General features: G+C 34.8%; 1 long non-coding RNA gene across 1 annotated transcript; it reads left to right on the top strand.

Moving 5' to 3' along the window:
- Positions 1-55,869: 55,869 nt before the first annotated feature.
- On the top strand, positions 55,870-134,365 carry LOC118183520 (uncharacterized). The gene is made up of 4 exons (XR_015043167.1): positions 55,870-55,997; positions 73,200-73,282; positions 133,671-133,964; positions 134,082-134,365. It is a non-coding gene; the product is annotated as an uncharacterized LOC118183520 (long non-coding RNA).
- The last annotated feature ends 9,814 nt before the right edge of the window (positions 134,366-144,179 follow it).

Here is a 144,179-nt window from a genome sequence, read left to right as displayed (position 1 = left end):
ATTTACTTCGTGAAAACAAAATGGCGTTCAAAAAAAACTAGGAGGTTGCTGTAGCAGGGTTGTTCGCCAAATTTTCGCCAAAAAATCGCCAAGTTACCATAATGTAAAGAGTTAATATTTATCGAGAATAAAAACTTCAGCCTTCTTAAAGGACACACGAAAGGCACTATTTTACTCGTGTTCTTTTCCAATTAAACTTTCGAAAGCCCATCGAACGCAGATTTCCCTTCTTCGAGTGGGGGACGAGTTCTTAAAAAAAAAGGAGTGCCTAGTGTGTTTTGCCATAATCTAAAAAACAACAACTTTTGCGTACGAATTAATTCGTGTAATTAACACAGGACTTTATTTAATGTTGAATACTTATAGAATTTATCGATAAACAGGAAAAAGGGAGCTTACACTTTTAGTAAACTACCCAATATTTAAACTGAAATCGAATTCAATTGCTTTGTGTAAAACCCCACCGGCGGTCGAGCGGTAAAGTCTCTGAACTGTGGTATTTCCAACCTGGGTTCGATCCCAGGCGAACTGGTTGGCTGCATGGGGTGTTTTCGGGGTTTTCCTACTTGTGTAACGTGTTCATGAGCCATTTTTCTCTTAGAAAGTCCTCCACGAAGGCATACCTTCCTTCAGATAGCCCTAGTGCGCTTTGCCGTAATCTCAATAAAACATACTCTTCTATACGAATTAATTCATGTGTTCATTTACACAGAAATACTTATAGAATTTATGTTAAGTGCTCAGAGACTATGGTAGGAGTCCGTTCGGAAAACTTTAAAATTACGTTTTTGATCTCTAGTTACATCATTATGAAACAGCTGGGGAAAGGGCCTTATTATAGTTTAATCGAGAATAAAAACTAAAATTAGCAAAAAAAAAAAAAAAAAAAAAAACGAAGGTGAAACCTTTCGTTTTGATTTAATACTGAATTAATTTATCTGTAACAAATTTATTAAAATTAATTGCGTATTAAAACTAAACACATTTTCCAAAGTGGAACTCACGACTGCAGCTGTGGCTTGAGGAATATGAAATCAACGAAATGCGAATGCTGTGAAAGATCGTGATAATATCAATAAGTCTAGAATTTACACAGGGTGTTCACACATTTTTGTAACGATTTTGATTTTCTCCATGAATCAATATCAATTTTAAAATATAAACGTGACCGGCATGAAATTAAAATAAGGTCTGCAAAGTTAAAAATTTTCTTTTCTTTATGGTTTTAGCATTTTTACTCTTAAAGTAATATTGTCTTGAACATAAAATAACGCAATTCAGTTTTTATCTGAGCAGCAATTATTACTCCATTTTGTCTAAAAATAGTAATAGGTATAGTTCTAATCTGTGAATATTATGAAGTTTGATGTTTTTAGCATTGCTGTAAATTTCTAAGAAAAAGTGCATATGTTATTTTGCCACATCCTTCTACATTGAAAAGATTGTGTTTCGAGTATAAAGTTTATCCTAAAATGGAGCAAACTGCTGAAAATTAAGTTATGCTAAGGGTAAAATCCACGTTTCTGCTTGTGTTCTGATGCTGCAGAGGAAGGAGATGTTCATATAAAGGTGTAAGTATTGTCCCAGTACAGCATTATCAGGACAGTATTTGCGCGGATATATTTACGAAAATAATAAAAAAAAAAGTTTAGAAAATTTAGGTTTTTATAAACTTTGTTTCTCGGGATTACACGTTTCAGTTGGTTCCTAGACCTTTTGACTCGTAGAGCTTTGTAGAATCAGCTTCTCTACCTTAGGCACGTCCTTTATGTTACAAGTTAATGATGTTTAAGAATTATATTCCATGGTGTTTTGAATATGGCAAAACGTACGATGGCTTTATTACCTTGGTGGGTAAAAGATACAATTAGTAAGGGAATCTAAAGTAAATAGATATCTAAACTCCAGTATCCTTGAAACGAAATTATATTTTCAACTGTACTCTAATATCTCAATTTTTACTCAATGTCATACTGTCCAAATTTAGCCGTACATAAAGTTTCTTCCAAAGTTCAATGAAACGCGCCAGTTTACCGTTTCAACAAATATTTTACACAGCCCCTCAGAACATTATTAATGTTGTTACAATAAATGAACCGAATCAATTCGGTTGCTGAAATTGTATGGAGTTCAATTCAAACACTTCGATATTTACATGTTATTTTAAACTATTTTTACTCATTAAAGAAGGCTATTTACATTTTAGTTTTATCATTATGCAACTGTAGGGCACTGTAAGCCTATATTAAGACATAACGTAACGTTTAATGAGACACCAGCTGTCGCCATTTTGTGCCCATGTCAAAGTCTGCACACAACCAACCTACTTCAGCGTGCAGCTGGAAGAACACATGAAACCATTCCGTAATGCTTTCCGTTTTCATAGTGGATTCACATATTAGTACATAGAATCTGCTTTTAAGAAATAGCGATTTTATATCGTATAACTATCAGCTTTATTAATAAAAACTTTCTAGTTACACAACTAAACTAAAGAAATCAAATTCGCCGAAGCCTCAATCAATCTTTAAGTAATAGTAATATTTGTGGCAAGAACTTTCCCTGTGAATTGATTCCAAATCGACAGGTCACCTGCATTTAAATGGACTACGTTTCGAGGAGCTTTGAGCAGATTCCAGGAACTTTCGAAGGATCGAGAATGAGTGAGGACTTCTCAAATGTATAGTTATTAGCGAGGGACAAGCATAGGCTAGAGGAATCGCGAAATTCAACTTTGTGATTTTCATTACCTGATTAAAGTTTATGAAAATACAATAATTAACAGAACTTTTTCACATAAACGCTTCATTCATAGTCATGCTCATAATCTTCTCACGCCGAAAGTCTATATGAATTGTTGCAGGAATAATAAATTAAAATTTCCTTACAAAGTTACTATGCACTGTCACAGGAGTTAAAATTCTTGAATCATTAATCCTTTCCGTTTCCTGCCCTGAGTGCAGTCATTTCTTTCACAACAGGAGCAACAGTGTGGCGGAATCTTGACCCATTTTTTACGTATTTAGAGTCATTCTGGTTTCACTAATCACGTACTTCGTGCTACATTCATTGCAGATTGTCATGGTTTAATATTTGTTTGAGCCTTTCGTCCTTTGTGTTCTTCTAAGCGAAGCAACTGAGAAAATTCCATCCTTTTGCATTACAACAACGTTTCACTCTCAGCGAAACTCGTGCAATAACAATAGGGCATAGCAGTTTATATTATTCAGGTTTGACAGAATGCAAGTTTGACATTTTAAAATAAGTTCCTCAGGCCTATTTCACTTCCTTTTATTGTACCATTTTGTTAGCCCAAAGGAGCAATTTGCCCAGAAGGACTATTAATGTAACTTGTACTATTAATGCATTTTGCGTAGATTCATTACAAGCGTTGTTTCACTTATCAAATTGTTGCTAGCCAATATTATCGCCCTGTATTATATTTAAAGAAATCAAATAATGAAGAATCTGCGTAAATGTATGAATGTTTCTCGCATTGTAATAAATTAATGATACCTAGAGCCATCCAGTTTTGAATAACGTAATACTCCTGCGAATATGGGCAATCTGGAAGCCTTAATTTAGAATTTGTTTTATGATCGATTTCATATTTTGTAAACCTTTAACGAATTTTTGATTAACAAACTCAAGGATTTCAACGCTACCCATGGAAACATTGTGCAGAAAAGCATTTTTATCTCCAGCGCGTCAGACAGTGTATCGGAAATTCTAAAGATAAGACGGACGAAAATAATTAAAAGCATTAAATGATTCAACAAAAAACGAAAATTAAAGGAAAAAAAAATCTCAAATGCTTCAGATTTTAAATTACGTCCAAAGGGCCGTTTTTTTAAACTTGTGTGCTATCTTTATTTATTATTTAATAAATCTTTATTTATTATTTAATAAATCTATCTTTATTTATTATTTAATAAATCTATCTTTATTTATTATTTAATGCTTTTAATTATTTTCTTTCCGTCTTATATTTTGTATTAAAACTGCATTAATTTACAAAATATATCTGCATACTTTATATTGCCTAACAGAAATTGAGCACAATGAACTAAAGTTAACGCAAAATGTTGCTCTGCAAGTGTTGGTGCATATACATGTATAATTTCGGTTCAAGTGTCACATTAGTGTCATGAAGCTGTCCTGGCAGTCGACAAATGTAACAAAATCAGCAGTCCTTATTTTACAGTGTAACAAAAGAATGTTTGAATGTCAAGGTTGTAATCGTATAGTGTCTGCGCGGCAAAGGGGTAATCAAAGTACACAAGAAGTGAAAATCCTCTGTAAAGTTTGGTGGTAGAGTAACAGGAGTAAGAAACCCTTCGATCGCCCTCCACCCAGAGTGTTCTTTCGCGAAATTCGAAGCTGGGGTGAAAGTTCGTAAGGTGTACTCGATATGCCTACATATGATGCACGTACAGGTGCCGCCTTGGTTCAACGTGTATCTGTTTCCAAATTTCAAGGATGCGTTCAAGTAAGTAAAACAAAATATTCCTTTATTTAACACTTTAAGTCCTTTTTTTTTTTTTTTTTTTTTTTTTTTTTTATACTTAATACCAAAGCTTAATTTCTAAAATGAGGAGTGCCGAAGCCCTATGGAAGATAGTCGGCAAAGAGGAATAAAAGTAAATAAATAAATAAAATGGCTATTAAAATCAATAATATTCATCAGTTATTTATGGAAGATAGTCGTCAAAGAGGAACAAAAGTAAATAAATAAATAAAATGGCTATTAAAATCATTAATATTCATCAATTATTTAATTAAATAAAAATTAATTACTTATTTAAGTAATTAAAAGATTAAGGTAATTAAAAAAATGCAAAGAGATAAACTAAAATTTATTAAGAGATTTTTAATATAATTTTATTGCAAAAAAATTAATTTTAGAAGTCAAATTTCTATTGAAATTGATGTTCACTTACATAAAGGAAACACCGGAGTCTTCTTATTTAGTGCTCCGTTGCACTTTGCCTAGAATTATGATTTATCCCAAAAAGTAAAAAGTACTGGAGCGGGGCTCCAGTGTTCTCCGGCGCAATTTAAGCTTTGCTTAATGCAGGTAAAAAAATCTGATGTGTACACCACATGACTTCCTTGTACGGAATATTAAATTATACGCATTTTTTCTTGCATTTCATTTAAACTTTATTGGATTGAATTAAATCTACTTCGCCGACAGCGCATAAACCACAATAGAATAAATGCATTCTTTAAAATTCACTGTAGTATTTGCTTACCATAGGGACACTCTGGCGCTAGATTCACTTACCAGTATTATATTTCTTTCATATTATAACTCAGAATGCACACAATTTATATCATTTAAAGAATAGAATTATCTAATCGTTGCCACATGTTCTATTCAAATACTATAATAAAGCTAGAATGATGCATAAAAGAAATTAAGCAAACAAAACAACAAGGAAACAGTTTTTCACAGACGATTGAATATTTCTCATTCAATTAATTCAGTTCTTACTTTGCGAGAAGGCAAAAATATATAAAAACTCAAAATATCTGTATTAAAAATTACGACGGAAATCTTAAACACTTATTTCCTCGAAAAAATTCCAGAAAGAATTAAGCATGATTTTATTCGCAATAATAATTGAAGGTGTTATATCTCTGTTGTTGCGAAGCTAAGTTTCTCTAGATTGGCAACAAATCCACTAGTCTGCTGTTTCAAATATAAACAAGCAACGGCCGCCATCAAAAAAATTTATAGGCTTAGTGGCACTTAGACAACTTTAAAACTGTTGATAATTCTAAAACTATTGTACACATATTTACTAAAGGCATAAAAACCTTAACCGGAAGATAAGAACAACATAATTCAATCATTTTTAAAGCAAAAAACGAAGAATTTACAAACACTGAAACTGAGATCAATCAGCCGGGTAATAGAATGGATATATATATATAAATATATTTATATGCGTTTGGTGTAGCCGATTGCAACCAAAATACGAGGTGAACATTTACATGTTATAGCAGTCCTATATACAAAATTTCAACGTTCTGAGGCTACTCGTTTTTGAGTTATGCGAGATACGTACGTACATACGTTTGTATAGACACCACGAAAAATTGTCTTCAGAATTCATTTTAAAGCAGTTTTATAATTTTTTTGGAGGAAGCTATTCTTTTATTCTGTCCATACGTACACATATCACAAAAAACATCGTTAAATTGCATTCGATAGCGGTCCAAATGGATATTTTCGTTGAAATATGCTGCCTGAAAGTTTTCGCGATTACAATACTTCCTTTTTACTTCGTACAAGCAAGTAAAAATTTTTAAATGTCACGCAAACTGGACTGACAAATATTGGTCTGGTATGTAACCGGCTTTATTTTTTATGTAAATTTCTCATCTGTGTTTGAACCTTCAATCAGCTTATAAAGAGTAGCAGAGAGTAAAAAGTGCCTTTCACGTGTATTGCCAATTTCCAGCTGTTTTAAAAGTACTTGGGAATGAATATGTAAGGCTGTGGACACAGGTCTTTCGAAGTCCAACTAAACAATTTCAGTAAGTTTGAATTGCGAACTATGGTTTGACCACTTCTTGACAGAACGACCTTGGCTCAAAAAGAAGTCTACCATTATTTCTGCTCTAGTTGGTCCAGCTGTATATCATCCACTGTTAATCTACACTCATGGTTGTAATATGTAGGATCGTGCTTTAAAATTTCAAGCACTTGATCTCGAAACCTTTTTGTTCTGTGAAAATGTATATTTTTTATATCCCAAAGTAAATCGAGAACGTAAAATTTGCATTGCCACGAATAAACACGTGAAGTTACGGATGCAATTTGGTTGATCGCATTGCTCATCCTTTTGTTTTATTATTCCTTCACATTTATTATTTAAGTAGCCAGAAAATGCCATTTATTCATTTGAACAATTTGCAAAATCCAATGCATAAATTCGCTTTTGTTCGAGCCCTATGCTAATGATATCACTTTATATCATGCTTTTAGGGTCCTACAGAGAATGTTTGCCCATTTTTAGACGATTTTTCTTTGCTACAAAAAACAGCCGTCCGCCTGGAAATTTTTAGTCATTGCAGCTTTATTTTTGAAGGCATAAATTATCGTCTGCTGCTTGACAGTTTTCTTTTCTTGCGAAACAGAGCGTTACAAAAAGCAATGGATGGAAGACTATGCTTGTGCAGTTTCCAAAGAAACTTATTGGCATCTAATTAGTCACAAACGCTGTGAAAACTGAGCGTTTTCGATAGCTAAAGCTACGATAGGTAATATCGACAATACCAAAAGCGGGGATATCAAATTTGACTTCAAGTGGAAAAAGTGTTTCATATACATATCCGAGGGAAAAACGGAATGTTTCGAATGTTGCAAAGGTAAGATCTTTAAACGAAAATCCACCCAATCAAAAGACAGTAGCAAAATCATAAAAATGCTCAGTGTCAACTGTAAACAACATGATTAATGCCGATTTGAATATTGAAAAGGCGGAAAAGGCCTCTTGTGCCTCGTTTTCCTCTACAGCATATTTCTCAACGCTGAAAGCGCTGTATAATTCATTATAAGAAACATATATCCCTGCAAAAATGGAAAACTATTGGGCCAATAGACGAATCTTGTTTGTGTAAATAAAAAAAAAAAGAGAAAGAGATACTGCAGAAAAATAGGATAAAGCTTAATAGCTTTTTCTCTACTGAATTAAGTGACGTTTTCAGTAGATTTTTCATGTTTTCTTTTACCTTTCGAGGAGAAATGCAAATTTTAACTTTTTCGGAGCCTAATAATGCATTAAGCTACGAAATTTGTAAATGTTCTGCAAAGAACTGCAGTGTAACTGTAAAGAAGCTTTATTGGTTTAATCGGAGCCTAATAATGCATTAAGCTACGAAATTTGTAAATGTTCTGCAAAGAACTGCAGTGTAACTGTAAAGAAGTTTTATTGGTTTAAATCGTTTAGTTGGGTTTAAATTGAGTAATATATAGGCGAAGGTAGCCTAATTTGGACTGTAGCCTTATTCGGACAGCTATGATATACAAAGACTGATGATATCTGCGAGATTTGAGATAGGTATTTTGTTATATGTAGATGAAAGAGGTTAATAAAGAAACGCCTCGTGGTTACATTGAGAGAAGTGTTATCCGTTTGGCTAAGAAGAAAATCTGTTATTTCGACATAAGTGTGAAAGCAGTTAATTCGTCTAAACGTAGGTAATTGCATGTCTTATTATACCGTCACAAAACTTGCTTATTTATCTACAACGTGAAATTATAATTTTGGGAGGTTATGTTAGTTTGACGTTTCTGTACAATATCGAGCATTAAATATTCAAGTTTCCCTAGTTGGACCGAAAACAGTTGCCGAAACTGAACCGGCCCGATTTCGGCAACGTCATTTTTTTCATGGATAAATTATAACTAACCCTAGAATGCTACCCTTCGAAAAACTTACGGCAACCATTCGTCTGCGAGACGAAGTATGCGTAAGCGTGCTAAAAACTTATTTTAAAAGCTAATTGCAGAAATATTTCCGCAAGAAGGAAAGTTCTTATCTGTAGTATGCAGAAACATAAAAAAGAAACTGGTGATTCATGTTTTTGTATATTATGTGAAGAAACGAAGGAAGAAGAAATGATACAATGCATGAAATGTCACGCTTGGATACACACTCGGTGTGGTGGAGTTAATGTTGCAATTAAAAGGTTCTTTTGTTGTAATTTCCGTTAAGAAAGCTCATGGTCCAATTTAGGAAATAGCGGACCAAATATGGAAACCGGTTTCCTAAATTAAACCGATGACACGATTTCTTTAAATTCATTTTTCACCGTTATAAATAATTTTTAAAATTTAATAAATGGTTCTATTTTGCAGGTACACTTAGTGAGTTTATTTTCTACTACTTAATTTTTATTGGCACTTCTTCCGTCCTTCTATATAGTGAAAAATACAAAATTGGTTCAAATTAATCTACTCTCAACTATATATACTTTCAGAATTTAAATGATATTATAGATTAGTTCACAGCAATAATTAATCACTTATTTGTTTGCAATTAAATTTCATTAACTTTTAATTTGCTTTTTACGAATAGAGAATGTTTGTTAAATTATATATATATATATATATATATATATATATATAATTATAGAATATATAGATTATAGAAGGTAAATTGAATTGGAATTATTTTAAAATAATCTTCTAAATTTTTTAAGCGACATTTGTTAGTAAGGAAGGGAAAGATTATATGTGAAGTCATTAATTTCACCTCATCACATTTTGACTGTAATTTTCCTCTTACGTGCTTAACATATTTACGTTATAATCCAAGGTATAAAATAAGGCCTTAACATTTCTCCCTTGCTTTAGAAGAGGGAGCGATATTTATGACATTTAATAAACTTGATTACATATTCTTTAATTCTTTCTGCTATACCGCTAACCAAAGGTTGACCGGTAAAGTTGCTGGACACTGGTAGTTAGGTACGGGGTTCGAATCCCGGTGAATGGGCTGGCTGCATGGGCACTTTCGTGGTTTTTACCATGTGTAGCGTGGGAAACAGTCGCTCTTACAAAGTCCTCCAAGGAGGAGTCCCTCGCGTGCTTTGCCGTAATCAAGCAAACGGAAAACTTTCTGCTTTGCCCAATCAGTGGCCAAATGGTTCAAGATGATTGAATGCTAGTAGTTCGATCGAGGTTCGCATCCAAGCTAACGGACTGATGTATGGTAGTTTTACGTGGTTCTCTCTATGTGTAACTTGAATATGGTGTGTGGTGTATTTAATTATGGCAAAGCACACGAGGGCTATCTGCCTAAAGGGAGGGATGCCTTTCGTGGATGACTTTCTAAGGGAAACTGGCTCGTATACAAGTTACAAATGGGGAAAACCACGAAAACGCCCATGCAGCCAGCCCGTTCGCGGGATTCGAACCTCAGACCGAACTACCAGTGTTCAGCGTCTTTACCGCTCGGCCGCTGGTGGGCGTAACTTGAATATGAACTAGCATCCATTAATCTTTTGATGGTTATTAAAGTGATTAGCTGATATTAAAGGTACTCGCTATAGTCTGCGCAAACGAACACAGCTTGCGTTACAAAATTACGACTGACAGATATCGCATATATTTATGAAGAAAGAACAGTTTAATCTATTAGTTGCCGATTTCCATTTTCTGAGAGATAATATATATACAGTCAGTCACAAAAGTCTGCGTACAGACTAAATTTTAATTTAAAAAAACGCTTAAAGCATAGAAAAATGTATTTTAATCATTGCATTTTTTTTCTTCTATTAGCTTAAATTGTAAGCTTAAATAAAAAGTAAATAATATCAGTGTAATACTTTTTACATTTTTTCAAAAATATATTTTGTCAAAAATACTCAGAAATTCCCTCCAATAAGTCTGCGTACACTTTAAAAAAAAAGCGAAATATAAGTTTTTTACATTACTTCAATACTTTGTAGGATACCATTTATTCTTCAAAACAGCTTGTAGACGTCTGGGCATTGACTGAACTAGTTTTTCAGTGTCATCCGACGTAAATTTCGCCAATTCTTCCTGCAATTAACTAATTAGCTTATTTCGCTACGTAATATTGCGTTTTCGAATTCGTTTCTCCAATTTTGCCCACAAATGTTCGATTGGATTGAGATCTGGTGACTGTGGAGGAGTACGCAACTGTCTTGGAGTGTGATAGAGGAGATATTCCTTCACAATTTTAGCTGTATGTTTCGGGTCGTTGTCTTGTTGGAAAATAAAGGTATTAGAAAGGTTTAAATTTCGGGCATTGTCTCGTAGATTTTTCTTCAGAATATCCAGATAAACATACTTATCCACGACTTTATCAATAATGTGAAAATTTCCAACTCCTTTCGACGACATACACCCCCATACCATCACACCGCCAACTCCATGTTTGACAGTTGGATTTAAATTTCTCAGATTCAGTTCTGTTCCTGGTTTTCTCTATACAATAGGGTGGCCATTAACTTTAAATATTGTAAATTTACTTTCATCTGACCAAATTACATTGTTCCAGAAGTCCTGCGAAGAGTTTAAATATGTTTTGGCAAAAGCAATTCTTTTCTTTCTATTTGTCTCGGAAATGTGTGGCTTAGACCTAGGTTTGCATCCATGATAATCGGACTTTCGCAGCACTTTTCGTACAGTTTCAGGAGACATTTCCTTGTTGCTAGTTAAAAAAATGTCTTTTGCAATGCTTGCAGCAGAAAGTTTAGGATTTTGTTTAATTCGTAAAAGAATTTTTCTTTCTTCTCTCTGCGTTAGCTTCTTCGGTCTCCCACATCTTGGTTTTACAGCAAGACTACCAGTGTCAAGATAGTTTTGAATAACTCTTTGCACACTAGAAAATGTTTTTCCAATAGTTTTACCAATATAACGAAGAGTTTTACCTTCATCTCTCAATTTGATAATTAATTGTCTCGTAACTAAAGGAATTTCTTTATTGGTTGTAATTTTCGTCAAAGAAAATAGAAATAGCAACTTCCAATCAACGTGAAATTTGCTTCGGAAGTCAATGACCTTAAAAGCGTAACCTACTTTGCATTCTGAAATTTGAAGTTTAAAAATTAGATAAGAAATCCCCCGTCTCCTTCGCGTTGTACGTAAACTTTACTGGCTTTGATTTCTGGCCATTTATCTTTTAAAAATTAGTGTGCATAAATTATTAGATATGAAAATATTACAGTTAAATAATTTCAAAGTCCCTTATTGAAACTAAACATTTAAAAAATAAAACTTTAAGAAACTACCCTTTTCGCACCTTAAAATTTGGATTTGATATTACTTTTCTTGATGTACGCAGACTTTATTGACTAACTGTATATAGGCATGTCTCTTTTCATTATGGTTTGCAGATATGGTCTTTTTTCGAAATCGAAAAACGCGAGATATTCATTCGTCGGACCATCGTACGTAGTGAGTTTATTGGTTAACTAGCGAAGTTATACCATTTATAGAAATAAATGCACTAATTAAGTAGTTATAATAACCAGGTGATAATTTTAATTACTTTGTCTTTAGAAACAGCGATTCTAGTTTTCAGCAATGAAAAAAATCAGTCACGGCAGAATAATATTTCGAATGCTAAACGTAGTACTGTGAATGACAAGAACAAAATTTGTAATTTTGGCAGGATAAAATCGTTTATTAGTCCAAAGGGGAAATTTGCCCAGAAGTACTATTCATTTCGTGTTGGCATTCTAATATTATTTAGAAGCAACTTCCTGATGACCCACCAACGGGTGCGTGGTAAAGTCACTGAACACTGGTAGTTTTGTCTGAGGTTCGAATCCCGCGAACGGGCTGGCATGGGCGTTATCTTGGATTTCCTCATGTGTAATGTGTATGCGAGCCAGTTGCCCCTCAGAAAGTCCTCCACGAAAGGCATCCCTCGCCTGAGGCAGCTAGCCCTCGGGGCTTTGCCATTAGTTAAATAAACCAAATCATCTTCCTGATGTTTTTACCTGAGGATCTTCTGTTGATTAAAAACTGGGGTAATCACTGGCCGGCTGACACTCTTATGCAACTGAAAGAAAACACATAGAATAAATTCGTTAAAATTTTAAAATTAGAAGGAATTTAGATGGCGTTTATTTATTTCTTTACATATTGACAGTTTTCGTATTCGTTTATGTAATTCTTAATGAATCTTTTGTTTTATGTGGAAAAAAAGTCTTGTGTATGCTACAAGGATAAAAATGATCGAGTGATAAAAGAATTTGTTAAAATATTTGTAATTGTAACTGTACACTTATTTTTAAAATCTCAAGTAAACAATCTCAGAAAAAATTGTTATGATTTCAAAGTTAATTTCTGCTGACCGAATTTTCAATTTTCGATGGGATTACAGCTCTTGTTACTTTCATGAATCCAGGTTATACTGTACTTTAAAGCAAGATTAAACAACATTATCCTCAGGACGTCCTATTTAAATCGAGACGTTCGGGATATCCTGAAAGTCTAGTTTCTCATATGTACTGAGGCGCCCACCAGCGGCCGAGCGGTAAAGTCGCTGAACACTGGTAGTTCGGTCCGAGGTTCGAATCCCGCGAACGGGCTGGCTGCATGGGCGTTTTCGTGGTTTTCCCCATGTGTAACGTGTATACGAGCCAGTTTCCCTTAGAAAGTCCTCCACGAAGGCATCCCTCCCCTTAGGCAGATAGCCCTCGAGGCTTTGCCATAATCACACACACACACATATGTACTGAGAGTCCGTAATTTAAAATTCTGATGATGTATTGCTCAAGTCTTTCCCAAGAAGCACCGGAACGTTCCGAAAATGTTCAAAACCCGTGTCATACCGTTCTATAACTGTGTTTGGTTATTTAGGACATTCTACGTAACGTGCTAAAGTGGTGCGTGTAACAACCGTGTGTTTTAGAACGTACATTTCGACGGACAACACTGGTGTTTTTTGAAACGTTCTCAGAATGTGTTATAAAATGCGTTCGACATAACGTGTGTGTTAGTAGTGTGTGTTAAAACCATGTTCTTTCGTCGTACTTTCGGCCGTACATTTCAACGTACAATACTGGTACTTTTCGAAACGTTCTCAACATGTGCTATAAAATTTTAACGTTTCTAAACGACGTGCTAAAGCGGTGCGTATTATAACCGTATTCTTAAAATGTTCATTTCAGCGTACAATCCTGGTGCAATTCGAAACGTTCTCAATATGTACTATGAAAGACGTTCTAAACGACGTGCTAAAGCGGTGCGTATTATAACCGTGTTCTTAGGACGTACATTTTAAAATACAACATTGGTACTTTTTGAAACGTTCCCAAATGTGTTATATAGTACGTTCTGCATGACGTGCTAAAGAGGTGTGTGTTACAACTGTATACTTATAATGTACATTACAACATACAATACTGGTATTTTTCAAAACGTTCTCAATATGTGCTATAGGGCTCCCCAGCGGCCGAGCGGTCAAGTCGCTGAACACTGGTAGTTCGGTCAAAAGTTTGATTCCGACGAACGAGCTCGCTGCATGGGTGTTTTCGTGGTTTCCCCATGTGTAACGTATATATGAGCCAGTTTCCCTTAGAAAGACCTCCACGAAGGCATCCCTCTTCCAAGTAGTGCTTAAGAGCGTAAAAACGCAAATAATAATAAAAAAAAACATGTGCTATAAATTACATTATACAGAACGTGCTAAAACTAATTACACGGTGTTACTTAGGATGTTCTTTTTAGAGCACCCACTGGTAATTTTCGAATCACTCACAGCATGCCATCAAGTGCATTCTACGTGACGTGCGTGTTTCACCTGCTTTCTTATGTACATTTTAATGTATAACATTGCAGTGTTGTTAAAACGTCTTTGTTAAAAAATGGTCTTTGTTAAAACGTTTGGAGCATGTGCTTTACATGCTACTTGGGTTACAATTATGTCTTGTTCAATTATGTCAGGTTATAATTATATCTCGAGATATAATTGCTTCTTGAGATATGTTCGGACAATTACGTGTACGTGTATTAGAGAAAAATGAGTCATTGGTTCTTAAAAATTATTAAATAATTTCTCTTATTTATGTAACTTTGAGTAAAATTTTATTTAAATAGAAAACTGATTTTACAGTTGAAGGTGTGGGCATAAATACATTTTGTGCTTATCGAAGGATTTTTTTAGTTATTGAAAGATGATTTTTTTAAACTTAAAATTGAGAAACTACAAAGTTTTTCCCGTAGTCTGTATTTAAGAGTAACCTTTTCGATGATCGTCAATTTGTTATTTCATTTATCGCCAAAATGTTTCACTTATGGTAACCTGAGTATTTTACGGTGAATGTTTTAGAAACCCTATCATAACGTAATTGGTTGAAATGCATAATCGCGCTGATTTTGGATTTGGGTGAATATTTCTTAGGACTTGTTTCTGCGTTGGATGCTAGCTACAAAGTACGTCGTTTATTTTATGCTTTACACTGTAAAGTGGCTGTCGGTGGTAAGATAATATGAAGTTTTAGTGTGCTTTAGAACGATTTGGAAAAGAAAACAAGTGAAATTTAAGGATTTAGAAACCGGAGCTCATAAAAAAAGGATTTTCGAAAGAAACGCCACCGAAACATTTTTTGGATGCTGTTAAGAAATTATGTTTGCAACACATAGAAAGATACAGAAACTTCTAAATAAGGTAAGTCGATATTGTAGTGATTTTTGTAGTGAGCTGATTAAATGAAATGCATTTTCATTTTTATGTTATTTCCTTTTTTGATTTTGATTTAAAAGGCAGTTGATTGAGCTTGTGATTTTTTTGTTTTCTAGCACTATGTTTGGACGCTTGGGAGAGCGTTACGCGTTTAAAATAATACGCGTTATTTTAAAATTTTCAGCTAATTTTATAACCAGAAATATATTTTTCCCGTTTCTCCTAGTGACGTTTTGTATTGTAGATTTACTTCAGTTTTGTGCGCTTTTGTGAATATAAACTGAATTAGAAACTGGAATTCAAATTAAAGAATCTAAAAAATTACTTAAATTCTCGCACGTTCATTAATGTTTCATAGTAATCATATGAGGAGTATTTGAGGGTAATCCTCGAGTTGAGTTGGTAAACTCAAGAACTGGGGTTGGTAAGTAGGTCTTTAAATCTTCCCTGTATCCCCGTACACACTAAAGAAGTATTCGCGGATGTCTTCAGGATATCTTAAGTAGGAGTGGCAAGGAAGTCTAACGAAGACGTCTTCTAAATGTACCGAAATGTGCATTCGGCGAGGTGTTCGGATGATACATTCGAATGTCTGAGAATATGTGCTGAGGAGGAACCATACTCTGAGAATACCTCGAGCTGTATTATGTGATTAGTAATCGCTTACAAGTATTCTTTCCTCTTAATATATTGCTACGTGATAGGTCTGCGTTCATGGAAAGAAAACTTGGACCTTTATTTCAGCTTGAGCCAATAATTTTTACGAGTTTTCTTTTTAACGACCTGATTTTACACGTTAACTGAAAACAGCAAGCTTTTCTCGAAATGCTGATAAGAAATCTACTACGCATTTCTATAAAATGAGATAAATTTTAAATCTTAAAACATTACAGGTTACAATGTTTCTCCAAACGTCAATGGCGCTTTTCAGGGGTAAACCTTTTTAACGTGTTATTTAAAATGAGAGGAAACTTATTACGCAACATGCTTTCGCGGTTATTGAAAGCTTTTGAAACTTCTATCAGCTGATTAACTTTACTGGAACGAACTATGAAAGGCAATCTGTTGCGTTTGGCGATTTTAAAGAAAGTGGTAGTAGTAAATCGAAAAAAAAAATTACGCAACATACAAAGTACATATTACTTGGATACCATCCTATCGGACTGATACACCGCCAATCGATCTATTGGTAAATTTTGGTCTTCAAGTATATTTCGGATGTCGTCAGATTTATTAATTTTTAAATCTTCATCAGATATTGTTTCACAATAGGGTACTTACGTATTATCCCGTGAATCGTTGACAGTAATTTCACCAACGGGAGTCATTACAGCGAAATTCTAAAGGCCATCCGTATTTGGGGCTAAATCGCGCTACTTGGCTGGCCAACGGGACATTACGTAAGTAAATGCAATCATATTCAAAATCGTATTAAATAAATTATTCTTCCCCGCAGCTGATCTATATTTCCGTACGAGTTGTGCTTAATAAGAAGGCGGGTGAAATTCCAAGAATGAGTTCTAGTTACAGTAGTTGTTAAAATTACGTTTCTGCAGTACGTGCTCCGTTATGCACAGTTTAGTTGCATAAGAATTACACTGGTGTGCAAAAATTAAGGACGAAGTCGAAAAATTAACATATCAGCTGAACGACGAGGCAGAGCAGACAGAACGACCAGTCAGGAGATTAAGTAAGGTGATGTACGGTAGCACATGCGCAGATATGTAGGTAGACGTAATGGGGGAGTGTCTGAGTAGTATAAAGCATGTTGTCGGTGTAAGATCAGTATTTCTGGCAAAGAGATTGCACGCCGTATAGCAGTTAAAATCACACCTAGTTGCTGCCTCAGCGAGAAATGGCGAATAATAAATCTGTTAGACGACATCTGGATGCTTTTACCCGAGGTCGAATCATTGGGAAGTTGGAGGAAGGCCGCAGTGTGACAAGTGTGGCTGCAGAGTTCGGAATTGCTCACAGCATCGTTTCACGACTTTGGAGACAATTTCAAACTACAGGAACAGCTATCCGGGGGTTTAGTAGTGGTCGTCCACGAGGAACCACACCCGCAGATGACCGGTATATTGCCTTACAGACCAGAAGAAACAGGCGGCAGACAGCGGGAGAAATCGCTAGACACACGACACAGGCGACTGGACGACCGATATCGCGTTTTACCGTGGCCAGAAGACTGCACGGTGGTGGTCTGTTTGCACGACGCCCTGTACGGTGTGTACCTCTAACGCTTGCCCATCGGAGAAGGCGTTCTCTGTGGTGCCGGGAACACCGGAATTGGAGAGACAATGAATGGGGACGAGTACACTTTACAGATGAGAGCAGATTCAGTCTGAGTGGCGATTCTCATCGCATACTCATCTGGAGAGAGCGGGGAAGCCGCAATCATCCCTCGAACATCATTGAAAGGGACAGGTATGGAGGTGGCGGTGTTCTCGTTTGGGGAGGCATCATGCTTGGTAGTCGTACAGACCTTCACATCTTCGACGCAGGTTCAGTCAACGGGACCCGTTATTGTAACGAGATTCTTCTTCCATATGTGCGTCTTTTTAGAGGCGCTATGGGTCCGCAGTTCCTTTTCATGGACGACAATGCACCAAGTCATCGCACAGTAGCTGCCGAACAGCTCTTAGAGAGTGAGGATATTGAACGTATGGATTGGCCGGCACGATCTCCGGATCTCAATCCTCCATCGAGCATGTATGGGATTTTCTAGGCAGACGCTTGGCAGCTCGTACCTTTCCACCAGTAACGTTTCCGGAGCTTCGATTGGCGCTGCAAGACGAATGGGCAGCAATGCCTCAACAACTCATTGACACCCTCATTCTCAGCATGGGCAGACGCTGTGAAACCTGCCTAGCAGTCAGGGGAGATCATATCTCCTATTAAAGACCGGATGTTTCTTGCTGGACACCCATCACAAGGATGTTTCGGCCTTCAGTCGCATTGCGCTCCATGCTACTTTTTCAATAAAGCTTCTTTTTATCCCTCTGATTTCTCTTTTAGTAAGTGTTGCTTACATTACTCATGTCCTTACGTATTGGGGATCTTACGGTATTAAATGTGTTGATTTGGAAAGCTTTTGTACAAAGTTATATTGAAAAAACCGTCTCGTCCTTAATTTTTGCACACCAGTGTATATCGGTAGCGAGTTTTGCAAACTGCGAAATGTCTGTAAATAATGGAGTTCGTTTTCTTCACCTTGGCATAGTAGAAAACTTGTTGCGATATGTAGTAAAAATTAACACAAGGCACACAAATGTCCTTTTCTAAGTACTGCATTTTAAAACGGTTATCTCACAAAATGTAACAATCCAAATCCGCGCTAGATCTAGCGTTTCAAAGTTGACGTTAAAGTAAAAAAAAAAAAAAAAAAAAAAAAAAAAAAGGAAGTAATCTCACTCTCTTTAGAACCTGAAAAGATGAAAACTCGCATCTATCCAGAAACTCACCAGTGGCAAAGTTCGATCAGGGTTCGATTCCATTCTTGGCGCATGAGCGTTTTCGTGGTTCTTCCAATGTATGTAACGTGCACATGATTCAGATTTCCTTAGAAAGCTCTCCCCGAAGGCATTCCTTCTTTTTGGCCAGAGTTTCTTAAACTGTTGGTCGCGACCTCCACGGGGGTCGCGGGACTTGCAGTAGGGGGTTGCAAAAATTTTAGCAGTTTTGATATTTCTTTAACTTCTTATAATAATTTTACAGTTACCAAATATTTTTACTCAATGTATCTTAAAATAAAGATAAGACAATACAGACAAAAGAAAAAAAAAACAGAAACGTTTTGACACACTCTTTTTATAATATAAACGTTCATTTTACTTGCTTTGCACGTGACACTGTCATTTCGTCGGTTACGTATTTAAAATTTTCACATTATTCGGTTTCTTAAAATTCGAAATTAAAGTTAGTGACCTAAAACTGCAAAAGTATATTACAGTACAAGTGAAAAAATTGACTGTTTCACTCACGCGTGTGTCGGATTTGCGCAATGCTTATAGGGTCAAAATTTTCGTAAATATTATGGGGTTCTAGGGTCGCGACTGAAAAAGGTTTAAGAAACCCTGTTTTACGCGGATAGCCATGCTTTGCTTTAATCTAATAAACCAATAAAAGTCTTTCCAGAAAATGTTCAGAACAGCATTTCCCGTAACGCTTTCGCGAAAGCAGTCGTGGATTGTTATGCTAGTGGTCTGTTGGCACATACCGACACGGTAAGACAGTGGAACACCTGAGTTCTCCCGGCGAACAGGCTCGCTAAAGGAGAGTTTTCATGTTTTCTCCATGTATAACGTGGGTACGAAACCATTCTCTTTAGAGGTTTTCCCTGAAAAGCATCTCTCGTTTTAGACAGGTCGCCCTCGCGTACTTTGCATAATACAAATAATTCTAATAACTCTGTAATAATTAAAAACTGCCTTCCGTAGGTAAAAACAGCATTTGTTATACAAGTAGCTAAAACATACAAATGTTAAATCATATTGTATAAATCGTTTTAGGAAATCCTTCACGGGGTTACTCTTAGGCGTGCTTCGTCATAACCAAATAAGCCGTTATTGCACTTTTTGTTTATACATTAATATAATTTGGCTTCGAATTTTATTTAAAATTCCATGTAACACGTATTTACAGGTGTCTGTGCAAAGTATTAAGTTGTAGAATTTGCAGAGCTTTTAAATCTGAAATAAGTGACACTGGAATTGAAGGGATAACACTAATAGTATGTAAGATATAAGTTTTCTTTTCGGCAAGCTGGAGACATTTGAAATGTTTCGCCAACTTAATGAATTCCCAGTATATTTTATAAAACGCTTAGCGCTTGGTCCTTCACTTCTGTATCCCTTTCGCCAGGCAGATAATCCTCGAGTACTCTGCCATAATGAAAATAAACATGAAATCAAACCCAAGCGAATTTTCCGAAGCGCACCAAAGGTAATTACTCACCTTCTAGAGTAGGGGTTCTTAAGCTTTTTTAGTGTCGTTACTCCATTAAATCTAAAAATATATTCTTCCGCTTGAAAAACTTCCTATTTTGTTTATTCAAGAAATTACATTTATTGCAATTTATTATTGAAAATAAATGTATGCATTTATTGAAAAATAAGTGCATACATTTACGTACATACGCAAAACAATATATCAAATTTTAATGGCTACGCTTTTGATATTTATTCAAAATACTTTTGCAGTGAGGTTCCTTTTTTTTTTTTTTTTTTTTTTTTTTTTTTAAAGATTCATACGTGTGTCAATATTTGCACGCGAAGATTTCTAGATTTTGTATGCGCGAAATTGATGAAAATCCTGTTTGACGGAGGTTGTGGGGGGTTGACGGGCTTGTGTAAGAATGTACATTGCTGCTTTTGCAAGGTTTTAACCGTGTGAACGAAAATTATTCTAAATCCACTGTTTCAAATTCCATTTGAATACGTCCGTTGACTCATATTTATGCAAGATCGTCTTTCATCGAACTGATGTCAACAAAAAATTAATCCACCGTACAACTCTAAAATGTTCTTATATTTCTCTTGGTAAAGTATTCACAAAACGAGTCATTCCGTGTTTGTAAATTTATTGCAATTTCAGGTATAATTAATATTTTCTCATTTCACAGAATAATCGAATTAAGCATGGAAAAGTTTGCAAATTTTCCCCGTTCACTTGGAAGTTTCAAAATTTTGGTTTTACTCTACATAATGTTTCACTGCTATTGTGGCCTGTCAAATGAGTTAGACTTTTCAAAAGCATTAAGTAAATTACAGTTTTGGTTATTAGGGAGCTGCAGAACGAAAGATAGGATGTTTAAACTCTCGTCCTCTGATAAACTTCATTGTATTTGCTGCAATATTTGGATGTTGTTTTAAATCATCTGGCTCAGATTTTTGATGTCAGATTTGTGATTAGGCAAAAGGTTCGAGTCCAGACCTTTTGCCTAATACTGTAGCACTTGGAGACTGGCCTTTTTATCTTCTCATACTTGTAGCAAAATCTCAGCACTGCAATCTGACTCCTTCGTTCGACAACGAAATATGATGATTCTCTTTTGTGCTTCAGACTAAACGTAATTTTGAGAATTTAACAGTACATTCCTTCATGAATTTCTCAGCTACTGTGTTACTTTCTGCCATTAATATATATAGTTGCCAATTTATAAGAAGATTCTGATAGGGCTTTCGAATTGCTGCAACGTCAAAGTTTGTGATTGCCGCTGGTACTAAATTCTGGATACTTTTCCATTTCGCCGGCGCAAATCTGGCCAAGCAGAATTTATTGGCGACAATGTATAGTATACACATAAAAAAGTTAACAAATGTTAGTTCTAAGAATTTTTTTATTTTGATGGCATAAACATTTTAATATCGTTTAAAATTTTGTAAAATGCCAATAAATAAAGACAATAAATTTGTAAAAAGACATTACTTTAAGAACTTACTATGCTTTCACGGTTCAACATCCTGATTTGCCGGTTTATATCAGGTTATCTCAAGTGATCTCACGTAAATTACACTACAAAAATCTAATTTTCTCAGTAATTATCTACATTAATTTCAAGTTAAATCTTAATTTGGATTAGAAATTTAAATGCAAGAATTATTTCAATTCGTACGAATAGCTTACTCAGAAATTATGTAAAACCGCAATGCTTTACTTCGCTAGTGCATTCTCATTAGAACTGATGGCCTTTGCCTTTTCTGTATTTCCGCCTTCGGGTGACCGGTGTGATTGCATCTTTATTGATTTAATTACCGCGAATGGCCTTAGGGCGTAAAATTGAACTTAAAAAATTGGTAAACACTCTATATAATTAAAAAATTGGCGTAAAATTGGTAAACACTCTATATAACTGTATGCCAGTATTGAAAGAAACAATCAATCTGATGAGAAATGGCTGCTACTTGTTTTGAAAATGAGGCGTAAAAGGTTACGAATTATCCGTTTGGCATCAGTTGTAGCATTATTGGCGACTTTATCGCCTGCGCCGGTAAAACGGAGAAGTACCACATTCTGCTTATTGCTGTTGCTAGTACTGAAATGTGCTGCAAGATGTTAAGTCCTGCAGATTCACTATTACGCCGAGTTCAGAAAAGCTCTAACAAGTTCGAATCGGGATTTGAAAATATCTTGCAACGTAAAACTCATTGTGATCGCTCTGCAAGCGAAACCGTGAGAAACATAATCATTTTTCGACCTTGGAGAGTTACTGTAAACAATAATTACAGTTTTCCGAAATTTGCAAAAAATGTTGTCTTATGTTGTAGAGACAGTAGGTATTTTTTTAAAGCAGGAGTCATGAAAATGAGCAACGCCTTCGCCTGGAATCGAACCACGGACCTCTGGAATACGCTCCCAGCGTGCAGACCACCACACCACGAAGGCATGCTAAGAAGTCGTGGAGAAATACCTTATATACTCCCCCTTTTAAAGGGCGACTGGGGTTTTTAGAGGACCCAATCTACAAATCCTGGATGTTGAGAATCAGCATCCACCACCCTTTTAGTTCGTGCGCCACTGTAGAGACATTAGGTATGTTTTTGGAAGCAGGAATCATGAAAAATGAGCAACGCCTTCGCCGGAAATCGAACCACGGACCTCTGGAATACGCGAAGCGTGCTGACAGTTACACCACGAAGGCACGCTAAGAAGGCGAGAGAAATACCTTATGCAATCAATTGTTCGCATTAAGAATGGATATTGAACTCTTCACGAGATCAAATTCCTACAGAATTTCGGTTCTTCTAGTAAGGATACACTAACAAGGAAAAAAATTAAAAATTTCGCTATAGAAATACAGCAGCTAAAATGCGATACAGAGCAAGAAGAAAACAAGTCTCCAAAACGAATGAGGAAAACCACGAAACATATACATCGGTAACTCGTCGCTCATGGTATTCAAATTGTTTGCGGAGACGCAAGAGTCGAGTATACATTGAGCTCTATAAATAATATATTCCCCAATGAGGACAGAAGGCATGACTTTCTGTTTCCTTCAATCACACATAATTTACAGTGTCGCATTTCATTTCTCTTTTTCTAAATATGTTATTTATGTTTATTAAAAACGCGTATGATTCTTTCTACTCTTATCTTATAATTTGGTAATTTATATTTCCAGAGACGGACATAACTCCGATTAAAAATCTCTGCTGTAGAGCAACGGTATTCTGGAACAGAGCCATCGGATTGAAACTCGATGTGTTGTTATGGTGGCTTGTTTTGCTTTCTTTACGTTTGTACTCCGTGCAATTTTCTCACATGTTAAATAGGTTTCAGTTCATCTACGCACTCTTCTCTTGGTATAATTTTTAGTCCAAAGGTGCTTTGTTCCTGAAGGACTATCGTTTTCGTTTTGGGACTTTGCGTTGAAAACTTTAAAAGGCTGTATCACTCTTCAAACTGTTGACACCCAATACTATCGCCCTGTATTATATTTGAAGAAATTAAGTAATGAACAATCTGCATGAATGTATGTATGTTTCTCGCATTGTGATAAAACAATGGTACCCAGAGCCATCCAGAATGACGTAATCCTACTGCGAATATGGGCATCAGAAAGCCCAAATTATAAATTTGGAATTGGTTTTATTATCGATTTCATATTCTGTAATACTTTAACGAATTTTTGATTAATAAACTCAAGGATTTCAAAGCGAGCAATGGCAACGTTGTACAATTTTTTTTTTTTTTTTACATTACGTCGATTTATTTTGGTATCAATTACTAAATCATTAATTTAGATTCAAATTGTTCTAAGAGAAGAAAAAATGCTTTTCCTTTATATGTAATAAAAATGAAAGCATGACCTCGGTTCAACAGCGTTATACAAGGTATGGTAAGACTTTAGTTTTTGAGTCAAAATAAAGCATTTTGACAAAACAATGATTCTTATCCTCGCAGTAGCAATCTGTTTTATATATATATATATATATATGAGGATTACGTATTTCTTATGAAAGTAGGTACAAATATTTTCTTAAATTCAATGGAGTTTTTCTTAAAACAAATCGGTGATCATGATTAATTAAAACAATTATTCAGAGTCCATATAGCTGTGTTAAAAATCTCCGTTATCGACATACGAATACATCAGTGTCAGAGAAGATTAATTTTTCACAGTAGTATACTAAGATAATATTCCATTTCTTTTCTAAATCACTCCTTCAAAATTGCAATGTTGTTGATGTTGAATCTTTAAAGCATGTAACAAAATAACATGCAAGTAAAATTTGTTCCCAACTCTTCAGACCCTCAGGGGGCTCACTTTTGTGAGTACGGGTGTGGCAATCCCGAGGTACCCTAGCCCTTCAGGGGATCATCTTCTTGGTGAGACGGGTGTCACGATCCTGGAGCCCCAGTGATCTATCCTCTTTTCCGTCTCCTCTCCTCTTGGCTGGTACTTTTTCCCTTCCTTTCTCCCTCGTGGTTTCTCTCTACGGAGTTTGGGGCTCGTCACAAGAAACTGGAACAGCCCTTGTCTCTAGTTCTCGAGTGGCGAGAAAACTGTCCACGTGTTTGCCGTGCGTGGAGACCCGTGTCGCTGGAAAGGAGGGTCCTGGTAGTTTAGGGGTGAGGTACTGTCCCCAACACACTGCTTTGGCCTCTGCTTCAGCTAAACGGGAGGCACCTTAGTCGTCATCACGGGTGTCAATCGGCTGGTCACTAGTCCTTGTGTCAGTGGCTTGGGGTCAAGCTCTCGGGAGTACCTGCTTTCGGGAAAGCCGACTGTGGGGCTTCAGTTTGCGTATAGGTCCGGCTAGCCCTAACACAGGAATCTGTGTTCCCTTGTTGGGCTCCGTGGTGGGCGGGGCCGTCGGACCCGAATCTATTCTCTTTCCAATATGGCTAACTCACATATATTCTTAATCAAAGACTTTGAAGTCAGTCCCGTCACTCAAAACACCAATTCAGATAAATCTACTACTAAAAAAGCACGCACCGATGCAAATGCAAATGACCCTAACAGCCCTCGTTTCGTTGTAGTCTCAAGTCCTTCTGGCGAAATTCAAAAGTTATCTCCGTTTATAATTCAGAAGTATATTCATTCCTCCATTGGTCAGCCAAAAAACATAAAGCGTCTCCGATCCGGAGATTTGCTTATCGATACAATTTCAGCTGTACAGTCTGCCTCCCTCCTAAGATTAACCAAACTAGGACAAATGGATATTACAGTATCTCCACATAAAACACTTAATATTTGTAGAGGCGTAATCTCGGAAGTCGACCTTCTGTCTGTTTCTGAAGAAGAGTTCGTTTCCGAGCTAGCCGATCAAAATGTCAGTGCTGCCAGGCGGATCAAGATGCGTAAGGAAGGTCAGTTGATTGACACGAAACACGTGATCCTGACCTTCAAAACGCCTGATCTGCCTAAGAATATTAAGGCTGTATATCTCAATTGTCCTGTACGTCCATACATTCCAAACCCGATGCGATGCTTCCAGTGCCAGCGTTTTGGCCATTCCAAGATGTCCTGTCGTGGGACCCTGACGTGCGCTCGGTGTTCGTCGGTTGGCCACGACAGCGATAATTGCACTGCTGCAGCACTGTGTATTAATTGCAAGGGCGACCATCCAGCATTTTCCCGCTCCTGTCCAAAATGGAAATTAGAAAAGGAAGTGCAGACCATAAAAGTTTCTAGGAACATTTCATATGCCGAAGCCAGAAGGCAAGTTCAAAGCACACAGCCTCAATCAAACAAATCATATGCCAATGCCGTGAAATCAACCCGCACAATAGCCACCCAAACTTCCATAAATACACAGACTCCACCAAATAAAAACCAGCAGCCTGCAAGCAAGAAAAAAGAAAATCCAACACATATCATACAAAATAAAGAAATAGCAATCCCGACAAACCCAAAACTGTGCCTCCAAAAATAGAAACCAAAAATAGAAGTCCCAGCAATAGTTCTGCAAATGAAATTATTTCTGAATCTGCAGATTCAGACAGTATGGAAGTGGAAGACGGTCTAGAAGTTCCCGATCATCTGCTTCCGCGCAAAACTAAAAAGGAACACAGGAACAACAAACATCAATTATAATGGCCACCCTCGTCTCATGGAACTGTCGCGGTTTCCACCGAAATTTGCTCGACATCAAAGCCATAATCAATGCTTATCATCCTGTATGTTTCGCAATACAGGAAACAAATCTAAAACCAGAACAACGGGCAAAACTTCGGAGGTTTTCTTTCGTCAGGAAAGATAACATTGCAGGTGAGCGTGCCAGTGGAGGTGTAGGTCTCCTCACCTCACTGGATTATCCTTCAAATATGCTTTCTTTGACGACATCCCTCCAAGTTGTCGCTACTCAAACAAATTTTGATATTGTTGTTACAGTCGTTTCTCTGTATTTGCCTCCAAATGAGCATATTGATCAGCATGATTTAAATGGTCTTTTAGAGCAGCTGCCTGAGCCTTTCATCATAATAGGAGATTTTAACGGCCATAGTCCGCTCTGGGGTAGTAAAGATACAAATTGCCAAGGAAGACAAATTGAGCAGATGATCGAAGATCATAGCCTTTGTCTCCTGAATAAGGGGCAGGATACTTACTTCCATGAGCCTTCAAAGACATTCCACGCTCTCGACCTTGCCATCTGTTCACCATCTCTGTTTCCATTTTGCACTTTTAGTGTCGGAAATGACCAGTACAACAGCGATCATTATCCCATTTTTGTATCTCTTGCACGAAGAGGAGCAAACCCCATGTCGAGGCTCCCTCGGTTTATACTGGACAGGGCAGACTGGGAACTCTTTTCTTCCTTCGCAGAGCTCACAGAGGAAATGGTAGAGATGTGCATATCGATGACGCTGTGGAAGCTGTTACTAACACTATTATTCAGGCAGCTATGCTTTCGATTCCTAGAACATCAGGAAAAATACTAAAATATTCAAAACCATGGTGGAATCGCGACTGTCATGAAGCACTGAAAAAACAGAAAAAAGCATGGGGTATTTTTCGTAGATATCCGACTCTGCGAAACCTCATAGCCTTTAAAAGAGCCAAAGCAAATGCACGAAAAGGAAGTAGGCAGAGCCAGAGGGATTCCTGGATTTCATATGTGTCATCAATAACATCCTCTACGCCTAGTAAGGCGGTTTGGCAAAGAGTTCGAAAAGCATGCGGAATATATAAGGACCACTCACTTTCCTTTGTGGAAAAAGATGGCCGAGTGATTAGCTCCATAGAAGAAATTGCGAATACTATTGGTGAGACATTTGCTGCCGTTTCTTCAAGCAGAAACTATTCACCTGCATTTCTCTCTATCAAGCAACACTCTGAAATAAATCCCATCGCATTCAACTCTTCCAAATCTGAGCCGTACAATAGAGACTTTACTATGGTTGAATTAAGGAGATCTTTGTTGCAGACACATAGGTCTTGTCCGGGTCTGGATGGCGTGTATTATGAAATGCTTAAGCATCTGTCCTATAATTCACTGAGTGCCCTTCTCACACTTTACAATAGAGTGTGGAAGGAGCGTACATTTCCCAGTGCATGGAGGAGAGCTGTTGTCATTCCTATTGCGAAGCCAGGGAAAGACCCGAGGAATCCCTCGAACTATCGGCCAATTGCCCTTACCAGTTGTGCTTGCAAACTGTTTGAAAAGATGGTAAACAGCCGCCTAGTCTACTTCTTGGAAAAAAATAATAATATATCGCCTTAACAAAGTGGTTTTCGAAAGGGGAGAAGTACCGTAGATAACATGCTCCTCTTAGAGACATCCATTCAAAAAGCTTTTGTAAGAAGAAATCACCTTGTCTCAATTTTCTTCGATATAGAGAAAGCTTATGATAAGGCATGGAGATACGGTATACTTCGCGATCTTCACGAGAGTGGCTTGCGCGGCAACCTACCAATTTTCATTCAGAATTTCCTGAACGCTAGAACTTTTCAAGTAAGGATTGGTTCTGTTTTTTCGGATGTTTTTCAACAGGAAGAGGGTGTGCTTCAAGGCTGTGTTCTTAGTGTAACGCTTTTCAGTTTAAAAATAAATTCCGTATTAAAAGAACTTCCTCCCACCATCTTGGGATCACTATATGTAGATGATTTACAGATTAGCTGTCGAGGAGCAGACATGAGATACATAGAGAGGCAATTGCAGATGGCTCTGAATAAGATCCAAGAATGGTCAGACAAACAGGGATTTACTTTTTCGAAACAGAAAACTGTGTGCGTACACTTTTGTAGGAAGCGAGGTCTCCATCCTGAACCTGAGTTATATCTAAATGGTACAATTATTCCAGTTGCGCCCGAAGTAAAATTTTTAGGAGTGACGTTCGACCAGAAATTGACTTTCCTTTCTCATGTTTTAAACCTGAGGAAGAAGTGTCTAAAAACACTAAATATATTAAAAGTGTTGGCGAACACCTCCTGGGGTGCAGAGCGTTGCTCTATGCTTCGCGTTTACAGAGCGCTTGTTCGCTCAAGACTGGACTATGGCTCAGTTGTTTATGGATCCGCTCGGTCATCAGTTTTGTTTGAGTGTAACACATTATTTGAAACACGTCCATCCTGTGTTCCTACCTTTCTTTTAAGAGTTCGCCCTGTCATTGAGGAACTTTCCCTCTCTGATATGCGCCCCCAAGCAGTACAGAATTTTGAAATCCCACCTTGGGAAAATGTACGGATGCAGCTTCTTAATGTTTTTAAGCATCATGCGAAGGCAAGCACTAACGAGATCATTTACAGACAACTCTTCGCTGAGCACAGGCACAAATATAGCAGTTATATTCCAGTCTATACAGATGGTTCAAAGTCAAAAGATCATGTCGGAATGGCATTTGTAATTGAAGATCACATGGAGGGCAGACGCTTGAACCATGCTTTCTCTGTCTTAACATCGGAACTAACTGCGATATATTATAGTCTTTTGTACATCTCAAGGCTCTGCCACAAAAAGTTTATAGTTTATACAGACTCTTGTAGTGCGCTTAAATCATTAGAAGCTTTTTCCCATACTCAAAATCCAGTCATAGTGGATATTCTGAAGTTACATATAAACTTAACGAGTCGTGGATATGATATCCTGTACTGCTGGGTTCCCGGCCATGTGGGAATAAAAGGGAATGAGCTGGCAGATATCACAGCGAAATGTGCTGTTGATCTGTCCAGTCGCCTCATCCTTTTTGGAGACATCTGTTGTGTAGTCAAAGAGAAGATCCGAAAAAAATGGCAGCAACTTTGGGATGTTCAGCTTCAAAACAAGTTAAGACATGTAAAGCCTAGAATTGAGCATTGGGAATTAACTAGAAATCGCAAGGAGGAAGTTCTTTTGACTCGCCTCAGAATTGGTCACACTAGAGTGACACATAACTATCTTCTCAAAGCTGAAAATGAGCCTGTTTGTTTTAACTGTAATGTTTGTTTATCTGTTCGTCATATTTTAATTGGGTGTCCATGTTTTAATAGGCTTCGCCAGAAATATTTTAATAGCTGTGACTTACCTCTCGACCGTTTAATCGGAAGAGAGGTCAATTGTAATTGTTCGCGCCTGCGCATCTGTAATGTAATCCACGCATGCGCATCTGTAATGTGATGATCTAACGAGTTTGAGAATCGCCATCGACGGTGTATGGGGGCTGGTCACTATGAGTTAATGAGTGATTGTAATTAATTATGAGAATTAATAAAGAATCGAACCAGCGAATTTATTTAGTGTGTGTTATTTGGGACGAGACCCAAACATATCTGGTCGTAGTCGACCGGAGTGTGAGTTTGTGCATGAATAAGTAGTGTTTCGTTTTTGAGAACACAGGAGTGTTTGTGTTTGCCAGTATTCGCAGCTTGTTCTTTTCAACGAATATCGCTGATTTTGGATACGGATATTCATCAAAAGTGAATCACTGCAGAGGTAAGTGATTCCTCTCTTGTTAATTCTGTACTTTCTGTGCTTGTTCTGTTATAAATAACAATGTTATTTAAGGGTGCTAAAAAAGAAGATTTAAGGCTTATTGCCTTAGAAATAAATCTAAATGTTGACGAAAAAATGACTATAGCAGATTTGACTGATATTATTGAAAATAGTGAAATTTTTAAAACTAAACAAGATTTAGTAAAAGAGATAGCAAACTCTATTATCGAAAATAGAAAACAGGAAGAACAAAAACTTGTCGAGTTAGAAAAAATAAAACTTGAGAGATCAAAGAATGAGTTAGAGTTGGCTAAGCTTAAAGCAGAAACTAAACTTGATGGTGTAAGCGAAACCGAAACAAAATGAGAGTCACTAGATCAATTAATAAAAAGTATCAGAACCTTAACTGTAAAAATTCCTATACGGCCTGAGAGTTGGGGATTTTTCTTTTCGTCATTAGAACGAGCGTTTATTACAAAAAATGTTTCGGAGGACTATAAAGCAGAAATTCTGTTAAATCTGTTAGGAGACAAAGCTTCGAATATAATAACCTATTTACATGATAAGGATATCGCGAATTATGAAAAAGTAAAAGAAGTAGTTCTGAAGGAGTTTCAGCCAACACCATATTCGTGTTTAGAAAACTTCAGAAAAACTGTTAAACAACCACATGAAACTCATGTGCAGTTTGCTTCTCGCTTAGTAACTGCTTGGGATTATTATTTAAAATTAAGGAAGGTAACTGACTTCGAGACCCTCAAACAACTAATAGTTTCAGATAGGTTATACCAATCTTTAGATGCGGGAACAGCTTCTCACATTGCAGTGAGGCAAGGTGATTCATGGTTTTCACCTAGTGAGTTAGGTAAAGAAATAGATTTATATTTAACGTCACGAGGAAAACCTCTTACTGAGAATTCTCATGTTAATCGTAAGTATAATAGCCCAAAAAGTGTAGCTAAAGTGTTTTTATCAGATGTTAAAACTGAGAACTGTATTTTATGCCACGAGAATCACAGATTGACAAAATGCCCATCGTATTTAAAATTACCAGTACAAGAAAGAGTACAGGTTGTGAAATCTAATAAATTATGTTTTAACTGTCTACACATGCATTCAGTATCAAATTGCCCATCGAAATATTCTTGTTTTTGTCAAAAACGGCACCACAAAACTATTCACTTTCCGAAAGCAAATAATATCGTAAAGGAGAAAGAATGTTCTTCATCGGAACAAAACAAAAACAAAACAAATGCATCTGACTGCAACGTTCCCAAAAGAGATGACTCATCGACCTTGAATGTTAATGCCCAAGAGTTCGTTCAAAAGGCATTTATTAGCAATTTTTCGAATAAACAGAGTACAGTTCTGCTTTCAACAGTCGTATGTTTTCTAATTGATAACGAGGGGAAAAAACACAGAGTGAAGTGTTTGCTGGACGGGGGGCAGTATGTCGAACTTTTTGACACGGAATCTTATTGAACATTTGCAGTTAGAGAAAGAAAAAACAAACATTTCCGTTTCGGGAATAAATGATGCTACTTTAACAATAAAGCATAAAATTAATGCTTCGATATGCAATAAAGAAGGAACTTTTATAAAGAATTTGGACTTTTTAGTAATTCCAAAAATAACTGCTGATTTAACACCTTCGCGCAAAATTAAAATTTCAGTGCAAGATCTTCCTAATTTAAAATTAGCAGATGAAGGATTTAATGTTCCAGAAAGAGTAGATATGTTGTTGGGAGCGGGAGTTTTTTATGAACTTTTGAAACCGAGTCAAATTCGAATGAATAATCCTGATCTTATTTTTCAAGATACAGTTTTTGGTTTTATCGTGTCTGGAAGTATTCCAACAGAGACTGAAAACAGGGTTCATTGTGGGTTGATAAAGGAAGAAGATAACTTAGATAAAACTCTTAGAAAATTTTGGAAATTAGAAAATATTGAAACTGATAAACCCAAAAACAAAGAATTTTTAATTTGTGAGAAACATTTCGTAGAAAATTATACACGAGATAAAACCGGTAGGTACGTTGTTAAAATGCCATTAAAGGAGGATCCGGACACTTTAGGAAGTTCTAAACAAATTGCAACGAGTAAATTAAATTCCTTATGGAAACGCTTAGTAAAGAATCCCGAATATTTAAAATTATATTCAGATTTTTTAAAAGAATATCAACAGTTAGGACATATGGTTAAGGTGAGTGAAAGCGAGGAGGAACGAGGTTCATATTACATTTCTCATATTGGAGTATATAGGGGAGAAGAGAAAAGTAAGTCGACTCCCTTGAGGGTAGTATTTAACGCTTCTTCTTTGACAAGCAAAGGAAACTCTCTAAATTCTATACAGTATAATGGAGGTGTGATACAAGATGATTTATTCTCAATTATGCTGAGATTCAAGAAATATATTTTTGCTTTCACTGCTGATATACAAAAGATGTATCGAGCTATTTCTATCCATCCAGATCAATGGAAGTTGCAAAGGATTTTATGGAAAGAAGGCATTGATAAGCCAGTTAAAAACTTTGAGCTAACCATCGTTACCTGTGGAACTGTGAGTGCACCATTTTTAGCAATGAGAACACTTGTACAGCTGTCAAAGGACGAAGGAGATAAATTTCCTTTAGCAGCGCCTGTACTGAGAGAAGACATGTACATGGACGATATTCTATCTGGAGCTGAGTCGTTAAGTTCTGCGTTAGAACTTCAAAATCAATTAATAGGCATTTTGAAGAGTGGAGGCATGTTACTCCATAAGTGGTGTAATAATGCTACTGAACTGTGTCAAACAAACGACAAAACATATCCCTTTGGTAAATCAGAAGAATCTAAAGCATTGGGTATTTTATGGAAGTCAAAAGGAAATTGTTTGAGCTTCAACGTTAAAATCGAAGACAACGTAAAGGTTACGAAACGGCAAGTGTTATCCGTCATATCTCGCATCTTTGACCCATTGGGTATAATTTCTCCAGTTATAATTGTAGCAAAAATATTTATGCAGAAATTATGGCTGTTGAAATTGAACTGGAATGATGTTTTGCCAGAAAAGGAAGCTAAAGAATCGAAAGAATTCTCCACTACCTTGCAGCTAATTAACAACATTGAAGTCCCTAGATGTATTTTATTACCGCATAGAATCAAGATTGAATTACATGGTTTCTGTGATGCTTCAGAGGCCGCCTATGGAGCACAGTTATCTACTGTAAAACAACATCAGCAACAAAACATACATCAGTGAGGTTGGTGTGCAGTAAATCGCGTGTCTCACCCCTAAAGAAGACTACAATCCCAAGACTTGAGCTTTGCGCAGCAGTGCTATTAGCTAAACTGATGCATCGAGTGAAATCATCGTTAAAATTGGAGCTTACTACTATTCACCTTTGGACCGATTCTAAGATTGTGCTGTCATGGATCAACAAAGAGCCACACTTGCTCAAGACATTTGTTGCAAACCGGATTTCAAAGATACAGGATCTGATTGAAATAGCACAGTGGCATCATATCGCTTCTGAAGAAAACCCATCAGATCTCATATCTAGAGGTATGTCTGCCAAAAAACTGCAACTAAGTCAACTGTGGTGGAACGGGCCTGACTTCTTAATGAAGGATGAGTACCCTATTAGAGTTATACATGAAGCAATTACTGAAAAGGACAGTAATGAACTTAAAAACTGTGCTGATTCTGAACTATCTACATGTTTAAATCTGAATGTGAAAAATTTTGTTAATGATTTATTGAATTGCAGTAATAAGTATTTAAAATTAATTCGTATTATAAGTTTTTGTTTTAGGTTTTACAAGAATTGTAAGCAAGAACAAAGGCAGGTAGGTAATTTACAAGTGGGAGAATTGAGAGCAGCTGAAGAAACTTTAATAAAATTAGTACAGGGTGAGTATTTTATAAATGAGATAAATGATCTTAAAAAATCAGGTATTGTTCCAAGAAATAGTTCTATTAAAAGTCTTAACCCTTTCATTGACAGTAATGGACTGTTGAGAGTTGGAGGTAGATTAAAAAATAGCAATTTAACTTATGAGAAAAAATTTCCTATTATTCTGCCTTCTAAACATAAATTAACAGAGTTAATAGTTAATTATTATCATTTAAAATATTTGCATGTGGGTCCTCAGTCTTTGTTATATCATATAAGAGAAAAATTTTGGATTGTAAGTGGTAGAAATGTTTGTAGAAAAATTGTAAAAAATTGTATAATATGTTTTAAAGCCAATCCCATTGTAGCTCAGCAAATCATGGGTGATTTACCCAAGGAAAGAATCACAGCTAATCTTACATTCAATTGTACTGGAGTTGACCTCTGTGGACCATTCTTAATTAAGTACAAAAACCAGAGAAAAGGTATATATCAAAAAGTTTATGTGTGTATATTCATTTGTATGGTTACTAAGGCCATTCATTTAGAGCTGATAACAGACCTAACATCTGAAGCATTAATAGCTACCTTGAAACGTTTCTTTGCACGAAGAGGTAAAAGTTTAACACTATTTAGTGATAACGCTACAAATTTTGTAGGTGCAAATGCAGAATTAAAGAGGTTCTAACACCTGGGCATTTTTTAATTGGTAGAGCAATTAATTCGATCCCTGAGCCAGATATTATGGAAGTTAACATTAACATGTTAAAATTGTGGCCAACAGATCACAAGATTAGTACAAATTATCTGGAAAAAATGGAACTGCAATTATTTAAGTCATTTGCAAAATCGATCTAAATGGCAAAGTTCTAAAAACAATATACAAGTTGGAGACATGGTCTTAATTAAAGATAATTTGCCTTGTTGTAATTGGGCGGTTGGTCGTATAATAGAAGTATTTTATGGTAAAGATGGAAAGGTTCGCGTGTGTAATGTAAAACCTAAAACTGGAACTTTCAAACGACCAATTACCAAATTATGTGTCTTACCAATACAAAAATGAGTATTGTCTTTATAGTTATTGTACAGTATTGAATGTGCTTCACATAAAATGTCATTATGTAACTGAAATGTTATATTGTATTGCTTTGAGTTGTACGCTTATGTATATGGTAAATGTCTAATTATAATAATGATTTTTATGTAATAGTACTTATTCAAAATTGTTTATGATATACTTATTTAATTTTTTTATGCTATATCTTAATTACAATAGTTGAATGCTAAGCATTGCAACGCGGGGCGGCATGTTCGCGCCTGCGCATCTGTAATGTAATCCACGCATGCGCATCTGTAATGTGATGATCTAACGAGTTTGAGAATCGCCATCGACGGTGTATGAGGGCTGGTCACAGCTATGAGTTAATGAGTGATTGTAATTAATTATGAGAATTAATAAAAAATCGAACCAGCGAATTTATTTAGTGTGTGTTATTTGGGACGAGACCCAAACAGTAATTTATTTTATTATTTAAAAGAGATTGGCTTTTATTACCTAATGTAATTTATTTAGAAGACTGTGTCTTGAATTTTAATATGTGCTTTTAACTTGTGTTTATATGACTTCATCCTCTGGATTTGATACATTTATCTACTTGTTTTTATTTATTGAATTTTAATGACATCAATTGTAATCATCCCACCTTGTGTTTGGCGCGTCATAATCATCTCTGGTTTTTGCGCCATAATCACTCACTCACTCACTCACTCACCCAACTCTTCAGACGACACTGTAAAAGAGAAATTGGAAAATATTTGAAAATGGAATGATTTGCAATCTAAAAAAAGCTAATGTATTCGAAGTATTCAAAAGTTTCTCCATAAAGATCTTCCCAAACACGGTTTATAAAACACGATAACACCGCTTTTATACGCAAATAACTTAAATCAGAACTGAAAATTTACTTGATTCGAAAAATAACAAACATTTTACTACTTGAAAATGAATCGAATGACACTGGACTTGAAATTTTACGAAATGTAAGAAAGAAATATACCAACATGGAATATCTTGAAGATAATTTGAGTTATTTGGTACAAAAAGAAATAGGTAGTTTCCCCGATTAGTAATAAACTAGCGAATCCCGTCAGGTTTCATTGAAAACGCAATAAAATGTTTTGCTTACAGCTAAAATATTATTTACATTGTCCAGCAATAGTGATAGATGACTCGCACATTGGCAAGAACAGATTCTGTCCAAGCAATACAGGACAACTATGTGTTTTCAACTGATTGCTTCGAAGCGTTAAGGAAACAACGCTTGGGGAAAATTATGGGTATTTTCCCCCCGAAAAATTGTTTTTATGTTCTGTCCGTAGTACCAATAAGTAAAATGCGAAAATTGAGTAACTTCGTGAATAAATCTTATGAAAAACGGTAAATTAACAGGAACGGTTTTCTTTAAAAACATTTTCAAATTTATAACATGAATACTTCCTTTCTTTAAAATAGAAACTTTTACTGAAAAATAAAAACGTTTTTTAGAAAGTCTATGTAAGTGGCAAGAGGTAATGTAATAAAATTTAAATAAATGTTGGTATGAAATAGATTGTAAATTTGATACCGATTTGCGTATTCATAAAAATCAGGAAAAAATGTAATTTATCATGTTAAAAATTGAAAACCTTCAGTACCACCTCTACAAAGTACTACTACCACCACCAATCTTGAACGAAGCTCAAATCGCATAAATTTAAAAGTGTCGGAAAAAAAATTCAATCAGGATGTTGGGGTTTTAATTTTTGAATTTAATAGTTAAAAATACTTTGCTTCTTTGCGTACCACCAGTGGTACGCGTACCACCGGCTGAGAACTCCTGCTCTATAGAGTCATGAAGTGATCTTGAAGCAGGAGAAATATGCAATGACCTCACCGGGACTCGAAACGTGCAGCTCTCGAATACGTACGCGTATGCTTCCAGCTACACGCGGAAAGCAGCGAGAAAATAACTTATAAAATCTGTAGCTACAGAAAACAGAATCTCTCTATTTTAGGAATCTCTGCCTAAATGCAAAACGGAGTCCTCAAAACGGAAGATTTTAATATAAATAAATGTGGTATAGGCTGAAAAATTCATATTAAAAATGCTTCATTGTTTTTCATGTGCAGTGAATGAAACCGATGAAGGTTCTTATCCTCGTTTTATCTCATTCAAAATGCAAGCAGAAAAAACATTCATATTTCCTTTTTTTTTTTTTTTTTTTTGCTTATACTGGGAAGACGTTTTTCTCATAGATATTGCATTAATCCTCCTATACGTGTAGAGATGCTTTAATGATACATTAATTGTTTACATTCATATATCTACATTTGAATTGATATGGCTGGTTTTAAAGCACGGGTGTATTTTAATCGATGAATCGAAAATGAGAAACACCGGCACCGAGTGGTTCCGAAATGCTCATATTGACGGTCTTATTCTTAGGAACACAAAGAATTCTTAATGATCGAAAGAGAAGCTTCGTACTATACTGTAATCGTACAGTACTGATTTAGAACCTCGTTGTTAAAATGATTAAATATGATTGGGTGTTTGACCCCCATATGACAGGTATTGACATGGATATTTAATTTAAAATTATGCAATTTTTGATGTCATTTTAAACTTATCTGAAGAAATCTGTTATTAATTAACAGATTTCTAATTTAATATTAGAATAATTCGAGGAAATAAGTCAAATGAAGTGTAGCAAAAAGAATGTGTGTAATTTATTAGGTCGTTTAAGGAGGTGTACATTTGTGCACTTTCCAAATATTAGAATCTTTTGAAGTGCTGCCAAAAATGGCACGTTATTTCTTTAACAAAAGATACCATTTATCATAACGCTCATGGTGCTGAAGAATATATATAAGTTTCGTAAGGAATTCCACAAATAAGAGATTTTTAAAAATTATAAATAAGTTATTAATTAAAAGAATGCCACGTTTCATAAATTTGAACATATTAAAAGAAACACTTATGAAATCAAGAAATTGAAGAATCAAGAATTAGAGTATTTTTCCATACGTTATATTTTAGTTCATATTTCCAATGACAGATGGTGCTGTTCGGTAATGGAAAACATTTTAATATATATCCTTTTAAGGGGACTCATACACCTTAAAACCCATAAGATGTTCGAATAGGTGACTGTTGCAAGAATTGGGATAACTTATTTATTTTAAAAGCAATTACTACCAACTTTTTACAGCTGACTACATAATATAGCTGCTTTCTAAAATAGTAATCAGAAAGTTTGTGTTGCCACAAATATTTTTATAATTTAATTCGCTTTGTGACAACATTTTTCGTCATGTTTCCAACTTGCGCACACGGTTTAAAACATTATGTTTTATAATTTAATATATAGCTTTTATAACATTTGGAAACTACTGTGAACCTAAAATTCTAAAAATTTATTGTTAAATTTTTATTTTATTTGGAGTTGAGTTTATAAAATGTATTTTATTAAAAAAATTTGTAATGTTTTCGTCCACAAAATTTTTCAATATTAAAATATTCATCAGATTGTTGGTTCAGTTAGAAAATAGTGCCCATATAAAGAATTCCATCAAATTTCAAGTATGTACCATTAGCCATTTTTAAAATATCATGCGCGCAAGGTGGAAACATGGGGAAATATTTTGTCACAAAGAGGATTAAATTACAAAAATATTTGTGGCAACACTAACTTTCTGGTTACTAGTTTCCAAAGCAGCTATATTATGTAGTCAGCTGTACAACGTTGGAAGTAATTGCTTTTAAAATAAATAAAATATTCCAATTCTTGCAACAGTCACATATTCGAAGATCATGAAGGGTTTAAGGTGTATGAGTCCCCTTAAAAGAAGACTTGCAAGTGATATTTCATGCTAAAATTAATTATTCAAATTACTGTAATAAGCCTTGCAAAGGAATAAATGCAGTATAATACTAATTCTAGTCTTCTAAATTTGAAGTCGTTCACATATCGTAACTCTGTAATTAATATTAGAGAACACTACCTGAAATTCTTAACAGAGTAGCACTTGCTAACCAATCGTTCTTTGGTTTACCTGAAATCAAATTTTATGAAAAGAACATCTAAACTGTGAAATGTTTAATGAGGCTTTAAAGGTATTATGTTAACTTAAGTAGTTATTTCTTGTTACTAATCTTTATTGTCAAAAAAAAAAAAAAAAAAAAAAAAAAAACTGGTGCGGACACCACATGACTTCCTTGTACAGAATATTAAATTATAAGCAGTTTTTGCTCCATTTCATTAAAACTTACTTCCTCGAATTTCTTTAGACACATTTCTCATTCAATTAAATCGGTTTTAACTTCGAGGTAAGGCAAAAAACACATAAAAACTCAAAATATTTTCATTAAAAATTGTTAAAAAGTTATAGAAAAACATAAAACACCAAATACAGTTAAAACAATTAAGAAACAATTTTTACACTTAAAATCGCAGTTTCTACGCAAAAACAAACAATTCGGCCTGCAGGCCTATTTTCGGTACATAAAACTAAGTTTCTTTTTGGTACCACTCGGCAAAACGACAATGAAAGTGCAGAAAGATTTAGTTCACTGTTTTGCCAAGTTTCAAATAAACAAAAATTAGGCGTAGCCGCACTTAAATAATTTTTAAATTGTTGATAATTCTACAACTATGGCATGCAGATTAACTAAAGGCATCAAAACCTTAACCGAACAATAAGAACAACATAATCATTTTTAAAGCAAACAACTGCACGTTTTACTAACATATAAGAATAAAAACCGAGCTTATGGAGCCGAGTAACAGAGTGGGTATATATGTATTTATATATTTTTGGTGCGACCGATTGCAACCAAAAAGGGAGATGCACAAGTACATGTTATAGTCGTCTATATACGAAACTTCAACATTCTGAGGCTACTCGTTTTTGAGTTATGCGAGATACGTACGAACGTACAGACGCCACGAAAAAAATTCTCTTCTAAATCCATTTTAGATGAGCTTTATAATTCGTCTGAAAGGGGGAGAAAAAAAAAAAGTCCTTTATTGTGTCCTTTCGTAGAGAAGTTCGATAGCATTAAAAATGGATATTTTCGTTGAAATGGGGTACCCGGAATTTTTCGTGGTTACAATACTTCGTACAAGGAAGTAAAACTCAGTGGCGTTTAGAATATTAAATAAAACATTGCTGTATTTATAAATAACAGTAAATGGGAATCGGAGTTCCTTCAAAATTCACTGAAGCGAATTTTTCTATTTCTCTAATATTATTATTGTGAATTTTTTAAACCAGCTGTTCTCAACCTTTCGACTAACGCGTATCATCTAAATAAGAACTGAAAACCTTAAGTACCACCGCCACATTTTACAATGATTATTTTTCAATTTCTCAGTAGAAATATTAATAAATATTTTGCCATTTGCACAACCTATTGGATATTTGTATTAAATATGCATACATAAAAAATATATTAGATTAAAAATGGGTTACCATTTTTATTATCAAAATTTAATGTTATAATACTTTAATTCTAAAATTTATTGCTAAATTTGGGTCCGTTTAAGAGAGACAAATTTCTTTGTGTCTGGTCCTATTTCCCTTAGGAGCCCACCAGCGGCTGAGCGGTGGGCTGAACACTGGTAGTTCGGTCTGAGGTTCGAATCCCACGAACGGGCTGGCTGCATGGCGTTTTTGTGGTTTTCCCCATATGTAACGTGTATACGAGCCAGTTTCCCTTAGAAAGACCTCCACGAAACATCCCTCCCCTTAGGCGAGATAGCCCTCGAGGCTTTGCCGTAATTAAATAACCTAACCTAACCTAACCTAATTTATTTCCCTTAGTTTTAACAGGAAATTAGGATCCACTTTTAAATTTGTCTTGCATTTAATTTTGAATTAAATGGAGGAAAATCTTTGTTCACACAGATAGGTTGTGCAAAAAGGGAATAAAAAATTAATAGTTTCATTTGAAATGCCTCTAAAGTTATTTTTCGGTTTAGATTAAAGTCAACAAGTGTGTAATTTTTTAAATCTTCAATTTGAACACAGGAAATTTCTATCAATTTTTCTTTTTGTTCACGAGATTTTTAAATTTAATAGTTAAAAATACTTTTTCTTTGCGTACCACCTATTTTTCTCTTGTGTACCACCCCTGGTAACGCGTACCACCGGTTGAGAACCCCTGATTTAAACTATTAAAAATTTAGATTAATTAATTGATGAATGCTGCCTTCTCTACTGGCATATAATGAAATACATTATAAATGATTTTGGTTTTAATAATCTTGATGGCTTTCATTTAATTTAAGATATCGGGTTTGTATTATTTTTGATAATTTTAATTTTTAAGGCTCTCCTATCACTCCTTGTTTCTCTCGTGTTTCCTTGCCATTATGTAAATGAGTAAGGCCGAAACAGAATGTGTTTAAACTGAAGTAGCAAAAGAACTGAAGTAGCTGAAAGAGTGTTTTCACTATTGAGTGCTTACCTTGGTACTTACGTACTATCGCAGCCATCTTAGTAGAAGTCGCCAAATTTTCAGAATGTGCCAAACTCTGGCGACTATTATGCATAACCATTCTTCCGCAACCATGCTCATAACAATCATTTATCAAGCAACGCCGCCATTTTCGCATTCGTTCTATTTGGTTTATGATTGCTACTACGCTGTATTTAATGTTCCAACGACTTTTATTCACAAATCGTGATATTTTTTGCCTTAAATTTAGTTTTAAAATATAAGTGTGTGCAATTCGCTAGCAATCGAAGAAGCTAAGTAAAATTTCGGCAGTAATACAGAATCTTACTGAGCATTTTCTAAAGGGACTACGAGGGAATTCATTTTCTAGATAGCCGCTGTTGCGGAAAGATTGCACGAAGTCCAGTTCCAAGTCCAGCTCTAAAAATCTGAAATTCAACTATTGCTGTCTTTTTGAGTTCTGCTTTAAACACGGGATTGCCTCATTTAAGACGGTTTCGATTATCATGGCTTTCAATTACTGCAGTTTATTAATTGCAGCCTATTTTTGATTAAGATCCAGTGAATTTTAAATAATGTGACTCAAATATCATTTTAATAGAGGCTAAATTCATAATTTATCACCATCTGTTTCCTGATTTATATGCTTAATAAAGGATCTGCTCTTATGCCTTTATAAAATAAGTCACAGATAATATAAGAAAAAAATTACTATCTTAAAGGCATCTAAAAGTATTCTCAAACAAAGAAGGGAAACTTTGAACATTGCCTTGATACATTTACTAAGAAGATGACTTTTGCAGAACTGTAGGGAAACTAGAAAAGGTTTTGCAGTTGAAAACATAGTATGAAGAGAAAATAAAAGATTATTCTAACTACATTATATACAGCCTTCTATCTAAAAAATGCAGGAAAATTCTATTTGTGTAATAGAAAAATCATATTTGTATGTCTTTAATTGAAATTTTAATTTTGGTGTAATTACCTTGTGGGGACATTAGGTATTTTTGGAAGAAGGCAAGATAAGAAATTGGCAACGCCTTCGCCGGGAATCGAACCGCAGACCTCTGGAATACCCCACCCTGGAATATACCCACACCACGAAGGAATGCCAAGAAGGCGGGAGAAATACCTTATATATCCCCCTTTTAAAGGGCGACTGGAGTTTTTAGTGGACCCAATCGCCAAATACTGAGTGGGGAGAATTAACATCCACCACACGTTTAGTTCGGGCGCCACTGTAGAGACACTAGGTATTTTTGGAAGCAGGCAAGATGAAAAATTAGCAACGCATTCGCCGAGAATCGAACCACGGACCTCTGGAATACGCGCCCAGTGTGCAGACCACCACACCACGAAGACATGGCAAGAAGGTGGGAGAAATACCTTATGACTTAATAAATTATGGAAGGATATAGTGAAAAATAGTTAAATTAGAGTTATGCATTTCTTCATTCAGTGAGCATGATTTCTTTTAACATAGCATTTTACAGGTATTTATTAACTATTTTAAGCAAGAGGGCTTTCATTCACAAGCATCCCTGCATGTATTTATTTAAATTTTATCAGGGCCCTGTCGGTGGTTATGTTGTTAAGACTACTAAGTAGTGGCATTCAGCCCATGTTGGATCCCAGGCAAATGGGTTATCTGAATTTGGTTTTGTGTTTTTCCCCATGAGCAATGTTTGATGAGCCAATTTCCCTTAGAAAGTCCTCCACAAAAGCATACCTTTCCATAAGCAGGTAGTCCTTTTCCATATTCAAACTTCCTAAGCCAATTTCATCAGCATTCTTCAAAAAAATGTATTTAAAAAAAAAGATTTAAAACTTCAATTATGTTTTCCATTTATTGATTTTTTTAATAATATGATTGCATTAATCAGTACAATTATCATCGTATGATTTTACAGAAGTGCAGAAACTAAAGAAACCGTTGAAATTGAAGAACCCATGGAAGAAGACCAAGAAAAGTGAACATTTTAGAACTTTCTAGATGAAAGTGATTTTCCTGTGGACAAATGGGCCAGTTATTTCGCACAAAATACTATTTTTTCTTGTCATTGTGGCTCTAGCATCATAACATTCTTCTGCAAATGCCCATTGAAAAGCAGGCTTTTACCTCAATATTTGACATCCTAGAAATTTCTAGAAGAAAAATCCTCTAGAACTTTAATGAAAGTGAAGGTTTCTTTTTAATAACTATTTGTAAAAGATGAATTACAATGTCATTCATCAGCATTCTGGTATCATATAAACTGAGGAATATATATCAATCCCTTTGTAGTGAAAAAGGGATTTTTCTCATTTGCATAGTATTCTGTTTCAAACAGCTTTCACTGTTAAAAATGTCAGTCAATAATTTAAGACGTATTTTTTAGTTTGTTCCTCAGATACATTTGTATCAAGAGCTGAAATTATAATGAAATATGTAGGCACATGATTTGTTTCTTTATCTTTGCCTTTACTTGTGATGAAACTGCAGAGAGGTAATGTTTTATATGGTAAGTAGGAATTTTAACTTATCGCTCCAGAACTTTAATGCTATTTCCCTACCTTTTTACTCATAGAACTTTAAAAAATGCTAATTATTTTCCCTGTCTTGTTGATCTTTTACTTGTGGGTCCAATGTTGTAGACATAAAAATACACTAAATTATGATTGTAAAAAGATAATAATTTAACTCACTTTGTTCCGATTTGGCTGTTTCTCTTTGCATACGCTTTTTCTTTATAAATATCAATAAAACGAGGAACACACTTCGTAGAGTATGCAATCTTAATGGATTGTATATCATTTCATGTATAGTTTCATGTATAGAATTGATTTTCTTGTATGTCATCGTGAACAATTATTCTAGCAAATATTTTGCACTATTTGAAATGGGCATTTATTTGACATGTCTTAAGAAATACATTTTATCATATTTGTACATTTTTCGTTTCATCTTTCTTTGTAAAATTTCATCTTTATAAATCTATAGATAGTTTTGTATATAGCAATTCAGTTTCCCATTACAAAGTGTGCTTTAGTTTGAAACTGCTTTGTGTGTCTCAAATAGTTCTATGGCATGCCATATATTGTAGAAAATATTGTTCAAGAAAATTTCCCTGAATCCAGAAATCTGCTTCAAATTTTTGAATCCACCTTTTCTTTACTAATAGATTATTTACCTTTTTAGTACCTTTTTTGTTGTGGCTTTTAGGTATAATTTTCTTTTGAAAATATTTTGTGAGATTTCATGTGTATAGATTTTATGTTGAATAGATGAATATTTATTAGGCTAAATTTTTGTAAGCTCTTTTTTAAACTTTATAAAAGCAGAGTAGATGAGTGTTTTATGAATAATTCCAAAAGAAACATCTATGACTACCATTCCATATAGTAGCATTAAGTATAGAATGATATGTTATACCACTTACTTACAAAGCTTCATGTGTAATATGTTCACCAGTTCTTCAAATGAAATGCAGTCTGTATCTTTTATTTAAAAAAAAGTATTCACTGAATTTTAATTTTAGCAAAAGATATTGTACTTGAAAAATATTCTTAGATAATTTCAGTTTAGAATATTGAACGAAGCTGTGTAAGGTATAAAATATTTTGAAAACATCTATGTACAGCATTGCAGTTATTAATATGCTTTACTTCTGAGATTGAATGTTACATAAATAAATTAAAAAATTAGTTGTTAATCTTCATTTCATTTTAAAGCATTTAGTCTTGAAATATATAAATAATATTCGAGACTGAATGTTACGTAAATTAAAAAGTCAATTATATTTTTATTATAAAGCATTTAAAGTCTCAAAACATACAAATAGTATTAAACAAAATTGTATTGTATGTATATGCAATTATAATGCATTGTATTTTTAAAACAGTGTTTATATACTGAAACTTACAAGAGAGATTTTTGTTATTGCAGTTATTATATTTAAATATAACAAAGAAAAGTATTGCTATTCTTTTAACATTTCCATAGATTTAACTAATAAAATTTTCCATTTTTCAGCTTAAATTCCCTTTTGTTTAGCCCACTAACGGCCGAGCGGTAAAGTCGCTGAACACTGGTAGTTTGGTCTGAGGTTCGAGTCCCACGAACTGGCTGGCTGCATGGGTGTTTTTGTTTTTTCCCGTGTAACGTGTACACGAGCCAGTGTCCTTTAGAAAGTCCTCCACAAAGGCATCCCTTCCCTTAGCCAGATAGCCCTCCAGGCTTTGCCATAATTAATCAAACCAAACTAAAATCTTTTGTTTAGAGTACAGAAATTACGTTTATAGTAATTGTGTTTAAAGTACATATTTATGTAACTTTCTAAATTAGTAATAAGTGTATTTTTCTGTAACAAGTTATTGCCATTTTTATTTAGGGCCTACCAGTGGCCGAGCGGTAAAGTCGCTGAACACTAGTAGTTCGGTCTGAGGTTCGAATCCCGCGAACGGGCTGGTAGCATGAGCGTTTTCGTGGTTTTCCCCTTGTGTAACGTGTATACGAGCCAGTTTTCCTTAGAAAGTCCTCCAAGAAGGCATCCCTGCCCTTAGGCAGATAGCTCTAGTGTGCTTTGCCGTAATTAAATAAACCAAACCAAACCAAACCAAACCAAACCATTTCTATCTTCCTCTTAAAATAAATTTTAGTCTGTTGATTAGATTATTGCTTCAAATTGTGTTAATAGGTCTTCATTGTTTAAAAGTGAGAGTTTGCTATTTAAAAGTTTAAGTTTTGAACTCGCTCTAGATGTAAAATCAAAAGCAAAAATTTTATAAGATATTATGGTTTTATAGATAGTTATGGTGAACTTGCTACAGCATGAAGTTTTTTAATTTGTTCTTATTTATAATTAAGTTTTTATCATTTACAAAGTAATGAAAATCAAACTCTTGTGCAGTTTTCACTTTTGATTGTGCCTTGATTTTCAATATTTTTCACCATGATGTCAAAATACATTGAACTCTTTTTATCTCGTGCTCTTTATGAGCTGTTAAATTTTTATTGATGCAATTTATCTAATCCTCTTATATATATATATTATCTGGTGAGACGAATTGTCTCACCAGATAATTGTTGTTGATCGTGGTATGATTGTTGAAATGAACCATTTTCTGTTGTGGCTGAATCTGATTTCATTTTAAGGAGTTGTCTGGGTATCTGACAGATGTAGTATATATGTGTGCAATAAATCAAAATGAGATATGCCCGAAGCATATTGTGACTGTGGTTACAGCAGTAAAGAGTATACACATTATACAATGCATTTTTTTAATCATTGTTTTTATCTCTGTGCTGAAGTGATTGGCAAAGTATTGATATATAAGAAAATATATAAGTAAGTATAAATATATAGTATATCTATATACATAACCATCATTTCATCCAGACGTTGTTGTATAAAGACAATGGAAGTTAATATAATTTGCCTTACTTTACGTTAAAAAGGTTTTAAATGGTACTGTTTTATTAGTTCTTCTAAATGTATTTTCTTCTAATAAGATTTGTTATGCTGTAATATTAAATATGTTATGCAAATCAATAATTATGAATTTATCTGTTTTTTAGCATTTATTATGCATTACTTGCGGGGGCGATAAAATATTTTATTTCTTAATTACTGTTGGCAAGCAGATTTGAGTCCTTGATACTGAACGTTCCAGGCTGCAGAACAAATTGGAAGCTTGAATGAGTTGGCAAACCTAACTGTAAAATATTAAATATGTGTTGTTAAGCATTATCTGCATCGAAACTTGAATATGACTCCTGCATTTATTGAAATAGAGCTGGACTACATGTGACTTAGAGAGAAAAAAACTCTGATTATTAAGTATTGTTTGACTTGTGAAATAAACATTTTGGTGTTTTTATAAACGTTATTTTTTCATTAAAATTTCAAAATTCATGTCATAAAGCTGCCAATATTTATAAGAGATAATTATTTTATTGTTTAATAGTATATTTTGTTGCACAATTTTATTTTGAGCTTTAAGTGGCTTAATATTTTTAAGGTTCAGGAATTGATTAAAAATGCTTTGCTTATTACTGGGGGATAAAAGAATCTTTTTTATTATGTACAAACTCTTCATAGCATCACAGAATTATTTGTGGATGCTGAACAAAAATTTTATGCCACAGACTTTTATTTCCTCGATTTATTTTGAGAAAAAATTACTCTGGTGCCCCTGTAGCCACAACTAATGTAACCTATTTAACACAAGTAGCTGAAATCATATGGAATACTGCAAAAGACAGACTATTTGAGTAAACTAATCCATCAAATTTTATTGATACATTATCAACATTAAATAAAGTAATAATAAAGTATATTGTATGATGTACTACATTTCATGCTGCTAAATGAATAAGTGCGAAATACAAAGGATGTTTACACATTTTTTTAGAATGATTTTGATAAAGAATTAAAAATAAAAAGATATTTTGGAATAACAATTTCTGGCAAGAAATGAGAAATATCGTCTGCTACTGTTAAGTTTACTTTTCTTTCTAAATGCCGCATGCAAACAAGCTGCAGATTGAAGAATATGTTTATACGCTTTCCGACGAGAAATATTCGTAGGTACTTACCGTGTCTTCGCAATAACTGTAATAGTCACCAAATCTTCAGAATGTGTCAAACTTTGGTAACCATGCGCTTAACCACTCTTCAAGTAACCATTTTTATATCAATCATTCAGTCAAGCAACGTTTCCACATTTTAGTATGTGTTCTTTTTGTTGTATTCTAAGTTCTAACGGTTTTTATAAACAAACGGTGATATTTTTTTCCTTAAACTTTGTTTTAAAATATGTGCTTGTGGAATTTACGAGTAATGGAAGGAACTTAAGTAAAATTTCTGCAGTAATACAGGATTTTGCCCCAAAATCTGTACAGAACATCAAAGAGACGCGTTGCGAAGCTTGCGCACGAGTCTGTGCAATTCTCTGATGTTTCTTAAGCAAAAACAGATCGCTGTTACTGACGGAAAAGAATATCGCAAAAAGAAGTACGGAAAGATTTGGAGACGAATGTAAGTTTTTTACTTTTAAATCAATTATGAAATGCTTAGTTAACAATTAAAGTTTACTTTTAAAATTTCTGAAATGTGTTGACTTTTCATATGTTAATAATGTTTGTCAACTTAGATAAATATTGATAATTTGGGAATTGTTTTTAAAAAATATCACCAACGTTTAGGGGCAAAATGAATACAAAACAATTTCCTGTAGAATTCTTTCCGCGAAGGTTTCTTCTGTCATTACGCAAATAGCTCTAACATCTTTCGTAATCATATATTAAACCTAATATAAAAATGTTTGAATTAAGGTTGTTTAAATGTGTCAAAATTTATTATATACAATTAGCAAAATCAATACGATAAGTGCTTATAAAATGTATAAAGCTGATGCAATCTGTTTTTGTTGTTCAAAGAATTAAGCAATTATTATATGAAGTGTAGCGCGTGTAGATTTACAAAGATTGTATAATGAAGATTAAGTAAGAATGTTTTCTTCAATTTTATATTTTTCACGAAACTTGGTATTAAAGTTTTGTAGACGCTATATGTTTTATGATAAAAGGTATGAAATAGCACGCCATGTGCTTTTGAGGAAAGAAATCATCCTTGTTATAAAATATTCAAAGCTTAGGCTCCTTATCTAGGCTCAGTATTTTCCCCAATACTTGAAAGTGCACTCTTCGTAATCAAGATTCTAAGATTGCATGTTCAACGGACAAATATAGAAGTATGAAAAATAAAGAACTCATTTTTAGAAGAAGTGCATTGCCATGAGCTGCTAAATTTGTGGCTTTCCGTTTGGTTGACAGTTACGCTTGCCGGCGAAAATTCGTCCAAACGATGATGCGATAACTTTTTTCTAGTCGGGTCAAAAAAGTGTCACTCTCGGATTCTTTTTACTGTGAAGTTTTGTTTATAAAGCAACATAAAAAGACCGGATAGTAAGATTAAACAAAAGAGAATAGAATGACTTTAAACACCGTTCACCGTACAATAAAATCAATCTCATTTTTAATAAGTGCTTTTCTTCCCCTTTTGGCTTACTTGTTTATATGTAGTGTGTGAAAGTATATGCAAAAGTTATTACAGTTAAGTATTACAGTTAAAAATTATTAAAGTTATTACTAAATGTTATTACACATACAGTGTCTCCCAAAAGTGTTCGTACACTTAAAGAATTTGTTGAAAACGTTGTAGCCTGGAACTGAATTCGAATGTAAAGGCCAATATTTTTTCATATCACCTCCATGTGATTTTGAATAAAACTAAACTTTTTTTAATACCGACTTAATTTCTTTTTCTAAAACTGAAAAATATAAGAAGGCGCAGATAAAAGCATGCCACAAAAGTTATCGTACACCGAAATATTTTCGTAAAATTTCATAAATAAAAATTATTGTCTGCAACTTTTTTTTTACCCCTTCAAAGGACTATTCATTTCGTTTTGGCATTTTCAGTTAGTTCACTATGAACGTCAGTTCACTTTTCAAATTGTTTCCACCCAATATTATCGCCCTATCTTATATTTAAAGAAATTAGATAATGAAGAATCTGCATGTATGTATGTTTCTTGCATTGAGAGAAAACAGCGGTACCTAGAGTCATCTAATTTTGAACAGCGTAATCCTCCACCGAATATGGGCATCTGGAAGTCCTAATTTGGAATTTGTTTTATTATCGATTTCATATTTTGCAACACTTTAACGAATTTTTAATTAACAGACTCAACGATTTCAAAGCGAGCAATGACAACACTGCACAAGGGGGGGGATATCTCCAGCGCGCAAAGGTTGATTCAAGTATCGGAAAATCTAAAGATATGTTCATTGTAAAATTATTTTGCGATTTTGTCGTTGAATTGAATTTTATGACTTTAGTGCGAAGAACATGATGTTTAATAAATAAAGGTAACGCACAAAACGTTAAAAAAGCGCCCTTTTCAACGTTACGTAAAATCTGAGACCTCCAGATTTTTTTTTAATTTATTTATTTTTAATTTTTGCAGTTTGATGACGTTTAAAAACTCGCTTGTCTTTATTCTTTGCTTGCTTGCTTCGTTATATTTTATTTAATATTTAAAAAGTGTCGTAGTCGTAAGGAAACAACAAATGTCATACGAAAATGGACAATTTTTTCATCATAAGAGGTGGAAAATCGATCCGGGATATCGCTAAATTAGTACATTTATCCCATTCTACGACGCAGTATATGATAAAACGCTTTAAAAAAATCGGATCGAAAATAAAGTAAGAAGAGGTCGTCCGGCAAAGTTAACGTGATCAGAGATTTGTAATTAGAAAATTTGTGAAGAACTCACGTTTGAGTGCTGTAGAGATTTCTACAGAATTTATTGAAAACTTTTCTACTTCAGTTTCATCTGAAACTGTTCAACGAATACTTAGATCAGCTCATTTACATGGAGGCTTTACTCGATGAAAATTTTTCGGTAAGTGAAAAAAATAGAAAGATTATATTCATTCGCAAATTCAATGGTAAATAAGCCCGAAGCGTATTCGAACCATGTCTTATTTGCAGATGAAAGCAAATTTAACATTTTTGTTTCCGATGGGCATATAAGTGTATGGAGAAGAAAAAATGAGAAACTTAATCCCACGAACATGGTTGGAACAGTAAAGCATGGCGGTGGGAGTGTGGGTGCATGTCAGCATCAGGATTAGATAGTTTGGCACTTATTGATGGCATCATGAACCATGCTCTTTATTTAAATATATTGGAAGATAATTTAAAATTACCCACCCAAAATTTGGGTATTGGAAACAACTTCTTTTTATCAGGGTAAAGATCCTAAGGGCGTGGCCATCAACGTTTGCCTTTGGTGCGCCTAAAATTGTCCACTAGTTCTGAAAGCACCACTTCAGTAACTTGCGATGCAGATATAAAAAAAAATATATAGAAAAAAAAAGTCTGAAAAGTTTCAGATTTTAAATTACGTCCAAAGGGGCGTTTTTTTAACATTTTGTCTGTTATCTTTATTTTATTAAATATCACGTTCTTCGCACTTAAACCATAAAATTCAGTTCAAGAGCAATATCGCAAAATAGTTTTCAATTGAGCATATCTTTAGAATTTCCTATAGAGTCTCGCGCGCTGGAGATAAAAATGTTTTTTCTGTACAACGTTGCCATGGCTCGCTTTGAAATTCTTGAGTTTGTTAATCAAAAATTCGTTAAAGTTTTACAAAATATGAAATTGATAATAAAACAAATTTCAAACTTGGCCTTCGCACTAGGATTACGTCATTCAAAATTATATGGCTCTATGTACCGTGATTTTATTACAATGCGAGAAATATACATACATTTATGCAGATTTTTCATTATTTAATTTCTTCAAATATAATGCAGGACTCTAAGAATGGGTGGGAACAGTTTGAAAAGGGAAACGGACATTTATAGTGAACCAACGCAAAATGACAAAATGAAAGCGATAATCTTTCAGGCACAAAAGCCCCTTTGCAGTAATAAAATTAAAATAAATCTGGTCAGCTCTATGCCCAGACGTTTGAAAGATGCCATAAATGCTGCAAGGTAACCCACAAAATGTTAACAAAAATACTACATATGTGCAGATTTCCTTAAAGAATACAAAGAGGTAAATTTTCTGTTACTTTCTGATTATTAATTTTCCCAAACAAATTTTTCTGTGTTCATAAAATAACTAATGTATTTTTGCTAAGCGAAATTTATAGATGTTATTAAAAACTTCTCATTCTCAAATATTCATTTTTATTAATGAACAAAGCAATATTTCACTGAAACTCGTAAGTGTACGGACACTTTCAGGAGCCACTGTATGAATTAGAAGAAAACAATTTTATTCAATAAAATTTATTTGTTGCAAATTTACATTCACAGCAGACGATTAAAATGAAGTAATTTTTCTGTGTTATAAAAAAGGGTACATATGTGTTTTTCTGTAAAAAGTACAAATATGTTAGAGTGTACTGTACATTTTGATTTGTAGTGCTTCTAAGTGATCGCTCATTTTCATGAACTGAAATGCCACCAATGTCTGTATTAATTTTTTAATATTAATATACTTATAATTAAAGTAAAACAGAACTCCGCTAAAGTACTTACACTCTGTAAATATCAAGATGCGGTCTATTAGAAGTTTTCTTAGGAAAGGTTGCTTAATTCTTTCTATATTTTCTCTTCATTAAATATACAAGATATAGATTTGATCCTTGCAGAGCCCACACCCTTGGCGCGAATGAATTTGGTTACAGCGCGCATCGATGTGTACATGGACAAAGGAAGTGTGCAATGCCAAGATTGTGCAATTCTCTGATTTTTGTTTAAGTGAAAATAGGTCGATGCGTACATGGATACTGAGTTTTTGCAATTGTTTGATTTGTTATTTTCAAGTTGGCAATTTTGAGAAACGCGCGAACCAGTGCGAACTTTCCCAGTTTATTGCCAAGGGTGTGGGCCTTGCTAGGATTTTACTCAAGCTATGTAGGGGATGACTGAAAAGTTTAACTTAAAAGTTTTCTGATAATTCTGAATTATTCTTGATTCCAAACGTTCAGCAATTAAATTCGGTAGTTTCCCGCTTATCTCCTCGCAGTATCGTATAAGAACATATAATATGATACGATAGCACTCGATAATTAATAAGACAATGAAAAAATTAGAAGTGACGTTGCTAATGTCATTTAGTGTTTATTTCACATGGAAACTGTTTGCCTATTGCCGGCAGCCATACATTACATCGCCACGTTATCCTTTCTTCCCTGATATATAGATTCATAACATGAATATTTGAATATTTTCGATTACTTGGAAGAACTTCACGGGGAAAGTGCAGAATCACCCACTGCTTGGCGCGTTTTTATAAGAATTGCACATACTCGGTATCCATGTACACATCGACCACTTTAAAAAAATTAATATTTAATTAAATTAATATTTAATTAAATTAATATAATTTTTAATTTAATTAAATTTAATTAAATTAATATAATTTTTAATTTAATTAAATTTAATTAAATTAATAATAAATTTAAAATTTTAAATATAACATAACCTTCGAAGGTTATGTTATATTTAAAATTTTAAATTTAAGTTATGTTATATTTAAATTGTTTGGTGTTCCATTTAAATTCGCAGTCGATTATTTCTGCGTGGGGTGTACTGCGTTAACCATGAGGCCGATTATTATCGGCCAGGAGGGTTGCAGCATACTCGTAAACTAAACTAAACAGCTTATATAGAAGTTTGCTGAACCCCTATGGATCGTGGGGGGGAGGGCGATCGTGCGTTCTGATATCATTTTCCCGGCAGAACTTGCGTTAAAAGTTGGTTAAGAATTTTTGGAATTTTGAATGTAACGCATACATTTGCTTACTACGTTTAGTTTATTCTTAACTCTTTTTCTCTGGATTACCTGATTAATTATATTTGGTTTATAATTCAGTCTAATATGTTCATGTGTTAATAACTAAAATTAGAAAAACTTGGACAACATGGTCTTCATGCGAGAATCTCGTTTATTTCTTTAGTGTAATGTATTTCAATGTGAGTTAAAAAAATTATCTCTCCATAAGAAAATTTCGAAGAAATGGTGGTAAAAATTCAGCTATTATTTCCAAACTGATTTTTTTTATTGCTCTCTATCTAAATACCATTCTAAATACCATCATAGAAATTTTTACAGAGTTTTTATTTTTAAATATATTTGTGTGCCCCGATAAAATTTTGACCATTACTTTCTTGTTTGCACGCGAAAAGTGCAAAATTTAATATTTTTTTTATTTTTAGTTCATTTCAAAATTTCTCGGTTTCGTTCGTCTCTACGATATTCCATTTAATAAAAAATAATTCAGAATTAAAATTTAATTATTCTTTCAAAAAGTGTGTGAAGTCTTGTTCTACGCGAATACTTCTTTGATTCGCTGTTAAGTCTTCTTTCTTTTCAGCAAGACCATTGGCATTCAGAGGTTTGTCAGAATGTTTCTGGTTTTATTCGGCCCGAAGTTTGGAACATTTTTCTATTATATAAGCCATGGGGACGAATTTGTTAGTTTCCTTTTTGATTTCTAGCTTACCAAAGGTTATTATGGTCCAAATTTAAAAGCTTGATAAATGAAATGTTATTGGTGATAGAAGAGCTGCTGGCTTGTTTTTGAAATCAGAGCTTTCATAAACCAACATAATGAAAGCCGACTAGAGCTACAGTGGCTTAGAGTTAAAAATATGAGGTTTACAGTTGATCTAGAGATTTGTTTAGTCTGGCTGTGAATGAAGTTGTTAGCTGCACATAAGTTTGTGGAGGATTCAGATCTATCTGCAACTCTTGATAAAGGTAGCACTTAGTTAAAAAAAAATAAAGGTAGCACTTAATTTGATAAAGGTAGCACTTAGCTAAAGGAAAAAGTTCTTTCCCATTTGAGCTTTCGTTTAGTTTAGAATTCGAAACTCTTCTGCTGAATTCGAAATTCTGCAGCATTGCATCGTCGTTATCGACAATCACGCTATTTGTTTCTTATGTGTCACTAATCTATTACTAGCTGTAATCGAAAATTCTGAGTTAAATAACTTCCTTCTTTTAGTCAAGAGAGTGGTTTGGTTGAAACCAGCAGTAAGATAGCTAACGTTTTTCTGCCGGAGAGAGCGTCTGCTCTCCGAAGATGTTGTTGTTGGCTGTTAGCTCAGCGTGAGTTCGGAGTACTGAGATAGCTCCGGGTAGCTTTCTCTTGAACTGCGCTTTGCATTGCATTGTGTTTAACATTCATAGTACTTTGAAATGCAACTACTGATTGTACTCTGTGATATCGTGAAGAGTTGTATGACTATCTTTGTAGAATGTTCCAGATTTCTGAAACGTTTCATTCGATAAAATAAATCTTATCAACCTTTCATCGGAGATGTGTGCATTCAACCCATTACGAACCCGTATGCACTGTAACAGCTTTAAATAGTATTAAAATCTTGTAGTTTAAATAATTTAAATAGATGAACATTAATGTATTTGTGAATGGCAATATTTGAAACCAGACTCGAATGCCACGTGCGACTTTCGATGAAGAATGTAATTTTATTTTTAAATGTTAGTATTCTTTCTTCTTCTTGTTTTGTATGTCGCCATTTTGAGTGCTAAATAAAGTTTTTTCTGTGTTCCAACATTGGAGTTGCTTCATATTGCCAAAGAAGTATCACAGCACTCAACAATATATTTAAAAAATAGCGAAATTGTAAGTACAGTCAATCAATTTAATGAGAGACAATAACTACAGTTTGAAATGTTTTGAAGGTGTGATACGGCTCTTAGAATCTAAGCTAAGGGAAGCAGGACTGTTAGCATAAATTTAGGTAATTTTTCATAATGAAACTCAAAAACATAAAAGCGAACGTGCACCAAAATATATATTGGTGAGAGAGAAAGCAAAGGTCGGGGTATTCGATTCTCACCTTAGCTACCTGGCCAAAGGTACTTGGCTAAAGGTCTAATTCAGTTACTTTCTCTTTCAGGTAATGTGTTGAAGTATTGTTCGTGTTTCTCCTTGCCTAAATAGGTAAGCCTGATGATTGAGGACTGATGATGATTCTATGTAAGTTAATTCTTTCAATACTTCAATTTTTTTAATGTCTGTGAAACTATCTTTAATTGGTGTTCTACTTAAGTTAAGCAGAATTCTCACACATGTTAAATACAGATTCCGTAGTTATTTTGACTTCTAATTCTTTGATTAAAACTGCGCTCAATAGAGGAAACGTACACATGCATAAGACAGCAGTTGATTATGAGACTGAGTAAGTTAATAAGCTTGAGAAAATTGCCCTGTGAAAATGCTTCTAAAAATTGAAATTCTAGAATTGAAATATTGTAAGATTCCACTGGCATAAAGTGTTAAAACTTGTTTTTGAAAATACAATTTACAAAATTTAAAAGAATAACTGTAACGAATAATTATGTAAAAGAATGTAAGTTTATATAATACGTATAATAACGTGCATACATATAATAATGTAAAAGAAACAGTTTATATAGAGAAGTTAGCCGACGAAAATTATTCAGCCTGTAAATTTAAAATAGAACCAACTTTTGATAAAATAAAGTTTAGATTCTGTCGTATTCGAAGAAAAATCCGAAACTGTTTCTGATACTTAGTTGAAAAACGACCGTAAAGCTAAAGCTTTAATGTGCCTAAAACATTTTAGATTCGCAAATCATCCACGTTTTCATAGTAAATCTGCAAAAGACGTATGGCAGAAGTTAAAATGTGTTCATGAACGTGTTAATTTAACGGACACTCTTCTTAGAAAATTATATTCTATTAGATATTAGGAAAGTTCTAAAATGTAGGAACGTATCAAAGGAGTTCTAGAATTGGCTGAAATGCTGCTTAGTACAGGTGAAGCGATTAAAGAAAATAACTTAATAGCAATATTACTATGCTTCTTACCAAATTCATACAACTCTTTAATAACCGCAAATCGGAAGCTGAATTGTCGATAGAATGTTAAAAATAAATTAATAGATGAGTACTGTAGGCGTGTGGAAACTAAGCAAGTTCAAAAATACGATTCAATTGCTTTGAAAGGTAAAAGCGAAAATAAATCAAAGCATTATGTTACACGATATTGTACTTATCGTAATAGAAATAATCATACGATAAATGACTGTTTTAATTTAAAACGCAATGCTAGAACTTCCCCGAAAACAGATGTAAATAACAGTAAGGTAAGAAGTTATTCTCAAAGTTATAAAAGTAATGCAGGGCAAATAGCAAATACACAACGTGTAGAAAACATAAAAGAAGTTAAAGAAAATAAGAATCTTAAAAGTATTGAAACTGGAAAATCACAAGTGCAGTTTAATCAAGTTCTAAAAGTGGAATATAAACATGAAAACTCACGAACGTAGAATGGGTTATCGACTCAGGAGCCTCAACTCATATGACGAGTGATGAGTTTTTTTCTCTCAGTTAAATGATTCTAATAAGCAAATTGTAACTGTAGCTAATAGTACTAAATTAAATTCTTATGGTATTGGTGAGGGTTATTTTAAAGTTCAAACTTTAAAGCATCAGGTTACCCAACTAAAATTATAAAATGTACTAAATTATAAAAAAATGTACTGCATGTACCAGGTTTAGATTGTAATTTACTTTCTTTTCAATCTGTTACGAATAAAGGTTGTATTGTTACATTTGATAGTAGTAAGTGTTACATAAAGCATCCCCCCGGGGGTCGACGTAGAGAACTCTGCGAAGCTACTGGCTAGGATCTGTACCTAGGCAGTCTCGGCCACGGGGGTATATAATTTATGAACTTGGCGGTTCCCGATGGTCCATGGGGTAGGTTTATACTTGCTCTTCATGGGCCGGGAGGTGTAAGACCCTTCCACCAGGGTATTGGTAGCCAAATAGCAAACTGGGCCATTGAGCGTCTGGTCCCTGCTGTCCTTGGTATTCCATGTAAAAGCCTAAGGAGAGGGGCATCCCGTGTAGGACTGGCAGGTAGCCCAAATTAACGGCCGGTCATCGACCCTAAGTTTCCATCTCCCACCCCACCGTGGTCTCGGTCCGGCCGGGATGGTGGTCTTGACCGGCCCGTGTTTAGCGGTGGGCTTTTAATCGTTGAGCGATTAATAGAGGGTACCATAAATTTGTTGGTGTCTCGGGGGTGTGGGAGCCTGGGCCCAGCAGGAGTGTTTCAAGTCATCGGTGGGTGACGCTTTCGGGATTTTTCCCGTTCCCAGAATGTGATTGGGTTCACGAGCTGCGGTAAAAATCCTAGTTAGTTAGTTACATAAAGCATAACAATGTACTCATAGCCCACGGCAATGCTCAACAAGATTTATATAAATTGACAGCGAGCTCAATTGACGAGGATACATAGCTAATGGCATTTCATGCTGTAACACAAACTGCATACTGAAATGGCATCAAACATTAGGCCACAGAAATATAGATGCGATAAAAACACTCGAGAAAAATGATTTGGCAGACGGTATTAAACTTAATAAATACACTCATGGTGTTGAAAGTTCTATTTGTATAAAAGCGAAACTAACAGATAAACCTTATCTAAAAATCCACTAGATTTAGTGCACATAGATGTGTGTGGGCCAATTGAAGTTAACAGCTCAGGAGGAAAAAACGATTTCGTAACCTTCATTGATGACTATTCGCGTTATACTCAAATTTATTTTATTATTTCAAAGGATGAAGTATTCGACAGACCTTAGATAGTATAAAGCATCGACAACAAATAAATTTAGAAAGAAGATAAAAATTATTACATCTGAGACTACTGTAATGAAACTACTGAAAATTACTTAAATAAACTTGGTATTTTTGATCAAACTTAACTTCCTTATTGTCCGGCACAAAACGGCGTCTCAAGATGGAAAATTGCTCTATAATAGAAATGACTAAAGCTATGATAATAAATTCCAAATTACCAAAAGGATTCTAGGCTGAAAGAGCAGCCACTGCCACCTATCTCCAAAATAGGTTGCCAACTAAAGCCACAGATAAAACACTGTATGAACTGTGGAATGGTAGAAAACCAAACTTAAGTTACTGAAGAGTATTTGGCTGTAAAGCCTTGTGGCCGAAACCGCTATGCAAAACCTGGGTTGTGACATCAGGTTCAAAACAAAACACGGCATAAAAATTTTATTGAACGCAAAAAAAAAATGGCTACATACAATTCTGCAGAGAAAAACCTATCTAACTCAAAAATCAAATTCTATACATTTTACGTGCGAGAGCAATTCGTGGCTCTCGAGCTTGCGTTTTTAACATTGCCAACGATTTAATTAATTTAATAAAGACTATTTTAACAACTATTGAAAACGTATTCGTAAGTTTAAAAAAAAAATAATTTTCAGCTTGTTCTCACGAGACATCCTTGTCCATATAAATCTTCAGTCTCTTCTTCTTTTATGTAACCTTATCACAGCTCCTCCCCTCATAAAGAAATTTTTGACTATGGAAGGAAAAATTCTAAATACATTTCACTGCTTTCAAAACACAAGTGGTAACCATTTAAATGATAACAGAGAAGCCAGTTACATTACCCTGCACTTATTTCTAGATAACAAAATTGCATAAATACAACAAAAAGATTTAAATTTTGAATCTGAAAGTACCTTTTCAGTTTACAAAATGCTAATACGTAACACAAAACATTTGATTCTAACCATTTTGAATAAGAAACACACAATGCAAACAAATTAAAAATATAATTTCAAAACGCTACAAAAATCATTTTTCAAACAACAGTTTACAGAACAAAAAGGATTGGCTCCTCCATATACTTCATATGCTAAAGTTCCTGCTGTCCGTAGATCTGATGTCGAATAATTAATCACTGAGATAGGACACTCTTCAACATTTACAACTATATTTGGATGAGGTCCCAATTTCTTTTTCCTGACATTATGATTTGTCAGTTCATCCAAAGAAAACTCGCCAATGGCTGGTAATGTCTCCTTATACATTGTACGCCATATAGCATATGCATTTTATTCAGCATTATAATTGAACATCATTTTTACAGCAAGGTTATTTGGAAGCAATTTCTCAGAAGAAAACGTCTTGATAGAAGTGGGTTGTGGGTTTTTCGAATATCGAATTCTGCAGATCTTGTGTTCCTTCAGTATGCGATATAATAAATTTTGTTTGGTGTTGAACATTATCATGAGTTTCTGTTGCTTGTGCTTCCGAGAATTCTGCTGGCGAAACATCCACAAGGATAGCCCTTTCTTCTATACTGATGTCTGGAATTTTAATGGCCTCCTCTGTATTACTAGTTAATTTCCTTACTTCCGAAAGCTCATTATTCACAACCATTTCAATTTCTATCTCTTCTTCCAATCTGAAATCAGTCTTCTGCAGTCTCTCTCTCTCTCTAAACTCCTGCGCGCATGCGTCTGACTACGAGTCTCCACAACATTCAAGAGAACTGGTCGTTTCCTAATTTCCTCAATCAACTGTGCAGTTTTATTCCCTAACAAATAGTACTCTTTATCTAACTCTACCAGAGTAACCGCTGCCTTTGTAGTGATCACACCAAAATCACCTTCAATGGTGACTTTCGCCAAAGGTAAACATTTACATTCTGTGTCCAAAGGCTGTTTCATCCATACAGTTTCCCCTAATAAGTCATTAGTATCAATCCAAGTACTATTACGCAGATCTATACCAGCTCCAGTATCTCTCAGATATTCTCTCTCTATCCCATTAATTAACGCTTTCTTGAAATACGGCTCAAAACATTTTCCTAAACTCTCTGTTCCTAGATTATTCACCAGATTAGCCTTATTCTTTTCCAGCGAAGGACAGTTAGGTCGGATATGTACGTCCTTTCCACATTGGTAACACCTCATTTTCCGCTTTTTCTCGAAACCTGCTTCATTGAAAACTTGCTTTTTTTAGGAGCCTCCACTTTTCTATGCTCCTCTGATTTAATTCTTTGATGACCACTACTTTTCTGATTATAACTACAGTTAGAATTTACATACCGCTCTCTATCTTTCTCAAATGGTTTCTTTAACCCCGCTCTCTGTTCTAACTTCCTCGTATCTCTTCGCAAAGCCTCATACTTGTCGCATTTCTCTGCTAAAATGGAAGCTGTTTTAAATTCTTCCCAATTGTCTAAATAGTACTCTCTTATTTCTAGAGGGACTCGCCGCTTAATTTCAGTGAGCATAAGTTCCTTAAGACTTTCAAAATCTTGAACTTCTACTGAATCCAACCAACTCTCTAAATACGCTCTCAATTCATACACTAAATCCACCCATAACATTCCGTTTTTTCTAGAATGTTCTTCAAATTTTGTTTTTAGTGCCCAAGAACTAAGCTTGAATCTCTGCATGAGTAATTTCTTAACATGCTGATAATCATCTTCTTTATCCGCTGGTTCTTTCACTATTAACTGGGATACATCGTAAGGTAATAAAGGAATTAATTGCGAGACCCAATCAATCTCATTAATGTTCTCTTTTTGAGCTTGTTTCTCAAATATCATAAAGAATAATGAAATATCTATATTACTCGGTTCAAAACGCGGTACTAGGTCTTTCAAATTAACCTTTTTTTCTCTAGATTGTTCAACTTTCAAAACTGTGGAAGCTAGGCTATTAGTCATCATTCATTCCACATTCATCAGTTTTAACTTTTCCAATTCAAAAACTCGCTCTGATCTCTCTTGTTCACGTTCCCGTTCTGCTCTCTCTTGTTCACGTTCCCGTTCTGCTCTCTCTTGTTCACGTTCCCGTTCCCGTTCTGCTCTCTCTTGCTCGGCTTTTTCTTCTGCTTTTCTCTGCTCAGCCGCAGCCCAAATTCTTGCCGCGTATTCTTTCGCAGCTTCTTCATAGTCCTTGGCATTTAGAATAGCCTGCCTAATTTCTCTTACTCTATTTGCCTGAGTCACATTTGTTTCAAACTCCTCCGCTAACTCCAGTAGCAGAGTTTTAGTAAATTTCCTCATAAACTCACCCATTATGGAAAATTAAAGAAAAATAACCTACCCCGAAAAACAGTAACACAAAAACAACAGGTTTATCTCTCCAAAACTGAATAATTCCCTAACAATTCTGAACAAAAATTGCCTTACAACGCTTAATGATAATACCTATGCCTACAAACAAAGCGTATATGAAAAAATGCTAATTAAGAGGCAACCTTTTCCTGCTCTATATCCAAAATAAGCCTAGTTTCGAATAACTGGCATAACTTCTCCAAAATCACAAAAATGGTACTCACCAATTTTGAAGACGCCTTTCTCTGCTAAAATGGAAGCTGTTTTAAAGCTGGAATGCTAAATGGAAGCTGTTTAAAAAGATTGACTCTCCTGGCACTACTTGGATATTCTTCCGGGAAATTTCACTATTTTGCGGCACTAGATCACGCTTCCGCCGACGTTCCCTTCTGACACACTGTCACTTGTCACTGAAGAGGCTTCACCACGCGAACTGTCCTTGCACGCAAAATTAGATCTTCTTGAGGAGAAGAAAGTCTTGACTGTTTACATAAAACTCGAGTTCACAGGCGAAAAAGTCCGTTCCTAAATTTACTCTCAGGAACAATCCCTAAAAGCTGCCACCAACTTTTAATATTTACTGTTGTGGTTTAGTGGCCGAAACCGCTATGCAAAACCTGGGTTGTGACATCAGGTTCAAAACAAAACATAGCATAAAAATTTTATTGAACGCAAAAAAAATGGCTACATACAATTCTGCAGAGAAAAACCTATCTAACTCAAAAATCAAATTCTATACATTTTACGTGCGAGAGCAATTCATGGCTCTCGAGCTTGCGTTTTTAACATTGCCAACGATTTAATTAATTTAATAAAGACTATTTTAACAACTATTGAAAACGTATTCGTAAGTTTAAAAAAAATAATAATTTTCAGCTTATTCTCACGAGACATCCTTGTCCATATAAATCTTCTGTCTCTTCTTCTTTTATGTAACCTTATCACAGCCTATTATTATGTGAACAAACAAAAAGGCGGAAATTCGCCAACAAAGCGCAAGAAGGAATATTCGTAGGATACGATTTTTATGAAGCGAAGGATAACAGGATTTATGTACTTGGAAGGAAAATAATAGTAAGTAGAACTGTTAAATTTTCAGAAAACTCACCTATATTTGACAAACATGTAGAAACTAATGCTGAAGATTTGGAATTAATTCATCTCGACAACTCTCAAAACGATGAAAAAAATTATGAAGAAATGTCTATTTGTGATGACTTTACAGAAGATTCAAAATGATCTGAAGAGTTAATGTAAAGAAAATGTGGAACGAAGGGTTTCTAGTAGATCAACCAAAGGGGTCCCACCGGAAAGATTCTTCTGCAAAGCAGAAGACGAAGAATCGACATTATCTCAAAATAAAGATCCAGAAAGCTTTGAAGAAATTCTAAACTTACCAAAATGTGAACAAGAAGCTTGGATCAAGGCGACGGGAAAAGAAATAAACTCTCTAAAAGAAAACGAAATTTATACAGATTTACCACCAGAAAAACATGTAGTAGACAGCAAATGGGTGTTTAAAACCAAATATGTTGAAACTTGTAAAAATATAAAATACAAAACACGATTAGTAGCCAAAGGATTTACTGAAAAAATACGGCAGTGATTATGATGAAACGTTTTCACCAGTAGCAAAACACACTAGAATTCGATTTTTCTAAGCATGGGCAGCATATAATAATGCCAAGGTACATCAACTAGATATTAAAACAGCGTTTTTGAATGGCAACTTAAATGAAGAAATATATATGGAACAACCAGACGGATTCGTAGTTCCGGAAGAAAGACATAAAGTTTGTAAATGGCAGAAGTCGATTTATGGTCTCAAATAAGCAGCTAGGGGCTAGAATGCAGAAATTCAAATTACATTGAAGAATCTTGGGTTCAGTGAAACTAAAGCAGATCCGTGTCTTTTCACAAAAGAGGATCGTCATCGAAGAATCAATTGAATTGTATATCTTGATTTTCTAATAAGTTCTACAGAAGAAGCACTCATTCTTCAAGTAATTAACGATTTAATGAAACGTTATCAAATAACACATCTTGGTGAAGCTAAATATTTCTTAGGCATGGAAATAAATCGAAAGGAAGATGGAAGTTATCTCTTATCTCCGAAAAACAAAATAAATCAACTAGTCGAGCAATTTCAACTTGAAGAAGCGAAACTCGCTACACTACACCAATGGAAACAAATTATTATAGTCTAAATCAGGAAGAAAATTTCCTAATTTCAAATGAGAAATTTGAAGCTTATTGGAAGTCTTTTTTATATATCGTCTTTCACAAGACTAGATATCACAGTTTCAACTTACATACTTAGCAGAAAGTGTAATAATCACGTCAAAAAGACTGGAATGCTGTAAAAAGAATCATGAGCTATTTAAACACGACAAAGCATTTATCTGTGCAAATTTCGTCGAATGAAGAACCTAATCTTACAGTTTATTCAGATGCTGATTGGGGACAAGATACTGAAGATAGAAAATATCCCCATCAGGAAGTGTAATTTTGTTAGGCAAAAATTGTATTTCGTGGTTTAAAAAAAAATGCGTCTCATTACCCTCGGCAGAAGCTGAATATGTTGCACTATCGCAAGAATTGTTATGGCTATTAAAATTAACAGAAGATTTTAATCTACCCCAAACTCCTAAAGTTTTCCAAAGATAATGAATCAACAATAAAATTGTAGAATCTGAAAAATTTAGTATTGATACAAAATTTCATCATATACGCGGCTTGCATAACAAAGGAATAGTAAAATTTTATCTTTCAACACAGTAATTTCAACAGAGCATTTTTCAGTTGTATTTAATGATTAAATACAATAATTTTAATAATTAATACAATAATTTTAATGATTAAATACCATATTCTTTTCTTGTAATAATTTGCTTCAGCCAGAAGTGTATTTTGCTAATTCATGTTAGAGAGATTTATCTTAAGTTAAATAATTCTCCTGCAAATAATCCCTCAGGGGGCTCACTTTTGTGAGTACGGGTGTGGCAATCCCGAGGTACCCTAGCCCTTCAGGGGATCATCTTCTTGGTGAGACGGGTGTCACGATCCTGGAGCCCCAGTGATCTATCCTCTTTTCCGTCTCCTCTCCTCTTGGCTGGTACTTTTTCCCTTCCCTTCTCCCTTGTGGTTTCTCTCTACGGAGTTTGGGGCTCGTCACGAGAGGCTGGAACAGACCTTGTTTCTAGTTTTCGAGTGGCGAGAAAACTGTCCACGTGTTTGCCGTGCGTGGAGACCCGTGTCGCTGGAAAAGAGGGTCCTGGTAGTTGAGGGGCGAGGTACTGTCCCCAACACACTGCTTTGGCCTCTGCTTCAGCTAAACGGGAGGCACCTTAGTCGTCCTCACGGGTGTCAATCGGCTGGTCACTAGTCCTTGTGTCAGTGGCTTGGAGTCAAGCTCTCGGGAGTACCTGCTTTCGGGAAAGCCGACTGTGGGGCTTCAGTTTGCGTATAGGTCCAGCTAGCCCTAACACAGGAATCTGTGTTCCCTTGTTGGGCTCCGTGGTGGGCGGGGCCGTCGGACCCGAATCATTTTTTCTTTCACTATGGCTAACTCACATATATACTTAATAAAAGATTTCGAGGTCACTCCAGTCACTCAAGTCAATCCAGTCACTCAATCTAGTTCTGAAATGCCTACTGCTAAACCAGTCACTCAACCTAGTACTGAAACGACTACTGCTAAACCAGTCACTCAACCTAGTTCTGAAAAGTCTACTGCAAAAAAATTACGAACAGATACAAATGAAAAAAATCATAATAATAGTCCCCGTTTCCTAGTCATCTCTAGTCCTTCTGGCGAAATGCATAAGATGTCTCCTTTTGTAATAAACAAATACATCCAGTCTTGTATTGGTGAGCCGAGAAATATAAAGCGTCTCCGCTCCGGAGACTTGCTTATTGATACAATCTCAGCCATCCAGTCTGCTTCTTTACTTCAAATAACTAAACTTGGGCAAGCGAATGTCACTGTAACAGCACATAAGACACTGAATTATTGTCGTGGCGTAATATCGGAATTCGACCTTCTGTACGTTCCTGAAGAAGAGATCGTTTCCGAGCTATCCGACCAAAATGTATGCGGTGCTAGGCGGATCAAGATGCGTAAGGAAGGTAAGTTGATCGATACGAAACACGTGATCCTTACCTTCAACACGCCTGATCTGCCTAAGAATATTAAGGCCGGATATTTAAATTTTCCTGTAAGACCTTATATTCCCAACCCTATGCGATGCTTCCAATGCCAGCGTTTCGGCCATTCTAAGACGTCTTGTCGTGGCAGCCTCACATGCGCCCGATGCTCACAGATTGGCCACGATTCTGAAAATTGTACCGCTGCGCCTTCGTGTATAAATTGCAAGGGTCAGCACCCAGCATTTTCACGCCTCTGCCCAAAATTGAAATCCGAAAAAGAAGTACAGACTCTTAAAGTTACCAGGAACATCTCGTATGCTGAAGCCAGAAAACTAGTTCAAAGCACACAGCTCCAATCAAACAAATCTTATGCCAGTGCAGTTAAAACAACACGTAGCATTGCCACCCAAACATCAATAGGCACGCACACTAAACCAAATAAAACCCAACCAACCACATCCACCAAGAAAACGGAAAATGCAACTCATTTAATACAAAAAAAGAAACAGTCATTCAAAGTAAACCTAAAACTGAAAGTCACAAAATAATTAATAAAAATAGAAGTCCTAGCAATAGCTCTCTTGACGATATGATTTCTGAATCTGCGGATTCAGACGGTATGGAAGTAGAAGAGGGTTTAGAAGTTCCCAGGCATCTACTTCCACGAAAAACCAAACAAGAGCACAGAAAGAACAAAAATCAGTCATAATGGCCACCCTCGTCTCATGGAACTGTCGCGGTTTCCACCGAAATTTGCTGGACATCAAATCTATAATAAATGTGTATCATCCTGTGTGCTTAGCAATACAGGAAACAAATTTGAAACCCGAACATCATGCAAAACTTCGGAGGTTTTCTTTCGTCAGGAAGGATAACCTTGCAGGTGAGCGTGCCAGTGGAGGTGTAGGTCTCCTCTCCTCACTGGATTATCCCTCGAATGTACTTCCTTTGACGACATCCCTCCAAGTTGTCGCTACTCAAATAAATCTTGATATGGTTGTTTCATTTGTTTCTTTGTATTTGCCTCCAAATGAGCACATTTATCAGCAAGATTTAAATAATCTAATAGAGCAGCTGCCTGAGCCTTTTATCATAATAGGAGATTTTAACGGCCATAGTCCACTCTGGGGAAGTAAAGATACAAATTGCCGAGGAAGACAAATTGAGCAGATGATCGAAGATCACAGCCTTTGTCTCCTGAATAATGGGCAAGATACGTACTTCCATGAGCCTTCAAGGACATTCCACGCTCTCGATCTTGCCATCTGTTCACCATCTCTGTTGCCATTTTGCACTTTTAGTGTCGGAAATGACCTGTACAACAGCGATCATTATCCTATTTTTGTGTCTCTTGCACGAAGAGGAGCAAACCCCGTGTCGAGAGTCCCTCGTTTTATCCTGGACAGGGCAGACTGGGAACTCTTCTCTTCCGTTGCAGAGCTGACAGAGGAAATGGTAGAAGGTGTGCATATCGATGACGCTGTTGAAGCTGTTACTAATATTATTATTCAGGCAGCTATGCTTTCGATTCCTAGAACATCAGGAAAAATGTTTAAATATACGAGACCATGGTGGAATCGCAACTGTCATGAAGCACTGAAAAAACAGAAAAAAGCATGGGATATTTTTCGTAGATATCCTACCCTGCGAAACCTCATAGCCTTTAAAAGAGCCAAAGCAAATGCACGAAAAGTAAGAAGGCAGAGCCAGAGGGATTCCTGGATTTCATATGTGTCGTCAATAACATCCTCTACGCCGAGTAAGCGGGTTTGGGAAAGAGTTCGAAAAGCATGCGGAATATATAAAGACCACTCACTTTCCTTTTTGGAAAAAGATGGCCGAGTGATTAGCTCCATAGAAGAAATTGCTAATATTATTGGTGAGACATTTGCTGCCGTTTCTTCCAGCCGAAATTACTCACCTGCATTTCTTTCTATCAAGCAACGCTCTGAGAAAAATCCCATCGCTTTCAACTCTTCCAAATTTGAGCCTTATAATAGAGATTTTACTGTGCTAGAGTTAAAGAGAGCTTTGTTACAGACACATAGGTCGTCTCCGGGTCTCGATGGCGTGAATTACGATATGCTAAAGCATCTGTCCTATAAGTCACTGAATGCCCTTCTCACGCTTTACAATAGAGTGTGGAAGGAGCATACTTTTCCCAGTGCATGGAAGAGAGCTGTTGTAATTCCTATTGCCAAGCCAGGGAAAGATCCAAGGAATCCCTCCAACTATCGGCCAATTGCCCTTACGAGTTGCCTATGCAAGCTATTTGAAAAAATGGTAAACAGCCGCCTAGTCTACTTCTTGGAAAAGAATAATATTATATCGCCTTATCAAAGTGGTTTTCGAAAGGGGAGGACTACCGTAGATAATATGCTCCTCTTAGAGACATCCATTCGAAAAGCTTTTGTAAGAAGAAGTCACCTAGTCTCGGCATTCTTTGATATTGAGAAAGCTTATGATAAAGCATGGAGATACGGTATACTTCGGGATCTTCACGAGAGTGGCTTGCGCGGCAACCTACCAATTTTCATTCAGAATTTCTTGAATACTAGGATTTTTCAAGTAAGGATTGGCTCTGTTTTTTCAGATATTTTTGAACAGGAAGAGGGTGTGCCTCAAGGCTGTGTGCTCAGTGTAACTCTGTTCAGCCTAAAAATAAATTCTGTATTAAAAGAACTTCCTCCCACCATTTCAGGATCTTTATATGTTGATGATCTACAAATTAGCTGTCGGGGTGCGGATATGAGACATGTAGAGAGGCAGCTCCAGATCGCTTTGAACAGGATCCAGGAATGGGCAAAAAGACAAGGATTTACGTTTTCAAAACAGAAGACTGTGCATGCATTTCAAAACAGAAGAAGTGCATGCATTTTTGTAAAAAGCGAGGTCTGCATCCTGAGCCTGAATTATACCTCAATGGGTCTGTAATTCCAGTTACATCAGAAGTAAAATTTTTAGGGGTGATGTTCGACCGAAAATTGACTTTCCTTCCTCATGTCTTAAACTTGAGAAAAAAGTGTACCAAAGTTTTAAATATTCTAAAAGTCTTGGCGAACACCTCCTGGGGTGCAGAGCGTTGCTCCATGCTTCGCATTTACAGAGCTCTAATTCGCTCTAGACTGGACTATGGCTCAGTTGTTTACGGATCCGCCCGGTCATCAGTATTGTTAAAACTGGATCCTGTTCATCATCAAGCTCTACGGATCTGTTCAGGAGCTTTCAGGACTTCTCCTGTCCAGAGCTTGTATGTTGACTGTAATGAACCATCACTTCATCTGAGGCGTGAACAATTGTCCCTTCTGCAATATTTTAATATTCTATCCCAACCTGAACATCCCAATAAGCTGTACTTACTTGATGATGTGTGTAACGCTTTATTTGAAACACGTCCATCTTGTGTTCCTACATTTCTTTTAAGAGTTCGCCCTGTCATTGAGGAACTTTCCCTCTCTGATATGCACCCCCAAGCAGTACAGAATTTTGAAATCCCACCTTGGGAAAATGCACAGATTCAGCTTCTTGATGTTTTTAAGTATCATGTGAAGGCAAGCACTAACGAGATTATTTACAGACAACTCTTCGCTGAGCACAGGAACAAATATAGCAGTTATCTTCCAGTTTATACAGATGGGTCCAAGTCAAAAGATCATGTGGGGATGGCATATGTAATTAAAGACCACATGGAGGGCAGACGCTTGCACAATGCTTTCTCTGTCTTAACATCCGAATTAACTGCGATATATTATAGTCTTTTATACATCTCAAGGCTCTGCTACAAAAAGTTTATAATTTATACAGATTCGTATAGTGCTCTTAAATCAATAGAAGCTTTTCCTAATACTCAAAATCCAGTAATAGTGGATATTCTCAAAATACATATAAACTTAATGAATCGTGGATATGAAATCCTGTACTGCTGGGTTCCCGGGCATGTGGGAATAAAAGGGAATGAGCTGGCAGATATCACAGCAAAATGTGCTGTTGAACTGTCCAGTCGTCTCATCCCTTTTGCAGACATCTGTTGTGTTGTGAAACAAAAGATCCGAAAAAAATGGCAGCAACTTTGGGATGTTCAGCTTCATAATAAATTAAGACATGTAAAACCTAGAATTGAGCACTGGGAATTAACCAAAAATCGTAAGGAGGAAGTTCTTTTGGCTCGCCTCAGAATTGGTCACACAAGAGTGACACATAGCTACCTTTTAAAAGCTGAAAATGAGCCTGTTTGTTTTAACTGTAATGTTTGTTTATCTGTTCGTCATATTTTAATTGAGTGTCAATGTTTTAATAGGCTTCGCCAGAAATATTTTAATAGCTGTGACTTGCCTCTCGACCGTTTAATCGGAAGAGAGGTCAATTGTGGTTTGTTTTATTATTTGAAAGAGACTGGCTTTTATTACCAAATTTAATTTGTTTTGAAGACTGTGTCTTGAATTTTAATACGTGCTTTTAATTTGTTTTTATATGACTCCATCCTCTGGGTTTGGTAGATTTGTCTGCTTGTTTATTTATTGAATTTTAAATCATCAATTGTAATCATCCCATCTCATGTTTGGCGTGCTATAATCATCTTTGGTTTTTGCGCCATAATTTCTCACTCACTCACTCACTCTCCTGCAAATAAAATTCAGAAAATATTTATAAAATTTATTTTTTTAAAGGAATTCTGCAAACACTTACTATTTCTAGGAGAGCAAATGGATCTTGCATTGCATTGCAATTCTGAAAAAAAAAATGTGTTTTAAGGTAAAAATAATTATTTTTATTCTTTTATTCTTCAGGAATATTAAAATCATATTTTAAAAAAGAAAAAAATCTGAAAGCTTTTTTCAGATTTTACATTTACGCACAGAGGGAAGTTTTTTTATGTTTTGTGTGTTACCTTTATTCATTAAATATCATGTTTTTCGAACTTAAACGATAAAATTCAGTTTAATAGTAATATCGCAAAATAAGTTTAAAATGAGCCTGTCTTTAGAATTTTCGATACACAGTCTCGGGCGCTGGAGATGTTTTTTCCGCAGTACTTCCATTCTTCGATTCCTCGCTTTGAAATCAGAGTTTCTTAATCAACAACTTTTAATGTGGCAAAATATGAAAGAGATAATAAAACAAATTCCGAATTAGGGCTTCCAGATGGCCATATTCGCTGGAGGATTACGAAATTCAAAATTTTATGGCTCTAGGTACCGTTGCTACAATGCGAAAAACATACATACATTTACGTAGATGCTTCATTATTTAATTTCTTTAAATATAATACAGGGCGATAATATTTGGTGGCAACAGTTCGAAAAGTGAATCAACGCAGTGAGTGAATCGACGCAAAACAGTAAAACGAAAATAGCCCTTCTGGGTTAACACCTTTCGGGCTAAACATTACGAAATTTCTTTTTGTTTTCTGTTGAGTAAATAATTCTTGCTTAAAATTTCAAATATTTTATGCGAGGTTGTTGTTACTAATTTCCCTTTTCTTGAAATCAAAGCACGCCCACGAAATTCAAGGTGGTTAGGAGTCAAGATTTGCGCCCGTTGGCAAGAGCCTTTGTCACAAGTGGTTATGTTCTCTGATGCTTCATTAAAAGCTTTTGGAGCGGTTGCATACTTTAAGTACAAGACACCGCATGGCACTTTTAAAATTAGCTTCATGGTTTCTAAACCACGAGTAGCGCCAATTAAAAACGTGACGTTGCCTCGACTAGAATTAATGGGTGCAGAAATTGCAGCAAGAACAGACAAATATTGTAAAAATCTTCCTAAAAATTTAGAAAGATTATTCTGTGGAGTGATTCAACAATTGTGCTACTCTGGATAAAAGGCATGGCATCTAAGTGGAAGCAATTTGTTTCAAACAGAGTATTAGAAATTCAAAAAACTACAGATCCCAGTGCATGGAGACATTGTATAGGTAAAGATAACCCTGCGGACTTGTTAACAGGAGAATTAACTAGTAAAGATTTGCTATCTGCAAAAAATGGTGGCAGGACCCAAAATGGTTATTGTACCAGTAGAATACTTGGCTCCAGCCGAAGAGATTTGAATATGACTCAATAGACCAGGAGATTGAAGCTGAATATAAAGCTTGTGTTGTAAGTAGTAGTTCCGCAATTGTTTCCAAACAGATAATTGATGTTAATAAGTTAATTGCTTATTAACATCAATTATCTGTTACGCAAACTACTTACGCAAACTACTGAAGGTGACTTCTTGGGTATTACGGTTTGTTGATGTTCTTTGAAGGAAAACTAGTACAATGGGTCTTCTTACTGCTGATGAATATAATCGTGCTGAACAGTTTTGGGTAAAAGCTGTTCAACTTTTTCCTCCTAAACGAAAGAATAAAAACAACAATATATTCTACTGATAACCATTGCTCATCTGGGAAGTGGTTAGTAATACGACGGCAGATTCATTTTTTGCTTGCCTTTCGACGTTTTGTATCTCGAATAGGGCTTGCTAGGTAAAAACAGAGTCATCGGTTATCAGATGTCGTGTACAACTTTTGCACAGTTTAGAACTTCAGAACTAAAGTTTCATCTTCAGTGTTTACAAATATGTTTTGTGAGTACATTGTTTGTGAGTATTCTCTTACGGGGTCATTGAATAATCTTCTAAAAAAGGTGAATATTGCTTTTTTGAATTTGGATAATGTTATATTTAAATTGCCTAATGTTCCATTTAAATTCTCCCTTGTGTCTGGAACTCGTGTTTTTTTTTTTTTTTTTTTTTTTTTTTTTTTTTTTTTTTTTGTACGCGTGTATACTGTTTATATACAAGTTTGATGAACGCCTGTGATTCATGGAGGGCGAGAAGTTGTTAAAAATAAAGGGATCATGTAATCAGGCGGCGTGATTAACGGTCGTCTGAATTCTTTCCCGGCAAGCCTTGAGGTAAATGTTTATGTAAACGAATCTTTAGAATTTTATGTAACGTAGTTTTGGCTTACTAGGCTAGCTTTTTATTTCTTGTTTCTCGGATTAATTGCACTTGGAGTTTTCAGTATAATGTGTTTTTGTATGTGATGTGAATAAAAAATAAGAAAAAACTGAACAAACATTCTTCATGCAAGAATCTCGTTTAATTTACTTGTGCTATTTTTTTAGCCAGTACAGATTCTAGTTCAGATAAGAAGAAAGTTTTTGGATGCTGCTAAAGAATTTTGTTTGGCAGAAAACACGTAAATAAGGTAAGTGGATATTTCCTTCATGTAGTGCTAAGATGAATTTCCTTTTTTATGTTATTTCATTGTTTGATTTAAAATGTAGTTTATTGAGATTATATATTTTTTGTTGGCTGGTCCTTTGACTTTTTAAGTGAATATAAATCGATGTGTACATAGACAAAGTCAACGGGTGCGCAACGCTCTGATGTTTTTTCAGTGAAAATAGGTTGATTTGTACATGGATACCAAGTTTGCAATTCTTTGACTTCTTATTTTGGACACAATAACACGCCGAATAAATACCAATTCAGAAGTCAAACAACAAAAATCAATTTGTTGATTTTTGTTGTTTGACTTCTGAATTGGTTCTTATCTTGGATTTGTGTAGTAGCGATTTTTGGCGCAAAAATTGCAGCTATACAAATCTAAAATAATAAGTCCAAGAATTGCACAAACTCGGTGTCCATGTTCCGCCAAAAATCGCTAAGGGGCACCCGTAAATATATTTTTAATTTTTTTTATATGATAATGTATCTCGAAGATAATATGATGTAGAAGATAATGATAATGTATACATTGATAATGTTTATCGACTTATGATCATTATGGATTTTATTCGAATTTTTCTATTAATAAGGTGTGAAAACCACGAACTTTCACCCCATGTGTTTTACTTTCTTATGTGTAAAAATATTTCCAAATTGCGCCAAGGTGGTTGCGTTAATATTCAAGTTCCGAATGTGCTATGACTTTAGAGTGAAAAATTTACATCAAGTAAAATGCAATTTAATATAATTTATTTCTAGATAAGTTAGGAGTTTTATATTTGAAAATTAATAACTAGATCATCTCAATAGATTTTTCTTCCTACCGTCATGCAACGATCTAGATTTAAAATTTTTTAATGTTTATTCATAGGAAAGATTGAGAAGCCAATCACTGGGTGTGAAAATTTATAAACTTAAAATCTAGCACTCATAATATAGAATAGTACTTATTTAAAATAATTTTAACAGTTAAGTTATTGTCCGTATTATTATTCATGGCTATAAAGCCATGAATTATTTATACTGCTTTCGTTAAATTGTAAATAGTTTTATACGTATATTAGATATCGAATAAAATAAAAACTATTACTAGAATAGATATTATTTTGTGGGATTATTTCCCGAATTACATTTAAAATCTGGACATGGATGTCTGAATTAACTAATAAAAAAATTGCCTAATCCTTTAATGTATTTAAATATAAACTAGAACTGAATCTCTTAACAAATGGGCAGTTTTAGCAAAATGATAAAAGATCTCAATTTTCAGTTTTTATTTTAAATTCTTGGAATATAAAACTTGTAACTGAAGGAAAAACAAATTAATAAGAAAAACACACTATCAATAATTTATAAATTATTTCATGTGTAACATTCCTAGAGAAATATAAAGTTATAACATTCGAATTTAATATGACAACCAATCCAGACAACTGCATTGCCTTTTGAATAGGAAAAATAAGTGTTTATTCAATGTAAATGAAGGAACTTAATATTTTTCTTTACATAATTATAAATTATAGCAAGTAACCAAGAAAGTTCGTGCGGTTTTTAAGAACAGTTACTTTCTGTGCTTAGTGTGATCAAACTGATTCTGATGACGTCATACGTTTATACTCCTTTCAAACCTTATTTAGTAGAGATTCAGTGTATCGCACGTTTCGCTATCGGTTTTGTTAGGAATCGCAGTCTTCGAAAAAATACGTCGTTGGAAAAGGAGATTTTGAAGCCTATTTTGCTTTACAAGTACAAATTCGGAAGTAAAGCTGCAGAGGCCGTTAAAAGAATATAATGCGTACTTCGAGAGACGTTAGAGAGATAATAGACTGCTGAAACGTGATTCAGCTGATTTTCATCTGGACACGAGAGTCTTGAAGACAAACTTTGTGTTGGTCTTCGGTAAAGTCCAGCTGACAAAATCAAGTAAAATCCCAATTAAAAATGCCAGGAGCTTGAATACAGATTTGTAGTATCTGACGAAACCATTCGATCTTTATAAACTTGAGATAATATGGGAACTGGGCAAGTGGCTTCCTCATGTCCTGTTCGAGGAAAACAAGCTCTAACGACTGAACATCTGCTTGTCGGTCTTCTGCTTGCAAATACGGTATATTAGAAAGAGAAATCTTATTGCTGAGACTTTAAAAGAATATGACAGTCTAAGGGGAACTGCAGTTGACGAAGCTATAGGACCCATTCTCGCCAAATCAACCGGAGTGATTGGTTCTGAAAATAACTCGGGTGGCAAATTTAAAAGGGAATCGGCAGTTGTTTTGTCAAATAATGAATTTGGGAAAAAATGTCTAAAAGCCTTTAGATTTTATATTACGTCCGAAGGGGCTTTTCTTCATTTACATACACCTACACGTTTGGGCTAATAATATTTAAAAGCAGCATATCTGTAGAATTTCCCTTAGACAGGGCCCACTAGAGGCCGAACGGTAAAGTCTCTGAACACTTGTAGTTCCGTCCGAGGTTCGAATCTCGCGAACGGTGTGGCTGCATGGGCGTTTTCGTGGTTTTCTCCATGTGTAACGTGTATACGAGCCAGTTTCCCTTAGAAAGTCCTCCACGAAGGCATCCCTCCCCTTTGGCAGATAGCCCTAGTGTGCTTTGCCGTAATTAAATAAACCAAACCAAACCGTTAGACAGTCTCGCGCACTGAACACAAAAATGTTTTATTCCGTAGTGTTGCCACTGCTCGCTATAAAATTGTTGACTTTTTAAATAAAAAATTCTTTACAAAATATAAAATGGATTATAAAACAAATTCGAAATTAAAAAAATAACTTGGGTTTCCAGATGCTCATGTTCGGGTGGAGGACTACGCTATTCAGAACTGAACGGCTCTAGGTATCGTTGTTTTTTTTCCCAATGCAAGAAACATACGTACATTCATGCAGATTGTTCATTATTTAATTTCTTTAAGGGGACTCGTACACCTTAAAACCCATAACATCTTCGAATATGTGACTGTTGCAAGAATTGGGATAACTTATTTGTTTTAAAAGCAATTACTTCCAACTTTTTATAGTTGACAACATAATATAGCTGCTTTCTGAAATAGTAATCAGAAAGATGGTGTTGCCACAAATATTTTCATAATTTAATCCGCTTTGTAACCAACTTTTTCGTCATGTTTCGACCTTGCGCGCACAGTTTAAAACATTATATTGCATAATTTAATTCCATATTTAATATATAGCTTTTATAACATTTGAAAACTACTGTGAATCAAAAATTCTAAGAATTTCATGTTAAATTTTTATTTTATTGGGAGTCGAGTTTATAAAATGTATTTTATTAAAAAAATCTGTAATGTTTTCGTCTATAAAATTTTTTAATATTAAAATATTCATCGGATTTTTGGTTCAGTTAAAAAATAGAGCTCATACAAAGAATTCCATCCGATTTCGAGTATGTACCATTAGCCATTTTTAAAATATCGTGCGCGCAAGGTGGAAACGTGACGAAAAATTTTGTCACAAAGCGGATTAAATTACAAAAATATTTGTGGCAACACAAACTTTCTGGTTACTAGTTTCCAAAGCAGCTATATTATGTAGTCAGCTGTAAAAAGTTGGAAGTAATTGATTTTAAAATAAATAAAATATCCCAATTCTTGCAATCACATATTCGAAGGGTGTTAAGGGGTTTAAGGTGTATGAACCCCTTATATACAATACTGGACAGTAATATTTGGTGGCAACAATTTGAAAAGTGATTTAACGATTTTGGTGATTCTACGCAAAATACAGTTTGGAGATTAAGAGCTCTTTCGGGCTAAAAGCATGACAGCTTTAATTCTGTATTACGCGATTATAAGGGAAAAAGTAGTGAAATTCTGAGACATAATAAAAGAAACTATTTTAAAAATTCAAATTGTAGCGTGCAATGTGTTCAAAATAAAATTATATAAGTGAAAAAAATTGTAGCCTTTTAAAAAAAATAATTCTTAAAGGAGATGGCTAGTATTTACATTACTCACCGGGCAAATGTCTCTCACTGCCAAACATAAAAATGTCTCATCAAATGTCTCGACTGCGTTGATTTTTGAAACTTTTGTAATTTCATTCAGTTCACTAACTACCAACCGGTGTCAACCGATGTAAAACAGATTGCTATTTTGATAAATTTTTTATTGCATTTTCTTTTGAGCTATACATTCGATCCATCATTAGAATATTTAACATTACGAATCGTAGTGGTAGTGCTAAAATGACAAAATATGAGTCATCTTTTCCACAGTAAAATGATTCCAGATTTTCTAGTATTTTGACTTAATATTTCAAGGATTAAATTTTCATCACTTCTATTAAATCTTTTATTTTGTATGAACTGACCGCCAAAATAAATCTGTTTTTTGGTCCAACGGGGCAATTTGCCCTCAAGGACTATTAATTTCGTTTTGGCATTTCGCGTCGAAAACTTTAAAAGGCTGTGTCACTTTTCAAATCGTTGCCACCCTATATTATCACCCTGTCTTATATGTAAAGAAATGAAATAATGAAGAATCTGCATAAGTGGAGGCATGTTTCTCGCACTGTGATAAAACAACAATACCTAGAGCCATCCAAATTTGAGTAACGTAATCTTCCATAGAATATGGGCATGCGGAAGTCCTAATTTAAATTTGAAATTTGTTTTACTATCGATTTCAGATTTTGTAACATTTCCAAAGAGTTTTTGATTAAAAAAAACTAAACGATTTGAAAGCGAGCAATGGCTACACTGTACGAAAAAAAAAATTATTTCCAGCGTGCGAGACTCTATATCGGAAATTCTAAAGATAGACTCATTTTAAAATTATTTTGCTATATTGCTGTTGAACTGAATTCTGTAGTTTGAGTACGTAGAACATGATATTTAATAAATAAAGGTAACACACAAAACCTTAAAGTCCCCTTTGGACCTAATTTAAAATCTGAAAACTTTTTTTTTTTTTTTTTTATCCTGCGTGAATCGATCAACTTAAGGATGATTTTTCAAACCTACGTTTTGAAAATTTTAAAATTTATTAGAAGAGAATAAAATAAAAGAGCGCTGCGTCTTCAAATCTCGTTATTCTTTGTAATTTTTTGTTCATCAATAGAATATGAGCAGGTAGTTTTTTTACTGTTACATATAAATCATAAACATTTTTTCAGAAAAATTGAGAAATCAAGATTAGAAAACCTTCCTTGTTAGAAATTATTTCATAATATCATTAGAATAATTAAATAGGATGTAAGTTGTATTTAATTTACGAGAAAAGGAGGGTGACCTTCTTTTAAAACAATATTTAATGGTGTTTTTATAGTTCGTGCAATTTCACGTTTAATTTACCAAAATAAGTTACGTGACATTTGTACTTTTAGAATGAAAGTTTATTAAAATTCAATATAATTTAATTCCTTAATTGAAAATGAAGGTAAACTAAAACGGCTCAATCGAATTTTTTGACGCATGTGAATTTTGCTCAAGTAAATACAATTCTTTCTTTGAGTTTTATAGGTATGTTTATGTACAGCTGCTACGGCGATCTAAGGTAGACGCACAACGAAGCCGTACCCCAAATTATAACTTCGGTATTGGGCGGGATGTGGATCTGTCAGATAATTAGCTCCCGTCGAAAGCTTAAGAAAATTCATTACACTGCCGCCATCTCTGAAAACTCATGGCTGAACTGGTCGACCGCGATCACCATTCCTGGCGATCAGGCACCAGAAATGCGGCTGTGTTGGCCTGAAGATTTGACTTGTCGTCAAAGTGTTCCTGCCAGTTCTATGCGGGCAGCTCTGCACTGAAGGAAAGACGGTGTTAAACAATGGAATGGCCGTTTCATCGCTGCTGATAACGTGGGACTACACGGAATTCGGATCAAATGGCAAGCTATGGCCGCTACCCAGGGCCGCTCTTAGCGGGGGTGTAGGGCGTAAAACTACACGGCAGCTGGACTCTCGCGGTACTGCGACTAAATATTTTAAATTCATATGTATATGTAAGTACTTTGGTACTATTCCGTTTTGAGGACCGTGAAAAATTGCAGCAAAAATGTACACGCAAAAGCGCCAAATCTACCAAACGTCCCATTTAAAGTGCGCGAAATCTAGCATACACGCTGATTTCAGATTGCATAAGTTCTATACTTCTTAAGTCGCCATTGAAATACTAGTTAAATTTTTAAATCCTTTTTTGATATCGTATGAATTTAACAATTTCGAAATTGCCCATGACGAAAAGTCTGCAATAGAATTTTTTTAAAGAAAAGGCATCATTCATTATAGAAAATTATGTTTGAACAACTAACGAGATGAAATTATCTTTAGCGATAACTCGGTAGCGAAATAGCGATGCAGGCATCCATTCAGTTATGTTTAGCTATTTTTATATACATTATAATGATGATCTGAAATAGTTATTTACTCTTATGCTTCCAATCAGTTATGTTTAGCCTTTTTTTATATAAATTATAATAATAAAAAGGTATTATATGAAATTAACCTTTCATATAAATTAAAACAATAATCTTTAAATAGTTTACTATTATACTTCCTTTCTTGCGTTAGGGTTGCCACAATTATTTTTGGCAGCACTGGTATCAACAATAGTTTGGCGATTTTTTACGGTCCTCAAAACTGAATAGTACCAGTACTTTTCATACAATTTGTCACATGTAAGTACTTAATGAATATGAAATAAAAATTTAATTCATCATTGAGCATTTTTTTTTTAGTTTGGGGGGCGACAATCTTCGAAAAGTACGCGGGCAGACAATGGCCTAGCAATGGCCTAGGGATGGGCCTGCCGCTACCGATACCACCAGACTGGGAAGCCCCTTTGGTCCAACCGTATAAAAGAGGTCCTTTGGTCCAACCGTTTCTTAATATGTGGGTCGCCAAACTTTCAGCAGTTTTGATATTACTTTAACTTATTATGATAATTTTACAATTACCAAATATTTTGACACAATGTATCTGAAAATAGATAAAGATAAGACAATACAGACAAAGAAAAAAACGAAAACGCTTCGACGCATTCTTTTTATAAACGTTCCTTTTTCTTGCTTTGCATGTGATGTGGTCATTTCGTCTGTTACTTATTTAAAAGTTTCACATTGTTCTATTTCTTAAAATTAGAAATGAAAGTTAATGACTTAAAACTGCAATAGTATATTACAGTACAAGAGAAAACGTTGACAGTTTCACTCACGCGTGTGTTGGATTTGCGCAATACTTATGGGGTCCCACAAAATGGGTCGCGAAAAAATCTCTGTGGTAAAAAGGGGTCGCGACTGAAAAAAGTTTAAAAAACCCTGGTATACAACGATCTTCCTCCAGTGTTCTGTAACCACCAAGTTCGTAATTATTATTCCTTAAGATTACTACAGTTATGATAAGACACTTAGTTGGTATTTTATAGGTATCTAGAACAATAGCGAATAGGTTCATAGGTTTAAGAAATTTTTTTTAAATAAATTCATGCTTCGTTTACGGAATTTCAGTGCCTTACAGAATGACGCGCATCTTTTCATTCCAGAAATTTTCCGCGATTTTAAACGGAAAAAGTAGTTTTATTTTTATAGTGAAAAATGTCGGTTTTATCTGAAAATTAAACATGTGTCATTTTCTTTTTCTTACTAGTGTTAAGTCTAGTTTGCTGAGTTAATGCAAAAATATTCATTATGCAACGTTTTTCGTTGCAAAGATCGCCTGAGGTCCATTATTATTTATATTCGCCTGAAACTCAGTTATAAAATCCGAAGTATTTCCTTCACCATTTCATCTCTCACCCTTTCTACAACTTGCAGTCCCATTAAGAAAGTAGCTGTGCTAACAACGCTTAAGCTGCTGATGTGTGTCTTTTGGAGGAGGAAAACGATATGAAGATACGATAAACGTCGGGCTCGAAACAGAATATTGATTCGTCTTAGAAGCGAATTGATTCCACTCTACTACGTATAACATATAGAATCTTTACTGGCCCGGTTTCCTTCTTTAAAAAAATGTAGGTCTACATGTATACAAATGGCGATTTTGTACAATTTCATGCAGCCCTGAATCTCCTTTTTCAGGTTTTCTTGCTTTGCTTCAATGCGCCGAATTAAGATCGATGTCTGGGCCCACCAGCGGCCGAGTGGTAAAGTCGCTGAACACTGGTAGTTAGGTTCGACGTTCTAATCCCGCAAACGGGCTGGCTGCGTTTAGGCGTTTTCTTGGATTTTACCATGTGTAACGTATAAATACGAGCTAACTCCCTTAGAAAATACACCACGAATGCAAATACTTTCAGTCACGCCAAACGAATTCGTTACTTGCTTGTATGATTCATGAATTTCCAGATCTCGCCAATCATGGATCCTTGTAAATCAAGAAGCTGGTGTAAATTAGGTTATGTTAATTGATTAAGAGAAAGCCATTCGAGGGTTATCGCTGTCTGGGCTGGAGTACCTTCGTGCAGGTATGTTTTAAGGGAAACTAGCTCTTATCTACATTAATACAGAAGAACAACCACGAAACCTTTCATGCAACCAGCCCGTTCGCTAGGATTTAAACGTGGATCGAACTACCAGTTTTCGGTGACTTTAACGCTCTGTCACTAGGGAGCCAAGAGGCTGAGATAGAGTTCCAACTTCTTCTGCAATTACGACGTCGTTAAGAGAGAAGCAAAAGCATATGAAATGGGATTCTCGTTCCAGAATCATAATTTTAAACTCCGATATTTAACGTATTATGAGATCACTGATGTTATATCTAGGGAAAAAACCTATTTTTGATTACTTTGAGACTTCATATTCAGTAACTGTGATTTGTTTGTAAAAAGAGGGTCATCCTTTAATTTTTTGTTAGTAGTGTACGTCGCTACTCAATGGGACTTAGCAATACCTCAAACTGGTTTCTTTCACTTGCAGGTTTATGTAGTGCATTTTTTTTTTACTTATTACGTGCTCCGCCCTTAGGCACTACACGGAAAGGGAAGGATGCCCCGTGGAGGTCTTTTTAAGGGAAACTGTCTCGTATCCAAGTTACACATTGGGAAAACCACGAAAACACCCATGCAGCCAGCCCGTTCGTGGGATTCGAACCTCGGACCGAACTACCAGTGTTCAGCGACGTTACCGCTCGGCCGCTGGTGGGCAATTTCCAGGAATAACCAGGGCTATTATTAATATCTAGCTCTTCCGTGAGAATTTGCTTACTCAATGATTCATGCTGTTGTTTAAACCAGGCACGCCCATCATGTATCCCATTGTTTCGTTTAAGAGTTAGCACCTTACTAGAACAGTATAATATGACTATTACACAGCTGGAGAATCCCTTTGAGATGTCATTATGGGAAGACAGGAAAATTCAGTCTCTAGCTACCTTCCAACACTGCGATAAATCTAGTACAAGTGATGTCGCTGACGGGCAGATCTCTGCTTAACATAGACAGTAATACAGAAATTATATCCTTCTCTATACAGATGGCTCAAAATGCCGAGATCACGTTAGTGCAGCCTTTGTAGTAGTAAAAAAACTATTCTTGGGGTTTCGATTATATCCGGCTTGCTCTGTCTTTACCTCTAAACTTATACACTTTATCAGTATCTTTAACGTTTCTGTCAGAACATCGTCACAAGAATTTCATTATCTGTACACATTCCTTGAATGCTCTAACGTTTCTGTCAGAACATCGTTATAAGAATTTCATTATCTATACACATTCCTTGAATGTCCTAACTTCATTCAAAAAGCCTAACTCACATCCCAGCATTACCAGTATTCTGAAGCTTAACCAGACTTTAAAATATTGAGGATATCAGATTTCTCATTCCTGGATCCTTGGCCGGGTTGGCATAAAAGCGAATGAACTTCGGACATTACAGCTAAAACTGATACTACAGTATCTAATCTCCAGATTCCACTTACAGATATCAGTACGATGATTAAACATAAAATTCTTAATAAATAGCAGAGGCATTAGGACGATCAATAAATGATAATAAGTTCCGAAATGTTGAACCCACAATTGATTGCTGGCCGTCCACAGCAAAGGAAATAAGTTATTTTGACTCGCTGCACAAACTGTCATGAAGATCTGACAGTTCGCCATATTTTATTAGAATGTCGTAGTTTTAATTATCTTCTCCAAAAACATTTTAAATGATTAAAATTGGATTTAAACCAAAATAGAGAAAAGCCATCATCACAAATTGTTCCAGTTTTTAAAGGGCACTGACTTTTATTGAAGTTATAAACTGTGATCTGTTCTTACCTCACCTCAAATGTATAGTGATTGTTCGTCCGAAACTTATAACTACCTTGTATTCATTGTTCTTACCTTTTGTTTGGCGCAGATAACCTCGTTGGGTTTTGTGCCAGGAACTAAAAATCAATCGATCAACCAATCGTGAGAATTTGCGCACTTATTTAGAATTTCCGAGAAATTTCTATGTTAACATCTGAGGGTGTATGTTGTTTCTAATCGGCTGTCATTCATTGGAATTATAAAACACTAATTGAATTTAAAAAAGGATTTGGCGAAATTCCTGTCAGGAGTTGCGAAAAGCGAATTGGAGACAGAGGGCTGAGGATTAAACCGAAAATAGTAAATTAAAATAATTTACGAAATACCAAAATTAACGAAGAATTAGCTATAAAATAGATCTGATGCGTCAATAAATGCAGTTACATTTACGAGTGCTTAATGAATACAAATAAAGGTAGATGGCGATGATGTGGTTGGCGAAAATTCATACAGATCTGGTAAGGGAAAAAACGCTCTGATTCAGCACTGTGAAGAGTGGTTCCATCCGTTCTGGGCATTTGGATAAACTTGAAATAAGGTTTGTCCAAAATTTATCAGGTACCTCCTTCGATTGTTGCTGAATCAAGCGTTTTACTGGTTCGTGCCGAAAGGCTGCATGTAATGGCAATCTCTGTGTGCTTAAGAATTGAAATATTTCATTAAATAAAATTAAAGAATTGAGTTGTGCCTAAATTTTCGCTTACAACCTGATATTATTAATTTGTCCATTTCATAAAACCGAGTTACAGCTTTTAGAGCAGTTCCTGCACCCTATATTGAAAGCAAACTAATATAATAAGATGCTTTTCGCACAATTTTAGACGATTTTCATTGTAATTACAAAAATATTTTACCCAACATTTTTATGTTTTATATGTTTTGTTACATAATACTTATTCTTCGCTATCTTCGTACATCGTAATTTCCAAGACAATAAAGCCTTTTGTAGTATTGGAAGAGATATTGCTTTCGAACAGCTTTCCAAAGACTAAGGAGGTTGTCGTGAACATTGTGAGTTTAAGAGAAAATAATGAACGGTTTATTAAAATTTAGATCAGATGAAAGATCTTTTAACATATAGTATTTTAATACTATTTAGCACAGTGTAATAGGTTCATTTTACAATACGCAACATCCACAAAAATGATCCTTACAACGCAGTTCGATCATCCATCTTTTTCTGAACAACAATCTCTCTTGTTGCCATTCCGTAACAGAGAAACTTACCTCTCATGGAGTTCGATAGTGGCGCGACAGAGGTTGTAGGTTGATGTTTGGACAACCTGCTTTTTTAAAATCCAAAAGCACAAAAATACATTGGTGATAGATTAGGAGATTTAGTACGGATAGGAGTGAAGGGATTTGGCCTTGATACCCATTTCTTGTTCCATTGTTTTCCCAAGAAATTAGCACTAGAATTTGACATGTGACTACTTGCTTTGTCTTGCTGCAGTTCTACTAACGGATCGCACTGTGTGTAAAGAGCAGGTATTTCATATTTGAAAATTGGGTATAAAATATGTTTTTGATAATATGTGGAGTTGATCTTAACATTTTTCTCTCCTCTCTTTATTTTTAATTTGCCGTTATATGAAAATTCAACAACAATCGTAAATTCCTTACAAAAACTTTCTTTAAATTCCTTGAATCATGTTTTAAGAGTTTTTCTTATCTTTGATGACAATAAATGGATTTTTTTTAGTGCAGTCATTTAAGCGTACTAAAACTTCGTCTGTTATGATAATGCTTCTTCATTTTTGTCCGGATAGATATTTAGCATAAAGAATTCTGCAGCGGGGTCTGAGTTTGGCGATATGTGGTGGAGAAAGACTATGCACATTATGTTTTTTCGCCTTTTCAAGATTCAAATTAGCATTAATCACTTGTTTAAAGTTGACACCGAGCATTTTAGTGATTTGGCAACTGTCCTTTAACCCTTTCCGGCAAGCTACCTTTTAAAGTCGGCATTTTGATTTAAAAAAAAGGTAGGCAGTATAATTAGGCCTAGAGAAGTACACAAGTAAAATTTTGTGAAGATAGCAGTTATCGTTTTAATTCTGTGAATGTGCCCAAAGTGGGCACACTGATTGAATAGAGCTTCGAAAAGAGTGCTGAAACGAGCAGTGTTGTCAATGAACTGACCGATGAGATGCGGAGAAACAAAGAATACAGACTCTAAGTTGTCCTAGGTGATTCGTGAGCCCGTGCTAGGCACACCTGGGGTTCGCCGTTTGATTTTAGGCAAAATTTAAAGGTAAAAATTTAACACTAATATAAAATAAGGAGATTAGCATACAGCCAAAAAATAACATAAAAATTTCTTTTCAAACAATTCCTTTTATACCCTAAAAAAATCTGGAAGATTTCTTTGTAAAATGAGGGTCTTAATAATTAAACATGGCTAAAATATATGGACTGGTTTGTGTTGAGCTACAATCTACTATAAATAAAGAAGGTTCAGAGTAACTTATAGTAACTTATAAATTTTTTTTCATTCATTTTTTTCCTGTGCGTACAGAAGGAAATTTTTAGATGTGTCCAAACCGGAGACACTGTCCCGCAAAGGGTTAACTTGGAGGATTTCCTTTTAACATTAAAGATCTTTGTTTTGAAACATTCGAAACATTCCTTTTTTTTCCCTTGGATAGGTATTTAGAGCAATTTTCCCACTTGAAGCATTTGACACATTTTGACATTTTTCTCTTTTGTTGCTGACATTACCTTTCGAAGCTTTAGCTATCGAAAAGCCATGGCTTTCACAATGTTTTTTAATAACTAGACAGGAATAATTTTCTTTGGAAAGAACACAAACATAATCTTCTGTCAATTGCTTCTTTAAAAGTGACATTTTTTTTTTTTTTTTTTTTTTTTTTTTTTTTTTGCATGACAACAACTGTCAACAAGCAGACGATAATTTCTACCTTCAAAACTATAGTTTCAGTTAAAAAATATAATCACAAGCAGAAGATTCTTTTTTTTTTTACAGCAAAGCAAAATCGTCTGAAAAATGTGCTAAAACTCTGAATACAGCTATAATTGAGGTTTATTGCTAAACGTTCACTTTAAATTTTACTTTCAACCAAGCATTTATTTGCCGAGGAAAGCGTAAACCCACACTTTGGTCAAAAGCTTTCGAAAATTCACAATAGGTTGTGACTTAGTGTTTTAAAGATTTGACTGACTGCAGCGATCCACTTAGCCAAATTAACGCTTAGCCATGAGGCAACTCGTTATGAAATTTGTATACCAAGCAGTATTCTTTCCATACGAGTAAATCAAGTGGCTCTGCGATAGCTTTATGACAGTGACTCGTTCTATCCGTAGACCTCAGTTATAAAAACTGAAAGGGGATCGTTTTCGGGGAATAGATGCTTTACATAATCAGGCCGTGACCTTAGGGAAACAAGTTCTCGAAGGCCACGATCAGGCCCGCTCCGACAATAGCTGCAGGGTCGTGCGGCGCAGGACGGCGCCGAGTCAAAATGGCGTTGGGTAATCATTCAAACAAGCAGTCCGTTTCTCTGCCTGTCTGAGCAGGAAATTTCTTGTGTTATTTGAACGTGTTCTTGTGTTATTCGAACCTCTCGTAACCGTCTTCCCTTACCCCCAACCTCTCGAGAAGACTTTTGGGCTCGTCATAAATTTAGAGCGCGCCCGTGTCGCATGGAAACTAAAAACATCCATGTCTTCTCCGGGTTTCAAGCCCGGCCCCTTCGGCACGGCAGTCAGCAACGTTAACCTCTATACCGGTTGTCCGGCTTTTTATAACCTAGTGTAAATTCTTCAATAAATATGTTTGAGTGTGGGTTTTAATAAAGCACAAAATGTTTGCATATTTAGACAAATTAAAAGATAAAATGTATTTTTTTTTCATATTATATTAATAATGCTTTCATTTTAAGTGTTAAATATAAGCAATTTCCCTTTAATACCGGGCCCACCAGAGGCCGAGCGGTAAAGTCGCTGAACACTGGTAGTTCGGTCCGAGGTTCGAATCCCGCGAACGGGATGGCTGCGTGGGTGTTTCCGTGGTTTTCTCCATGTGTAACCAGGATACGAGACAGTTCTGCTTAGAAAGTCCTCCACGAAGGCATCCTTCCCCTTAGGTAGATAGCCCTCGAGGCTTTGCCGTAACTAAATAACCTAACCTAATCCTTTAATATCGTCACTGCATTAAGGCGTCGCAAGACATTTCCACGACGGCACCAAATAGGCTTCGCGCGGGCTTGTACATAATTAGAAAGAAATCTGTGAAACAGGAAACATACGCTTACGAGCAGATCCTTGTGTATATATATATGTTACGGTGAAACACCGAAACCTGGAGAATGTCGATATTTACATAGTCGCTTGGTATATGTCCGAAATATTTTCCAAACACTCTTATTTCTGATTTACACCGGTGAACGGCGACATTCACCATGTGCCAATGGTGAATGTTGAACATACAAGAATATTATATTTTTTTCTCCGTAATTCAGTCTCGAAAAACAGCACTTGAAACTTAAAATAAGAACTTAAGAATATAAGAATTTAAAACACACAGTACATTCAAAATGAGAAAGGAAAATAATAGAAGTTAAAAACTTAATAAATTATGTGATTCCAATCTTATTTATTGCAACAACATAAACTATTATGACACTTTGAATTGCACTAGAGCTCCTTGCTTTTACAACTGCATTTATTTGTGGAACACTTCCTTTTGCTATGACAGCATGTACATATACTCCTCTCTTTTCGACCTACACCAGAGCATATCTGTGATTGTCGACATACACCGGTGAGGGTCCGGATGTATAAGAATGTAGTGCAATATTCGATCTTTCACCAACGCATATGGTGAATGTTGGCATTCTCCGGTGAAAGTCGACATTCTCCAATTTCGGTCTTTCACGGTAACATATATATATAATAAATCTTCGTTCAAAAGAGATATGCTTGATTTATTCTATTTCGGAAAATCAAGCTTTGCACTTTTATCTTTGTGATAAAATTATAGATCTTTGAAGTAATGGTCCCTAAATAATATTTTGGTTATTTAAATTCTAGCATGTAATTAAAAAATGTGATGTGTACACCACATGACTTTCTTGTGCGGAATATTAAACTATACGATTTTTTTTCCATTTCATTTAAACTTATTGAATTAAATTACATCTGCTTCGTCGTTAGCGCATAAATCACAATAGAATAAATGCACTTTTTAAAATTTACTATATTTGTTTACCATAGCGACACTGGCGGTACATTTCATTCATTTGCACAACATTTATATGATCTTAAGAATTATGTAATCTTTGCCACATGTTCTATTCAACTCCTATAATAAATCTAAAACGATGTATAAAAGAAATTAAGCAAACAAAAAAGAAACAGTTTTACACAGATGAGTCTCTATTTCTCATTCATTTAATTCAGTTCTCCCTTCGCGATAAGGCAAAAATGCACAAAATCTCAAAATATCTATATTACAAATTACGAAGTAAATCTTAAACACTAATCCTCGAATAAATTACAGAGAAGATTAAGCATGATTTAATTCGCAATAATAAAAGAAAGCGCTATCTTTGCTCTTACGAAGTTTATTTCTCTAGATTGGCAACAAATCCACTATTCTGCTAAGTTTCAAATGTAAACAAATATAGCCGCTATTATAAAAATAATTAGGCTTAGCCCCACTTAAAAAACTTTTAAATTATTGACAACAAATATTGCATGCAGATTTACTAAAGGCATAAAAACCTTAATAGAAAGATAAGAACGACATAATTCAATCATTTTTAAAATAGTTATCACAATTCAGAAACCTATTGGAATAAAGAAACTGAGATCACTGAGCAGAGAAACAGAGTGCATATATGCATATATTTATATACCTTTGGTGCGGTCGATTGTAACCAAAATAGGAGGTGCACATCTACATGTTATATCAGTTCTATATACAATATTTCAACGTCCTGAAACTAATCGTTTTTGAGTTATGAAAGATACATACATACTGCATGTACGCAGAGAAGCCACGAAAAATTCTCTTCAGAATTCATTTAAAATCAGTTTTAGAACTTTTTTTTGGCGAAAAGAGTCCTTTATTCTGTTCTTACGTGCAGATGTCACGCAAAAACATCGTTAAATTGCATTTGATAGCCGTCAAAATGGGTATTTTCGTTGAAATATGATACCCGAAATTTTTCGCGATTACAATACTTCCTTTTTACTTCGTGCAAAGAAGTAAAAAGCACTGTATTTACAAAAAAAAAAAAAAAAAAAAAAAAAACTGATGTGTACACCACATGACTTCTTTGTATGGTATATTAAATTATACTCATTTTTTCTTGCATTTCATTTAAACTTATTGGAATGAAATAAATGTACTTCGTCGATAGCGCATAAACCACAATAGAATAAATGCATTTTTTAAAATTCACTCTAGTATTTGTTTACCATAGCGACACTCTGGCGCTAGATTCCTTAACAGTATTATATTTCGTTCATATTATAACCCAGAATGCACAAAATTTATATCATTTGAAGAATTATCTAATCGTTACCACATGTTCTATTCAAATACTATAATAAATCTAAAACGATGTATAAAAGAAATTAAGTAAACAAAACAAAAAAGAAACAGTTAATCACAGACGATTCAGTATTTCTCATTCAATTAATTCATTTCTCACTTTGCGACAAAGTAAAAATACATAAAATATTTATCTTAAAAATTTTGAAGTAAATCTTAAACACTTATTTCCTCGAAAAATTCCAGAAAGGGTTAAGCGTGATTTAATTCTTAATAATAAAATGAAGGCGTTATCTTTGTTGTTGCGAAGCTAAGTTTCTCTAGATTAGCAACAAATCGACTATTCTGCTATTTCAAATGTAAACATATATGTCCGCCATGTTATTATTTGAAAATCAGTCTTAATCGCACTTTAAAGTGATTTTAAAGTGTGATAATTCTAGAAATATTGCTTTTAAAGTGTGATAATTCTACAAATATTGCTGGCAGTTTTCCTAAAGGCATAAAAACCTTAATCGGAAGATAAGAACAACATAATTCAATGATTTTTTAAGTAAAAAACGCCCAATTTACAAACATATAAGAGTAAAGAAACTGAACTGAGCCGGGTAACAGAGTGGATATACACATATATATATATATATACATATTTATATACTTTGGTGCCGCCGTTTTTTCAACGTTCTGAGGTACTCGTTTTTGAGTTATGCGAGATACGTATATACGTACGTACGTGTAGACACCATGAAACGTTCTCTTCAGAATTCAGAAATTTTAAAGCAGTTTTATAATTTTTTGGAGGAAAAGAATCTTTTATTCTGTCGCTACGTACAAATATCACGCAAAAACATCGTTAAATTGCATTGTAAAGAGGTCAAAATAGATATTTTCTTTGAAATATGCTACCTGAAACTGTTCGCAATTACAATACTTCCTTTTTACTTCATACAATGATGTAAAAAACAGGAGTAACAGATAAATATGGTGTAGGAAATTGGATGAAAAGGTACTTATTCCCAAATTTTAAATACTCTCTTATATAATTTGTCTTAAGAAACAAACTTTTCGTATGAGTTTTAATTAGTATAGTTGACTTGAGTAAAACATCATATGAGCTATAAATTTAGTACCCGTCGATCGCGAGTCGTTAATGAAGTTTTAGTGTCTGTTTTGTTATTGCAAACATATGCATATATAAAAGGAAAATTCCGGAAACAACGTAAACATTAAGCTAAAAGCAAATAAAATATTCTTATGGTGCTCACAGATATAGCAGCAAGAAGATAAAAATTGCAATTTGGTAAATGGAATGAAAATTAAGCGAAAGAGCAGACTACCTATTTTTGTTCTAAATGCATTTGATTTCGAATTTCTTTGAGAAAAATAAGTTAACTTTCTGAAAATGCAACCGTATTAAATGTATCCCATTTGACTTATTTATACACCAAATGTAGTACTCACTTAATGCACTGCCAAAAGCATATATGTGTATACAAACAATATAATTTCATTTATATATAGTATTGATTTATGTTATAAGAGTGTTCATATGTAATATTGTGCTATTCAAAATATCTTGTAACAAAAGAAAATAATATGTACAGGCCTTGTATGCCAATGTAACTGATTTCCGCAGAAATAACGTTCAATTCCGTACGGCACGAACTAGGACGGATGTCATTTTCGCGGTGTATAGCATTGGGAAAATGTGGACTTTGAACAAAGAAAAACATTTTTAAAAAAATAGCAAAAAAATCTGAAGGGTTTCAGATTTTAAATTGCGTGCGAAGGAACGTTTTTCTAATATTTTGTGTGTTACCTTTATTTATTAAATATCATATTCTTCTCACTTAACTGATAAAATTCAGTCACACAGCAATATCGCAAAATAATTTTAAAATGAACATATCCTTTAGAATTTCCGATACAGAGTCTCGCGCGTAGGAGATAAAAATGTTTTTTATTTTCGTACAGTGTTGTCATTCTTCGCTTTGAAACCTTTAGTATGTTAAAAAAAAATTCTTAAATGTCTGTCAAAATATAAAATCGATAATGAAACAAATTTCAAATTCAAATTTGGTCTTCCACATGCCCATATTCTATGGAAGATTACGTTATTCCAATTTTGATGTCTCTATGTACCGTTGTTTTATCCCAATGCGAGAAACATACATACATTCATGCAGATTCATTATTTAGTGTCTTTAAATATAATACAGGGCTATATTATTGGGTGGCAACAATCTAAAAAGTGAGACAACGCAAAATGCCAAAATGAAATTAATAGTCTTTCTAGGCAAATCGCCCCTTTGGACTAAAAATTAATGAATCAATCATCAGATTTATCTGTTACTCCTGTTTCTCCTCCTATGTATTTCTTTTTTCACTGTTCTGTTAATTATATGAATATGAGAATATTTAACTATTAAAAGAATTGATTCATTGGTAATAGTATAAAGCAGAAAAAAAATTTCGGAATAAGGAATGACCCCCCTAAATTATTTTTTACTATTCCTACTCTGAAATTTTAAATTTAGGAACTTGTAACGAGAATTTTTTAAAAAATCGCTAAAATATTTAGTTGGTAATTTTGAATTTTTCAATGTTGGTTTGGAATATTGAATACCAAATTTTTGCATTTATTAACATATACTTTAATAATTTGAATATTTGGTTTGATGATTCTGCATTTTCAAAAAATAGCCAAACCTATTAATTTAATCTGCCGATTTCAAATAATTTATTTAGAAGATTTATCTTTGCTATCTTCAATGGCACAAGCAATGAAATTCTGAGATTATTATTGTGTTCGTTAAGATATTTAATATTTTTGTAATCCTTTTCTATTATTATTTACGTGTTCCCCCCTAAGAACATCTCTCCCTGCACGGAAGAAAGAGATGTCTTCGTGGATAACTTTCTAAGGTAAACTGGCTCGTATTAACCAGTTACACATGGCGAAAACTACGAAAATGTCTGTGAAGCTAGCACGTTCGCGGGATTCCAACCTCCGATCAAAATACGGCTAATCTTTGGAATATGGTAACAGGTAGTTTGGCGACATTTTGGTAAGGCGATAAAGGTTACTAGCTAGGACTTTAGCACTGTACATGGATAAAGTCAAGAGTGTGCGCAATGCCATTTTTGTGCAATTCTGGGATGTTTTTTTAAGTGAAAATAGGTCGACGTGTACATGGATGATTACGTGTATGTGCAATTATTAAAAAAGCGGCAAGCAGTGGGCGATTCTGCACTTTGCCCCAATTTCGCACCTAATCTTCGTCATGATTAAGCAGTTTTGTTCCATAAAAGTTCTAGCATAAGCGTAATTCGGCTAGCAGATTGTTGGAAAAAAATGTTGAGTAAAAAAAAAAAAAAAAAAAAAAAAAAAAAGCTTTTACTTCGTGAAAACAAAATGGCGACCAAAACAAAACTAGCAGGTTGCTGTAGCAGGGTTGGAAGCCAAATTTTAGCCGAAAAATCGCCAAGTTACCATAATCCAAAGATTTACCCAAACGGCCAGTGTTCAGGGATTTTACCACTCGGCCGCTGGTGACATCAGTTATTAGTTCAGCGTGAGTTCGGAGTGTTGAGATATATCTTCGGTTTAGCTTCGCGTCACTTTTGGTCAAATAAATTTCATCAGGCTATCATCAATTCTGCGTGCTTTCAATCTATTACGAACCTGAACTCACGCAACAATATTATGTAATTATGCTTAACATTACCTGTAAAGAGAACTAAAGTGCAAATGAAAGTTTAAATACAATTATAAAGTCCTGACTTAATTGATAACTCATGGCTCAAGTATACATCGGCGATATGTACATGTAATAAATTTTAACTCGGAAGCAATGACCAGTACAGTTGTAATATATTCAGAAGCAGGAATTTTGATGGCTTAGTAGTGTTGATCCATAATGACTAGGAAATTGGAAGCGAAGAAAGATTAAATCTTCAGTTTTATTTTCGGCAACGTGTTGCGGCTACACACAAGTCGGCACATTAAATGTGCCTCTTCCAAAAGGCTTATATTTTTGATAATTTTGTAGCAAGAAAGCAGAGCAGACGGACAGCAGTGTAGCTAGGCCAAATCGTGGAAAGAAAGTGCGTCGTGTTCAGGTTGAAATCTGAAGTCAAACTGAGTTAGTTTTGGCTCTCAATACATTGTGATTGGACAAGTTAATATTGCTCTAAAATTACTAGTGGCTGCTTGAGTTTTAGATCAATCTACATCGCCATAATTACGTAAGAGTCGTATGACATAGAATAGTCTCGAAATGACGCAATGCAGAGAGGGGTTACTATTTTCAGAATAGAGAAGGGAAATTTACGTTGCAAATTTAATCTTTAAATATTCTTTATTTTTCTTATATACATATATATATATATATATATATATATATACAGGGTGCCCACGAAAGTTCGGTACCACCCGTTTAATTGCCGAACGGCTGCATCTATAATCATAAAAGGAATGTCGAGGTAAAGTGGCTTTGCGCTACTAGATGGTATAGCTTTTAATACCGTGGTGGAAAACAGCAGAGTTAGCTTCCCTATTTCGCAAACCGAAGTCGGCTGGTCACGCAGCCTATCCCCCTTAAACGTTTCACAACCTGTAGGGTGGTTTTCTATGAAGGACGCGGTCCTGCAGGAAAACGTTGCCGATGCAACCGAGCTGCCGATCGTGCCTTGCGCTCACATTCGCCGTAAGTAGAACCATCTCACAATAATCATTTTTTGAAAATCGCTCCATGACCATGAGCTTCAACATACAACCACGAGGAGATATCACTTTTATAGCTGTCTCAGGTGAAAGTGTGACGTTTCATACACCATTTCGCACACCAATTCGCCCACCAAGCTCAGGCCGCATTTAGTTGATGCGTTTAGCGACACGATTGTGCACGATCTGTATTTTGTCTACTCTGTTTGTAAAGACAATCGGTACAAGGATGCACCCCGATGGGTTCGAACCACAGTCTTCTGGAGTGTGAATTGAAAGCGACGTCACTGGCGCGATCATATCCGATTTCTTCGCACTTCAATTATAAAATTCAGTTCAACAGCAATATCGCAAAATAATTTTTAAATGAGCGTATCTTTAGAATTTCCAATACAGTCTCGAGCGCCGGAGATAAAAATGTGTTTTTTTTTTTTTTTTTTTTTTTTTCCTTTACAACGTTGCTATGGCTCGCTTTGAAATCTTTGAGTTTGTTAATCAAAAAATTATTGAAGTGTTACAAAATATGAAATCCATAATAAAACAAATTTCAGATTCCAAATTAGGGTTTAAAGGTGCCCCTTATTGGGTGAAAGATTAAGTTATTCAAAATTGGATGGCTCTGGGTACCTTTGTTTTATCACAATGCGAGAAACATACATATATTTATGCAGATTCTTCAATATTTAATTTCTTTAAATATAACACAGGGTGATAATATAGGGTGGCAACAATCTGAAAAGTGAAACGACATTTTTCAAAAGTTTTCGACGCAAAATGGCAAAACGAAATTAATAGCCCTTCTGGGCTAACAACTAAGAGATAAAGAATAAATAAAAGTATATGAATAATATATTTAATGATAAAGGTCTACCACGTGTAAGTCGAACCCTTTCTTCAAAGTTTGATTTTTTTTCCTTAAGATTGTCGACTTATACACGGTATATGGAATCCCAAAATTGTAAACTTTCAAATTCTTTAGCGAAGTTTTTTTCATTAAATGGCAGGTGATTAAAGAATAAGTCCCTAAAATGTATTTCTAGTTCAAAGCGCAATACTTTGCTTGAGATTAAAAATCGATGACTCGTAAAGTGGAAAAGATCTTTATATGGTAATACAGCTGAAAGCAAAACTTAACATCCATGGAAAATTGTCATCAATAATAATTGCTAAAATACATGCACAACGTTGAGCAAGCTGAAATATGAGTAAGATTAAAATTATAAAATAATTGCATAAATATAAGAAAATTTTTAATTTCCATACATTAACTTGGACAGAAAACTTGTCAATGTTTTATAATTTTCATTAAAAAAATTTTTCTGTAAATGTCCTAAAAGCATTTATTTCCTGAAAGCTATTTAAAAACAGACAATCTCGGAAACAAGTGCCACTAGGACTTAATAACAGGTCCAATTTTAAAATCCAATCATTATATTTGCTCTTATGTGAATAATTTTTAAACATTAAATATCACTATTTATAAATCACCTGCATATGAACGATCAAAATCCGAATGAATATTGACAGCTTCACAGTCGAAGACTGGAGACCATTCATTTATCAATTGCTTTTCCGCGTCAGTAGGTTTTCGTAATGGAAGTACCTTTGTACTCAATGCTAGACTACTATGCAAGAAACTAAAATAGCGACGAATGGCATACAATCATGTAAAAAAACTAAAATGGCGGTAGTAAAAGTTTGCTACACAAATTTACCAAGAAGTTTTCGCGAATTCCTACGACAACCCGAGAGGATTTCGGTTAGAATTGAGACGTTCCTTTATAAACGGCTACAGCCCACCATTAAAAAAAATGTCTAACGCATCTCATTAAGCATTTCGCAGTAAGAAGTGCGAAGATTTTTAATATCTCTCATGAAGTTTAAGATATTTTCTCTCTCTCTCTCTCCTTCCTTTCAACATGCCTTAGGGATGTAATGGTATCAGGATTAGTATTCCTCTTTACTTGCTTTGGAAACATGAACTGTCCTGACTCGGAACAGGGAGCTTACTCAAGCTATGTTCGATAAATTGTGAAGTAGACAATACACACAGGAAGGGTATACGAAACTCTTTATTTTTCTATCTTTACAGAGCTTTCCGGAACTTCGGAATACAGAGACCAACCACTTGTGGTCTGAACGTAAGAATATAAAAATACTAACTAAAACTCTAACTAAACTAACTTTGGATTAATATACAAGTGCCTACTTTAAGATTGGCCGTAAATTAACAAAAAGCCGTATGTAGTACAGAGAGCTGCTAAAACTACGATATGTTTAAAAAAATTATCAAGAGGATTAAACCTCTGGCCTTGAAGGCAACCAGCAACCGAGTAAAACTACTATGGCAAGCGGCCTGCTTCTAATAACTCCTTCCTCTCTCTTGCTTGGCAAAAAGCCACAACTTAAGTACTTGGCGTTAGCAAGACAAATTTGCATAAATAAGTTAAAAGCTTTTAATTCTGGCCGGAAGTAGAAAATAAGAAGTGATAGTAAAGATTTAAAATAAAATAAACGTTAGTAAAACTTAGGATCCTTACAATGGTAGCGCATTCGGCACGTATTCTAAGGTTTCACGTATTCTAAGGTGGTTCGAATCCCGGCGAGGGCATTGCACATTTTTCACATCATGACAACCTAATGACCTCTTGCACGAACTAAAAGGTGGTTGACGATAATTCGTCAACAGCAGGATTTGGCGACTGGGTACCCTAATACCCAGTCGTCCTTTAAAAGTGGGAATATATAAGGAGTATTCCAGCAAGCTTCTCATGTAATTTACCCATTAGCGGAAAAATAAAAAAAAAGGTTAAACACGCGTGATATACCCATTATGGGGCAAATGAGACGCTGACAAAAAGAGACTAAAAAAGTAATATCATAGTACTTCCAGCATGCCTTCGTGGAGTAACGGTAGAACACTGGGTGCGCATTCGAGAAGTCCAGATTCGAGAGCCGACGAAGGCATTGCACATTTTTGATATTTCATGCTTCGAAATAACCTAATGACTACTCTCTACTCTGACCCAAATAAAGAAAAAAAGTAATCTCTTTTTTTCTTTATTTGGGTCAATCTCTATTCAAAAAATCAGCCTGTTACTTTTTTAAAATTCATTTAACTTCTTGTAAGGCTCTTTATCTTCTTTCATCTGGCTGCTGTTATAAGATCATCTAGTTCTTAATTTGTTATTTCACGATCGTCCTTCTCGGCTCATTCTTTGGTTTCTCCTTTTTCCATATTTGAAAATTCTTTGCACTCTATTGCTTTTGCAGGTTGTACGATTTCTTTAGCTCAGTCGATGGAAATTCCCTAAAATTGTTGGCGACTTCTAAGCAGAAGTGATGCCAGTAATCATTGATTGTTGACGAATTAGCATGTTCTCGTGCGAGTTTAATCATTTCTATGCAGTCAGTGCCGTAGTTAGGGTGGGGCAAGGGGGATCTGTACCCGGGCGCAGCATTCAGGGGGTGCGAAATTGATGTTACGAAATTTTCGAATGAAATGTTTTCCCTTCTTGGCGCAGAAAAAGGGGCGCCTAATCTTTAGTTGTACCCGGGCGCCGGAAACCCTAGCTACGCCTCTGTACGCAGTGATGAATTTCTTCCAAATGTCATTAGTGTGTCATGTTTTCCTTCGTCTAGTGTTTTATAAACATAGTAAACGTTAAATTCTTTTACGGCTCCTCGATTCATTGGTTGGATTGGCGTCTGGTGGAAGGAATAAAACCTCTGCATTTAGGCGCATTGTTCCGAGAGCTTCGGTGGGCCCACCAGCGGCCGAGCGGTAAAGTATCTGAACGCTGGTAATTCAGTCCGAGGTTCGAATCCCGCAAACGGGCTGGCTGCATGGGCGTTTTCGTGGTTTTCCCCATGTGTAACGTGTATACGACCCATTTTCCCCTTAGAAAGTCCTCCACGAAAGCATCCCTCCCCTTAAGCAAATAGGCCTAGTGTGCTTTGCCATAATTAAATAAACCAAACCAAACCTGAAAGCTTCAATACCATGTCCTGGAATATTATCGGAAATTTAGAGAACCTTAACCCTTTGGGACCCAATGTTTTTTCTTTGGTTTTAGATTATTTGGAAATATGGATTTTTAACAATAAATATGGTAAAATATTTCAAAAAAGTGAAAATATTTACATTTCAGGTGCAAATAAGGATGGGACAAATGTATCCCAGTGGGATTTTTAACTGGGCTATATATGTCCCAATGGCAAAATAGAGGTTTTATGTATTACAAAATGAAAGTCTGGACACATGTCTCTTAGGCACATAGCCTCTGGGACACATCCAATTATGTGGTAAATCAAAAATAAATAAATGTCACAACATGTCACTCAAAGAGACGACCAACTTTCCCGAGGAAATCGTTTGAAAACATTTCGAAAACGTCACCAGTAGTTGAAACACCCGCTGTTTTCCGCGTAAAACAGAACGTAGATGACCCGGTGTACATATTTTGGTGTGCGTTGGGATCTATATGTCCCTGTGGGACCGAAAGGGTTAAAGCTCGGGTTTTGCAGTTCTAAGCAATGTTTTTCTTCGTTAAAGAATGATTTATTTTATTTTTTTATTTATTTATTTTTTTTTCCATTTATTAAAGAGAGCTGTTGTAACAGTGAATAACGTGTAACTGAAATTTTTGCGTTGGCCAAATTAAAGAGAAACAACTAAAATAACGCGTATTCGCAAAATCAGGTTCCTCAAGACCGCCTTCGGCAAGGGTTGTTTTAATGGGTCACTATTTACTTACATCTTTGCTTATGAAGGGTGTATTGGATTTATTACACTATAGCAAAGCACAATAGAAAGACAAAAGATGCTGTTATGGAAGACGTACGGAAGAAAACTGACTCACATTACAAAGAGAGAAAAGGCGAAAGTACTCATTTCAAATTAATTCCTTCAGCTTTGGTGGACAATTGCTTTTGATACGTTTAATTATAAAATATGCTTAGCGTTAGAGTATGAAAATAGGGAACCTTACACAAAGTAGTTAAAATGCTTAATATGTAACAACGAAAAGGACTTAAAATGAAATCACATTGGGGTATAACAACACTAGCGGCCCATTTCTATGTGTACATGAAAAGAAAATGTTTAAAAACATCTCAGTATGAATGAAATCCGCTTATTCTTCAAAAGCAACAACCCATTTCTAAATAATGTTTTGTTGCCAAACCAAAATAAAAAAAAAAAATTGACACAGGTTAATAGATGTACGTATGACATCATGATTTAAATCTAATGGAATATAACATTAGATAGCTAAATCTAATGTGCTAAACTTTTTCTCAATATCGATAAAAGAATTAAAGTGGCAATAACGTACCGTGTCAATTATCCTAACCCGAAACAAAAAAAAGCTGCCAACAGCAACTATTTATTTAAAATGCTGACAAGAAAACATTTTCGACATACAGTTCACATGCTTTCTTCGACGTTAGAAAAAGACCTTCTATAATAATATATTTAATGTTTGGAAATTCTATTTTTATTTCATATTTTGTAGAATATACAAATTTTTATTTAACAAACTCTACAATTTGAACGCGAGCAGTGGCAACACTTTCCGAAATAAAGCAGAATTTTATCTTCAGCGCACGAGACCGTTGCCACTCGGATAAATGAGTGCGAAAATGAGAGCTTTTAATTAATTTATCCGCTGATTCAATCCCTACAAAGATGAGAATGATCGAAATGGCTTCCAACGAATTTTTGGAATTCGGGAGTACTTTTCTCGAAACTCAACTCCCCGCCGTTTCGAAGATGATGTCACAAACAAATAGACAGATTTTTATTAGTACAAATGTGCTTCGTTATTGTTCAAAATTAAATTTGTCGGGTTTAGATCAAGCATCAGGTTTTCCGGTTAAACACTTGTAGGGCTTGATTTGAAATGATTATGTTTTTTTGTCATTTATTATAATGCGTTTACAGTTCATGCGTTTCGCAAGAAAGCTAAGCAAACAAGCTGCCTGTGTTTCATTTGATGAAAAGGGCGAATGGTTGAAAACAAGGAAAAGAGTGCGTTTTCGCCCTATATTCGTTTTCTTAACGTAACCAAATTTAATGGTTAAATAAGCTAGAAATACATTTGCAAAGTATTGTTGAATCACTTCAATACCTGTTGAAACATTGTAGCCATTCTTAACGAATCACGACATCAAAGGAAAGCATAATTTTCCTTCTAAAATATTTTCCTCGTTTAAACATCCGTAAGGTGAAAAATAATCTTGGGAAATTTCATGCTAATGAACAAAATCATTAATAATTTCAAAATTTTACAATTTTAAACCGTAATTTTAACTCAAAATGTTTTTTAAACGAGAAACCTAAAATCCACAAGCATAAAATGTAAATGGATTCCAGTGTACTATATTTTTTGCTACATTTTCAAAGAGAAATTGCTACATTTTCAAAGAGAAATTTAGACAATAATCTCTTTAACGGAATTTAAAATTTATTAACTGATTATTTTATTGATAATCGATCTTCAGCAGAGTTGGCTACCATTTTGTATGAGATTTTCTTTCAGTTTGTTTAGTTTAATGCTCGATTTGTAGAGTCGATTAGGTTTAGAAGCAGAACAGCAGAGATGGACTCCCGCACCAGCACTTTAGCCTTTGAGGAATCGGAATACATACTCCGGAGAGAATCCACGCGGACGCAACCCTCGCGGCACCCACTGGGCAACAGCGACACTGTTACCGGACGCTACCCCTGCCGCATCTTAAACAAACGATAATGTCTGAAATGTCGGTCCCCACTCCCGAGGTAACCAAACCAAACCAAACCATACTTGTTGCAATACTATGAACGGGTCATATGGTCCCAGTCGTTGCTGAAAAGAAAGAAAACGGACTTAAAGAATTTAAAGAGCATAACTGCATTTGATTTAACTAAAATAAGTTAAAATAATTTTTTAAAAAAATCTGAAAGGTTTCAGATTTTAAATTCCGTTTAAAGGGACTTTTTTTTTTTTAACATTTTGTCTGTTACCTTTATTTATTAAACGTCATGTTCTTCGCACTTAAACCATAAAATTCAGTTCAAGAGTCTTAATAATAAATAGTCTTAAATTGAGCATATCTTTACCCCTTTGCACTCGAGCGGTGCCTCTCAGGTACCACTGCATGTGATTCGATAACTCGAGCGGTGCCTGAGAGGCACCATTCAAATCGATGTGTTTATTTGTGTTTGACCTAAGGAATATCGCTTGAGAGATCTACTTGGCCTTTTGTAGATCATATTACGAGATGTCTGAATAGCTATAAGGATGTCTTATCTCAAATAAAGGTTGTCTTCGCAATGCTTACGCGATTAAATGTCTTATCTCAAAAATACTTGCGACCGCGGGTAGGACTCTGTCTTCGACATCAGTTCGAACTCAACCTTCTTGCCAATCGCAGTATTTCTTTCAAAGATACTGAGCCCAATAAGTATGGAACACAACGAAGAAGTTACTTCTAGCGAAGACGAGTTTAATTTTTCGGCAATAACGAACGAAATTACATCACTACATAGACAGCTTGCCCATGAGAACGAAGACGGAAGTGATAAAGATAGTGACGACGTTAGGGGAGCAGGAAGACAAAAATCCGAATAATCGATAGTGAATCTGGAAGCCAAAGTGATTGTACAGAAGAGACTGAACCTTCAGAATGGACAGTGTGAACAGAAAAGCGCGTTTATTGCAAAGGGTTAAAATTTCCGATACAGAGTCTCGCGCCCTGGAGATAAAAATGTTTTTTTCCGTACAGTGTTGCCATGGCTCTTTTGAAATTCTTGAGTTTATTCATCAAAAATTCATTAAAGTTTTACAAAATATGAAATCGATAATAAAACAAATCCAAATTTGGGCTTCCACGCGCCCATATTCGTAGGAGGATTACGTCATTCAAAATTCGATGGCTTTATGTACCGTTGTTTTATCACAATGCGAGAAATATACGTACATTTATGCAGATTTTTCATTTTTTAATTTCTTCAAATATAATGCAGGACTCTCAACATTTAGTGGCAACAGTTAGAAAAGTGAAACGGACATTTATAGTGAACCAACACAAAATGACAAAATGAAAACAATAGTCCTTCAGGGACAATAGTCCTTTGGACAATGGAAAACAATAGTCCTTTGGACTCACTATTGTGTATTTTATACATGCCTGCAGAGAATTTTTTTCGAAATTATTAATCATATGGTTCTTGGAACAAAAATTAACTGATTATTGTAAAAGTTGGACTGGATTTGTACTGTATTTTTAAAAAAAAATTTTGTAATTTATTGTCAAGTTATTATGAGCTTTTATATTTTTAACTTGTTCCAGCTTCAAAGGACGACATTTTTGCGATAATTAATGAATTCGATAAAGTGGCAGAAATCTTATGGGAGAAAAGGATTTCGAAATGTGTAGTCGAGGTATTGAATACTGGATTAAACCAATGTATTAAATTGGGAGACTAGAAATAACCCAAATCAAATGAAAATAGACTTGTTTAAAATAAAAGAAGACCAGTTAAATACATAAGGATGTTGGAGTAATTGAAAACATCGAAAATGACTCAGGATATTCAAGGGAGAAGGAAGATAAAAAATAAAAAATAAAAAAAAGATGGATTAAAACATGGAATTGAAGCAGATATAAAGAAGAAAAATGAGCTCACACGTAAGCCCTTGAACAAAGACATTCATATTTAAGATGAGATTAGGATTCAACTTAAACTGTTAAAGATTAGGTTTAGCCTATATTTTAGCCTCGTTATATTTATTTTCGTATTTTAACCTCGTTAGCAATTACCTCCCTTGTTACTGAGTTTATAACTTAAACGTTAAATTGCAGGATTTTAGATAGTGTTCAGATAACTAGATTAGTGTGATAAGATACATAAGTGTTTTTATTATACTATTGGATTTATTATCGTTGTTGAAATTTCAGGAAATTAGGTATACGTATGGATTTATTATACGTATTGCATGTGTAAGGAGTTAAATCGAAATTTGGAAAAAGAAAGAATGTTATGAAAGAAATTATGAAGATTATAAATAATAATAACGTAATAAGCATAGACAGTTGAAATAAGAAAAATTTGGACATTTGGGTAAAATACGAAGATAATGAAGTTTATGGGTATAAATATAATGGATACTTTTCTATTTTGCCGGCGCAAGCGGTAAGTCGCCAAATATGGTACAACCGATGCCAAACGGAATTTCCTCGCTGGTAACCTTTTACGCATCATTTTCAAAACAAGTCGCATCCATTTCTAATTAGATACTGTCATACAATTACATAGAATTTTTACCAGATAGTTCAATTTTATGCCCTAAGGCCATTCGCAGTAATTAAGTCAATTAGGATGCAATCACACCGTTCACTCGAAAATATGGAAAAGGCAAAGTCAAGGGTTAAATTCATCCTCAATTCAGACAGAAAGATTCAATTCAGACAGAAAGAACAGTTCTAATGAGAATGCACTAGCAAAGTAAAGCACTGCAGTTTTACATAATTTCTGAGTAAGCTACGTTGTTTACGTCTTACGAATTGATATAATTCTTGCATTTAAACTTGTAACCCAAATTCAGATTTAACTTGGAGAGAATTAGGTTTCTGTAGCGTAGTTTACGTGAGATGAGATCACTTCGGATCACGTGATATAAAACGGCGAATCGGGATTTAGTACCATGAAAACATAGCATATTCTTAAATTAATGTATTTTTACAAAATTTTAAACGATATTAAAATGTTTATGCCTTCGAAATAAAAATTTCTTAGAACTAACATTTGTTAACATTTTTATGTGTATACTGTGTGTTGTCGCCAATTGCGCCGGCGAAACGGAAAATTACCATATAAGGAAAAATGTTTTGCGAATAAAAACTTAAAAGAGCGCCTTTTAAAAAGAAATTTGAACGCGAAATAATAAAAGAAGTAGTATAAAATAACCAATATATAAATCGATGGTTTAATCAAAGAATGATAAAAAAATAGAGTAAAAATAATACTAAACGTATATAAACATATAACGAAGGTTAATATGTAAATATATATATATAAATATATATACAGGATGACCCAAAAGTAGCTCCACAGTTTTAAATTAAAGAAGAGTATCGAAAGTTAAGTAAATTTATATTTTGAAACTCATAATAGAAAGCGTCATTCTTGAAGTTTTTATTTACGAAAAATGATGTACCCTTTCATGGTAACAAACAACCAGCTCTTTATTAGCAGAATGATTCTTGCTGTTCTCAATCGTCCTCCTATCATTGCTGCCTTTTTAATAAATGTATATTATGCTTAGTTTATGTGAATATAAATTTTATTTGCAGCGTGTCACTATGTGACAACTATGTGACAGTGTCATAATGTTTTAAATAACCACTACTTGCTATCTCCCGTTAATCTGTACATTAAATGCCTTGCGTGCTAAATATGATATATAACTGTCTTAGCATTTATACCTGTAAGTCTGATATGTGGCCTAAGCCGCATCGCATAGGTAATATCTCATATAGTAGTCTATCATAACTAATCCTATTAATATTTGTCTGTATCTGTTGTTATACTGTAGTATATATTTATCATAATGAACTTCAGTTGTCATAGAGATGATGTGACAATGTAATAGTAATAACCTGTATCTGTTGTTATACAGTATATATTTATAATCATGAATTTTTGGTCACAGCTACGATGTGACAATGTAATTTTTACTTCTGCAATTTGATTACTTAGGCAAATTCTCCTTTTAATGCAACTGGTGGCCATAATTAAACTGACAGTGCTCACAGTGTTCTGTAGCGCGATCTATTTGCGAGAATGACGTCACATTTTGTAGGAAGATTAAACAAGACGGGGGACAAAGGATTCCGCGAAAAAAAAATTAGTTCCAAAAGTCACCGCTAGGGAAATATTTGGCGCTGTGTAATAGAAAATAGAGTGTTAACAAATGCAAATCAACACGGAAACTACCTTTTATTTTGCATTTAAATGAGGTTCAATGTGGCTGCCGTTGTTGTGGACCACATATTGCATTCTGTGCACAACAACAGAAAGTAACATGTCTGCAGGAATCTCCCGTACAGTCCGTGATATGTTATCCTTCAACGTAGCCAGGTCCTGGACCACTCCTTGATAGACCTTGGACTTAAGATAACCCCATAACCAGAAGTCACATGGGGTAAGATCAGGCGACCGAGGTGGCCATGCAGTTGGAAAGTAGCGGCTAATGACTCTGTCTGTTGTGAATTTGTGTCGTAGCGTCTGTTGCACCCGTAGAGCAACGTGTGAAGGGGCTCCAATTTACATGAAAATGATTCCCCCCATGCATTGTCTTTGCTGAAGTGTCGGAATAACAAAGCTGTTCAACATGTGGCGATATTTCTCTCCGGTAACAGAACAGGTTTCCGGTCCTGTCGGGGTAATGTTCTCATAGAAGAATGGACCTACGATAAATTCCGCTGTGAACCCACAAGTTACCTTTGTAAGTAAGGGAATTATCCACAAGTAAAGGAATTGTACACACAAGTAAGGGAATTACCCACAAGTAAGGGAATTGTACACACAAGTAAGGGAATTACCCACAAGTAAGGGAATTGTACACACAAGTAAGCGAATTACCCACAAGTAAGGGAATTGCTGTGACTGCATGTGGTGATTTGTCATCCCAAATTCTGCAGTTCTGGGTATTCACAGTTCCATTCCGGTAAAAGTGGGCCTATTCTCCCCATAAGATTTTCCACGGCCAAGCATCATCCACCTCCATTCTGGCAAGAAAGTTGAGAGCAAAAGTCAATCGCTTATCATGGTCGGGGTACAGTAACTCCTGTACACGGCTGATCTTGTACGAATAGAAGTTGATAATCTTTCGTAAGATTTTCCATACCGTACAGTAAGGCATATCCATAATAAAAGGCAATTTTATTCCGTATTAATTTGCATTTGTTAACACTCTATTTTCTATTACACAGAGCCAAATATTCCCATAGCCGTGACTTTTGGAACTAATTTGTTTTTCGCGGAATCCTTCGTCCCCCGTCTTGTTTAATCTTCCTACAAAATGTGGCGTCATTCTCGCAAATAGATCGCGCTACAGAACACTGTGAGCACTGCCAGTTTAATTATGGCCACCCGGTATATAGTAAACATTTAATGTCAAGCACATTTTAAGTACTAAATCAATGTTTCTACTGTGAATGTCAATACTCCCTTTTCGCATAAATATTAGTTGCTACAATGTAGTTATGTGACGGTGTCCTAACGATATTTTATAACCACTAAATGCTATCTATTGTTATTATAATCACAATATTAACTGCCTTGCATATGTATGTGTTAAATAGGATGTACCTTTGTCCTAGCATTTATACTAGTAAGTCTGAGATGTGGCCTAAGTTGCATAGCTGGATTACTCAGGCAAACTCACCCTCTAATGTATATAGTACACATCTAATGTCAAATTGCATGAATCTTACAAATATTAACATCAGTGTTTCTACTGTGAATGTCGAACTACTTATCGGTCGATAAGTCTCTTATCATCTCTGAGTAAACTCTTTGAAACAACCCTTCTTCAGAGAATCAACTGCCACATAAACAGCAACAGCATCCTCATCCCAAGTCAATTTGGATTCCGAAAAGGCTTGGGAACGACGAATCAACTGTACCTAGTGGTGGAGATGATCTCAGATGGCTTCCACAAGAAAAAAGTTACGGGAGAACTGTTTATTGACATAGTCAAGGCCTTTGATAGGGTCTGGCTGGAGGCACTTGTCTACAAAATACACAATCTAAGCTTCCCAGATTACATCACAAACATCACCAAGTCCTACCTAACAGGTAGAAACTTCGTCGTTCACGTCTCAGGAACAAATTCTACTGTGCATCCCATAAGGGCTGGGGTACCTCAGGGATCCGTTTTAGGGCCCACCTACTTTAATATTTACGTGAACGACATCCCTACAACACACGACACAACACTGGCTATGTATGCAGATGACACAGCAATCCTCACACAATGTGCATTTGCTGGTTCAGCTATCCAACACTTACAAAATTACATACAAGCATTAGAGGCTTGGCTAGTAAAATGGAAAATCACAGCAAATGCACAAGTCAATATAAACAAAACACAAGCCATTCTCCTTACTCGTAAGGAGAAATTTAAGAAAAATCTGGTGATGTATGGCAATTCTATTCCCTGGGCCAAGCAAGTCCCTTACCTTGGGGTGACCCTCAGTAAAACTTTGTCATGGAACACACACATTACAAATATTATCAACAAGTTTCGAGCACGTAAAGCTAAACTCTTCCCCTTAATTGCTCGAAACACTGTTTTATCAATAGATAATAAGCTACTCATTTATAAATCCATTTTGCGTCCATTACTATACTATGCATGCCCTGTTTGGGCATACTCATGTAATAGATACAGAGGCAAACTTCAAGTTGCTCAAAATTGTATGCTGCGTCAAATTGTAGACGCACCATGGTATGTACGTAATAACAGAATACACCAGGAACTGGGCGTACTCCCCCTCAAATCTTTTTACTATAGAATTGCCAAGAGATTTCATAGCAGGCAGCTAGCAATTAACAACCCAGCCATAAAAATTCCTAACTACGACCAGTATGATCTTGACAATAAAGACAGACCACTGGCCATTCTCAACGAATGGATAATGTAAGCGCATAGCATAGTAATGCATTTCTGATATCATATTTATGTGTTTTGTTTTTGAGCACCTTCACTTACTTTTATCTACTGTATAGCATTATTCTATAATTACTTTTTAATACTGTATTGCACTGTTATATATATATATATATCTTTTATTTGTTTACCTGCAACCTCTCCATTTTGATCAAGGGCATGTAACACTTTTGCACTCTTTGTGCCACTAACACCTTATCTTTCAGGACACACAGCTCAGCGGCTTTCTGCTCTTAACAGCTATAAGTAGAATTCAGCTTGGATTAGTTATGCAATTCAATTGTTATGGAAAAAAAATTTAAAAAAATTAAAAAACTAAAAATATAAATATATATATATATATTATTTCATGTCAGGTTAATTTTTTGTAATTTTGTTCGTAATGTCTAAAATATTCTACAAGGGGTAGGGCCTTCGGCCCAGGTACCCTGGTGTACCAAAACACCGCTCCACTGGGGAAGTAGTGTGAATGTCAATACTTTCTATCTACAAAATTTTATATTGTGTTTGGTGCATTTCAACATAAATATTAGCTGCCACAATATTTATGTGACTGTAATGATATTTAATAACTACTACTTGCTATCTATTGATATTATAATCACTCCATTAACTGCCATATATATGTGTATGTTAAATACGATTTCTGTTGTCCTAGCATTTATACTTGTAAGTCTGCGATGTGGTAACAACCGCAAGGCAAGTTACCCCCTTTTATGTTTTAAGTACACATTTAATGTCAAATTTCATGCATCTTATAACTATTAATAGCAACCTTTTTTTTTTTTTTTTTTTTTGTTGTTGTTGTTGTTATTGCATAAATGTTTTGTGTATATCAACATAAAAGTTTTGTGTATGTCAACATAGAAATTGGTTATCACAAGTGTAATCACGATAACGGAATCTTGGAACGAAATCGCATCAATATGCACATAAATAAACATTACTTTTTATCATTAGCTACTTGAACCCTTATATTAATGGAATTGCACGTGTACTACATACTATGTAATGCATGTGTAACAAACAGTTCTCACAAATGTACTTGCATGTATGAGTTATGACCTATGCCGCATTGTTTTGGCAATATTTTATACCAGTACTCTTAATATTAGTGCGTATCTGTAGTGCAATGTTTGTGTTCAATGTAATCTCAGCACAATTCCTCAACCATAATTATTATATATCATATGTTTCTTAATATTAATTGCAGTGAATGTGATTTATCAAGGTACAGTATTATTCACTTCCCTATGCCGAGCTAATTAGTGTTGTCAATATGAACATTGTAATGTCAGAATCATTGTCCACTTTCCTCTGTCTGTGTTAATTACCGCTAGATATTTGCAATATAGTAATTTATATCCTAATGCGCAGATATATATGGCGCAGCTTTATGTGAATCTATCATACCATACACGAATATGTCATTGTCTTGTGGTATATATACAGGCCAACTGAACCTTTACCTATGATTTATATGTATTACCAATGAGTATTGTATGTTCTTGGCTGCGCACTCCTTAATACCATTGTTAAATATGTTATGTAATTTCCCATTGTTCTAATAGCCAAACTCAAGATAAAGGTGGACGTGGCGCTGTACCAATTAACTCAATGATAAAGGGTGGTGTAACATCCCTCATCGCATATTGATGCTGTCTATTCAGATTTGACTACTAGTTGTAATATCGTATGGCTAGAAGGAGCATATTTGACATTACAATATCGACGAAAGTTTTTCTGCATAGAAATAATGCTTATTCAGTTTTCCAAACAAAATTGCTATGATGTTTATCCATTTCGCTCTATATCGAAACTTCCAAATATTTCTTTTAACCTAAAAAACGAGAAACTCAATAAATATTAATTAATGCCAGAAAGAATTATTGAAATTAAAACCATGAAGGTACTTTTGCGCCAGTGTATGTAGTATATACAGTGGAACCTCGAGCACCTGTATATGCGGGAAATTAGGGATACGAGGAAAGTATGAGCGAAACATTTGTCTCTAAATACGAGCATTGACTCCAGTAACGAGCAATGAGACAGGCTGTGGGCATGCGTGGTGCCATTTCCCGATCCGTCTCGACTCGGGTAATCCCCTCGCCAGATCACTCGATGTTCGTTGATCTACGTGTTTGTGCGCTTGTGAATTAATTGTTTAACGTGACATTTAACGTGAAAATAATTATTTCGCGATGCCTCCCAAGACTGCCTTGGGTAGTGCTGCAAAGAAAAGTAAGGAAGCCATGGCCGTTGAAATTAAGAAAGGAAGAAATCGTTAATTAAACGTAGCGTAGGGTGAGAGAATTGGCGAAGACTTACGGCCTTTCGACATCGACGATCTGCACTATTCTGAGAAAGCAGGAACGAATTAAGAAACTTGATGTAGTCAAGGAAGATACCATTACTTCCTAGCACCATCCAAAACTCCTAGAAGCTTTTGCTGGTGTGTCTTTAATGAGAAGCAGTTAAGGTCGGAAGCTATCATAAAGGTAAACGACGGTTATATTATTTACCAGTGTTATATATTAGAAAAATGGATGTTCATATTTTTGGGGGTGTGGAACGGATTAAATGGATTTCCGTTATTTTAAATGGAGAAGTTTGTTTTCAGATAAGAGAAATTCGCCATACGAGCTCAATGCTGAAACGAATTAAATTAGCATCTCGAGGCTCCACTGTACGAGGAAACACGAATTGAGTCATTGAACTGAGTAATGAGAATTGAATTGAGTAATGGGGGCAACTTCCCCTTGACAAGTCTGTCTCCAGCCTGCTCAACAATTACTCACTTACGCAATTTTTATGAATAATAAAAATTGTTTGGAATAATATATTTTTTCATGGTTTTAGGTAAGTGCAATTAATTTACATGTGCTCTTAGAATTTAAATGATATTGTAAATTAGGTCGCAGCAATAATAATTATTATTATTTTTATTTCTTTGCAATTAAAATTTCGTAATTAAATTTTAATTTTATATTTGCTTTATAAACGAATACAGAATTTTATATCTGCTCTGTCTTTTTTATATATATATTGTAATGTATTTTGCAGGAATTTACAAAACAGACAATCTTCTTAGTAGAACATAAATTTTATTTCTTGTTCACGGTGATAAACAAATGTTATACAATTCTTAAGTGACAAAATTTTTATACTACTCCTAGCTGTAAAAATCTTCAGAATTCTATCTTTTAAAACAATATCTCACGTTGCTGACGTTTTTATACAAATACGGCGTTGCCACTTCAACAATAATTATATTTATTTATTAAATAACAAGATATTACAACCTCTCCTCCCTCCAGATAAACTTTAATTTATATTTTTATAAATTAAAGTTTACGGTCTTTTTTTTTTTTTTCCCAAAACAACAATATCAGCACAATACAGAATTGAAATACAAGATGTAACATAATAACATACACTGAGGAAGAGAGGAAGGAACAAAATATTTTTTATCTATATAGAGAAACAAATTATTTAATCAGGCCAGGGAGTACGACTTAATGCGTCTACATTTTTATGGTTTTTACCACTTCGATGAACGATCGAGTAATTGTAGGGTTGCAGTACTAGTGCCCATCTCATAAGTCGTGGATTTAGACTCACATTATTTTTGAGCCAAACTAAGGCATTATGATCGGTCATGATGAGGAATTTAGTATGCCCGTCTAAATAACATTGAAGTTTCTTTACAGCAAATATTATGGCGGCGCATTCCTTTTCTGTGGTAGAGCACCTTTTTTCAGTTTCTGTAAACTTCTTACTGAGGTATAATACTGGATGTTCATTGTCTCGTTCATCTTTTTGAGCTAAAATGACACCTATACCAGAGTCCGAAACATCAATTTGCAAACCGAACTCCTTATTGAAATCAGGTGAGTGTAATAGAGGCTTTTGCGGCAGTTTTACTACTTCAACAACTCGCTCTTGTCTGTTTGAAAACTTCTCCTTGACTTGTATATCAACTCCAGAACTTGGCAATTCATCTAGAGCTTTTAACTGAGAATCGTTTAATTTTGTCAGTTCTTTCTTTTCAGATAGTCTTTGCTTGTTGCGAGATGAACCTTTGTTCTTATCTGTTACTTGCATTCTCATTGAATGGGGCAACTTTGAGTACATTTTATCATGTTTATGCCTCTTTGCTAAGTTTTCTGACGCGAGCTTGTATTCTGAATGTATTTTTAATTTCTCAGCTTTAGAAGCATCTTCATGAGTTCTTTTATAAGAATTTCTTCGATCTGCTGCTAACGAACTGTCAAACACATCTTTACTTTTTGGGGAAGAAGGAACTGATGAACTTGTAGAGGAATAATCATACACACTATCCATAAAAGGTGGTTCACCAGGTGAACAAGGTGAGTCAGCTTTCATATTAATAACTTCAATTTTCTCATTAGTAGATGAACGCTTAGATTGTTTGCCTGATTTCTGTGAACCATTGACAGAGGCTTGACTCTTAAGAGGGTGAGTATTGACCAAATTACCCTGAGCTTTAGCACTATTATTTGTTTGGTTCTGAATCAAAGTTGTGTAGTTCTGCATTTGATCCCTATATTTTTCAGGAATAACAATTAATTCCCTTTCATTTCCATTTTTATCTATTTTCCTTTTCACCAACGATCCGTTTTCTTTTACTTTGAAAGCATTTGTCTTGCTGGAATTTTCATTTTTAGCTTCGTTAAGCAATGACGCTAGATCTCTGCTTTCATGCTGAGATTCAATTAATTCCTTTGAATTAACATTAATCACTTTCTTAATTTACTTCTAGTTTCTCCATTTCGTTTTCTCTATTTCGATCTTCTTCACGAGATCTTTTTACTTGACATCGTGTCAAAACCGCATTTATCCTTTCTAAATTTAAGAACTGTTTATCTTTGAACAACTGAGCAGTTTTCTTACGCAATACATATCTGCCAGGATCATTTGTAACAACAGCTGCCTTTGTTTTTATATGACCAAGTTCACAATTAATTTCAACTTCAGCTAACGGTAGACACACTAAAATGGTCATTTAAGAGATATTGTACCCAGACATGTTCTCCAATCATTTTTGCTTTATCTACGTATTTTCGAGAAATAACATCTACTGTGGCTCCTGTGTCTCGAAGAATAGTCATTTCATACCAATTAACTAAACCGTTAATTGTATACGTCTTTAATAAATCATGATTCGAAAATACGCAATTTATCTTTTCATTTGGTTTTAAGGGAGGACACTGAGGCTTAAAATGTTCGTATGACCCACACTCGAAACAACGTGGTCGATATCTTTTGTCATATAAATTTTCTTGGTTTTTGTTTTGGAACTGGTTTCTATGCCGATGATCTTTCTGGTATTTTGAATCATCCCATTTATCAGAATGCTTAAAATGAGGCGGATGTTCTATTTTTTTTCGCAAATTTATCGGAACTAGGTTTAACTGATCCTTTGTTAAATCTCTCAGTTTGACTGGCAAAAAATTTGGTTTTATTGTTTTTCTCACATCTTCAAAATCTTCAATTTTCTTAACCATTTCAGTAGGTGAAATGATGGTTGTCCATTGATCCATAAAATGTTCTTTGAAATGAGGAGAAGTACGATTTTTTATTTGATCAACCAGCATGAGATCTTTTAGCCGTTCAAAAGTTTTAATGTTTAATCCGTTAAGCCATCCTTCTAAATAATTCTTTAATTCATAGTAGAAATCATACGAAGTACTTTCAGTAGATTTTTGGTATTTATTAAATAGTTGTCGAAATTTGTCCGCACTCAATTTAAATCGTTTTAACAGTAAAGTTTGTACATATTCATACTTTTTCGCGTCCTCTTCTGGTTCTCTAGCAATAAGCTGAACAATGTCGGGAGGCAGCAATGAAATAAGTTGAGTCACTTGATTTTCAGCAGATATATTCATTATTTTAGCTTGATGCTGAAATAACACCAGAAATAAACCTATTTATCTTCTTTAGGGTTGAAACGTGGCATGACATCGTGAATTCTGATTTTTAAAGGCTGCTCAGGTAACTGCGTAGTTTCTACCGGCTGTGCTGTTGCAGCCATTGCTTCCAACTGAAGTTTCTGTAGCTCAAAGGCTCTAATTCGCTCCTCTCTTTCACGCTCTTCTTTTCTTTCTCTTTCTTCTCTTTCGCGTTCCCTTTCTCTTTCTTCCCTTTCGCGTTCTTCTATTATTTTCTTTCTTCTCTTTAGCGTTCTTTTTCTCTTTCTCTTTCTTCTTTTTCACATTCTTCTTTTCGTTCCCTTTCTTCTCTAATTGAAGCCAGTACTTCTCGAGTAAACTCCTCATCATAATCGGGACTTTCAGTAATCAGTTTATGCAACTGAGCAATCTTAAATTTAGGTTTCACGGTTAAACCCAACTCTTCTGCTAGTACTTTTAAATCCTGTTTTTTACTCCTAGCTAAGAATGACATGTTGACACAAGTTACCTTTATTAGGCTTCCTTTTGAAATGGAATCTAAAAGATCGTACATGTACTAAAAATGTATAAGTTCTGGCGAGACTTAATTTCTCAAATACGAAATTCACACTAACCAATTGGAGAGAATTATTTAAACAACTTTGCCAGGTTGGCAAAAAATACTATAATACTACGTCGGGTTGACGTTTTAACTCACTATTCACAAGCCTCGTTAGCTATAACTATATAAACACCTTTGCCAGTTAGGCAATACAATGGAATTTTACCCACGTCAGTTTGACGACTTTACTATCTATCTCCACGCCTGGTTGGCGATAACAAAGACAATTTTTGCCAGTTTGGCAATACAACTTTTAGAATATACAATCTATAATACGTCGGAATGACGTTACTATCTATCACACGCCTGGATGGCGAGAACTAAGAAAAAACCTTTTGGCAATTCTGCAGTATAATCAAATCACACTACGTCAGTTTGACGTTTCTACTTATTTTCCACGCGCCTGCTTGGCGACAAATTCAAAATTCAGCTAGCAGTTCTTTTTTATATATATATATATATATATAAACGCCGGGATGGCTTAGACATATCAATTATCAACATAAAAATTCAATACAAATAAAAGTAAAGCATAAATAATAATTTTAAAATACTTCTTTACCACAAATATCAATTATAAATTTAAGCTGAATAAATTTGGGGTCAGTTATTTTAAACAAAATCTTACACGATAAACTATAATTATGAAATAAAGTATTAAAATTCAATAAAAGCTTTTTTAAGAAAACCAAAAGTTAATCTTATCTTCAGAGATCAGCAGTATCCTGTTTTGACAGATTTTTGCTCGGACGCAAGTTATAGAAGCACAGAAGATAACCATTGAATGATCTGCTTCAAATCTGGCTTTAAAACGGCAGACTTCTTATATCCATTTCTCCTTGAAATAAACAAACTCGGCAATTGGTATTAGCAAACTTGTTCTAAAAAATTCAGTAAATTTCTGGGATTAGGAGACCAGCACCATCGAAATTGATAATTGCACTCCTAATTTCCAGGATCTCGGTGGGACCTCCAATTAATTAAGACTGTAATGTATTTTGCAGGAATTTTCATAACAGACAATCTTCTTAGTAAAATTGCCACTTCAACAATAATTATATTTATTTATTAAATAACAAGATATTACAATATTATACGTGTACTCACCCTGTTATTCGGATGGGTGAGCTCTGTTTTTTATTCTTATATGTTTATTCTTATATGTATATTCTTATATGTTTTATTCTTATATGTTGGTTAATTTAGATTTTTTTTAAATGATTGAAATTTGTTGTTCTTTCATTAGGGTTAAGCTTTTGTGCCTTTAGTTAATATCGTAATGATGAATATCAAATTGGCGTTAAACCCTAGCGTGGTGGCTATTCAGTTACATTTGAAACGCTTAGTAGTATAGTGAATTAATTTAGCTAGTGCTGCAAATTTCAATGTCTTTTTGTCCAGTGGGAACAGAAGTTAACGTTAAATTTTTGTGAACTGAAAATTTTATATTCGTGCCCTTTGGATGGGTTGCTTGTTTTCAGACTGAAACTAATTGTAATTGTGAAAAAAAATTTTTTTAAATGTATTTATTAGTATTTTTAAGTTTACCTGTGTTTTATTATTTTTACTGAAGATGTTTTGACTTTTGGTATAATTTGTGCTGTGTATTTTGTGTTTACATATTTTTTGTTGTGTACTGCAAAAACGTGAATTGATTGAGTGAGAATAAGTTTAAATCAAGTGCACGGGAAACACTGCAGACATGTATAATGAACAGGAAACGTTTAAACGGAAAAATCTTTTTATATTCTCGAGTGTGACATATTTATCATGTGACATCGAAAAATGAAGTTATTATTTTTCCGAATACTGATTATTAGTCTAATAACAGAAAAAGTCCTTGATACTTTATATCACGAAATCTACAGCTTGGAAATAAATAAATAAATGGTTGCTGATTACCCTGCAGGTAGACTTGTAGCCGAGTCTCGAAGTAAACACGATGTTTGTCTCTGTACAATTTGTCTGCCAAAAAAAAATAAATAAATAAATAAATAAATAAAAAAATAAAAATAAAAACAAAATCTGAAATGTTTCAGATTTTAAATTACGTCCAAAGGGGCGTTTTTTAACATTTTGTGTGTTACCTTTCTTTATTAAATATCATGTTCCTCGCACTTAAACCATAAGATCCAGTGCAACAGCAATATCGCAAAATAGTTTTAAAACGAGCATATCTTTAGAATTTCCGATACAGAGACTCACGCGCTGGAGATAAAAATGTTTTTTCTGCACAACATTGCCATTGCTCGCTTTGAAATCCTTGAGTTTGTTAATCAAAAATTCGTCAAAGTTTTAAAAAATAGGAAATCGATCATAAAACAAATTTCAAATTTCAAATTCGATCTTCCACATGCTCATATTCGTTGGAGGATTACGTTATTCAAAATTCGATGACTCTATGTACCGTTGTTTTATCACAATACGAGAAATATACATACATTTATGCAGATTTTTCATTATTTAATTTCTTCAAATATAATGCAAGACTCTAACATTTTGTGGCAACAGTTTGAAAAGTGAACCGACATTTATGAGTCCGACGCAAAATGCCAAAACGAAACTAATAGTCCTTCGGGATTCAAATCCCTTTGGGCTCAAAAGGCAAAGCGGTATAAGACATATTGGGGCCTTTTAGGTTATTTAAAAATTAAGCGCAATCGTACAGTCATCCAAATGGACAAAAATAGAATGTCATAAGAGTGACAAAGTGAAGGAACGTAATGCACAGGATAAGATCTTGACATTGTTAGTGCTGCCTTGTTGGCGTGAAAGTGAATTGTGGTAGTACTCCACTTGTGGGTATAATCAGAGCTGAAATTGCGCCGGAGCCCGACTCGTGTACTTCTTAGTTTCTAAGATAAATCATAATTGTAGGCGGAGCGCACGGGAACTCTAAATATAAAGGCTCCGGCACTTCTTTTATGCAACTGAATAACAATTTTAGTAGAAATTTGATCTCGAAAATTTTCTTTTTTACAATAATATTCTATTAAAAATCGCTTATTTAATTTTAGTTTTATCTCTTTACTTTTTATTTTAATTATTTAATTACCTTAGTATTTAATTAAATATTTTTTATTTAATTAAATAACAATTGATAAATTTTAATTAAGTAATCATAAATTAATCTGATAATTTTTAATTATTATAATTATTTTAATATATTTATTTATTTACTTTTGTTCCTCTCTGTTGACGGTTTTCCGCAGGGCTACGGCGCTCCGGACTAAAGCTGGTACATCACATATATATATATAATAAAACATAGACGCAGAATATAAATAAATGAAAATTATGTCATTAGATAAAATACAAAAATACGTCCAGAATAATAGTAGAAACACAAAGTTCTCGAGACCAAGTACAGAACTCGTGACCTACTAGAGAAGTGCTCCTCTTCCTGCTGCGCTGTTAAGTCCGCATCAAGATCTCACTGACATGATAGTATGATAAATGCTGAATCAATACGGTTTAGAATAAACTGATTCTAGAGTAGAATGAAAAATATACAGATATATACAAAATGACTTGTGGGCATTATGGTGAGTAGTTGTCACTCTTTTGACGGTATTTTCGATTGTAGAATCATACTCGATAATTCGTGTCATTGTCGAGTATTTCTTCATTTTGAAGAAGTTGGGCCCTGTAGGGATTCAGAAATACATTAGAATATATTCAGAGTTTGGACTATTTGTTTCGTGTGTATCTGGGAATTTCTCATGTATCAAGAATAGTTAACTATAGTGTGGAAGATTTTATTTTGGAAAACTTAAATTTTTTGTGAAAAGTTTTCTCCCACAGTTGAGGCAGTAACTCCATGTAAAGATACTGATAACAATTTGTAGCAGTTACACCACGTACTTGCTGTCGTCATGCCTGGAATCAAAATATCGTGCTGTTTTATATCTCATTTGAAATTTTTAACTCATAAAGTGAGTAGTTCAGATATTGCTTTGCACTGCTGTATTTCGTATTTTTGTCCTTGAAATCATAATTTAGATTAGCGGTTCTCAACCTTTTGACTAACGTGTACCATCTAAACAAAAACTAAAAACTTTAGTACCACTAGTACATTTAGCAATGATTATTTTTCAATTTCTGAATAGAAATATTAAAAAAAATAATTTGCCATTTGTACAACCTATTGGCTATTTATATTAAATTTGAATAAAAAAATATTAGATTAAAAAGTGATTACCATTTTTACTCTCAAAATTCAAGTTATGATAATTTAATTCTAAAATTCACTGTGAAATTTGGGCCTAATCAAAAAAAGAGAGTTCAATTTCTTTATGTTTGTTATTTCACTTAGTTTTAACCATAAACTAGGATCCGCTTTTGATTTTGTTCCGTATTTATTTTTTAAATATAACATGGAAGAAAATCCTCGTTCACATAAATAGGCTGTGCAAAAAGGGAATAAAAATTTAATAGCTTTATTTGAAATGCTTATAAATTATTTTTTTCGGTTCAGCCAAAAGTTAAAATGTGTGCTATTTTTGAAATCTTCAGATCATAGGAAATGTCTATCAAATCTTCACGAGATTTTGTAATTTAGTAGATAAAAATACTTAACCTATTTTTCTCTTGCATACCACCGCTTGAGAATCGCTCCTCTAGATTATTTTTGTAATCTTAGGTTATGAAACTTTTAAAATTGTACTTAGATTGTATTCAGTAGTTAACAACAACAAAATTATCAAAGCACTTCATTTTTATTGCAGATCTTAAACACTTTAGCTGTCTCGTGAGATATTTTTCATGAGACTCAGTTGAAAGACCGAAATTTCTTTTTATTTTTTGCATATTTTATGATATTTATATCTAAGTTTCTTTTAGTACCCAGATAATAATGCTTTACTCTATTATTAAAAATTATTACAATTTAAGTTAGTGTATAATACTTATGATGTAATAATAGTTAGTATATAATGTTTTACTGAAAATTTGCTTTAGACATTCGGCCAGATTTTGACTATAGTTCAAGGAAACACCCTGACAACATACGTGTTCATTTCAAAATATCAGCAATTTTTTTTATATGGATTGTTCAAGAAAGATATGCAGTAGCTTAACAAAAAATATATTGGGTTTGTCCATAAATTTGTGCGCATTTTTTGGCAAAAAAAAACACAATTTAACATTTTAATCAATTATACATTTTCCTCCATTATCTACAGTGTCTCGCCATCTTACAGGCAGCTTTTTTATGCCATTGCTGTAGAAAGACAGCCATTGCTGTTTTGATACAAAAAAACTTGAAATTTCATTGTGTACATCCTGTTTAGAATTTAATTTTTTTCCCCGTAAAAAATTTTGTAAGGCACGAAATAAGTGAAAAATCACTTGGGGCAATATCTGGGGAGTAAGCAGGATGTGGCAAAAGCTCCCAATTAAATTCACTCTTTTTTTTGCAGCGTTGTTCGAGCCGTATGCGGACTAGCGTTATCACGATGAAACAACACTTTCTTGATATTCACCCATCGTGGGCGTTTCTTGATCCATTCTGAATTTAGACGGCAAAGTCGTTCACTATAAACTACTGAATGAATCGTTTGATTTGGTTCTAAGAGTTCAAAAAGTCCTGAACGAGGTTCATCACTAATGCTGCTTTTTCCAACTTTAAATTTTTTTAAACCATTTCTGGACAGCCCTTACACTAATAGCATGTTCACCATGCACACTATTAATTTTTATCGCTGCAAACCTGGCCGATTCACCACACGAAAATAAAAAATGTAGCACGGCAGGTTTGTACTGATTATCTATATTCATCAACTAGGGGTACTAAAATGCGTTCGATATTTACGAAAGTTGGTGATGAACTGAATAATATGTTAATGAAACGATGACAAGTTTCAACAGGTTGAAAATTGTATTGTTTTAGTAAATGCGTCATAGTGAATTCCACGCACACTCTTAATGCGCACGAACTTATAGATATGTGAAAAAGAATTATGCAGGGTCAGAAGGCATCCGCTATTACAACCGTTGTTTGTTGTATTAGTTTTAACTTGACTTCATTCATTTTGTATTCTATTAAAGTAATGAGAAAGATTTCGAAAATATATTTTAATACAATTACAAATGAACTGATAATACGCAAAAATCTATAGCTTTCTACGTATATTTTTCTGTAAAGAAATAATGGATTCGAGTCAAGAAAAACCTTTTATTCACCACTTTCAATGTGACATTTCCTTCATCTTTGTGCATTCTGTCCATGACAAAGTGCGTACACACTTTTACCCGTCAGTTCGTCTGCTGTGTAATCCAACAGTTCTGACACTCTGGAAAGAAATAATGAAAAATTAGAATAAAACTTTGGCAACAGTAACTACTGAAATTTATTTTCAAGTTCCGCTTTATCTGGGTCACAGCTTGCCACTCGAAATTCGAACGCGAGACGCGTCACGAACATATCGCTCTCCAATCTTACTTCGTTGATAGAAGGTAAAGGTAAAGGTCATGGTCACCATTTCCGTCACATTTGCTGATCTCTGTTTCCTGCCGTTAGAGAAGCTGTACTAAGTCCTCAAATGAGACAGTATTAGTACAACCTACAAAAAATAAAAATTTGCTTCATAATATTTCATGTAAAAGAAAACTAAGCATTGATTAACCAAGATTCACTCAATCAATATAATTTCAGTTTAAGCATGTCAGAATTTATTTGCTGGGTGTTTCTCTTACTTTGACTACACATTTAAAAAAAAATTGTTTTTATCTCGTTTTCTATCCAAGTGGACAAAATATGTGATAAATAAGGTAAATTTAGCATTTAGGATTTTTTTGACAAATAGTTTTGAAGCCAAAGGCTGGGGACATGTATGTCCCAGCAAAACTCCCACAGGAAAAAAAGCCCACAGGAAAAATGCTCACAGATATAAATGCTCCCAGGAAAAAAGCCCACACAGAAATATGGCTACGTAGAAAAAAGCTCACAATGAAAAATGCTCACTTAGAAATATGCTCACACGGATATATGCTCACATGGAAATAAGCCCACTGATAAATAAAATACGTAGAAATAAATATCCTTACATTAATCAATCTTGAACATCGTACATATACTTGAATTGTTTAAAGAAAAATTATTTGATGATTTGAAAAAATTATTGGACAAATGCTCACATAAACCTTTTCAGGGGCGGTATATAAAAGAATGAAAACTATAGTAAACTTTTGCATGTACTATAATATTTTATACTACTGCCCCTGTACGACATTTTTATTCCTTTAACCGCCAACAATTAATTTTTGTTTTTTTTTTTACTCTATTTTTGTATAGTTTTGATATGTATCTATAGAAATTGGTGTTTGAATGTAGTTATTTAAGTTTGGAGCCAAAAAAGTTCTAGAAGACCACAGTTTTCAATCGAAGCGTGGATTCATTATGATGCAGCCTTCGGAAAATCTCCTAAAACCAAAAATTGTTACGAAAGCTTTCATAAGGTACTAAATTCATTATTTAATTGTATCCATCCCAGTATGTGGTTTTTATTTGACGGACTCATAAAAGATTTAGTCTGTCAACGTTTATTATTAGCTTTTGTGAATACACGGCGTACTGAAGTAAAAAAAAAAAAAAAAAAAAAGGGGGGAATATGAAAATTTATATTTGCTAATCGCGAACCATGTAAAAAAATATGATGAAATCGATGATAAAATTAAATATTGACATATATTAGCTAATATTCAGCACGTTTATGTATTCATAACTTTTGAAATATATATTTGTGATTTATATATAATAAGGTACTTTCGTAATTTAAATAAAATAATTATTTATGTTTGCTTACTCTTCTAAATAAGACAAACATTGTCGAAACGAGTCTGTCGGTTGATACAGAATTCCTTCTAAAGAGCGAAATTGTGCACCTTCAGAACTTAACTACTATTTAACTTATTTAAACTTAATTACTACTTCACTTATGATTTTCAACTTACTTTTATAATTACTTTTCTTGTGGTTGAATGGCAAAGATTATTGTTAAGAAAAATATTCTTTTTTTTTTCCTTTTTACGCAATGTTTAGAACGCAGTGTTCTCTTATTTTGATGATGTTTATGTTAGCAATGCTAATTTAATGTGTAACTTATATTTACTAATATTTTATTTTTTTAACAATTAAAATTGTAATAATTTTTCACTTATATTCTGTTTAATTTTTCTCCTTTTCCTAATTCAAAACGGCCCATTTCTTAATCTTATATAGCAACTGATAATCTTATATAGCAACAGATAATCTTATATACACATAAGTTATACAGATTTTGATATATATATATATACCATAGATATTTTGGTAATTTAAATATTTTTTCTATGAGCAATTCACGTAGATGTACGATATTCAAATCGATTACTTATTGATTGATTAATCTAACGATATTTCTACGTATTTTATTTATCAGTAGGCTTATTTCCGTGTAAGCATACATCTATGTGAGCTTTTTTTCCTTGTGAGCATATTTCTAAGTGAGCACTTTTCCCTGTGAGCTTCTTTTCTATGTGGGCATATTTCTGTGTGAGCTTTTTTCCTGTGAGCATTTATACCTGTGAGAATGATTCTGTGAGCATTTTTCCGGTTACCGTCACAGCCGTAGTTAATGTCCCACACGTAGCGTTCAACTTACTGTAAGCACACCTATTATTCTGGAAAACATTATTATATGAAATAGATTTACATTGTAAGGTACAGGGTAAAAATCATTCTTTGCAAAAACCAACATTGGGCAGCTCATATTTGTTCTTTTCGCTACGCTCATTTGTGCGGCGTCGTCTCGATTTTCCATCTATTGGAAGAGGATCCCCAACAGTGAGAAGATTCTAAGTACTTTTCATGTCAGCAGTCATTTTTAAACTTTCAGTGGGACATACATGTTCCGTTAGTTGTCAAAGGGTTAATATTAACTTGGTTGGAAATGGGCGTGCAAACAATTATTCCATACAAAAGTATGTGATAGATGGTATAAGAAAAATATTTTATTTCTAAAGAATCATATTTTATTTATTTCAAGAATGCAAATGTTTATGAATACTTTCACTCTGTTAATTACAAATCTCGAGAGATTCATGTAACTTCCATGTATTATAAATTACACAGTTACAGATATCACTAAAGATTAAATTAAAATTATTAATAAGTATACCACATTGCATTTAAATCAGCAAATTAGGTAAGTCGCACACACGCATTAAAGATCTTATAGGGCGTCGAATGGCAGGCCTTTCGAAAACTGGCAGTTTGCCAAGTTATGTCCATGACAAACATTGTCGAAACGAGTCTGTCGGTTGATACAGAATTCCTCCTAAAGAGCGAAATTGTGCAACTTCAGAACTTAACTTATTTAAACTTAATTACTACTTCACCTATGATTTTCAACTTACTTTTATTATTACTTTTCTTGTGGTTGAATGGCAAAGACTATTGTTAAGAAAAATATTCTTTTTTTTTTTTTTTTTTTTCCTCCTCCCTTTTTACGCAATGTTTAGAACGCATTGTTCTCTTATTTTGATGATGTTTATGTTAGCAATGCTAATTTAAGGCTGTATTTTAACTGAATAAAATAGCTGTTATTCTTTAAAATTATCGTATTCATTCATCTGGAGAACTTGTAGTTCATTTCAGTGATTTTAAAGGCGTCCGTAACTTTTCGTTTGCAGTTGTTTTTTTACATCTGATAACAACAACAAAAGGCTTGTGCCGATCAACTCTGCTGCAGCCTCTAAAGGAGGAGGATGAGATTCTTATTTATGTTTATGCTTGCATTTGTTTTATTTATTTTTTAAATTTTTGGATAAATTAATGGAAATTTGCAATTATTGTTTTCCGACCAAATCTGAGACGGCGTAGTAGGTATGTTTAAGTTCCAGTCTACTTTGCTGCTTCATTTTCATTTGCAAGCTAGTTATATCTAATTCCGTTTTAAACGTCTGATCCGCAAAGATATATCAACAAGCAGTGCACATACAACTAAATTTATTCTACGACTGTCATCATCTTGAAATAAAGAATAAGCCAAATGGCCTTCGTCTTTTGTACAACATTTTGATACCCATGACCATACCGCTCATCGTTCCTTGGTCTGTATTGTCTAATAATGAAACTGGTGCACGTTTTATACCATTTCATTCCTCAATTCTTCGGCGCGTATTCGAAAGGTCCGTGGTTCGAGCCCCGGCGAGGGCATCGCTCATTTTTCATCTCTCCTACTTTCAAAACTTACCTATTGTCACTGCAGTGGCGCCCGAATTAAAAAAGGTGGTGGATGATGATTCTCCGCCACCAGGATCTGGCGATTGGGTCCCTTAATCTCCAGTCGCCCTTTAAAAGGGGAAAGTATATAGGTTACAGGTTACGGAGGGCACGGTCACTGTCCCTTTATCATAATGGTTAATCGGTATAAGCACCGTGCCCACCAATGTCTAGAGCCGAAAGATGAGATCACACGGGCGCCCCGCACCCGGAACCGAAGCCCAGAACCCGGACCATCCAGAAGGCAGTCCAACAGACCAAAAGCGCCCTCCAGACAAACTAAACCAAAGTCCGGGCATTTATTAAAGACAAATAATACAAGGGCTTAAAACTGCACAGCAATAGCACAATGAATATGACTTGAGAATAAATACATGATTAAATATAAGGAAATAAAAGAAATTAAAAATAATAGAAGTAAAATAAATATAAAATCTAAACTAACAAAGAGAATACATTACATTTACAATATAGTATTCAATACGATATCTGATATTCAAACATGTCACAGTATTAAGTATCCAAGGTACAATATATAATAAAATGGCAAGAAGAAGAAATTAAAATAAGTAATACCTACATATTGAACGAACCGAGAAGACTTAAAAACATAAAATAGTAAAATGGCAACGTTGTAGCCATATAACAAAATTAGGTATATCAGTAATAAAACAAGCATTGCTGGAGCGGATCAAAGGTGCAATAAGAAGAGAATGATACAAAACAATATAAGAACTCAAGAGATACGTAATCAGCAACACCAGCAATTAATAAATATGAAAGACGAAAATATAAAGTACATGGAACAAAAATATATTATATATAGTGCAATTATAATAAATATACATCATATGGAAAAAAAAAAAAAAAACCACTTAAAATGTTGTTGATGTAAATGTTGTTATAATATTTCGTATGTTAAGTATAGTAAAAATTTATAGATATACCTAATCATCAAAGTTTAATGAATATATGAAAAATTAAAATCAGTACATGTAGCAAAAATATTTATAGTAGATTACAATACAAGGTGAAAAACCGAATATAAGAGTGAAAAACTAAATTATGAATTTCCAATACTATGAATAAATCCTGTAAAAATACCTGTAAAGTCGGCTTCCCGCAATATATGGGAATATGCGGCAGAACAATTTTACAGTCAATTAAGAAGTTCAAAAAGACAGATACCAGTAGTAGTAATGCATTAGAAAAGGAAAAGAGTTATGATACACAGGAAAAAAGCAGAAAAACAATAAATTGAGAATTACAGACAAACAAAGAACTAAGAAAATTTAGTTATAATAATTTAATCCAAGAGTGCTAAGGAACAATTTTATATAGTTATTAAATTAGTCACTTATTGATAACAACATTTTCTAGGGGTCAAAATTAACATTAGCTCTATGGAGTTATGCAAAAAAGAACCAGGAAAAAATTAAAAGTATATAATAACAATAATATACATCTTCCATGCACAATCGCATTTCTATTCCTTCGTGGCGTAATGGCCAGCGCACTCGGCGCGTATGAGAGGTCCGTGGCTCGAGTCCCCGCTAGGGCACTGCTCATTTTTCACTTCTTTCCTACTTCAAATTTACCTAGTGTCTCTACGTCTATTCGGCATATATAATCTTTCAGGTTATGCACCAAGAACTCCACCCCATCCTCAGTCTATCAATTTTCAGGTCGCACGGCTTGATTAAGTTTTCCTCAGTTTCTGTATGTTCCCCCCCCTGTTTGTTATTTCGAGAGCTACGATTCAGGAAACTTCCATAGTTTCTGGTTCAGAAATCTGGTTCATGAAAATATGTGTCATCTCTTTTAAAAGAAATCACATAGCGATGTCTTTATATTCAGTGGGAACATTGTAAACATAAAACTGTTGGAAAAAATAAAAGCAATCGAGGGAAAACAGAGCCAGAACTTCCAAACACAGCATGCAAATGTGGTTTGTTAAGTTAAGTAAATGATTAAACTTGCAGCATCATTCAGAATTGAGGAGCGATACAGTGCGCGTCTGAAGTTTACAGCTGGTAGAATGTTAAAGGGTAGGTGTGATGAGGGACGAGCATTTACAATCTCTGCTATGCTGACGTCTTGGATAGAGATTGTAATAAATTTGTAATGTGGCATTGCAATGAAAGATGCCTTTGAGACGTACTCGACGACGTTACAAACATTTGTCAGACTTTGAGAAGGGTCGCATCATAGGGCTAAAAGAGGCAGGTTGGCTGAATAAACGGATCTGAATATTGGTCAGAGTGATGTGGTCGTTGCTATGTTATGCTATCAGTGATTAAATGCCATTTGGAAACTCGCAGGGATTCTGGGATATCCAGGGATACAATTACCAGGAGACTAGAACGCTGGGGTTAACACGCTGAGGTGCGGCGCCGGTCCCTGGGGACTGGCAGTGAACTTTCCGCGTGGCCGGCGTCGGTCCCTGGGGACCGGAACTGGAATTTTCGTTTGACTGGCGACGGCCCGCGGGACCGACAGTATTAAAGTTAAAAAATAAATATAGTCTTAATGAAATGTGATAAAATTTAGTTTTAATGAAATGTATTGAAACATTCTAAACAAAAATACGGCTTAGCTTGCTGCCGGCTGAACGGAAAGGGCAACAAATTCGGCACCGCGCTCAACGTGTTACGATCTTTACGTCTATTAAGATGCTTACCATTGACAGTCCACCATAAGCAATATCGTCTTACATAGTGCCGATGTCGCTGAAGCTGGACAGTGGCCGATCGGAGAAAGTGATATTCAGTGATGAATCCCACTTTTTGTCAATGACTGATGACTGCTGTGTATGTGTCCGAAGACGGAGAGATGAGTGATCTAATGCACCATTTATAACCGAGCAGAACATAGGGTGTGATAGTTTGAGAAGCGATCAGATAAGACAGCCGTTCACCATTAGTCATGCTGCGAGGTATTCTGACTGCTCAAAGATATGTTGATTAAATTTTGCAGTCGATCGTACTGCCTGTGCTAGCTGATGGTCCAGGTTCTGTTTTTCGATAGGGCAATGCTCGGCCACATACAGCATGACTTTCCAACAATGTCTTCAACATGTCCTTGACTGGCCTGACAGCTCTCGCTTATCAAACATGTTGACCAACTAAATTCAGCCATGTAGAAATACGAAATACTGAATAAAATTATAGATTTGTGTGAATTACAAACAAAAGGACACTCTTCTTTATATTATTATGTGCGCACCGATGATAGCTTGTTGAAATTAATTTTTTCAAAAGCAATTTACTGGAACTTCAGCTTTTCCTGCTGATTTAGCGGAATAAAATTTAAATAATAAAATAATATTACAAAAGGTAAATCCATTATTATCATTGAGATTGCAAGCCACTTTTATGACTGCTAATATTACAAGCTCGCAGAGTGATCTGAACAAAACTCTAAATTATATTGAAGAACTAATGCTTTCTCCAGTTTTATATAGTTTTCCTCTGCCCGCCGAAAAATTTCCAGTACCTTCGATTTCTTGAAATTGCTGGAAGGTTTAGACAGTTAAGAGTTCAGTTACAGTTACACAAAAATCGGACCAAAATGTCGCTAAGCTTGACGACAATATCCCACCTTCGCGCTATTTCGCCAGTTTGGAAAGACAGCCGAACGACGATGTTTCGCCCTCTGAGGCCTTTCATGCTACATTTTACAGGAAGTACTACAATTTACGCATAGGTTCATTAAAATTATTTACCATATGTACAAAATTCATAGGATTTCCCCTTCCGAAAGACTGCATATCCCGGGCAGTGAGACTCCCGGACAAGTAGCCATAATTACAACTAAGGAAAATCAATAACTGAACACCAACGCGATACTAAAATAATAATTTCAGTAAATAACGTACAACAAATCAAACACCAAGTCAATAAATAAATGCACACATTTACAAATTCATATAACCGAAGGACCATGATCTATTTACATTATATACGCTATGGCCATAGAAAGGGACAAGCCTCTCGTAATGAACGATTTATACTTAGAATCTGATGACATATGGATCCGAACTACGTCGCCGTTCAGCTTGGTTGTTCCCAAACATCGGCATAGAAATTAGAAGCTGCAAGTCATTCCTAACTTATTATCTCACCGGTCATGTCCCATATCCAGATTATTTTCTGAAAAGGAACCTCTCCAATAGCGAAAATGGCGTGTGTAGAGACAAAGGAGATGCAGACCATTATCTATGCTTCTGCCGTCTCACACATTCGGAAACCCACCAATCTAAATTCTAACTTTAAGGGGGCTCATACACCTTAAACCCCTCATGATCTTGGAATATGTGATTGCTGCAAGAATTGGAATATTTGATTTATTTTAAAAACAATTACTTCCAACTTTTTACAGCTGACTACGTAATATAACTGCTTTGGGAGCTATAACCAGAAAGTTTGTGTTGCCACAAATATTTTCGTAATTTAATCCGCTTTGTGACAAAAGTTTTCGCCATGTTTTCACCTCGTGCGCATGATATTTTAAAAATGGCTAATGGTACATACTTGAAATTGGATGGAATTCTTTATATGGACACTATTTTCTAACGGAACCAAAAATCTGATGAATATTTTAATATTAAAAAATTTTATGGACGAAAACATTACAATTTTTTTAATAAAATACATTTTATAAACTCGACTCCAAAAAAATAAAAATTTAATATGATATTCTTAGAATTTTTGGTTCATAGTAATTTCCAAATGTTATAAAAGCTATATATTAAATATGGAATTAAAATATGCAACAGAATGTTTTAAACTGTGCGCGCAAGGTGGAAACATGACGAAAAATTGTGTCACAAAGCGTATTAAATTATAAAAATATTTGTGGCAACACAAACTTTCTCATTACTATTTCAGAGAGCAGCTATATTATGTAGTCAGCTGTACAAAGTTGGAAGTAATTGCTTTTAAAATAAATAAGTTATCCCCATTCTTGCAACAGTTAGATAATCGAAGATCTTGTGGGTTTTAAGGTGTAAGAGTCCCCTTAAAAGACTGGAAATTTTCTCTTTTTACATCCCTATGGGACCAGGTACTGCGTTTGACAGTGAAATTTCTGCGATTCGCACAGCTCTGTACCAGCTACCATGCCACTTGGAAAAATTCACAAGAGTTGTTATACTCGGTGATTCCCGAGCTGCTCTGTTGGTTATCGTTTCAGATGAAAATCCTATATCACAGGATATATTGGATTGTCGACATTATCTACAAGCCCTGCTTCGCTTGAGAAAATTATAGTCCTGCAGTGGGTTCCTACCCACTGTGGGATTCCAGGTAACAAGAAAGCCGACTTCTCGGCAAAAAAGGGTGCTTTAATCATGCAGAATATTTCTCGTCCTTTGCCTTTCCATGCTATTAGGGACCTTATTAAAAGATTAAAAGATCTATCAAAGTACGTGCTCAGGAAGATCTCTACAATCGTGTTTCTCATAAGTCTTGGAAGAATGTTATCCCGAATTTGTGTAATGGCTCAAGGCGTATAGCCGTCGTTGAATTCCGCCCCGTCGTTGAATTCCGCCTAGCCACCGGACATGACTGCGTTTCAAAATTGTTCCTTCTCCGATATGCACTCTGTGCAGCTTTGGAGAGATGATGGATGCCGCAGATCTATCTCATTGTCCTACTCTGCGCAAGACTTTTTTCGCCGAGCGTTACGGGGAGGCAAGAGATATGTTAGATTAATGGACTCTGTTACAGCTGTTTTTTTTTTTCCATTGTGCTGCTGTATTGTATGTTCTTGTTTTTTTTTTCCTGTTACTGTTCATAATCTGCCATTGGAAAAAAAAAGTTTAGAAGACTGGTGATAGCTCAACACAACCTATATCCAAAAATCATGAAGGTACGCAAGAAAGCTCGGTGCTTTAGGACTGGACCTATGCCGAGTCACAAGTTAAGTCCGAAAACGATAAAGCCGAAACGAAAGAGCAATGTCTAAGTCACTCACGAATAATTGACTCCGCGATACATTAATAATTTCCATATTGCTCCAAAATACCTAACTTACTGAGCTGAGACCATGAGCTTTATTTATAAACTTTGAAAGATTTGAGCTCAGATCTAATTACTTACCTGTAACAAATGTCACATAACAAGAATCAGACTCCCAATATATTAGCAAAATCAAATCGCGTTTGTTTGTATACTTCCATAAAAATGTAAAATTTCCAGTACAACGATCTTCAAAATATCAGCTCTACTATATTTACGTAATCAAATAGTTTAAAGAGTATTCTAAACAGTTTGTGTAACTTTGTATGTAATTTTATGTTATTATCTTCTTATGTTTAAATTAACAACTCCGATGTATAACTTCAGTATTACTTAGAAATAGTTCAAGTATTTCATACTCTAGCTGGTTAGTGTATTTGGGCAATACCTGTTTGATTCGGTGGTGAAATTGTTGGTGCTCCCATGCACTTTTACTTGTTTACCTGTTCAGGATTGTGTAAGGATCGTCCGAGGGTGACTGTAGTTTAGGAGAAACTCCTTTCCTTCAATTGGATTCCATAACCACACTCTGTCATTTTTGTTAAATTGATGTCCTGTAGCTCTCGTGTCGAACTGGGCCTTTATCTTCTCCGTCACTTGCTGTCGAGAAAAATTGAGCATCATTTGAAACCATGTCTGGAGAATGGCACCTCAGGCGATACGAAGGGCAATCAAACAATAAATCACTAAGCTGACGAAGGTGACGACCGAAGAGCGTCTGAGATCGGGATAGCACTACGGTGGGCCAGTATAAGCAGAGTTAACGTGTGGTCCCAGTACTGTTGATTTCTGGAAACAATTAGCGAGTGGTTACTAAAGGTAGTTCGGTCAAACCTCTCTACCATGGCTGTGGGTGTAAAGGAGTCGTTTGGGTTTTGTCTATGCGGAGTAAATTACAAAGGTCTTTTATTACAGTTGAGATAAAATTTCTTCCTTCAGAGTTCGTACATCAAGGAGCAAAAATGGAATTGGTCGCTCGTTCCTTTGTAATCTGGATAATTCATTGGTTGGATAGACTTGTTATGGTGGGCGACAGAAACGCAACACAGATGTTTTCCATGTTTCTTAGCCCATTCTTTTATATATTAGTAGCCAGCTTATTTTCTTCTTATCCCATTTCATATATTTTTTATCTCACAGGCCTAAATTTCGGATTTAAATTTAGATCTTCGAAAGTACCTTTATTTTGATATTGGCAGTTATGAGGGATTTTATAGTACTTGATTTAAATCACCATGTTTGCCAATTGATCAATCTCAAAACATTAAATTTTTAGTCGTATTTATAGGAACCGACAGAGAAATCTTTATTCAATATGTGGTATGGTGACTTCGGACAGGATATGGGATCTTCAGACAGTTTAGTGAATTGCTTTGGAATTCCACGCCGGTCTTCAGAATGTGCACTATTTAGATCCTGACAGACATCGGGGTCGGTGCAGTTTTGTTATCCAATGCATGCTTAGTTAAACTGAAGTGTGTTGAATAGACTGTTCAGTCCACTGGAGAGATATCTTCCGTTTCCGAAAATTCTGAGAACAGCATTATTAGTCATTACCAAAACTCTGAGCCAATAGCATCCCTAAAAAGCCTTACATATGATTCCAAGACGTCGTTCATATATTTGATGTATGAAAGAAATATGTTTGATGATTCCACTGCAAACCATACAACGGCTTCCCTGGATTTGTATGAACAAGGTAAGGCAAGTTGAGTGTTTCTGGTTCTTTCCAGTTGCCTAGAGCTGCAATTCAGGTTTTTACTTGGAGTCGTTAATAAACAGTGCAAGCTCCCATTCCTCTTGACTGTACTGAGTATGATGAGGGTACCATGTTAAAGGGGTAGTTATAGAAGATGGAGAGAGTGAGATGCAAACTATCGGTTTTTCAAGCACGACGTCAAACTTCATGCAGCGATAGGACAGTTGATTGGAATTTTCGGTGTCACCAAATCTTTTTCAATCGCTTCGACAATGAAAGCAAATGTTCTTCGGATTAAATTGTTAACACCGTACATCTTTGATGCATCTGTCTATTAATTGAATGATTGCGGTTTGAAGTTACTGAAATACCACCTCTATGTGCGTACGAATGAAGTGCGAGTTTTGTCTTTTATTTGACAGCTTAGGATAAATGACAATGCTCAAAATCTAAATTAAACATGGTTATACATTGAGATTTCGGTATTAGTGCTTTGCGGAACATGTTAGCTGCGTACTTTTGAGCGTTAAAGTACGGAGGGGAAGAAGGTCCGGTTTTCACAATCTAGATATTCGTTTATAACTTTAACCACTAATAACATTTTTTTTTCAGATTGCTGAAGAGTGGAAGGAAAAAAAGGACTTACTTTATATGCAGAGCTCTTGAAGCGGGAACCTCGTTAGGGTAGGGTAGATTTCACCTGTATAGAAGAGGACATGTTCGTTCTTTTATAGGACGTACTGTTGTTCAAAGTAACGACGGGAACCGGAAGAAAAAAAAGAAGAATTAGACACGTGATTGAGGGAAAATACTGAAGTATGTAAGAGAATCAATTTCTTCCGGGGCCCCAGAGACAGGTTGGCAAGACACTTCGCTTCTACAGAAAGGTCTCAAGTTCTGACTTCGGTAAGTAAGAGATGTTGTATTATAACTGTTAGATGTAAAATAATGCGTGATAAAAAGTAGGTAATATAAATATACGAGGGCATGGGTTATAATAATGAAAATTGTTGTAAGTTACAGGTTCAACGAAAGAGGAAGCTGAGAAAAGAAAAGGAGCCCCTAACTAGAAGAACGAAGGCAGGAAACGAAAGAAGAAAACATCCGGGTGGCACACGAAATAGCCCCGAAAAAGAGAGAAGGAGATTAATTTAAGAGGAAAGTGGTGCCACCCGGGAAGGGGCTTTTGCAAAATTTTTCCATCTCCACAGATAAGGCTCGCAAGCTTTAGACTTTATTTTGAAGTTTATTTCTACTACAAATGTTGTAGTAACCTGGTTTGTACAAGTAAAAATAAATTTGTTTTTCGGTTTTGTGAGTCTTTATTGTTTGTGTTTAAATATTCATCAAGATATTTTTTCCCGTCTAAAAATCAGTTCATCTCAGCGTTTAAAAAATAGTTCTTTAAGATAATTTTTGGTATTAAAATGAGTTCATCTCGCCGTTTAAAAGTCAGTTCATCAATATATTTTTTTGCCGTTTAAAAATCAGTTCATCACAGCGTTTAAAAGTCAGTTCATCAATATATTTTTTTGCCGTTTAAAACTCAGTTCATCTCGGCGTTTAAAAGTCAGTTCATCAATATATTTTTTGGCGTTTAAAAATCAGTTCATCTCGGCGTTTAAAAGTCAGTTCATCAAGATATTTTTTTGCCGTTTAAAACTCAGTTCATCTCGGCGTTCAAAAGTCACTTCATCAAGATATTTTTTTGCCGTTTAAAGATCAGTTATCTCGGCGTTTAAAAGTCATTTCATCTCGGCGTTTAAAAGTCAGTTCATCTAGGCGTTTAAAAGTCAGTTCATCTAGGCGTTTAAAAGTCAGTTCATCTAGGCGTTTAAAAGTCAGTTCATCAAGATATTTTTGTGGCGTTTAAAAATCAGGTCATCACGGCGTTTAAAAGTCAGTTCATCTCGGCGTTTAAAAATCAGTTCATCTCGGCGTTTAAAAGTCACTTCATCAAGATATTTTTTTGCCGTTTAAAGATCAGTTCATCTCGGCGTTTAAAAGTCACTTCATCTCGGCGTTTAAAAATCAGTTCATCTCGGCGTTTACAAGTCAGTTCATCAAGATATTTTTTAGCCGTTTAAAAATCAGTTCATCAAGATATTTTTGTGGTGTTTAAAAATCAAGTCATCAGTTAAATTTATCGTCGTTTAAAAATTTTAGACTTTTGCCTCTAACCTCTTCATTTTTGTAGAATATATTAACTTGCTTTATTTATGAAAATAATTATAAATTAATTTTATGAACTCGAAATATTTAAATTTTTCCTATAATTCAATTCATTCTTCACAAAAATCCAGCTCTTTTGTATATTGTTAACCCTCTGGCCTATAACAGCCTATCACGAGGCTGATTCGTGATAAAGAATTTTGCCATAAGCAAAAGCGACGAGTCTGACTCGTGGTGAGGAATTTGTGTGTAAAATGCCAAGCAATTGGAGTTATTCTACATCGAATATTTTTCATTTCATTGCAACGTATTTTTTTTTTTTCAATTGTTTCTGACGAAACTGGATGATCTGTTACTTCCTCGTATAGCTCCGTTACGTTCACACGTTTCAGGTATAATTTCGTATAAAGAATTAAACTCTTATACCCATCATGCCAAACTCTCATACCATCATGCAATTATTTTTCTCAACTGATCAATTGATTATGATTACACCCTAGACTTCTTAAAATGATTATTTGTACCTAAACATTGTTTGTTATTTCACAATTCCTTTCGTTACACGAAAATATATATATATCATGAAAGGGTTAATCTTTGAATTATGGTAACTTGGAGATTTTTTGGCGAAACTTTGGCGACCAACCCTGCTACAGCAACTGCTAGTTTTTGTTTGGACGCCATTTTGTTTTCACGAAGTAAAGGCAATTTTTTTTTAAACTCAACATTTTTTTTTCCAACAATCTGCTAGCCGAATTACACTTATACTAGAACTTTTATGGAACAAAAGTGCTTAATCATGACGAAGATTAGGTGCGAAATTGGGAGAAAGTGCAGAATCGCCCACTGCTTGCCGCGTTTTTAAGAATTGCACATACACGGTATCATCCATGTAGACGTCGACCTATTTTCACTTAAAAAAATATCCCAGAATTGCACAAAAATGGCATTACGCATACTCTTTACTTTATCCATGTACACTGCTAAAGTCCTAGCTAGTAACCTTTATCGCCTTACCAAAATGTCGCCAAACTACCTGTTACCATATTCCAAAGATTAGCCCATGAAAGGTATTTCGGATATACGGCTCAACAGTTGAAAGGCACGGCGCAGGACCGACTTTCTTGTTTACTATAGCTCGCGTAATTGGCAGATATCGTGTAGGCCAAGGGGTTAAGGAAATTTAATGATTAAAACAAATTACCTTTGTAAGCATATTGAGGTCTTCCATTTATTACGAAACATTTATTAAGAGCATCCACTGTCTAATGTTATCTGATAATTACTGACGTTCGTGCAAATCATGATATTCAGAAATATATATAAAAATACAATGAACTTTATCTTATCAGCTTTGTTTTTTATGAAAGTTACGTCACCTCTATACCGAACTTCCATTGCATAAAAATAAGATTTAAAGAACTCTGCGGATTTCTATGAATGAAATTTTTTTATGATTTTTTTCAGAATTTCTACACCTTTTAACTAAAGTAAAGCATTCTTACTCTTTAAAAATCATCTAAATTTTGAATGTTAGGAGGCACATCTCCCCCCTCCCAAAATTAAATTACCGGATTATACATTCCAAACAAAAGCTAAACTGAGCAGATACAACATTTGGTTTTTGGAGAACCAAAATACACAGTAAACACAGTTTGCGACACAAAAGAACTTGAATGGGATCTCTCATTCCATTCAAGGTGCTTGGATAAGCTATTCACACAGATCTCTGTTCAAAACTGTTCAGAGTTCAAATTGTGCCGGAGCCCATCGGAGGTCAGCTCCGATACTTCTTAGTTTTGGGGATAAATTCTAATTTTAGCCGGAGTGCACCGCAGCCCTAAATAAGAAGGCTTCACTTCTTTTATATAACTGAACAACAATTTCAGTAGAAATGGGATCTCGAAAAATTTTTTTAGCAAAATTATATTACAAATTGATCATTAAATTCTAATATACCTCTTTGCGTTTTATTTAATTACTTTAATCCTTAATTATTCAATTAATAAACAATATTAAATTAACTATGAATTCAATAATAATTATCAATTAAATAATTATTAATAAATATTCATTGTTAACATCCATTCTACAATTACATAATTATTAATTAACTATTCAGTTTTTAAATTGTTAATGATTTTAATAGTCATTTTATTCCTTTATTTACTCTTGGTTTCTCTTTCCTGCCGGTCTTCTATAGGGCTCCGGTACTTCTACTTTTAGAAATTAAGCCCTGAATCTGATGTTATGGCGGAAATTTTTGCTTTTTAAGAAAAGAGGAGCTTGGGAAGAATAAAATTTTCTACATTCATAAAATACATAAGGCGTTTCCAAGCAATAAAAATAAATAAATATATAAAATAAAAATACAACCATCAACCCAAATACATCCTTAATTCTAAATTAAGGATGAAATGCAACCTTATCTACATCTCTTCTTAGACCAGTAGGATTTCCTGAACCAGTTTCATGAAGAAATAATAAATGTAAAACAACAAAAACAAAATTACAAACTGAAACATTAAATGAAAAGCAAAAAGAATTCGAGTCAAAGTAGAATTCCCCATTGCAAATCCATGTCAAACTCGCTCTACTAATATTACTCCAACATAAGGCACAGCAGACGCAAGTTATTCAAGTTTTAGGAAATGAACATTTTGTATCGTTATCAGTTTGTTTTAGTTCGGTATTTAAAATGCTTATTAAGTCCTTTCTTGTGAGTGGGGGGGGGGAGGGGAATTTGCATTCCTTAGGTCTTTCGCAGGATTTTCGAACGTTATTTAGAATTTAACAAATATTCTAGAAACAGCTAATCCACTGAATATATCTTTCCATGCCTAATTTTTTTTAATGCCAGGAGAAGTAGCAGTTAAAATTAAATACGAAATGACAAGCCTAATCTGGATATCAAGTACCAGTTCAGGCATCATATTTGAAAGCCCAACACAGCAAGCCCACACCAATACCGTTTGTTCTCCAATAAAAGCACTGTACCTGCAATCAATGAAGTTCTACAGCAGATGAAAAAATAAAGTGCAGAATCGGCTTTGATGTGCCTACACATCCAAAAAACCTTCGATTCGTGCTGCTGGCCGGAGGTTCTAGGAACATTAAAAAATATAAACTGTCCAAAAAAAAAACAATTATGAAAGTTTTCAAGATTACTTCACTAACAAACGCAGTGTAATTATAACTAACAACCACGGTATGACTGAAAATGTCAGAGTCTGTCCACAGGCCTCATGCCTAAGTGCAGATTTTTAGAATCTGGAATTTGACAAAATCACTAAGCACAAATGGCCTTAACACTCTAAATGCATAGCTTTCATGGACGATGAACTTTTGACAAAATCACTAAGCACAAATGGCCTTAACACTCTAAATGCATAGCTTTCATGGACGATGAACTTTTGACTGATGACTTTTGTTATGAGTGATTGTTCGAGAGCCGAGTTACAAAGAAATGTAAGCAACAAAGTAGAAAATTGCAATTCTCTACGAAAACAGTAAAAGTTAATAATTTCTGAAAAAAAACCCACGCCCTAATTATCCACAGACCCTCGTAAAACGTAGCAAGACTTCCAGGATTCGAAATCGAAGGAGGCAGAATGAAAATGGTTAACTCTCTAAAATACTTAACCCTTTCCAAGCACGTTACCTTCTAAAGTTGGAGTTTTGATTTAAAAAAAAAAAAAAGGTAGGCAGTCTAATTAGGCTTAGAGGAGTAGACAAGTAAAATTTTGTGAAGATAGCACTTATCCTTTAATTTTGTGGATGTGCCCAAAGTGGCACACTTGTAGGGTTTATATTTATTTTAACTAACATTTATTTTAAGCTATCTTTCCTGTCAAGCCTTTACTTTCCCCTAGAACTGCCAATGCCAGAGTATGTAAATCGTAGTAGAAACGCACAGAGTATTCAAATTTTAGCAGAAGTAAATTAAATTGAGTTAAATAGAAGGGAAACGAGATTGTAAGTGTGCTTCTTGAATCACGAGAGTGAAGGTTGCTAGGTAGAAATTTAAGAACCGCGCGTTTCGGCCTGTGTGCCTGTTTCGGCAGTTCGCTGAATCTTTCAACTTCTTAATCAGAACGTTTGCTGAATCTCAGCTGTATCTTAGAACGCGGTTAAGTTAGTTACGATTATAGAGCCTCGTGGGTAGTGACCTCGTTATTTATTCATCCTGTCATTTATTTTTAGTTTCATTTTTCTATTTTGTTACACCGCCGGGTCGGCGTAGTTTGTGAGCGTCAAGTGAACGCAACTGTGATTTCTAAAGTGAAATAAAAAGGGATTTAAACCCTTCTTACGAGTTTGTATAATTTGCAGTTATAGCAGTCACTACTACTGTTGCTGACCAGTTGGGGCCACGCAACATCATACACTGATTGAATAGAGCTTCGAAAAGAGTGCTGAAACGAGCACTGTTGTCAATGAACTGACCGATGAGATGCGGAGAAACAAAGAATACAGACTCTCAGTTGTCCTACATTATCGGTGAGCCCGGTCTGGGTACACTTAGGGTTCGCCGTTTGATTTTAGAAAAGATTTCAAGGTAAAAATTTAAAACTAATATAGAATAAGGAGATTAGCATACAGGCAAAAAAATAACATAGAAATTTCTTTTCAAAGAATTCTTTTTATACCCTAAAATAAATCTGGAAAATTTCTTTGAAAAATGAGGTTCTTAAAAAACTAAACATGGCTAAAATATATGGACTGGTTTGTGTTGAACTGCCATCTACTTTAAATAAAGAAGGTTCAGAGTAACCTATAAATTCTTTTTCATTCAATTTTTCTGTGCGTACAGAAGGAAAATTTTAGATGTGCCCAGACCGGACACACTGTGCCGCAAAGGGTTAAGCATCATCATGCATGAAAAGCTTCTGAAAAAAAGTTCCACTTATACTATTCCAAGCGGAATCAGTAAAGCTTCTGGAAGCAATAAAATACAGGACAAACGGAGAAAATACTTCAAAAAAAAAAATAATGTGTACCAGCACTTAACACTGCATCAGGTATTCTAAACACATGCTGCTTTTAAAATTATTGTAATTTTCCTCTTGAATTGCATATAGCATAAGTTCGAAAAAAAAAGGAAACTTATAAGATATTTTCTCCCTCCTTTCTGCATATTTTCGTGGTCTGACGGTTAGCATATTTTGCAAGTGCACATCTGTGTAGCCATCGAAGGAGTGGCTTCTAGGTTGGACCAAAGGGCATCCAGTTATATTTCTGTCATATCAACATGACCTTTCACGTGCTTAAAGATTTAAGCAAGATGGTTGAAAATAGTTTGCCACGCAATTTTCTGTACAAAATAATTAAAGCATCCCCGATTTCTTCTGAAACTTTTCATTGCGTAATTAGATCAAATCCAAGCAATTGTGAGGATTTCACTACGCGATTGAAAGAATTTTTGCGCTGTCCGAAGAGGAATACTTTTATTCAACTATTAAAAAAAGATGTGAAAATCACGATTTTAAAGTTCTACACGTAAAATGAGTGACGCAATTAATACGAAACGTCAACGTTTGCATATAACTGGGTAGAAGGCAAAATATGCATACCCAACAAAGGTACGTATTGCTCTTATACGTACTCATGTTTGAAAGGAAAATCCCCCCCCCCAAAGAGCTATTGCAATATATTTAAATATCTCTGTAGGAACCGTAAACAAAATTATAAAATCAGATGTAAAGCTAATCAGAACAAAATAATAATAATGTTCAAAATAAACAAAATAATAATAATCGCGTAACGCCGAAACATGTTTCTTGGCGTAAGACTACGTATGAAAATTATATGGCAAGTGAAAAATACACATACAGTGGATGGACAAAAATATGGAAACACCTTGTGAAATGCATGTTTGAGAAGAAAGATTGATTTTAATGAAATATGTAGGTGGCGTTTTTGACTACTGACGCCACCTATACAACTTCGTAAATGTGCTAAACAGTTCAGTTGTTGTCGGAGTACTGTTATGTGAGGTTGTCATTGCATTATGTCAGAGTTAACAGACTTCAAACGTGGGCAAATTGTTGGAGCACGTATGGTAGGTGCTTCCGTAAGCAAGGTAGCCGAGGTGTTTAGTGTTTCAAGAGGTACTGTATCGAAGATTTATTCCGCATATTTGAAAAGCGGAAAAACATCATCTGCTAAATCACAGCGCGGACGAAAGTGTGTCCTGAGTGATCGTGACAGACGATCATTAAGGGCAATTGTGACGAAAAATAAGAAGACCACAGCTTCAAAAGTTACTGGTGAAATGAATGTTGTGTTACCGAACCCTGTGAGTACCAAAACAATTAGAAGGGAGCTTCATAAACAGGGAATTGCTGGCCGTGCTGCAATTGAGAAGCCACTCATCAGTGATGCTAATGCCCGTAACAGGAAAAGGTGGTGTTTAAGTCATAAAGCCTGGACTATAGAGCAGTGGAAGCGAGTAATAGGGTCTGACGAGTCTTCTTTCACATTGTTTCCCACTTCTGGCCGAGTTTACGTCTGGAGAACGCCATCTCAAGCCTATAATAATACAGACTGCTTGTTGCCAAGAGTGAAACATGGCGGGGGTTCTGTTATGGTTTGGTCAGCCATATCGTGGTTCTCTGCTAGCCCCATGATAACTGTGTCAGGGCACATGACTGCCAAGACTTATGTGAACATTTTGGCCGATCAAGTTCATCCCATGGTACAAACTTTGTTCCCCGATGGTGATGGTGTCTTCCAAGACGACAAAGCCCCAGTTCACACAGCTCACATTGTCCAGGACTGGTTTTCTGAGCACGAGGATGAGTTGTCCCATCTCCCCTGGCCACCACAGTCACCAGACCTGAATATTATCGAACCTTTGTGGTCTACATTGGAACGGAAAGTGCGTTCTCGTTACCACCGCCAACATCGTTATCTGAACTTGCCACCGTTTTGCAGGAAGAATGGTATAATATTCCCTTGGCAAACATACAGGAACTGTATTTATCCATTCCGAGAAGACTGCAAGCTGTTTTGGATGCCAACGGGTTTCCTACACCATATTAAGCAAAGAAACATGTTTTTTTTAAAGGAGTTTCCATATTTTTGTCCAACCCCTGTATATAATTGATAACGCTTGAATATACTTTTTATCCGATTGCAATAGGAAAAGATCGCTTTACTACCGAAAAAGAGGAGAAAAAGACTTAATATGTTGTTTAGAAGAAAAAATACTTAATATGTTGATTCAGAGAAAACAAGGAAAGTTTTTTTTATAAAGGACTATTACTGGATTCTCTTATAAAGTAAATCTCCACCCATAAACTCTTTAGCAAGACTAGGTTCTCTAAACAAATCCCATAGATTTCTTGGTACATTAAAGGGTTTATTTCCATGAGACACCACCACCGGAATTACTATTGATAATTTTGATTTTTCTTCTGTTTTATGCCTTTTAAGTAAGAGGAAGTTGTATTTCCATAACTTATACGCTATCCAATACTTTGGGCTAATTTCGGCTTCTATCAAGGCATAAACAAATAAGCTTTCTGAATATTTCTCGTCTTCATAGAGAACACTAAATCACTAAATTTTTGTTTTAAATCTTCCTAAACAAATGATTCTTTTTTAATTTTAATGGTTTGTAGATGGAATAAAGATTTACAAGATCCAGGTAAATAACGGCTGAGAAATTCTTGAGCAGCTATTGGATCGGAAAGGCATTTTTTAGCTAGCCCATCATGATTTAATCTTTTTGTCATAAATACAGCTTCTTAAAATCATTAAATAGGTGGAAATATATGCTTTTTATCTGGATTTATACTAAAATGTATTCTAATTTTTTTATTGCAATGGGCTCATGCTATATAGAAATATTCTGATAAATGTACGCCACATAATGTCACTTTAACATTTTGAAACTGTCACTTTAGCATTTTGAAATAACTGTTGCTTTAGCAATTTAACGTTTAGCATTTAACTGTCACTCTAGCATTTTGAAATAACTGTTGCTTTAGCATTTTAACATTTAGCATTTAACTGTCACTTTAGCATTTTGAAATAACTGTTGCTTTAGCATTTTAACATTTAGCATTTAACTGTCACTTTAGCATTTTGAAATAACTGTTGCTTTAGCATTTTAACATTTAGCATTTAACTGTCACTTTAGCATTTTGAAATAACTGTTGCTTTAGCATTTTAACATTTAGCATTTAACTGTCACTTTAGCATTTTGAAATAACTGTTGCTTAGCATTTTAACATTTAGCATTTAACTGTCGCTTTAGCATTTAGAAATAACCTAGCAAGATGGAGCAAAAGAAAATTTTAAAGTAACGGCAAAAGAACAGAAAGTAAATGTACATGAGAAAATATGATAACTACATGTAAATCATGTTCTCCAAAATAGCCAAACATATGGAAATACTAATTCATTTGTTAAAAAGATTTGAAATTGAAATCATAAAATGAGTCGATGTGACCAATAAAACTAATTTCGCTTACTTTAAATGCATAATAAGTTTTCTCTTGAATTCAACGTCAAACCAAAAATAAAAAATTAAAATTAAAACATGATGTCTTGCATTTTGAAACATTTTATGGCTAAAAAAGTGATTTCTGAAAGCCTTTGATAAGAAAGAAAATTGCGAAAAGACTTTAAAAAAATATGTGCTTCAAAAGGAGTTGGTTCATGGTGGCGATTATTTAAATTTTCTTAAGAAATAAAGTGAAACATATTCTCGCTTCAGAAATATGATGTAGATTTATTACTGAACTAATGAAATCAGAATACTCTGTACTTGTTGCGAACGACAAAGAAATAAAAAGAAAACATGGTGAGTACATCGTCCACTTTTGCTTTAAAAATCAATCTGGGTATATGGATAGATAAAAAGAAGAATCCATTTCAATTGAGAATAGTGAATTTTCAGCTTTGAAAATCGAAGCATCAGAGGATCTAGCATCGTATCTT

Source organism: Stegodyphus dumicola, chromosome 9 (assembly GCF_044657685.1).
Source record: "Stegodyphus dumicola isolate Sdum_Otavi_A_Nest chromosome 9, ASM4465768v1".
NCBI lineage: Eukaryota > Metazoa > Arthropoda > Arachnida > Araneae > Eresidae > Stegodyphus > Stegodyphus dumicola.
Note: the sequence above shows the minus strand (reverse complement) of the source record. Positions and strands in the feature narration are given on the sequence as shown.